Source organism: Mauremys mutica, chromosome 13 (genome assembly GCF_020497125.1).
Source record: "Mauremys mutica isolate MM-2020 ecotype Southern chromosome 13, ASM2049712v1, whole genome shotgun sequence".
Taxonomy (NCBI): domain Eukaryota; kingdom Metazoa; phylum Chordata; order Testudines; family Geoemydidae; genus Mauremys; species Mauremys mutica.
In genome coordinates this window covers 51187894-51330432 of record NC_059084.1, presented here as the reverse complement: position 1 = coordinate 51330432, position 142539 = coordinate 51187894, and the positions used below count along the sequence as shown (strand labels likewise).

Sequence of the window (142539 nt, the reverse complement as noted above, 5' to 3'; positions counted from 1 at the left end):
TTTTAAAGTAAGTCCTGGTGTTCAGTGCTAGTGTCTTCAAGAAGGAAAATGAACTGCTGATGATTAAGTCCCCTCTGTGATGGGTTGAATCGCAGAAATCCCCTTTGGAACTGCCACCTGATGTGCTGAGACTATATCTGAGCCTCTTTTCCCTGGCAGCTTGGGACATCAGTGCCCTGCCTGTTTGTGCCAGACACACCAGCCTGCTATGAACACAGACCCAGGTCTGAACCACGTCCCCCAAAAGCTGCAGGCTTAACTGAAAACAGCTTAAGAAGTGCTCCTGTCTCCAGCACCCAGACACCCAGCTCCCAATGGGGCTCAAACCCCAAATAAACACATTTTACCCAGTATAAAGCTTATGCAGGGTAAACTCATAAATTGTTCACACTCTATAACACTGAGAGAGAGAGATATGCACAGCTGTTTCCCCCCCATATTAATACATGCTCTGGGTTAATTAATAAGTTAAAAGTGATTTTATTAAATATAAAAAGTAGGATTTAAGTGGTTCCAAGTAATAACAGACAGAACAAAGTGAATTACCAAGCAAAATAAAATAAAACACACAAGTCTAAGCCTAACACAGTAAGAAAGTGATTACAGATGAAATCTCACCCTCAGAGATGTTCCAATAAGCTTCTTTTACAGACTAGCCTCCTTCTAGTCTGGGTCCAGCAATCATGTTTTGTACTCACATTTTGTTCTCTGGGTGCCTCCTGGGCAGAAGGAGAGAGAGGGGGAGATTTAAGTAGAAAGTTGTAACCACTATGTGCATACCCCCCTCCTTATAAGAGACACTATCTTCTAGCCTGCTCTCTAGATTTCATTGACATTTGAGTAAAGGATGTCTTTGCCAGGGAGCCTCATGCTTCAATACCCATTCCCAAATTATAAGCAGGGAGCCTCTCTCTCTTTCTATTTTCAGAATTACAGTCTTGTGGTTGATTTTCTATCGATAATCAATAGCTGATAACTGCTTATCAATAAGTGGTAAGGGTTCTCATTTATGCCTTCTTGCTTATTGATGATTCATTGTTGTTGGTCTGACATCATCTGATTAAAATATGACCATAGAGATCATTGCTGCAACCACTGTTATATATTTGCAACAAATCTTGTACAAAAAGTGGCTGTCTAGCTGCCCTTCGTGCCTTTTAAAATTGGCTCCAAAAAAAGTTCCCATTCAATGCTGTAAAATTAAATATTTCTCTCTCTCCCTGTCTTCCCTCATCCTAAAATAGGTAATGTTTTCTTAAGTGGTTTTAAATCTCTCACATTTTGGGTGACCATCTTGAAATTCTTAAATGGGACTTTCCTGACAGAATGTGCTGAGTACCCAAACTTTGAAAATGAAGCTCCTTCTAAGGCATCTCAAAAAATCGAACACAATTTGATAGAATTATAATATTTTTTGAAAACTTGGCCTATGTGCAGAGGAGGGAAATTTGATAGTGGCCCTCAAGTTCTCTGTTAAGGACAATGTTGACTCTCTGATTAAGTATCAGGCAGAATATTAAGGATAAAGTCATACAGCCTGTCATAAACATACAGCTACGGGTAGCATAAAATCGCTCTTTACCCTGTAAAGGGTTAATTCCTCTTTTATGTGTAAAGGGTTAAGATGCTCAGATAACCCTGGTGGCAGAGGTGATTCTTTTACCTTTTCTTTAATTAAAATTCTTGTTTTAAGAACCTGATTGATTTTTCATTGTTCTTAACATCCAAGGGTTTGGGTCTGTGTTCACCTGTACCAATTGGTGAGGATATTATTCTCAAGCCTTCCCCAGGAAAGGGCGGGTGCAGGGCTTGGGGGAAGATTTTGGGGGGAATAGGACTCCAGGTGGTCCTTCCCCTCATTCTTTGTCTAAATCACTTGGTAGTGGCAGCAATACTAAGGCAAGGAAGGAATTTGTGCCTTGGGGAAATTTTTAACCAAAGCTGGTAGAAATAAGCTTAGGGGGTCTTTCATGCATGTCCCCACATCTGTACCCCAGAGTTCAGAGTGGGGAAGGAATCCTGACACAACCTTTGTCAAAGTCTCTGGAAATGTCATTGTCATTTCTGAGCTCCAATCTTGGAATTTCAAGTCCATTAGGGGCTGGGTTTCTCAGCCCCTTACTAACTGCAGGATATGCAAATAAAGTTACTCGGCTCCCTGCTTAAACTCTGCCATTCAGGGGCGGCTCCAGGCCCCAGCACGCCAAGCGCGTGCTTGGGGCGGCAGGCAGGCTGCCTTCAGCGTCTTGCCTGTGGAAAGTCCGCTGATCCCGCGGCTTCGGACCTCCGCAGGTAAGCCGCCGAAGGCAGCCTGCCTGCCGTGCTTGGGGCGGCAAAATCCCTAGAGCCACCCCTGCTGCCATTCCCCAAACCCTGCAGCTCTGGAATTGAGAAGCCTGAGTCTTCTGGGTCCGGGCAGTGAAAAAGGAAATCCTCTGAGAACTCCCGGCCCAAGCAGATAAATGATGTTTTGGTTCCATCTCCTCCACAATCTCGCCGCACTCAGAGAAGATTTTCTCTCCCAGAATAGTGGAGACGCCTGAGATGCCTTAGTCAAGAATCTCCTGATTCATATCATGTGTTGATTTGCAGGTGCCTGGAGAAAGGTCCAGCTGGCAAAGTCTGGAGGGGATGTGAAAAAGCTAAGAGATTCTCTCCCTTCTCTTCCAAAGCCTCCGGGTTCGCCTTCAGCAGGTCCTGGCTGGGTGGGATGCTCTGGAAGGGGATTGGAATGGGTCTGCATCATAGACAGATCTAGAAGCATCACAGATAACTCCAGTTCAGTAAAAGGACAATTTACCATCTCCAGGGACAACCACAGAGACCTGTTGTATTGATACATGAACAGACTGAGACATGAGGACATCTCCTGGTATTACTGTGAGAGACTAACTGTAGTAGAAGTGTGATGTTGCACTCCATATGTTTTATGGAAATATGCTTATGAGTGTGAATATGATGTAACTGGAATATGCTTTATGCCAAAGGTCTCTTGTAAGGCATCATAACAAAGGTAACCTACTGAATATATTCATCCTATTGTGTTCATGTATCATGTTTGTATCTGAATCTAGAAATATGAAGTATAACTCTGAGGTCCTATTGTAATTGTGCAAAATGTGGGCCATTAATGGTGGTTTAGAAACTTGATGGCTCCCACTAACTAGGACAATTGGCTGTAAATGGTTTATTTACCTGCAAACCTTCCTGTGTACTGTGGGCCAACCCAAGAAGTATGGAGACTGGGGGGTGTCTTAAAGTGACATGTGACCATGTAACACGATACTGGAATCCATCTGAATCCTTGTACTTTTCCACTGATGAGGCCGCAGTGGGGACAAGCACAGACAAAAGATTCCCACCTTGTGCCAAAGCTATAAAAGTGGTAGAGAAGGAAAAGGAGGCTGCCAGTCATGAGAAAACCCCTGTTTATCACCTGAGATGTCTGCTGGATCTAACGAAGACTGTAGCAGGAGAAAGGATTGGGCCCAGACTAGGAAGGAGTCTAATCTGTGAAAGTAGTTTATTGGAATATCTTTGCAGGTGAGATATTACCTGTAATCAGTTTCTTAATATATTAGTCTTGGGCTAGTTGTTATTACTTGAAAGCACCTAAATCCTACTTTTTACACTTAATAAAATTACTTTTGTTTATTAATAAACTCAGAGTAAGTGATTGGGGGAGCAAACAGCTGTGGATATCTCTCCATCAGTCATATAGAGAGTGAACAATTCACTAATTTACCCTGTATAAGCTTTATGCAGAATAAAATGGATTTATTTGGGGTTTGGATCCCATTGGGAACTGGGTGTCTGGGTGCTGGAGACAAGTAAGCTGCTGAGCTGATTTTAGTTAAAGTCTGCAGGCTTTGGGGGCATGGCCCAGATCCTGGGTCTGTGCTGCAGCAGGCTAGTGTGTCTGCCTCAACAAAGCAGGGTTCTGGAGTCCCTAGCTGGCAGGGAAAACAGGCTCAAAGGTAATTTCAGCACATCAGGTGACAGTGCCAAAGGGGTCTCTTTGACCGAACCCATCGGCAGAAGCTCACAGAAAAACCTTCCCTCTGAGTGGGTGTTCTCCTTTTGGGATGCCCAAAGTCTGTAAAATGTGAGGAGATTAAATCTGAGAACCTACACAAAACTAGGCACCCTATTTACTCTCCTTTAATAACAGCCTCATTCTCGCATCCATTGCTCTTACCAGAAAATTGGATGTTTTGCATAAAATAGACAGTAATTTTAGCAGATCACAATTGTTCTTCCTCTCACCAGAGTGACAAGAATACGCAGCTCCCTCACTATCTCTACAACAGTGGTCTCCAAACTTTTTTGATTGCGCACCTCTATCAGTAAACAAATGTTGAATATGCACCCCCTACCACGCTGGCTCTACCATTTTTGCCAAAGCCAAAAAAAAAAAAAAGCCACTCGGACTCCCGCCTGAACTGATGCAGCAAAAAAAAGCGCTCCTCTGGCTGCGCTGGACACTCCCAAGGATCCTCTTGCGCACTCCACTTTGGAGACCACTGCTATACAGAATTTATTCTCGAATGGTCTTGCAATTCCAAGCTTAACTTTCATGCCATGTGGCTGCCCCTGTGCAGAATGTTGCAATTAATCCAACGCTTGGGGCTTCTAGTGGGAAAAACACACACACACCTCCCAGCAATTAGAGTTCACTGAGCCAAATTTCAGAAGTGGAAAATTCAGCCTTGTTAAAATATATGTTCATAAAATAGAATAAATCAGAGTGTTGTGGTTAGGGTTATGCCTAAATTTAGGGTTACAGATAGCATTAAGGTTAGTCATATGGGTATGATTAGGATTGAGGTTAGGGTTAGAGATAAGGATATGATTAGGGTTAATTAGGGTTAGGGATAGGATTAAGGTTGGAGATAAGGGTATGATTTGGTTTAAGGTTAGGATTAGTGATAGGGTTAAGGTCATATACAAAGGTATAATTAGGGTTAGGGTTTGGGTTAGGGTTAAGGTTAGAGATAAGGGTATGATTGGGGTTAAGGTTAGGGTTAGGTTTAAAGGTAGAATTGGGGTTAACTTTATGGTAGGGGTAAGGGAATGGTTCAGTATGGGTAAATGTAAGTATTAGGGCCCAGATTCACTTTAATGTCTGAGTCAGTGTTACAGTAAGGGTAAAGTTTGCAGATGGAGTTATTATTAGAACCAGGGTTAAAGTTGGGTGTGAAGTGGCACTCTATATGATTTTATGAAAATATGCTAATGAGTTTAAACATAATGTAACTGGAATATGCTTCATGCAAAAGGTCTCTTGTAAGGTATCATTACAAAGCTTATAATCTATTGAGTGTGGTCATCCTATTTGTATAAATGTACCACTCTTGTATCTGAAACTAGAAATATGAAATATAACTCTGAAGGCCTATTGTAATTATGCAAAATGTGGGCCATTAATGGTGGTTTGGAATCTTGATGACTCCAATTAACCAGGACAATTGTCTGCAGATGGGTGTGTTTTACCTGTAAGTCTCCCTGTATACGTGTGTGCTGGCAAGTAGGTAATGAAGTCTTACAGTGACATGTGATCATGTCACCTGAACTGGAATCCATCTTTAACCTGGTGCTTTTCCATTGAGAAGGAGGGGGTGGGACAAAGGATTCCTGCTTTATGCAAAAGATATATAAATGGGTGGAACAGAACAAAGGGAGCAGCCATCATGAGACATCCCCTTGCTACCACCTGTGCTTGAACAAGGGCTGTACCAGGGGAAAGGATTGTGCCCAGACTAGGAAGGTGTCCAGTCTGTGAAAGAGATTTATTGAAACATCTCTCAGGGTGAGATTTTATCTGTATTCAGTTGTATTACTGTATTAGGCTTAGATTTGTGTGTTTTATTTTATTTTACTTGGTAATTCACTTTGTTCTGTCCGTTACTGCTTGGAACCACTTAAATCCTACCTTCTGTATTTAATAAAATAACTTTTTACTTATTGATTAACCCAGAGTGTGTATTAATGGGGGGGGGGGGAGAAACAGCTGTGCATATCTCTCTATCAGTGTTACAGAGGGAGAACAATCTATGAGTAAAACGGATTTATTTAGGTTTGGACCCCATTGGGAGTTGGGCATCTGAGTGTTAAAGACAGGAACAGCTCTGTGAGCTGCTTTCAGTTTAAGCCTACAGCTGTTAGGGGATGTGGTTCAGAGCTGGGTCTGGGTTTGCAGCAGGCTAGTGGGTCTGGTTCAAACCAGGCAGGGCACTGAAGTCCCAAGCTGCCAGTGCAGGAAAGCAGGGACAGAAGTAGTCTTGGCACATCAGTTGGCAGTTTCCAAAGGGGGTTCTGTGACCAACCCGGCTCATTGGGCTTTTGGGTTAAATCATAATTTTGTGGGTTAGGGTGAGAATTAGGCTTTAAGTAAACATTGTGTCCGGATTTGATTAGGATACACTTAGGGCTAGGCACAAGGGCAGGGTTAGGTTCTTGGTCAGGTTTAAAGAAAAACTAGGAAATTTCATCTTCTCTGAGTAGGGGATGAGGAATCCCAGGGAATATTATAACGGCTCTTGTCATTTTATCCTGCATAAGTGAAAGTTTTACACTGTGTGAAAATCCAGTCACTTCCGTGGAGTGACCAGTGTTTTACAGCCGAGGGAGGCAGAGCAGAAAGCACCAATACAGAGCAGAGCGCTGCCTGCCTCACTCCAACCGCTCCGCTCCTTGCAATTCCCGAGGGAGCTCCAGGGGATGAAGCGAACCGCGATTGTCCCGGGTGGTTAAAGCTACCGGGAAATATTTCCTACCAGGCAGAGCCCGGGTCAGTGGAGCCGCCGCTTCTGGGAAAGAGGCTGGGCCGGGGATCAGTCCCAGCTATTTCCCAGCGCCCTGGGGCATTATTCTGTCTCCAGGTGTGTCCCAGCCCAGTGGAACCCTGTGACCCGACCCCTCCCCTGGCACTGACCCCACTGACCCGCCGTACCACAGCCCCACTACGCCTGGGCAGGGGCTCCAGTGCTGAGTCTCCTCCCCTCCCCCACCGAAACTGACAGCAATCGGGCCCTGAGGTCGTGTCAGGGAAATTGTCTTCACTGAGGGCGTCTGGTTCATTCTTTTATTATCCAAATGTATAAACAGGATCCCAGCGCACTGTGCTGGGCGCTGCACTCACGGATGAAAGATCATCTGAATCCCTCTCTCTGCCCTAGGGCATATAATGAATCTCAGCCTCCTATAAAGAGGAGAATATGCAAATAGGGTTGACAGGTTCCTGTATAAATCTGTCTCTCTCCCTGCCCAGGCTGCACCCAGAGAGACAATCCGCAGCCCCTGGGTCTGTGCTGTTCGCAGAGACTCTCCCATAGAACTTGCCCCTGTCAGACCAGAGAAAATGAATCTTTGGGTCCATTTAGTTTTCACTGTAGCAGCCTGGGAAGGTATTTTCCTACCCGTGAACACATTACAGAATCAAAAGATTTATTGTTCTACATCTGTTTTCTAAGTGTCTGTTTATTCGCAGGTGTCCGGTCCCAGGTGCAGCTGGTGGAGTCCGGAGGGGATGTGAAAAAGCCTGGAGACTCTCTCCGCCTCTCCTGCAAAGCCTCCGGGTTCACCTTCAGCAGCTACTGGATGAGCTGGGTCCGGCAGGCTCCCGGAAAGGGGCTGGAGTGGGTCTCTGAGATTAGCACGGATAGTAGCACCACACGCTATGCAGACTCGGTTAAAGGGCGATTCACCATCTCCAGGGATAATTCCAACAGCCTGGTGTACCTGCAAATGACCGGCCTGAGAGCCGAGGACACCGCCCGGTATTACTGTGCGAGAGACACAGTGACACAAACCTACTTGTGGTGGTGCAAAAACCCAGGCTGCGGAATCCCCCTTTCCCCGCTCGCCACACGAGGGCAGCAGATGCACAAACAGCTCCAGGCGAGGCACAGCAGTGAGGCCGGGCACAGAGTAATGAGAACCTGCTAGCAGGTGTTAACCCTTTCCTTCCCTTGCAGCGTCACCCCTGGCGGCACCAGGCCCAGCTCAGCCTGTGGTGCAGGGATCACTCAGTTCCTGGACCCAGCCCGCTCCGCTCCCCCTGGAACGGGACAGGGCTGGGGTTCTGAAGATGGCATTCCGGCATTCCTGACCTCAGTGGGGGGAGCGAAGGAGCCAACCCACAATAGATTTCCCAGTTTTAATACAGCGACCAGGGAGAGAAGCCCCCCAACCCTCAGACTTTGTGCACCAATAACCCGGGGATTGCGCTGAGGCCCAGCTGGGATGCATTGCCGCGAGGTTGGCTGGAATCGCTCCGGGAGAGGCTGTGACGCAGGTAGAAGCAGAGACCCATAGGTGAGAGGTGAGGGGGCACCAGGATCAGAAATTCCAAGGCTTCAGGCGTTTCCTGGTGTCTGCTGCTCCAGGATTCTCATTTTCCTTGTGAGTTCATCTGGCCTGGGGTGATTCACCATCGCCCGGCCATACAATCAGGGAATATTTGACAGAGTAAACCGGTGACACGCAGGCTTTCAAAAACAACAAAGGGACCATAGAGGGACACTTCTGGCTGGCGGGGGGGGGAGCGGGGGAGCTGAGACCTCCCTGCTTTGTTTCTGGGGATCAGCCACCCGAATGGGACTACACCATGCCCCAAATGAAAGTAACTTCTCCGCTCCCCAAATCCCCCCATCATTTCCTCTTCCTCCCACCCGGGGCCCACCAGCCTAATGTCACAGTTCACTTTCTTCCCCCGTGTCTGATTCTGCCTCATTGTCCCTATTCCACTTTTTACAACAGTGTCAGTAGTTTGAGGTGCAGGGAGGTGGATAATAAATGTCCCTTAACCCCAATAACCTTATATCTTCTTCTTTAGTACCCCGCCCTCCAGCGAGTCGGGGGCTGCCCTGCCCCATGCTCACCAATATAAATCTCGATTTTTAATAATTATCTCCCTTCAGCTCTGCCAGCATCCTCACCTAAAGAAAGACTCCCAGACACACAGTGTTCACCACACAAGGGAATTTTAACTCTCCAGCGGGTATCCCAGCCCAATGCAACTCTGTGACCCGACCCCTCCCTAGTGACTGACCCGCTGTTCTCATGGGCAGTGGCTCCGGAGACCTGTTCCCCATGACCGTATAATTTGATGCCAGTCAGACCCTAAATTCATAACAGGGAAATTGGGCTCACACCCAGCAGCTGCTTCTTTATACTCCACCAGCCTGGGGCTGGGCACTGCACAGACACACAGGAAGGGAGGATGTGACTCCTCTCTGAGCCCTGGAACAAGACATTCACATAATTAGGGGAAGGAGTTTGCGTGCATTATTGGGGGTGGGGTGAATATGCCAATAGGAGTGACAGTTTCCTGTTTAAATCTGTGCCTCTCTCTGCCCAGACTGCACCCGGAGACACAATCCGCAGCCCCTGGGTCTGTGCAGTTGCCAGCCAGTCCCATGAGTAGTTTCCCCTCTGAAAACTGGGGAAATGAGACTTTGGATCGCAATTGTTTTCACTGTAGCAGCTTTGGAAGGTATTTTGTTCTCCTGGTTAAATGGCAGAACTGACAGCCTCCTGGGAAGGGGCTGTACTGGATGGCTGAGATAAAGACTGATGCAGGCCAGCTCTAGGCACCAGCAAAACAAGCAGGTGCTTGGAGCAGCACATTTGCAGGGGGCGTCATTCTGGCCATTCCCCCCCCCCTTTTTTTTGAACTCACTTCCTCCCCTCTCACTACCCTGCAGAAACAGAGCCACGGGGCAGCTGGCAGGGATCCAGCAAGGGAGCTGAGAACCAACAGGGGGCCCTGGGAGCTGTAGTTCCTTGCCTATAGAGCCAGCCTTGGAGCAGGGAAAGAACTACATTTCCCAGCAATGCTCTGGCAGCTGTCAACAAGAAAGGGAGGGAGAGGGAGGGAGGTAGCTGAGCCATGCTGCAGCTTGCTGTGAGTTGAAAGGGGTGGCACTGTGAACGGGGAACAACTGTGGCCAAGCAGTAGGTTTTGCCCCAGATATCCCCTTCAGCAGACTTCCCCAGACTGGATTAGGGATTCTGATGTGACCCCACCTTGCAGCCCCCAAAGAAGGAATTGGGTGGACTAAATGGACAGTGCCCCTCTCTATCTGAAGCCTAGCAAGGGAGGTATGTGGATCCCACTAGAATTTAAAATGAAAAGTAAGGGAGGGGAGGCTCTACTGTACCTGGGCAGCTTTAGATACAGTACCAGGCTCGTAGGAGGATTTCCACTTCTGAGCCATGGAAGCAGAAATTGACTTTTCCTTTCCAGATTTAGCTAATATTCAGAAAGGGAATCTAGCACCCAACTTCCAGATTTGAAAAGTCAGGAGTGCTCAAGCTCAATTTGGGAACCTGTTACTTCATTTCTCCCAAATCAAATATACTGACCCACTGTAACTTGTGGTAGAAAAAGTATAATACAATTGAGCAAGAAATGCTTCCCAGTGGTTTTTAGGACTGGAATTGCTATTTTCAACAGCCATTGCCTTTTTAAAAAAAAAGTTTTATTTGTTTAAAAGGAAGACAGTGATATTACATTGGCAAATTCCCCATAGAAACAAAGAGTGGAACGAAAGAATAATAAAGGCACCTCAACTTTTCCTCATTTATGGAGGACAGTCTTATAATATGCATCCAGATATCCTCCAATCACACAAGCTGAAAATTGTTCCACTTTACTGCAGCTCTGTAACCACATGGGAACCAATCCTGTCTGTGTTCCCTGCACATCCAAAATTCCTGCTGAATGACCCACCCTGGGAGCGAGTTGCCAGTGACCCAGGGCTGGGGCAGCAGGAGGGTGCAGGTTGGGGGGAGAGCCCAGGGCTGGGGCAGCAGGGGAGTGCGGGGGAGGGCACTGGTGAGGAAAAGGGGGAAGCCCAGCGCTGGGGTGGCATGGGGGTGTGGGTGGGAGACCCCAGGGATGGGGCAGCAGGGGAGTGCGGGGGAGAGCCCAGGACTGGGGTGGGGGGGGCAGCCAAAATCTTTCTTTTGCTTGGGGCAGCAAAAAACCTAGACCTGGCCCTGGACGGATGGATCAAGCCACTGGTACTCCCCGGCTGCTCAAGGGAGAGTCATCATCTCCAGGGATAAACCTGCTGTATCTGCAACTGACCGGCCTGAAGCCCAAGGACACCGCCCAGGATCACTGCGCTACACATACCCTGAGAGTGAACCTGTGGATGCTCGTACAAAAACCAGAGCTGCGGAACTTCCCGCGCCTGCCGCATGGGGGCAGCCATGATACAAGCAAAACTCTCCTGTCTTCGGCTCAAGAGGGGGAAGGGCCTCAGGACCGAAAACTCTGACATCGCGGATTAACTCTTTGATGTCCTGACTACGTCCCCCACCCCAGTGCATAGCAAAGCGCTGCTCGCCTCGCACTGGAGTTAACGGGGGATCTCCAGGGAGCAGAGCAATTGGCCCCTTCTCCATATGGCTAAACCTGCGGGGGAACATTCCCCTCTGGTCACCGCACAGTTCCGTGGAGCCGGTCACTGCTGGGAAGGGGAATCAGTCCCAACTCTCTCCCAGCGCCGGAGCTGCGGAGCTGAGATTCACCCTATCTTATGAATATTCCTTCCTTTCTTTTATCGAGAGCGAACAAATAATTTGACCCATTATGCAGCACAACACTGCCAGGATCTGAGAATCCTCCATCACCAAGTAATGTGGACAGAAACAGGCCCTAACATTGAGTCTATGGAATTGTGCTCTTCCAGGGGATCTATTAATTATTATTATTATTATACAAAATACACTCAGGATCCCACCACACTGAGCAGGGCCCACCACACCCCTCCAGTAAGAGACAGTCTGACCCCCCTCTCCTAGAGTCTCAAGAGAAATAATAAATTGTCAATCGTGAGGTGGGATTCCTTATCCATGAGGCGGGGTTGGGATTTTCAAAGGGGCCTCATGGATAAGCGATCCAACCTCACGATTGACAATCACAGTCCAGAATCTCTGCTGCTGTCCGAGGGCGGAGCTAAAGGTCCAGCCGGCAATGTAGGTCCAGCAATTTAATACAGTGACCGTGGAGATAAAGGTCTCAACTGGCAGCCCTTAATTCCAGGGAAGTACCAAGTGTTGGTGTTGACGGCAGTGGGCTAGTCGGGGTCCGTTCAGGACTTATTGGGATCGTGCCGAGAGAAGCAGCACCCAGGAGGGGAGGTGTCAGAGGGAATTAGGAGGAGAGAGCGCAGGGCTGGTGGCCCTGTCTGGTGGCTGCTCGCATGGGGTCCTCATTCTCCTTTCGATACATCTGCTCTCGGACTGATGCCCCCAGCCATGACAAGAACAGAACACTGTACACCCAGTGAAACTATGAAACCCGCGCTTTCAAAACCAATATCAGAACATCAGAAAGGGATGTCTGGGGAGGAGCGGGGCAATCAGTGAACTGACAGTTTCTCAACGTTTTTTGTTTCTGTTTTTTTTTTGGGGGGGAACTGGACACCAACAAACACCTGTCAGATATCGGTTCTTGCCTGTCCCTGTAAATGTGGAGAGCTGAGAGCGCAGAAAGCCTGGCAGCGATTAAAGTCACTTCCCTGACTGCGAAGAGGAGAGTCATGTCCGCTCCAGGGGTGTCAAGGCTGGGCCTGTAGACCGAGCATAGGCCACTTAGCTGCTGGGGCAACACCAAAGGGTGAGAGTCTGTTAAACCCTTGCTGAGTTCAAACCTTTCCCAATCCTTTTATTCCCCAGCACTAGGCCCCCAGACCAAGGTGTGAGATCATAAGAAGGGCCAGCCTGGGTCAGACCAATTGTCCTCTAGCCCACTGTCCTGTTTTCCCACACTGACCAGTGCCAGGTGCCCCAGAGGGAATGAACAGACCAGGGCACTCATCCAGTGAGTCACTGGAAGGAGTTTTATCTGCCATAAGGAGGGGCGTATGCAAATAAAAGTGAGAGTTTCCAGTTTAAATCTCTGCCCAGGCTGCACCCAGAGAGAATCCGCAGCCCCCTGTGTCTGTGCAGTTGCCAACTGATCCACCAGAGACCTTTCCCCTCCCACACCAGGAAAATGAGTCTTGGGCTCCATCTAGTTTTCATTGCAGCAGCGTTGGGAGGTATTTTCTCCCCTTGTATGGGCAGGGGAGTCAGCGGGATGGATTGTTGGCAATTCGCACTGACATGATTTTAACATGTGTTTATTCCAGGTGTCCGGTCACAAGTACAGCTGCTGGAGTCCGGCGGGGATGTGAAAAAGCCCGGAGACTCCCTCAGACTGACCTGCACCACCTCGGGGTTCAACATAGACAGCGCCTGGATGCACTGGCTCCGCCAGGCTCCCGGGCAGGGGCTGCAGTGGGTATCAGCAATTAAGGGAGCAACTACACATTACGGAAATCCCGTGAAAGGGCGATTCACCACCTCTACAGACAGCTCCAAGAAGCTGATCTACCTGCAACTGACCGGGCTGAAGCCCGAGGACACCGGCCGGTATCACTGTGTCAGAGAAAGACACAGTGAGGCGAAGCCGGGCTGAGCTCAGACTAAAACCTCCCGTTGCGGTCAGCAGGGGAAGTCCCAGCTGGTTTGTGACACTGACAGTCCGGGCGCTGGGCTCTCACAGGAGACAAGCTCCGGAGTGTGTTCCGCTTGAAATGATTAAACTTTACTCAGCTTTTTAGCCAAATCTAGTGCCACACACAGCAGACATCCCAAGGCCGGCACCTTGTGACTGGGATGGGGGAGTAACACGCTGGGCCCCATAAACCCTTATATGCTTCAGAATACAGTCTATAAAAACCTGGCTGACTGGGCAACAAAACAGCAGATGAAATTTAATGTTGATAAATGCAAAGTAATGCACATTGGAAAACATAATCTCAACTGTACATATACAATGGTGGGGTCTAGATTAGCTGTTACCACTCAAGAAAGAGATCTTGGCGTCATTGTGGATAGTTCTCTGAAAACATCCACTGAATGTGCAGTGGCGGTCAAAACAATGAGCAGAATGCTGGGAATCATTAGGGTGCAGCCTGGGCAGAGGGAGGCACAGATTTAAACAGAAAACTCTCACCCTTATTTGCATATTCCGCTGCTTATAGGAGAGACACAAACCCTTTGCCTGAATGATCAGAGTTATTTGGCCAGTCGCTCTAGGAGAGGGAGTCGGACTGGTGCTAACGCTCTGCCTGCGCAGCGCCCAGCGAGTGCGGGGCCATCTGACCACACTGATTCACCCAGGGGCGGCTCCAGGTCCCAGCACGCCAAGCGCGTGCTTGGGGGCATGCCGCGGGGGGCCGCTATGCCGGTCGCCGGGAGGGCCGCAGGCAGGCTGCCTTCGGAGGCATGTCTGCAGAGGGTCTGCTGGTCCCGCGGCTCCGGTGACCAGCAGAGCGCCCCTCGCGGCATGCCCCCGTGCTTGGGGCGTGAAATGTCTAGAGCCGCCCCTGGCACCTGGAGACACAATCCGCAGCCCCCTGAGTCTGTGCAGTGACCAGCCAGTCCCTGAGAACTTTCACCTCCAGCACCCGGGAAAATGAGGCTTTTGGCTCCACTTAGTTTTAATTTTTGCAGCTTTGGAAGGTATTTTTGTCTCCCGAGTAATTTGCACAGTCAGGTGAATGTGATACTATTGCTCTTTCTGTGTGATTTCTATTGTGTCTTTCTTCCCAGGTGCCCGGTCCCAGGGGTTGGTGGAGTCCGGAGGGGATGTGAAAAAGCCCGGAGACTCTCTCCGCCTCTCCTGCAAAGCCTCCGGCTTCACCTTCAGCAGCTACAATATACATTGGGTCCGGCAGGCTCCCGGGCAGGGACTGGAGTGGGTGTCATTCATCGGCAACAGAGGGCGAAATATCTACTATTCTGATGCAGTGAAAGGCCGATTCACCATCTCCAGGGACAACTCCAACTACCTGCTGTATCTGCAACTGACTGGCCTGAAGCCCGAGGACACCGCCCGGTATCACTGTGCGGGGGAAGCACGGTGAGGGGAAGCCGGGCTGAGCTAAGACAAAAACCTCTCCCTGCAATAATTAGTGAAGAAGGTTGGAGGCGCCCAGGATCTGTAAGTGAAAATGAGATCAGTTATGGGAAGAGGTCTAGCAACAACAACCCCTTTTTACTCATCTTATTCCTCCTGTTTTGATCTTACTGAAGACCAAAGAGTTTACACAAGTTCCCACAAAGGAGAGAGAAAAAATATTTGGGTCCCTTCCTCTTTCTTTCCTCTTCTGGGGACAAATTCTGAGCCCACTCACAGTGTCCTGGACAGTCACAGATTCATAGACCTAAAGGCTGGAAAGGAGCAGGATGATAAACTAGTCTGACCTCCTGCATAACACAGGTCACAGAGCCTCAACCCGGTTCATTCCGGTTCCATCTAGGACCCTCTTCAATTCACCATGCTGGGATTCCGCTCAGTGTCACCACTGTCAGTATCAGTGACACACTCCAGCGGAAACACACCGCTCTCTCTGCTTTTGGCACTAGAACGCACGATTTGTTTCTTTTCTTTTCTTGTTTTGTTTTTTGTTTCTTTGTCTGTTTATTTGAATAATGTTTCCACCAATGCAGGCTTCTCTGGCACAAGGAGCATTTTCCTAGGAGACAAAAATCCTTGGTTAAATGAATAAAGAAATAACCCCCAAAATATTTATTTTCTGTTTTTAATAATAATACAAAATGGGGGGATCCATGATGTAGTAAGAGGAGGCCCTAAGATATAAACCTTGGTATCAGAGGCCTGGTATGAGGCCTGAGGCCTAAACTAAAGTAATGGTCAAGACTTTGCTAACATAAAGCAAAGTTAAGCTGTGAGCCAGAGGCAGGCCCTGCTCACAGAAGCTGGCAAGGAAAGGGCTGATGCTGCAAGAAGATACGTACCTAAAAGGTACTGAACACTAGATATCAGAACATTCACATACTTGCACATTCCACACAGATAACAAAGAACAGGCTGGCCAATCCCAATGACAGGGGCAAAAGGGTAAAATGATGGATAGAGTTGTTTTGATCGAACCAACATGTACAAGGTAGAAGGCGGCACCTTAATACGTAGAGGGATTGTACCTTGCTACGTAGAGGGGTTGCACCTCAATATGTCAGGTGTGATGTGTAACTTGTTTGTATCTGTGTATAAGAATGCATCCTTGGGGCGGTGTCTTTGTCCGGCCGAAGGGGGAGTGGAAAGTCCCGCCACTGAGCCGGGTCCATTGCCAAGAGGCACTTTCTCGTAGTATGCCCTGAATTAGGCTAAGAAACCTACAGGGAACTGCCATTGTGTCCGAGGTCGCAATAAACCTAGCCGACGTGACTTTGCATCTTACTGGACTCTGTGGTTATTGGGGGTTCTCGTCGGGTCTGCTGTGTCAGCTATCTGCGCAGAGCTGGGGCAGCACACAGAGGGAACTCACGCACGCAGCCGAGTGATATCAACAAGGAGAGAGCAGAGCACCATACCGGTACCACTCTGACAACACTGGTGACCCCGACCGCTGATCTGGTGAGTAAGCGAACCTGCCGTGGTAAGAATCGCAATCCAACATGGCAGCAAACCTCGTGCTAGGGAACCCCCTGACCCTCTCCCTTTTGAGCCCCATGGAGTTTGATAACTCCTGGACCCGCTGGACTGCCAGTAAAGGGGGTCCTTATGAATTTAAAAAAGAGAGTGGGGAAACATGGACTGGCATATGTAGAGCGACGGTACAGACCGAGGCTCTAAGAAATAGTAATAAAAGTAAAAAAGCAAGAATTTTGCAACTCCTGTCTATGGCAGTGAAATGGCTTAAACAGCATGCTGGCATGCTGGCCAAGCAAGTAACAGTAACAAAGAAAGAGTTAAAAGAATCAAAAGAAGCTACACAGCCCTGGAATGATCCCACCCCCCTTGCAGGGTGGCAAGCAGCCCAGAGACAACCAGTACAGGAACAGAGTGAAACACTGGAAACAGCTGTAAGGAACTTACAAAAAATACATGTGCCGTCCCCTGTTATAAATATTGGTGGTAAACAGCAGGCTTCAGGTAGCTACCCTGTGCCTGAAGAATGGGGACAGAAGTGGAAAAAGGTGGCCCTAGTAAAATTAAAAGATGAAATGGGGTCCACTGCATTGCAACCATCACCTTATGATAAAAGCCAGGTTCCAGTTAAACTTAAACCGGAACCTAGACTGGTGCCTGTCAGAACGGGACAAGTAAGTGTATAGAAGTAGCAAACAATACTCTCACTAAATTGGTAAATCAAATGAAGGAAAAAATGGAACAGTTCACAGAGCACTTTAGCACACAGGAGCTGCGACTTGATCGCAGGGAAGTAAATAAAAAAGAATTTCAAAGTAAAAAACTGAAATTAAGTGGGTTAACACCTACAATTGATGCATTAATACATGGAGCTGCCCCAAAACAGTTAACTGCAGCAAAAAAGGGCACTCCCACTATCCATTTGGCATGCACACAAAAGCAACAGACACTGGGGGAACAAATTCAGGTTTTACAAGAGCAGGTAACTACCCCCAATCTCCTCTCACAGCCAGGATAAAAACCAGGGGCGCAATTCCCAACTGTGTAGGTTCCCAATTGCTTTGACCCATGGAACCACACTCCGCGCTCATATCTGAAAGTATAACCTTCTTTCTCAAATATTTGTACATATCAATTAAGTTTTGTCTTTTATATGTTTTATCAGTTTGCTAAACTTGCTGCTGCTGCCTGTACTTTCAAATACCTTGATAGAGTTAATCTCTCTTGGCTCAGGTCTCGCTACCTTCCTAGGAAGAGCTAGGTTGCTCTTCACCCACCTCCTTCCCCCCCTCCGCCTCTCCTCACTTTGGCCTCTTTTTGTTTTAAAAGTTAAAAGTTATAGTTTTTACAGAAACCTCCAAAAATAAAGCAATTGAAAACAGAACAAAACAAGAAACAAAAAATCAACAAGATAAAAACTTTAAATCCAGTAAATTAATTATTTTAACCCTTCAGGAATGCAACAGCTGGAATTATTCCTAACTTTCTTGAAGATATGGTTGCCAAGCAACAGAAAAGCACTCTCTGCTTATAATTCTAAGTACTAACTAATATTGGAAACATGGGCTTTTCTTATTTCCATATAGCAAAGTTTTAAAATAATGTTAAATATAAAGTAATGCAAAATTCCTGGTTACCAAATTAATACAATACATTTGGCAAATATTAATATATTTTTTATCAAATTTATGCTACAAGTTTTAAATAAGGTAATAACTTGTTTATTCAAATGTTTAACCCTTTTTACTTTTTATTTTTGGTTGTGTTATTTTGTATAGTTATTAATAGAATTTTGGCACCATTTGTTTTTAATTGTAAGTTTGTCCTGTATGTCATGTGTGTGTCTTATGTCTATGTTGGGTGTGTCACGTGACTATTTTTTAAAATTATTTTTATTTTGTTGCAACAAAAGTCAATTTTATACCCTTTTAAAAATATATATAAAATGTGGTACCACAGTATTTTAAGATCATGGTTGGGGTATAATCATATTATTAACACCAATTTTTTGTGCAAAGTTCAAAAAGGTATCAGTTACAAATATATGTACATATATTTCTGCCTCAACAAATAATGCAATTGCAAACAAAAAGAATTCTCTTTTATCAATCACAGTTTTGTTTTTTAATTTTTTTTTTAATTTGTTATTCAAAGAAAAAATGTAAGGGGAAACCTCAACATTAAGGTAAAGATAATATTAACAAAATGTCAATTCCTTGTTTATGCTTTTTATAAACTTGTTTGCACTTTTAAATATAGTTATAAAAATGTCATAACCAAGATGTTTTAAAATAACAATTTATGCATAAAGCTAATGAAACAATTTCAACAGGTTTTAACATTTTCAACAGGTTTCCACCTTTGTCTCCCAAACATAACAAAGCATCATAAAAGTATACCTTCAAATACCCTCAAAGTATTTGCATGTATCTGTATTTAAAATTTATTTTGGTTTAATTTTATAGTTGGTTTAATTTTATATGCTTTTCTTTTGTTATGTTGTGTTAATGGGAAGCAATGGTTGTTAAGGTTTGTGCTTCTAAACAGTTAACAAGAGTGAAATTGGTATCACAAGCAAATTAACTCTAAAAAGCTAGTTAAAATTATATTACTAACTCTTTTGCTGAAACAAAGTGTTCAGCAAGGGAAAGCAATATACCTTCTTATGGAAGATTGTGACCATTTATTGTAGCCATTAAGCATTACATTTAGTATTAAATATTAGTAATGCACCCCAAATGAAAATGAATGTCTATACAACAATTGCAAAAGTATAGCTTGTGTTATAAAAGACTCGGTCCCTATTACATTGTTCTTATTACATTGTAAAGAAACTAAGTTAAAACTGTGTATTAAGTTTGGGTTACTGAAAAGCAAACAAACAAAAAAAAACTTTACTATGTTAACTAACAAAAGTTGTTTAAGTTGCATCCCACAGACCAAAGACACCAGAAAATATCACACCCTGAAGACACCAGTTCATATCTGTATACAGTGAAGAAACCCCCAAGCATCAAGAAAAGAAAAATGAAGTGTTTTATAAATAAGAGACTGGTCAAGTACACCTTTATCTACAATATATGGACAATTAATTTAACAATCAGCTAAAAACCATTAGCTGGACCAGAAAAACTGTCATTTAATTTCAACTTGGTTACTGTGTAAAAACAACTGTATGATTGCTCTACTACTGTATTATTATTGTATTGCTGTATTATTGCTGTATTGTATGATTGATGTACAATATGTATAACCTTGCTAAATTGTTTAATCAACACACAGGTAAAAATCAACAAATGAATAGCAGCAAACAACATGAAGACAAGGAAAAAACAAATTGGTAAAGAAACTAAGTTACATAGTAACTACAAATTGGGTAAACAAATTGCCTGTTAGTACCAGTCATAATTTGGGTCAGTAACACTGCATCCTAACTCAGGCACATGTTATTCAAAACAATCTTGTTCAGTGTCTGGGTACCAATATTAAATCCTGACACAGCAATATTTCATAAATTGGTTACTGTCCATTCAGTAGGTTATCTGGAAGACAGCATCCATAAAAAAAAAACTGGATCTACATCAACCAATGGAACAAAGAAGCTACCCACTTCTGTTTCCTGCCCAGTAAAGCTGACCAGAGGGTGACAACCAGCTTTAAGGATAACCTATACCATGAATGGACAGTACATGTAGTAACTAATTACTATATATTTATATATAAAGGCCTCAGTGGTAGTGTCACTACTCCAAATTTCAGTTTTACTTCTTATATACATAGCAGTGTGGGACACACTATCACAATCCCTATCCCAGTATTTCAAAACACTCAGCCTACTACTAATAATGAGAGAGATAGTCACTTGAATTGCCCTAATAAGAGTGTGTTTCTATCTGTGTCACAAAAGTAAAAGGGCCAAAGTACACCAGCAGACTAGAAAAACATGGTTATGCTTGGATATAAGGTGGTCATATGTACACATTTATACTATACATATATGCCCATACACACTACAAATATATATGCCATATCCATATAATTCATATAGATTAATTATTTGGGAGTGCCTCTAAAGCGCAATCATAATATTACATTCCTCAGTCATGGTCCCGGGCCTAACATTCCCAGGCCCAACATAAGGGACTAAAATAATTGAATAATAAAGTCTGTCTAATAGTCGTACGAGGGAATGTGCAGACTAAACAGACAGATGGGGCATGAGTGTATGGATGGTAAAATAAGGTAACCACATAACAGTGTTTAGCCCACTGGGTTATCTATAGTCCATGCATTATGCTTTTCCAGGACGATGGGTAAACATCCTCCCCATAAAAAGACAAAAAGTGGGGGAATGTAGTAAGAGGAGGCCCTAAGATATAAACCTTGGTATCAGAGGCCTGGTATGAGGCCTGAGGCCTAAACTAAAGTAATGGTCAAGACTTTGCTAACATAAAGCAAAGTTAAGCTGTGAGCCAGAGGCAGTCCCTGCTCACAGAAGCTGGCAAGGAAAGGGCTGATGCTGCAAGAAGATACGTACCTAAAAGGTACTGAACACTAGATATCAGAACATTCACATACTTGCACATTCCACACAGATAACAAAGAACAGGCTGGCCAATCCCAATGACAGGGGAAAAAGGGTAAAATGATGGATAGAGTTGTTTTGATCGAACCAACATGTACAAGGTAGAAGGCGGCACCTTAATACGTAGAGGGATTGTACCTTGCTACGTAGAGGGGTTGCACCTCAATATGTCAGGTGTGATGTGTAACTTGTTTGTATCTGTGTATAAGAATGCATCCTTGGGGCGGTGTCTTTGTCCGGCCGAAGGGGGAGTGGAAAGTCCCACCACTGAGCCGGGTCCATTGCCAAGAGGCACTTTCTCGTAGTATGCCCTGAATTAGGCTAAGAAACCTACAGGGAACTGCCATTGTGTCCGAGGTCGCAATAAACCTAGCCGACGTGACTTTGCATCTTACTGGACTCTGTGGTTATTGGGGGTTCTCGTCGGGTCTACTGTGTCAGCTATCTGCGCAGAGCTGGGGCAGCACACAGAGGGAACTCACGCACGCAGCCGAGTGATATCAACAAGGAGAGAGCAGAGCACCATACCGGTACCACTCTGACAACACATGAGAGACAGAGAGAGGGGGTGGGGTGCAGGGTCCCTGAAGGACATAAATCCACACCATGTAAAGCATAGGAGTTTATTACACACAGCGCTGGTGGAGTGTCACCTGGCTTATTAGGCTCAGAGACACTGTCAATCAATTGATTACAAAAGAATATATAGATTTTCCGTGGGCGGGGGAAAGTGACAGGGTAGGCAGTTCCACACTCCGGGATAGGTTTTGCAGCAAGACAAGATAGCACATTAGCCAATGGTTAAAAGGTTACATAATGTCTCCGCCCATGGTCTCAAGTTAGCAAGTTAACATTTAATTAATACTTTGATAAAATATTATTAATATAAATATATATATTGAATTCTTATTTGGAGTCCATAGGAATGGAGCAACTCCTTTGATTGTCCAAAAGGTACATTCCTAGTGGTTAAAGCAAAGGAACAGTGAAAGTATATGGCAATAAAGATTGTCCCCTTTATGTCTTAAGGCAGGCATTGGTCCCTGGGAAGGGAGCTGGAAGGATGCCATATCTTATACTGACATGTGCCAACTTTTCATAAACTCAAGGTTGGATCTGTGGAAAGAACGTTCCCTACAGAAGAGACTGACACAATAGGAACAGGGATCCTTTGTTCAATCTGAAGCATTAGATGAAACATAATTATTTAGTTATTGCTTCAACATCTGTCATTTCTACTGACCGAGCATATCCTAGCAAAGGCGGTTATCTGTTTACCCAGCTTTCTCTTAGCTAATCACTATTTGCTAGGCCTCTGGTCTCCTGACCAAACTCTGGACTTTGGGTCTGGAAAAGAGCTGGTACAATTCACGTACCAGGTTGTTATATAAAGTGCATATGGATTTTAACCCTTCAGTCCCCTTCTCCCGTCCAGCAAGGGAGGCGGCAATGAAAAAACAGCACAGCACAGCCTTGGAGACACGCCTGAAAAAGGGCATTGAGGGTTGGAAAACATCATTTTTTAACTCTGTACCTACACAAACTGCTCATTTGCACATAGAAAACCTGCAGGTGCCCTTTGACTCCACCTCGCTAGTAATGTCTCAGGGTTAAACTCAGGCTCCTGGGAAGCGTCTGGAGCGGGGTCTCCAGGGCGAAGTACACAGGAAAGAGTTCACACTACACTGATTCAGCGAAGGGGAGATTCATTGTCTCCCGAGACAATCCCGGGGGCCGGCTGGATTTACAAACGAGCAGCTGGAGACCCGAGGACACAGCCCGGTATCACTGTGTGAGAGACTGGACCAGTCACAAAGCCCATCACCAAAATACTGTGTTTGGCTCTTAAAATGGCTAAATTTAAGAAAATATAGGAATTAACCCCAATAGTCAACGTTATGTCAAAGGCACCGGTTTATGCTCAGAACTGAGCAGATGAAATAGTTAGAATTTGACTGAACGTCCGGAGCACTGCATAAAATCCTTTCATGTTCTATATTCCCTAACTTCTTGCAGGAATCATTGGTCTGACGCTACCATGGCAGGAAATATAAACAGTGATGAAGCACGTAAAGTTGAGTTACAAAAGCCCTTGAGGAATATTGTCATTGCTGAATCTAATCTAATTTAATCTATCTATCTATCTCCATAAACCCCATCCATCTATCTATCCCCATAAACCCCATCTCTCTCTCTCTCTCTCTCTCTCTCTCTCTATCTATCTATCTCCATAAGCCCCCTCTATCTATCTTATCTATCTAGAAAGAAGAAGGCTCCAGGGGAGATGTGACAGAGGTCTATACACTAATGAATGGTGGTGGGAAAAGTGAAGAGGGAACTAATTATTTACCCTTTCCCCCACATACAAAAACCAGGGGTCACGCCGTGCAATTAACAGCCAGCGGAGTTAATACAAGATCCTGTTCCAAGTGTCATGGATCATTTCAATGCAGCTGGTCAATGCTAGGAAGGAAGGGAAAGAGGAGGGGCTTCCGTCCCAAATCCCACCCAGCGGGAGGTTAAATCTTCCGTGTCCAGTGGATCCCTGGGACACGACTCCTCCGCAGAGCTGACCCCACTGGCCGGACGTTGCATGGCTCCTCTCCTCATGGGACAGGGCTCCAGAGATGAGTCCCCTCCCCGCATATCGCCGCACAATACGCAGGCCCTCAGGTCCTGGGTGAGGAAATACAATCACTGCAGGGAGCTGTTCATTCCTCCCATGGGCCCGAAAGTGTCAGGAGGACCCCAGCACCCTGTGCCCGGCGCTGCACAGATACACAGAACGGGACAGTCTCACTCATGCACCTGGAGCCCTAGCGCGAATCAATCAAATCACTGGCAACAAGAGTGTGTGTATTTTATAGGGGACATGCAAATGAGGAAGACGGTTTCCTGTTTAAATCTGTGCCTCTCTCTGCCCAGGCTGCACCCGGAGACACAATCCGCAGCCCCTGGGTCTGTGCAGTGACCAGCCAGTCCCTGAGAACTTTCCCTTTCAACACCAGGAAAAATGAGATTTGTGCTCCTTTTAATTTTCTCTGTAGAGCCTTTAGAAGGTATTTTCTACCTCTGAATAACTGGTGGAGTTAGATTAATATTAAATTATCGCTGTTTTTATACCGATATTTACAACCTGTCTTTACTTGCAGGTGTCCGGTCCCAGGCGCTGGTGGAGTCCGGAGGGGATGTGAAAAAGCCCGGAGACTCCCTCCGCCTCTCCCGCAAAGCCTCCGGCTTCACCTTCAGCAGCTATGGCATGAGCTGGGTCCGGCAGGTTCCTGGGAATTGGCTGCTTATATTATCCCTAGCGGGGATAGTACGTAGTTTGTTGATTCAGTGAAAGGCCGATTCACCATCTTCAGGTGAGCTGTATCTGCAAATGTCCGGCGTGAAAGCCGAGGACCCCGCCCGCTATTACTGTGCGGGACACACCGTGAGGGGAATCCTGGTAGGGCTAATCCAAAAATTCAAACTGCAGAATTGTCCTTCTTAGAACAGGATCAACAGGCAGAGTGCTAACAAATCTGTCAGCTGGTTTCGGATCTCTGCACCCATATTCGATCATGTGTCAATAAAAAACTGCAACAACTTGAGCACTCACATGGTTAAACGTGGCACTGATCGGACACTGAAGTAAAAATGCAGGCTGCACAAGAAGAATATTTGGGGACTCATTTGTTCAAGGTGTGATAACTAGCACTTGGGTTTCTGGAGGTGCCTAAAAGTGATGACTGGCAAGATGCTTCTGTGGGTTGTTGGGGGATGGATAGAAATACTCTCAGATTTCTCTGAAAAACGACAACATGCTACTATAGACCGAGCACATCAGGCACAAACACCTCTGGCCTCAACAGAAAACCAGATTTTCAAACGATGCTGCCCTGCTCACCCGCCTGATATTCTTCCTTCTAAGGGTCTGGTCCACAGTCCCCTAAAGCCCGTGGTGGAGCTTTCCATTCCCTTCAGCCCTTACACCTGGAGCGATGGGAGGGGATTCAAGGGAGCTCTTTGTGCAGCAGTGTGGTCAGGATGGCCCCGCACGCACTGGGCGCTGCCCAGACAAAGAGTTAGCACCAGTCCGACTCCCTCCCTCAGAGCCACCGGCCAAATAACTCCGAGCATGCAGGGAGAGGGTTTGTGTGCCTTATAAGGAGGGGGATATGCAAATCGGGCTGAGAGTTTCCTGTTTAAATCTGTCCCTCCCTCTGCCCAGGCTGCACACGGAGACACAATCCGCAGCCCCTGGGTCTGTGCAGTGACCAGCCAGTCTCCTGAGAACTTTCCCCTCCAGCACCCGGGAAAATGAGGATTTGGCTCCATTTCGTTTTCATTGTAGCAGCTCTGGGAGGTAGGTTAGCCCCTGAATGCCCTGCAGACTATTGAGTTATTGACTGTAATACCCATGTGTTGGTAACCTGTCTTTATTCCCAGGCGCGCGGTCCCAGGTGCAGCTGGTGGAGTCCGGAGGGGATGTGAAAAAGCCCGGAGACTCTCTCCGCCTCTCCTGCAAAGCCTCCGGGTTCACCTTCGGTGACTACTGGATGAGCTGGGTCCGGCAGGCTCCTGGCAAGGGCCTGGACTGGGTCGCACGTATAAGCTACTGGGCCGGCAGCACTGTGCGTTACGCCGACGCGGTCAAAGGCCGATTCACCATCTCCAGAGACAACCCCAACAACCTGCTGTATCTGCAACTGACCGGCCTGAAGCCCGAGGACACCGCCCGCTATTACTGTGCGAGAGACACAGTGAGGCGAAGCCGGGCTGAGCTCAGACAAAAACCTCCCGTTGCGGTCAGCGGGGAAAGTCCCAGCTGGTGAGACTCTGACACTCCCGGGACTGGAAACTGAAAAGAGGAAACAGCGTGTTCATGTCAAGGTGCCCTGCTCTGGCCAAATCTAGCTTCAGCCAAGGCACAGGTCCAGGGGCCGGCCCCCTCCTGAGTGAAAAGGGCTGGACCTGGACCTTTCCCTCTGATTTTTAATCAATTCTACGTGCAAATCAAGACTCCCATTCTACACAGTCTTAAAAGCGCGCGGCGGGGGGGGGGGGGGGGGGGGGGGGGGACGACAACGCCAGTAAACAGAGCCAGTAACACTGACAGCCAGAACCAGGCACCGGGCTACCCCCAGTGATGCTATCGACTATTGGATATTTGTTCTATGTGCGCAAAGGTGTTAAACAACTGATATTATTAATCGACTCCCTGCCCTGCGCACTGTCTCACGTCTATGGGCCTCATCAACAACGCCCATCCAGCCGGTGTGAGAACCTAGGGCATGTCACATAGCGGATCTCTCATCCTCCCAACTCCCTCTCTCAGTGTAATCCCATTAACCTACCTGTATTTAAACAGGAACCCTTCGCCCCCGCCCCCCCCAGGTGAGGGATTTCCATGCAAATTTCACCCAGGGAGGTTGGAAGTTGAACGGGGCTGTCAGCAGGTGCCCTAGGTCGATGGGCTCACTCTATCCAGGCCACAAATGGGCAGCTCCTCGGTACTGGCTGTTCACATTTTACCAGATGATGTTACTGGGGAAATCCCATAGATCAGACTTGCCCAAGGAAAGGGCTAAATTCAGGATTTATCAGTCAGAAATGTGTGACCTGAATGGTCTTTGCAAGCGAATGTTTTCATAGCTAATGTGATTATAAAGACCTGAATGGATCCCTCTCTCCATTCACACCCACATTCTCCCTGTCACCAACGCTTACCCCAGAGTTTCTCAAACAGAGGTTGCGCTTGTGTAGGGAAAGCCCCTGGCAGGCCAGGCCTGTGTGTTTACCTGCCCCTCCCGCAGGTCCCGCCGATCGCGGCTCCCACTAGCCGTGGATCGCTGCTCCGGGCCAATGGGAGCTGCAGGAAGCGGGGGTCAGTAAGTGCCTCGGCCCACGCCGCTTCCAGCAGCTCCCATTGGCCCGTGAGCAGCGATCCGCAGCCAGTGGGAGCCGCCATCGGCCAGGCCTGTGGACTGGACAGGTAAACACACCGGCCCGCCCGCCAGGGGCTTTCCCTACACAAGCGGAGACCCCAGTTTGAGAAACCCTGACTTACCCAGTTTCACAGTAGGGTGTCTGCCAGCTTCAGGAAGATAAATGCATTTCGGGGCTGATCCAATTCCCATTGCAATCGATTGTGAAGAGTTTCTCGACTTTACTGGGCTTTGGACAAGGCCGAAAGAAGGACAATCATTCTGGGATCAGAGCCTCACAGGTGTTAATTCTGGAAGCTCCTTGGATCCCAAGGCTGCTACCCCGACTGACTATAGCTGGTGTTCTGGGCAGGGCCGGCTCCAGACCCCAGCGCACCAAGCGCACGCTTGGGGCGGCATTTTGCGGCGCAGAACAGGTGAATCTCCCGCAGACGTGCCTGCGGAGGGTCCGCTGCTGCCGTGGCTCCGGTGGACCTCTGCTCTACCGGAGCCGCGGGACCAGCGGACCCTCCGCAGGCACGTCTGCAAGAGGTCCCCCGGAGCCGCGGGACCGGCGTGCTTGGGGCGGCCAAATTCCTAGAGCCGCCCCTGGTTCTGGCCCATTCATTCAAATGAATTAAAACATTGGTAACAGAAGGGACCTAGCGATGCAATGAGATGCGGGCCAGGCACTCACTCAATTGAACCTGCAAGCCTGATTTAAATGGGTGTTCTAGCTACATCTCTACGGATTTGTTCAGTACCCAACAACCATCCGGCAGCACTAAGGAGTGGAATACGGGAGAGTCCTTTCAGTTATCGATAACCAATTATCAGTTATTGCAGGGAGCAGATGCTCAGAGTGTGTTTCAGCGGAGCAGAGAGGGTCAGCTCGGCCCTCGCCCTGTGGACGCCCCCAGTGACTCTCTGATCAGACACGCTCCACTTTAAGGCTCCCTCCTTCTCCCAGCGAAGTCACTGGAGAAGTTGAGCCCTCAGCGAAGAGCAGTGGGAACGCGGAGTCCGGAGTGCGGATTATGGGCCGGACGGTTCTGGCCAATAAACTAGAAGTGACCTTCCCCGGCAGCCCATTGGTGATCCTGTGTGTGTAAATTCACCTCTTTGTAAAGGGGCATCACAGGGGCCTGTCAGCTACTGAGCACCAGGGGCGACTTTTCTCCTGCCCCCGCAGCACTGACCCTTCTCTTCAGACTGAGAAGTTTGACTCCAACCCCCTTTCCAACAATACAGCCCCCAACATTTCCCAGAAGCATTTCTGTACAGTTTGTCTCCATCTTAATTTTCCAGATTCTCATGAACAAGGAATGGTTCAGTAATGAAACTGGCTCCTAATTTATAATATTGACACCAACATAAAAAGGGGAGAGGATAGATAGATAGATAGATGGGGTGTATGGGGATAGATAGATAGACAGATAGATGTCTATGGCGATCAACAGAGCGGAAGATAGGCGGACAGACTGTCTCCATCCAGTTCTTTCCTGGTTGCAAATCTCCGGCGGGCACAAGAAAGAGCAGAAGGGAACATTCCATGTCACAGCTGGACTCTGGAATCCACCTGCCAGGAGACTTAACAACGCGACGCTGCATCACACACCTCCTGGGTCCCCCCGTTATATTGTCCCCACCCCCCAGCCCATGCAAATGAGCTCCCCGGGGCCCTGTTCATAGCCCAGTCCCGGCCGCTCACCCCGCTCAGAGCCAGCGCCGGGCTTCAGCTTCCCATCCCGCCTGGGGACCGAGCCGCCAGCCGCAGACATGACCCCCAGCCTGGCCATCGCCTTCCTCCCGCTGCTCCCCGCGGGTACGGGCGGGCTCTGCGCTGCCGCTGGGCGCCCGGTACCGCGTGTTCCCTAATAACCGCGCCTCCGGGAATCACTGCAGTATTTCCCCTTTATTTCCCTCTCTGCAGGTGTCTATTCCCAGGTCAGCCTGGTGGAGTCCGGAGGGGGAGTCAGGAAGCCCGGGGAGACCCTCAGACTGATCTGCACCGTGTCCGGATTCTCTCTCACCAGCTACGACGTGCACTGGGCCCACCAGCCGGCGGGAAAAGGGTTAGATTGGATGGGAGTTATCTGGGGTGATGGGGGCACTGCTTATAGCAATGCTCTCAAAAGTAGACTCCCCATCACCAGAGACACCTCCAAAGGCCAAGTGTCCCTCCAACTGACCGGCCTGCAGCCCGGAGACACCTCCATGTACGACTGTGCCAGAGACACACTATGAGGAAAATCCTATTAAAACCTGCACTAAAACTAACCTTGCGGAGAACCAGTCTGGGTTGCAGATGATACTAAACTTCTCAAGATAGTTAAGACCAAAGCAGATTGTGAAGAACTTCAAAAAGATCTCACAAAACTAAGTGATTGGGCAACAAAATGGCAAATGAAATTTAATGAAGATAAATGTAAAGTAATGCACATTGGAAAAAATAACCCCAGCTATACATACAACATGATGGGGGCTAATTTAGCTACAACGAGTCAGGAAAAAGATCTTGGCGTCATCGTGGATAGTTCTCTGAAGATGTCCACTGCAGTGTGCAGAGGCGGTCAAAAAAGCAAACAGGATGTTAGGAATCATTAAAAAGGGGATAGAGAATAAGACTGAGAATATATTATTGCCCTTATATAAATCCATGGTACGCCCACATCTCGAATACTGTGTACAGATGTGGTCTCCTCACCTCAAAAAAGATATTCTAGCACTAGAAAAGGTTCAGAAAAGGGCAACTAAAATGATTAGGGGTTTAGAGAGGGTCCCATACGAGGGAAGATTAAAGAGGCTAGGACTCTTCAGCTTGGAAAAGAGAAGACTAAGGGGGGACATGATAGAGGTATATAAAATCATGAGTGATGTTGAGAAAGTGGATAAGGAAAAGTTATTTACTTATTCCCATAATACAAGAACTAGGGGTCATGAAATGAAATTAATAGGCAGCAGGTTTAAAACAAATAAAAGGAAGTTCTTCTTCACGCAGCGCACAGTCAACTTGTGGAACTCCTTACCTGAGGAGGTTGTGAAGGCTAGGACTATAACAATGTTTAAAAGGGGACTGGATAAATTCATGGTGGCTAAGTCCATAAATGGCTATTAGCCAGAATGGGTAAGAATGGTGTCCCTAGCCTCTGTTCGTCAGAGGATGGAGATGGATGGCAGTAGAGAGATCACTTGATCATTGCCTGTTAGGTTCACTCCCTCTGGGGCTCCTGGCATTGGCCACTGTCGGTAGACAGATACTGGGCTAGATGGACCTTTGGTCTGACCCGGTACGGCCTTTCTTATGTTCTGGGTTTATGAGCCCCAGGGAGGAGCAGCTGCCAACACTGCTTCTGCCTTGCATTACAAGCACTTCAGAATCTAATCCCTTAGCACTGAAAGGCAGCCATTGCATCAGAGCTCCCAAGGCTGGGAGTGGAACCCAGGAGTCCTGGCTCCTGCATTTTGTCTATGGTGCCCCTAAGCAATGAAGGGAAAGACCCCAGGAATAAGAACATGAGAACAGCCAGACTGGGTCAGACCAAAGGTCTTTCTAGCCCAGTATCCTGTCTTCTGACCAGGGCTGCCCAGAGGATTCCGGGGGCCCGGGGTCTTGGGAGGCGGGGGGGCCCGCTTCAGCGGTAAGTCGGTGGCGGGGGGGGGGGGGTCCTTCCGTTCCGGGACCCGCCGCCAAAGAGCCCCAAAGACTCACGGCGGGAACCCCCCGCCGCCGAATTACCGCCGAAGCGGGACCCGTCGCCGAAGTGCGGCCCCCACCGCGGGTCTTCGGGGCACTTCGGCGGCGGGTCCCGGAACGGAAGGACCCCCCCCTGCCGCCCAATTACCGTGGAAGATCCGGCTGCTCTCCAACGGGGAATCCCGCTTCAGCAGTAATTCGGCGGCAGGGGGTCCTTCTGTCCCGGAGAGGAAGGGCCCCCCGCCAGCGAAGACCGGGAGTGAAGAAGCTCCGGGGGCCCGGGCCCTGTGAGAGTTTTCCAGGCCCCCTGAGCGAGTGAAGGACCCCGCTCCAGGGGCCCTGAAAAACTCTCATGGGGGCCCCTGCTGGGCCCGGGGCCTGGGGCAAATTGCCCCACTTGCCCCCCCCCTCTGGGCGGCCCTGCTTCCGACAGTGGCCAATACAAGGTATTTCTGAAGGAATGAACAGAACCAGTGATCATCAAGTGATCCATCCTCTGTTGCCCATTCCAAGCTTCTGGCAAACAGAGGCTAGAGACACCATCCCAGCCCATCCTGGCTAATAGCCATTGATGGACGTATCCTGGGACCCTAAGAATTGCCAGCACTAACGCTCTCCCAAGGGCCCACCTAGCTCAACCTTCTGTCTCCCAGAGGGGTCAGCACCCACTATTTTATAGGAAGCAGCCCAATATTTGGCAATTATTAACTCACCTGCTCAAAAGGGGAAGATTTCTCATAATCCACCCTTCTTCTTAGATTCTTCTCACTCTGACAGGAGGGCAGTTTATCTCCTTCCCAAAATTGCTCAGTGCTCCAGCTTGAAGCTCTAACACCTCCCTGTTTGAACCAGAACAATATCTCTGTGCACTAGCAGGGTCTACATGGGGCATTTTAACCACCATGGGCTGCTGCGCTCTACAGGTTACATCCCTGTGCTGGACACTGCCACACCATGGAGACACGAGCTGGGCCTGCAAAGTCCATACTCACAGGCAGAAATATAGGTGCCCAGGGAACTTTTACTGTAAAAACTGAGGTGCAAAGTGAGCTCAGGTGCCTACAGAATTCAGGGACAGCTCGTGTTGGGTTTCAATCTCATTTTAGGCCTGATTGTGGGATTGAAGTTTCTAATGTGGTCATTAAGTTCCTAAATCTGTTTGTGAATCTATCCCTTGATATTTAGGGAGCTTAGGGAGGAGAAGATGTTGGATTTCCAGTTAAAAAACTGATGTCCTAAATATCTTACGGAGCCTCCTACTGCTTCATATTGAGACCTGTCTGGTTATGTCTCTCTGCAGTGAAATGAATTAATTAGGCCTGAAATTCAAAGATGCCTAAGTTCTCCACTTGTGAGGTAACTCTCTTCTCTTCATGTATAACAATGCCTGCATCTGTAATTTTCACTCCATGCATCTGAAGAAGTGGGTTTTAACCCACAAAAGCTTATGCCAAAATAAATCTTTTAGTCTTTAAGGTGCCACCAGACTCCTCACTGTTTTTTAGGGGAGTGAGGTTCTACTTTGCAGCTCCTTTCAACCATACCAAGAAGGACTCTCACTGCAGGACCTCTTCTACTTAAACACCCACTCCAAGCAACCAAATAAACAAACAAACAAACACAAATCTGGAACAAACAAATCAACCAACAGAAGAGAACAAACAAAACATACCCCAAGTGCAAATTTCACCTCCAAAGGGAACATAAACTAGTGACTCCAAGAACTCACCTAGTGTCAGCTTAAGGAAGTTCACAGTGAATTGCTCCCTTTCGGGGTTCGTGTCTTCCTCAGGTGCGCAACTCAGGTGGACTCACTGAAGGGAGCCCATGGTGTGAAGCAGGGGGGCTGAACGCTCTAAGTTTTGGTCCCAAGAGGTGGTGAATCCCTGTGGCTTACCCTAGTGAGAGTGTGACCCTACTGGGCTGACACACTGAAGGGGTCCTCCCAGTGACTGTTCCAGAGCTGTTTGAGAGCATGAGACCTATGGATTCGTGCCCCTTTTGCCAATCCTATGCTATATAAAGATTTATTAAATAAGAATAGAAACAAGAGAGTTATTTACATCCTCCCATTCATATTGTCAATCCCATCCATAGGACTTCATAGTCCTATACCAGTTCCTATTTCCCTTTGCAGTCCCATTTATACTCCACTTCATATCCCCATTCAGATTCAGGTTCTGATTAATACCCCCTGGATACTTCCGTTTCGATTCCCCTTCCCATTCATATTTATGTTGGATTCACACCCACTTTGGCCTTCCTCTTCCCACCACGGAGCATGAAACTCACAGACGTGTTTCCTTTGGATTGTGGTGGGAATGTGGATCTGGGCATCAGATCCTCAAAGGCTTTGACGCCACTCAGGAGGTGCATAGACGCTTGTGCTGCCCCCTCTACAAAAAGGTGGGTTTTTATCCAGAGGATGATCAATGGGCTGAGGGGGGAGATCACTCAGAGATCACTGACCCCACCCTGGCTGTCAACCCTCACTCTGGTCTCCCCACGCCCCCTGACCTGCACTAAGGGCTCTGCTTCTCCACTGACCGCACTGGGAGAAGGGGAGGAGCCTTAACCTGGAGAAAGCAACAAAGAGTCTCGAGGGCACTTTATAGACTAACAGACGTATTGGAACATGAGCTTTCGTGGGTGAATATTCACTTCGTCAGATGCATGGGTATTCACCCACGAAAACTTAGGCTCCAATACTTCTGTTATTAGTCTATAAGGTGCCACAGGACTCTTTGTTGCTTTTTACAGATCCAGACTAACACGGCTCCCCCTCTGATACTTACAGTGGAGAGTGTCTGATCAGAGAGTCACTGGAGGCATCCACAGAGCAAGGGCTCTGTTCTTTTCTCCTGCCCCTCTGAAATCCACCCTGGGCATCTGCTCCCTGCGCGCCCCAGGGGGAGATGGAGTCAGCCTCTCTCCCATTACAGCTGTGTGCGGTGTCCATACGGGGAGAAACTTTGTGTCCATTCTGGTGTGGAACCAGAGCGCCACCCCTAGGAAACCCCTTCCCCTTATGTCTGAGCTCAGACCAGCTTCCCCTCACTGTCTCTCTCGCACAGTGATACCGGGCGGTGTCCTCGGGCTTCAGGCGGGTCATTTGTAATTGTGCCGTGTTAATGGAATTGTCTCTGGAGCTGGTGAATCGCCCTGAGAGTCTCCGGGCTTTTTCACATCCTCTCCGGACTCCACCAGCTGCACTTGGGAAGGAAGCCACGATACAAATCACATAGAAAGAGGAATAGAATAACAGTCACCTGACTGTGCAAATTACCCGGGACATAAATACCTCCCAAAGCTTCAAAAATGAAAATTAAATGGAGCTAAAGTCTCATTTCACCTGGTTTTGGAGGGGAAAGTTCTCAGGGGGGTTGGCTGGCAACTGCAGAGATCCAGGGGGCTGCGGATTGTCTCTCCGGGTACAACCTGGGCAGAGAGAGGGATAAATTTAAACAGGAAACAGTCTCCCTCATTTGCATATCCCGCTCCTTATAAAAGAGAGACTCCTTCCATTAACCATGTGAATTACTCTCACGGTAGGGCTCCAACGGGAGTCGGCCTAGCTCTATGTTTCTGCAACTAACAACCTGCGGTGGGCTCCTGAATAAACATTTGCTTAAGGGATTAATGAACAACTGCCTGAAATTCATATAGATGATTCTAGTGTCTGGTTCAGTGTCTGTTGTACTCACGGCAAAGCCTCCATTATAGGTTTGGGATTAGGCTTTCAGGGCGAAGACTCTTGGCTAGAAAGCAGGGCCGACACAACTGACAATTTCTGTGTATCAGGACCAAAGGTGTGTGAAAGCTGATGGAACCGGTCTGTGTCACCTGTGTGCTAGTATTGCTAAATTAGGTATTAGAATGATAAGAACATGTTTAGGGTTTAGGATTTTTGAATACTGTGAGTTATTGCATGCATTAATGTCACTTGTAACATATGTATCCCATAGAGTAACGTCATATTTAAGCGGTTGTATTGTGAGCCTCTGTGAATCACCAGACTGGGGAGACATATTAATTAGAGTGATACACTGAACCTCAGCAGAAAGTGTTACCTCCTTCCCAAGAGAGTTCATTCATCCCAGGGGTCCGAAAGTGTCAGGAGCACCCCAGCGCCCTGTGCCCGGCGCTGCACAGACACAGGACGGGACAGTCTGACTCCCGCACCCGGAGCCCTAGGACGAGTCAGTCAGATCACTGGCAGCAGGAGTGTGTGTCTCTTATAAAGCGGGGACATGCAAATGAGGGAGACAGTTTCCTGTTTAAATCTGTGCCTCTCTCTGCCCAGGCTGCACCCGGAGACACAATCCGCAGCCCCTGGGTCTGTGCAGTGACCAGCCAGTCCCTGAGAACTTTCCCCTCCAGCACCCGGGAAAATGGGATTTTTGATTCTTGTAATTTTCGTTGTAGCCGCTTTGGAAGGTATTTTACTCCTCTGAATAACTGGCAGAGTGAGAAGAATATTGTGTTACCGCTGTTTTTATACCGATATTAATGGCCTGTCTTTATTCCCAGGTGTCCGGTCCCAGGTGCAGCTGGTGGAGTCCGGAGGGGATGTGAAAAAGCCCGGAGACTCTCTCCGCCTCTCCTGCAAAGCCTCCGGGTTCACCTTCGGTGACTACTTCATGAGCTGGGTCCGACAGGCTCCTGGCAAGGGACTAGAATGGGTCGCTTTTATAAACCTCGGTGGGGGTGCAGACTACCCTGATTCAGTGAAAGGCCGATTCACCATCTCCAGGGATGATCCCAAGAGTGAGGTGTATCTGCAAATGACCGGCCTGAAGCCCGAGGACACCGCCCGCTATTACTGCGCGAGAGACACACAGTGAAACGAAACTGGTTTGGGATCCTACAAAAACCCAGGCTGCGGAACCGCCCTTCTCCCGGCAGCCGCGCGGGGGCAGCAGTGACACACACACCGCTCCGGGCTGGGACAGGAGACCAGGGCCGGCTCCAGGCACCAGCCGAGCAAGCTGGTGCTTGCGGCGGCAGATTCCGAGGGGCGGCTTCCGCCCAATCCTTTTTTTTTTTTTTTTTTTTTTTTTGCGCTTTGCCGCTTCCGCGGCCCCTGCAGGTTTTTTCTTTTTGGTTTGCTGCTCCTGCCGCCCTGTAGGGGTGGGGGCGGCGGCGCGGAGGAGGGGAGCGCTCTGCTGGGAGCGGTGCCAGGGCTGCAGCAAGCCCGGCACGCAGCCCGCGTCCTTCCCTGCCCGCCCGCCGGAGCGGAGCCCTCCCAGCAGGCGGCGCGGCAGGAGGGGACTCATGGCGAGCGCCCCGCTTAAGGAAGCCCTGCCCGCCCCCTTCTCTCTCCTCCCCAGATGGGGTGTGCACTGCGCTGCCCGGGGTCTGCAGGGCTGGGAGTCCCCCTGCACCCGCGCTCCCGCCGCCCCGCAGGGATTTTTTTTCTTTTTGTTTTCTTTTTGTTTTTTTCTTCCCTTCGTGCTCCCCCCGGCAGGTTTGTTTCACGCCCCCACCCGCCCCCCCAGGTCACTCCGACCGGCAGGTTTCCTGCCCCCACACTTTGTTGTTTCGGCTGGCTGGCAGGTTTGTTCCCCCCCGCACCCCTTCGCCGGTCCGCCCCGCGCAGTTTTTTTGTTTGTTTGTTTGTTTTTTGCTTGGGACAGCAAAAAAGCCAGAGCCGGCCCTGCAGGAGACCCGGCACCCGGGTGAATGGAACACAAACCTCCCGGCAGTTTTAACCCTTCTGTTCCCGGGCAATGTGTCTCCTTTCCGGTCTAGAGCCCCGCTGGGCGCAGAGATCCCCCGCTTCATCTGTGAACCCCAATCCGGAGTGAGTCCTGTTCTGAGCCGCTCTCCCCTCGCAGACCTGGCACGTTGGCTCTCCCGGGGCCCGTCTCTGTGTCAGACTCACAGGGCAGCGTCTGTCAGTGTAACGGGGACAAGCGAATTGGGGTTCGCATCAGACCCAACGGATGGAGCGAATTGCTCCTGGGGCCAAATCCTCAGCTGGTGTAAAGTCACCGCAGCTGCTTCCGCTAGACTCGAGTTACTCCGGATTTACACCAGGGAGGCTCTGGCCCTTTCAGCAAACTGGGACGTTTAGCGCAGTAACGCAGCGGAAGGTGATTAGTTCATTATAACCCGTGTGGGGCCCCTCACCGGGGCGTCTCGGCCCTTCACACGCGGTTATCGCCTTTCTCCCCACAGCGCCGCCGGGAGGCCGGGAACGATCCCAGCCCCTGGGTCAGAGCGGGGAGACTGAGGCACGCAGAGCTGGAGGCTGGATATGGAAATGGGCCATTCAGAGTCCGGGCGGGGCTGTGGGCAGAGATCACCCAGCACCTGAACAAACCCCACTCCGCTGAGCCTGGGGATGTGGCACCGCCGGGACTTTCCCAAGCGGCTCGTGGATTGTTTTCACCCCACGGACACTGGGCAATCACCGCCCGGACTCTCCGCGGGTGTCAGTGGGTGGAGCTGAGCCATCCCGACCCACAGTAAAGTGCCACAATGTGACAGAGTCACCATGGAGATAACAGACCCCGCCCCTCGGACCGGGATGCCATCACTCAGCCCAGCGCTGGTACTCAGGGCATTAGGGACAGTCACGTGACTAAGGGCTGCCGCCGGGAACACGGTAGATCAGAGTTTCTCAAACAGGGGCCGCGGCTTGTGCAGGGAAAGCCCCTGGCGGCCGGGCGGTGTGTTACCTGCCCCATTCGCTGGGCCAATGGGGGCTGCTGAGGCGGCGCGGGCTGAGGGACCTACTGTCCGCCGCTTTGCGGGTCCCATTGGTCCGTAGCAGCGATCCGCGGCTAGTGGGAGCCCGATCAGCCGGATCTGCGGGCGGGGCAGGTAAACACACCGGCCTGGCCCTCCAGGGGCTTTCCCTGTACAAGCCGGGACCCCTGTTTGAGAAACCCTGTATTAAGGGCATGTTGGTGCACATATCAGCAGGTTAACGTAGCGATTTCTGTCTGGTTTAGTGATATGAGATAAATATTCTTTCAGGTCCTGTACAGCCATTGACACTACTGAGAATAAAGTGCAAAGTTCAGTCAGGGACACTAAGAATTGTGCTTAAATTTGAAGTAGTGTCCTGAATAGAGATGGGTTTAAGCAAATTCTTACATGCTTTCATGAATCAAGGCCTAAGACATTGTACTAGGGTCTCCCTGAAATCATTTGCATCCTTGAAAATCATCCACTGCCATCTCCCTTAAGCGATTTGGAATATCTCAGCCCTGCACTGCGCTGGGATTTTACATAACAGTCTTTGTAACAGATTTCCCACACTTAAATATTGCGGAGCTGTGCGTCTGAGCGCACTGTATCTTGCCTGAGAAAGGACAGGCCCTCCACCAATTAGAGTGTGAGACTGGGATTTTCAAAGGCACCCAAAGTTGGGAAGTTTCCAGCTCCCATGGGATTTGAGTATTTACATTAAGACCCTTTAAAAACTCCACCCTGTTGCATAAACACAGTGGCAAGGTGGAGCTTTTAAGATCTATCTATTGTAAATTTTATTATTTTATCCAGCATTTCCATAGAAACTTTAGTTTGACATTTTTCTCTGTATTATTGCCTATTTTTAGTGGGTATTGAAAATAATATGAACGGTAATACTAAGAGGAAGAAGAGTGATACAACACTACTGTGCAACTGAACTGTTTGATTCATACCATTAGCCCCGCTCAAAGCAGTGCAAGTACTGTACTCTCAGTTACAGTGGCACAGGCCTACAAACCCCTGCAGAGTTATAACCCTAACCCACAGATAGATTCTTTCAGGGTACCGACTGTCCATTTTTACTGTATGACCTGGCAGAATTCAGTTATTCGTCTTCTGGGCTAAAACATTCAAAGCAGGCTAGGCGGGGATCCACACCCAACCTTTCATTTTCAGGAGCCAATCTAATAATAATTCTGACTTGTAGTCCAGCATTGCAAGGCAGAATTTCAAACATAGGTGCTGGACCTTGGGGTGCTGGCTTGAAGGTGATTCCTTTATATACAGAGTTTACAGTCTGGTTCAGTGTTTCAGCACCCCCACTATACAAATTGTTCCAGCGCCCCTGGTTTCAAATGCTTGCCTCTTCCTTCTCATAGAAGAAGAAAAGGACATTTTCAGACATTAGTGATAACACCAACCCCTAGCATTTTATAAAAGCGATTTTCAGCAGGGGATGTCAGAGCTCTTCACAAAGGAAGGTTAGGTGAACCTAAAAGGTTATTCAAATTTTACGGAGAGAAGTGACGTATCCAAGGCAACCCAGCAGACCAAGGAATGAATACCCGGTTTTCCATGGCCCAGTCTAGTGCTCTGTGCACTAGGACACACAGTGGCCAGGACTCACAAACTAAGAAGAGACAGAATTCAGCAGCAGGTGAACACTCAGTGGTGCATTTTGTCTATGAGAGGTCCCGCGGCTCTAGCCATTTCCCCGCCCCAAGGCACGCCGCGGGGGGGCGCTCTGCCACTCGCCGGTCCTGCGGCTCCGGTGGACCACCCACAGGCGTGCCTGCGGATGCTCCACCGAACCCGCGGGACCAGCGGACCCTGCGGGAGGTCCCCCGGAGCCGCCTGCCGCCCTCCCGGGGACCGGCACAGCGCCCCCCGCAGCATGCTGCCCCGCTTGGCGTGCTGGGGCCTGGAGCCGCCCCTGCCGAGCATTCTTGTAGAGATCATTGAAGGAGTGATCCTACAAGAGAGACTCTAGCTCCTCCTCTCCAGCCAAGTAGCGTTTTTCCTCTGAACTCGACTCCGGAAGGCCTCAGTTTAACGAGGGTTGTGGTTTCTGGTGTGGTGTTTTTTTCAAGAGGAGGTGATGCAAATTCAGTGTCTCGGGGTCCTGCATAAATCCTGTGTTCTCCTGGACGGCAGAGAATGAAAAGGGATCAGGCCAAGGTCTTGGTGTCGTTGCAGTTACCGTCAGAAACCCTTCCCGCGTCAGTAACATGATATCGTGGCTGGATCTTCTCTTGATTCTAGCAGCCCTTGCAGGTAATTCTCCCCCCCCCCTCGTCCCCAACTTTAGTGGGAGACTCCGGGGACGGTTGGACGTTCTTGCCCCAACCCAAAGCGCAGTGAAGTGAATGGGCATCTTCCCAACGGCTTGTGTGAGCTTTGGCTGAGGTCTTGTACTAAGGTGAATCTAACGGAGCTTTTTCTTCTTCTTTTCCCCCCAGATGTCCGGTCCCAGGTTCTTCTGGTGGAGTCCGGAGGTGGAATTCAGAAGCCCGGAGACTCTCTCCGCCTCTCCTGCAAAGCCTCCGGGTTCACCTTCACCAGCTACCATATGAGCTGGGTCCGCCAGGCGCCCGGGAAGGGCCTGGAGTGGGTCTCACGGATATACAGCCCTGCTAATAGCCACAGCACGTTTTACAGTGATGCGGTTAAAGGGCGATTCACCATCTCCAGAGACGACTCCAACAGCCTGGTGTATCTGCAAATGACCAGCCTGAAAGCGGAAGACACCGGCCGCTATTACTGTGCGAGAGACACAGCGATCAGAAATCAACTGCAGTGAATACAAAAACCTCCTCCTCGAATCCAAACATTCTCAGCGCCAGCAGAGAGCAGCAGGCACTGACACGGCAGAGCAGTGTAAACACAGATCCATAGATTGTAAAGTCTCCAGCCCTTAATCAGGGCTTCCGTCCTCTAAAAATGCACATTGGTAATTAAAGACTCACTATGTTGACAGAACAGAGAGTAGCTTATTTAGCGGACAGCAATGGAGAAATAGAATCCGCCTCAGTTACTATGAATAATTAGCTTTCTGCCCTTCAACCCGCCTCCTAAACATGAACTAAGAGGAAGAAATGCCAGAGACATTATTTAAAGAGTTTGTTTGCCAGAAGCTGGGAATGGGCGACAGAGGGTGGATCACTGGGTGACTCCCTGTTCTGTTCATTCCCTCTGGGGCACCTGGCACTGGCCATTGCAGGGAGACAGGACACTGGGCTAGATGGGCCTTTGGTCTGACCGGGTCTGGCTGTTCTTATGTTCTTTAGAGTCGTGGTGGACCCGCCCTAGAATTTTTCACACCATAATTTTGTCACTCTCTGCAGATACCTGGAGAAGGCTGAAGGGTGCTCCATGAGCGCATTGCCTCTGTTTGCTCTTTAATGCATAAGCACAAGCTGGAGAAGAGTTAAAGATGAGTTTGTTTTATTTCCTGGGTAATTTCGGGCCGTTCCTATACACCTGGTGGTTCACCCTGAATACAGCCGTTAGGACTCTGTTCAAAGACAAGACCAAGCCATTTTAGTGTGGGATTTTCAAAGGCTCCCAAATGGTTCCAGCTTTCTTTTTCGAAACTCCTGCCTTGGGCAGGAGGTGCGTGTTGGAAACGGCTGTGGGGTGAGGTTTGGCCAAATTGCCAAGAACACGCAGTAAGGAAGCATCGCTTTCAGATTGCCTGTAGGTCATGTCCAAAGAGTAGTGTCAGGGGATACTTCTGGTTCTGTTTTCACATAGTCCCGTTCTTTGGCTGAGGGTTCTGGTCTCTGCTCTTCCCTATCAGGTCACCGCCCCCCCTCGCCCTCAATCTCCCATCGGGCCTGCGCCCCTTGCTGGGTTCAGCCCCTTTTATTTCCAACCCGCCCGGCTCTCCCCAGATTATGCAAAGCTGGCACAGCCAACTCCCTACTTACGCACTGACTCGGGCGTCCCAGCCACAGGCCCCGCATCTAGCTCAGGGACTTACCGGGCTGCGCTCCCCTCCCATCACCAGGCTGGGTCCGCTGAGACTCCGCATTTTCCTGGCTGGACTCTCATGTGCGTTTGTTTGTCTGTTCACCCGCCCATTCCCGGTATCTCTGCAGTTCACGGGCTGAGGGGGCTTTTCAGAAGTTGCCAAGTTCCCCAGGAACACTCAGAAAGTCAATAGTGCTCGTGCTCCTAAATGATGTGAGTGCGTTAGAAAAAATCCCCTCTACAACATCCTGCGTGGGAAGGCCAATGGAGTCACGCTAGGGATGTATTAGACCCATATCTGCCAAGCTGTCTGTCTCCTTCCATCGATTGTATCTATTTAATGTCACTGTTCCTTTTAAACATTTCCTGTAACAACCCGCTTTGTTTGTCTCCAGGGGCCCGGGCACAGGTGGTTCTCACCCAGTCCAGTCCGGAGATTAAGAAACCCGGAGAATCCACCAAACTGACCTGTGCCCGTGAGCGGCTTTGATCTCAGCAGCTGTTATATGAACTGGGTCCGACGGGCTCCGGGAAAGGGGCTGGAGTGGCTGATCTACTATTATACATCATCTGACAACAGCTACTCCCCGGCAATCCAGGGGCAATTCACAGCCTCCAAGGACAGCTCCAATTTCTACCTACACGTGACCGGCCTGGAAGCGGAGGACACCGCCCTGTATTACTGTGCGCAGGGCCGGCTCCAGGCACCAGCATCCCAGGCCGGTGCTTGGGGCGGCAATCTGCAAGGGGCGGCAGTCCCTGTGTTTTGGCCCCCAAGCAGCGCGCCGAATTGCTGCGGGAGGGCGGGGGCAGGCCGCGTGCCCGTAGGGCGGCAGGCGAGTTTCAGCGGCGGCGGCAATTGGGCGGCAGCGTCTATGTTCCGCTGGCGGCAGGGGCGCAGCTTCTGTCTTCCGGCTGAAGACAGAAGCTGCCTCCGAATTGCCACCGCCGGGGAAACGCGCGAGCCGCATTAAGGGCACAAGGACTGCCCCCGTTGGGCGGCAAAAACAGTAGAGCCGGCCCTGATCAGCCCAAAGACTTCCACTGAACGGAACTGATTTCAACAAAGCCGCTATTCACTGGGAATGTAGCTATGCCTGTACAGTAAATGCAGTGCTGCCCCCAGCACTATCATTAATCTCTACCGAGCACGGGGTAGGATATCAGAGATACTGTAAGGGAGTTAAACCCTCCATTTCCCAATTTCCTGGGGCTCTATTGAAATCCCCGCCAAAGCCACAAGAGAGGAGGTTACATTTCCCGTTCCCAAACATCCCTCCGTTGCTAAGAAGGCCCTTATATGTGGCTGAGAATCTCACACACCTTTACGAGTCTTAAACGACCAAATGCTGTTTATTTAAATTGAGTTGGGGCGTCCATACGCCTTAGGAGGCTTCACAATTTTCTGAGCTGAACTCACTGTCTTAGAGGGACACGCACCCCAGGGAGAGATCCTCATGTGCTGACAGAGCCCACACCCGGTCATCGCTTATAGTCGCCTTGTGAAACTCGCATGCAAATCCCTGCCCCGGATGGTTCCTGTTTAAATACAAACCCCTGATTGGAGCAGCCTCATACTCCCCCCAGACACAGAACTGCCCGGGCCTGGCTGCTGGGAACCGTTTGCACCTTCACTTAAGATGAACCTGCTGCGGATTTTCCTGTTCATGCTGGTGGCCCCTTTAGGTACGTGTCTATTGGGGGTCACGAGGGTTCCTTGCTGCAGCGCCTGCAGAAGAGGCGCTGTTCAAATGAGACCAAGGGAATTAGGTGCACAGATCCCAATGGAATTTAGTGGCAGTTGGGCGCCTCACTCCCTTAGGTGCGGTCTCAGGGTGTTTTATTTTCACGTGGTCCCCGCTCCCAGGGGACAGGGCCTGGCTCACTGGTTCATTTCTGTGTTTCCTTCCCAGGTGTCCTCTCCCAAGTGCAGCTGCGGGAAACGGGCCCGGGAGCGGTGAAACCCGGGGAGTCCCTGACACTCACTTGTACCATCTCCGGAGACTCGGTTTCTAGCACCAGCGCCACCTGGGACTGGATCCGGCAGCCCGCGGGGAAAGGGCTGGAATGGGTGGGACGCATTTACTACAGTTCGAGTCAGTGGTACACTAACTACGCCAGCGCTCTGCAGAGCCGAACGACCATCACACAAGACACTTCCAAGAACCAGTTCTCCCTGCAGCTCCGCTCGCTGACAGCTGCGGACACCGGCACCTATTACTGCGCCAGAGACACACAGTGACACAGAGCAGAGCGGGACTGGCACAAAAAGGGGAAGCGGATTCTGTCCACTTAATTTTCACAATTTGAACTGAAAGAGCTGAGATTCTCCTCTCCCCCTTCCCCATAACACTCCATGTAAGTGGAAAGAAAATGCAAAGGGGAGGCGGGTACGGAATCTGAGAGAACGTCTGATGTATATTTGCACCAAGGTGATGCCACGAACAGGAGGATCATGAGCCCAGTGACACGCACCAGCGCCCTGATGGCAACATTTACAAAAGTGCTGGCAGCGCTTGTCCAGCAAAATGAAGTATCCTGGATCTTCCAAGGGCTTTTCGGGGAAACACACAAACAAATCCAGTCCCTCCCCTCCGGATGGGAAAGAGAAATACGGAAAGAGATAGCAAGGGACTAAACGGAAAAATGAGGTTGACCTGGAAAGTTTTCGGGAGCACCGATTTGAATCGAGCTGCTGAGGAGGATGAAGATGTTGATGATAATAATAATAGTAACAAAATAGTAACACGTGGTGTTCAGATCGGGTGCTGCACTAACACCAAGGAAACAAAGAACAGGAAATTGCACAAGGAAAACGAGGAAGTGGAGCAGGGGTCTCTGAGTGGCTGATGGCTGCAGCCCTGGGCTCCTCATTTTACCTTGGAGTCCATGTGGGTGACCTGCCAGAGCATCTGCCTCTAGCAAGGATGGCTAGGCCTTCCTCACACTGATTCCTACTGAGGGGCAGATTTCGTTAGTGGGGCCCTGTGCTCAGCTTCAGTTTTGCTCCCTGCATGGGACCCAGACAAGAAAAATAACATTCTCTCTTATCTCCCCTGCCCCTCGTTTTTCATTCTTTTTTTCTTCCTCCTCCTCCTGTATTATTAGTAATTGGAAAGAAGTGAAAGTAAAGTGAGGAACCTGGATTGTTTTTGTAGTCTAACCTTTTTCAGGGACCTCTTGAAAAGTGCTGAGTGTCTCAGTGGACCATTTAATGATCTTTCCAAATATTGTTTGTACCATTAGCTAACTATTGTAAAGTGCTTTGGATCAGAGTGCTTTATAAAAAGAAAAATAGTATAATAATTTTTCCTTGGTCCACCTGAATGGAGTTCTCGGACCCCAGTTTGAGAACTTCTGGTCTAGATGAAAGTTTGTGTTTGCATTATGCTAAAGTGAAACATGCATAAAAATAAATAGTATAGATGCATGAATGGAAAAATAAAATTTAACTTCCTCTGGAGAAACGTATTCAATTTGGAAACAAAACCCAGATAACATTTTTTCTACACTGTTTCTTTACAAAATCATCAGTTATGTTCTCATAAGTAATATTTTGTAAAGAGGCACTTTCAATTGTATCTCGCTAAAGGGCAGCTGGTGCACTGCCTACACTGCCGCTTGACAGCGCTGAAACTTGCTGCACTCAGGGAGGAGTTTTTTCCACACACTCATGAGCGAGAAAGTTGCAGCGCTGTAAAGTGCCAGTGTAGACAAGTCCTAAGCCCTTGGCTACACTGGAGAGTTGCAGTGCTGGTGGTGGCTTTACAGGACTGTAACTCACTCCCCATCCACACTGGCAAGGCACATACCGCGCAGTATCTCCGTGGCTACAGCGCTGTTTGTACTCCACCTCAAGGAGAGGAATAAAGAGCATAGTGCTGCTGCTGCTGCAGCGCCAGAGTAAACGGGCTTAGTACCCTGGGACTGAGCTCCGGAAGCTTCCCATAATCCTTTTAAGAACTCACTGTTTGCTGTGAATGAGCAGAGGCAGGGAGCTGCCTTTGGAACACCCACAGCTAGTGTAGAGGAGAGAAGCAGCTCAGCAGGCAGGAGGGGGGAGGGGTCTGTTTCCATGAGGCTGCTTATCTGGTCTGTGAGGAAAAAAACCGCTGCTGTTTGCTTTCAGTGAGTGAGAGAGGGGTGGGGGAGGGGGTCAGAACTTGCAAGGCTGCTGCTGACAGTGTCAGCCCCAAAAATCCACTCTCTCTCTCCCCCACACGCTCTGTCACACTCCACCCTACTCCCCTCCACTTTTGAAAAGCACGTTGCAGCCACTTGAACGCTGGGATGGCTGCCCATAATGCACCACTCCCAATGCCACTGCAGATGCTGCAAATGTGGCCATGACAGTGCGCTGATAGCTGTCAGTGCGGCCAGACTGCAGCGCTTTCCCTACTCAGCTGTACGGAGACAGGTTTAACTCCCAGCGCTGTACAGCTGCAAGAGTAGCCAAGCCCAAAGACAATCAGTTTAGTCAAAGGAAGGATACAGTTTTCTCTGGAGAAACTCCAAGTAGGTCAGGCTGTGGGGCCAGCAGCCTCTGTTCTGCACTGCCAAGCATGGAATCAATGACATTTGTTGTGTCCTTCCCACATTAGGTATTTTCTTATATTCAAACATTTGTCTGCATGAAGAGCTGCATTCTGCTCTCTTGGACTGCACTAACAGTGGTGAATGAGACCAGTACTGAACGCCCCCCTGAAGGGTGGGGGAGGCAGGGCCGGCTCTAGACACCAGCCCTCCAAGCATGTGCTTGGGGCGGCACTTTCTAAGGGGCAGCACTCCGCCCCCCCTTTTTTATTTTTTATTTTTTTGCTTGGGGCCTCATTGCCAGGAGCCGTCCCTGGCACAGCCACTTGCCGGAGCCAGGATGCGGGATCCGCACCCCCTGCCCAGCCCAGCGGCGCCCTGCACAGCCCACTCTGGAAGGGAAACCCTGCGCTGCCCTGGGGAGACTCGGAGAGGCATTGGCAGCAGGACCCCTCCTGCCTCCCTGCATCCGGGCCCCGCCTCCCTCCCTCCCAGGCTCCTCACACATTCCGGGATCCCCTCTCACCACCGCAGCCAGAGGGGATCCCAGAGTGTGTGAGGAGCTGGGGAGGGAGGGAAGTTGGGTCCCCTGGAGCCGAGCCTGGGCTGCGGTGGCAGCGAGAAGGGCTCCCAGAGTCAGGGCCACCCAGGGGGGAGCAAGTGGGGCAATTTTCCCCAGGCCCTGGGCCCCACAGGCAGGGGCGGCTCTAGGAATCCGGCCGCCCCAAGCAGGGTGGCACGCCTCAGGGGGCGCGCTGCTGGTCGCCGGTCCCGCGGCTCCGGTGGACCTCCCACAGGCATGACTGCGGAAGGTCCGCCGGAGCCGCCTGCCACCCTGCTGGCAAAATGCCGCCCCAAGTGCGCACTTGGCGCACTGGGGTCTGAAGCCAGCCCTGGCCACAGGGGCCCCCAGGAGTATGTCGGAGGCTCCTCCTGCCTCCGTCTTCTCCCATCCCCCGGTGTCTCAGCTGATAAGGGGATGGGGCTACAAGCTGCAGCCGAGCGCTGGGAACTCAGGCCCCAGTTGGAGACACCAGGCCGCTGCAGCGCTCTCCGGGAGAGGGGGTAAGCGGCATGGTAAGGAGCCAGGGCCTGCCCCCCCCGGCCCCATCCCCCCCCAAGCCCTGACCCTCAGCTCCGAGCCCAGCCCCTGTGAGCCAGACACCCCCCGACCCCATCCCCCACAGCCCTGACCCTCAGCTCCGAGCCCAGCCCCTGTGAGCCAGACACCCCCCGACCCCATCCCCCACAGCCCTGACCCGCAGCTCTGAGACCAGCCCCTGTGAGCCGGGCACCCCCCAACCCAGAGCCCAGCTTCCCACCCAGCCCTGGGCAACAGCAGCACCACCCACAGGCAGTGGCAGCCCATTGGCACCAACCATCACCATCACCCAGCAACAGCCCATTATGTAATTGCAAATGTAGACAGACCAGTAAAGCAGTTCATGTATTTCGTGTCTTTTCAAATTATTACAAATTAATTTTGAATGTATTTCACTGGTTATTTTTTACATTTCCAAATACATGTTACTATAGTATTGCAACTTTTTTTTATGGAAGGGGCCCCCGAAATTGCTTTGCTCCAGGCCCCCTGAATCCTCTGGGTGGCCCTGCCCAGAGTGTGTGAGGAGCCGGGGAGGGAGGGAAGTGGGGTCCCCTGGAGCTGAGCCCAGGCTGCAGTGGTGGCAAGAGGGTCTCCCGGAGCATGTGAGGAGGTGAGCAGCCGGCTGGGCTCATCAGTGCTGAGCCCGTAGCCCCTCAGCTGGAGATCCTCGCCTTCCCGCACGCCGGAGCTGGGCCAGGGCACCGTGAGGCTGAAGAGCAGCAGGTCCGGGGGGCTCTCCAGGTCTTTGGCCACCAGAAAAAAACCTAGAGCCGGCCCTGGGGGGAGGGGTCTATCTGCGGCCACCTGAGCATCCTGCTGCCTCCCCATGTTCACCTCTGCTTGGCAGCCTCTGAGCATCCCACCCCGCAGAGCACACGCTGCCAAACGCATCTCACAAGGAGCTGTTCAGACACCTCCATCCCACTCACACCGATGGAAGCGGAGACACTTTGACCCTTACAGAATTGAGCCTTTTAACGTACCTGTGGGACAAACAATTGCAGCCACTCAGCTCCTACCTGCCCCAGTGCGGCGCCCCTGCAGCCTGTGCCGGTGGGCAGAGAAAGCCCGATCCCAGCCAGTGTGAATCAGCTCAGCTTTCCTGGAGCCAACGGGCCAAGTGCTCTAAGGATGTAAATAGGTGTAATTTCATTGACGTGAACGGGCCAGATCCCATTCAGCGTAACTCAGCCCAGCCCAGCTAATGCCAGCGGGCCGGCCATGGAGCCAGTGTCATCAGCCAGAGCTCCTCTGGAGTCCGGGGGCAGCGGGTAAATCAGCAGAACTGGATTCATGACGTTTTTTACCAGTCAAGGCATTTTTCCCAGCCTGACTTTGTGTTTCAAAATATTTTGACTGTCGGCGGGGCCAGTGCAACCTATTAGGTGACCTACGCAGTCGCCTAGGGCACTAGGATTTGGGGGGCATTTTCTTCGGTGACAACCGCGGCCCCAGTTGCCGCCAGCATTTAGGCAGAGGGAGCTGGGGCAGGGGGGTGTGGGGAGGTCCGCCTGCAGCAAGTAATCGGGGGGTGGCACGCAGGGGAACTCTCTGACCCAGCTCACCCCTGCTCCGCCTCCTCCCCGAGCACGCCGTGGCTGCTTCACTTTTCCTGCCTCCCAGGCTACCGGTACCAATCAGCTTAGGCGCCACAAGCCTGGGAGGCAGGAGAAGTTTAGCAACCACGGTGTGCTTGGGGAGGAGGCGGAGCAGGGGTGAGCTGGGGTGGGCAGCTGCCATGGGTGCAGGGGTCACCTCAGGGCGGGGGGGGGGGAGCTGCTGCACGGGAGGGCACCTCAGGGCAGAGGGGACAGGGAGCCACTGCAGGGCTCAGGGATGGGGGAGGGTGCAAGATGGAAGCCTAGAGTGTGAAACATCCTTGCACCAGCCCTGCCTGGGGCCAAATCCTCCACTGGTGTAAAGTCACCGCAGCTGCTTTCACTAGACTCGAGTTACTCCGGATTCACACCAGGGAGGCTCTGGCCCTTTCAGCAAACTGGGACATTTAGCGCATTAACGCAGAGGAAGGTGATGCGGGGGCCCCTCACCGTGGCGTCTCTGCCCTTCACAAGCGGTTATCGCCTTTATCCTCACAACACTGTCCCTTAACCCCCCCCCCTTATCCCATAGGCCACAGAGGGCTGCAGATCCATAAACAATACCCCACTGGGCACAGGAATAGGAAGGGTCACCAAGCCAGGAGTAAAGTCAGGTTTTATGTATACACTTCCCAGACAATAGTCCACCCTGGTGCCCATCACTGCACAGTGTGTGTGATCTCTGATCAAGTATCAGGCAATGTATTAAAGAGAGACCCTCTCAGCCTTTGCTAGATTCTCTGGCTACCCACCTGAATCCAGCGCTCCATACACCTATCCAGGCCCCACACACTCCCTGCTTCTTGGTTTAAACCCCTTCGGTCAATCCAGTGTATGCAAAGCTGACAGCTCCCACTCCCTGGTTAAATACTGACAGTAGCACCTCAGACAAAACACCTGACTCATTGAGGTCTCCCCTCCCATTCCACCACAATGCTCTTTGCATTACAAAACTTCATTTGACCGACTGGACTCTGGCGTCCATTTTTTGACATGAACTACAGTTGAACTACACTGTAGAGGACAGAGTCATCCCTGCTGTAACTCGATGGACTGGCCTGGGAAGTTGATGAAACCGAAATACAACTCCTCTGACAAATAAGGAATGTAAGAGCAAAGTGGGTGCAAATCACTGCTTCCTCCTCTTTGCACAGCTGGGAATGGCCTCGTAAGGTTCACATCAAGGCAGAGTCAGGCCCCAGACATTTTTAATTTAATTATTCACTATTCATATCACATTTCACCAATTGCTTTCCTCTACAGGGTGTTTTTTTGGTAGATTGTCCTGACTCAATCTGCTCCAGCAGTGAAAAAGTCTGAGATGAGCTGTAGATGGACGTAAGGTGAACCTGCACATCACGCCTTGGATCCGAAAGGCTTCCAGGAAGAAGTGGGAGTAGACGCTTTACTATCATACTTCCTATACCAACAGCTACTGGTGGGGGTGGGGGGAGGGGCTCACAAGCTCCAAAGACAGCTCCATCTCTATTTACACATGAGCAACCTAAAGGACATGCACACAGAAAAGTTAGCTCTCTCTCTCTCTCTCACACACACACACACACACACACACACACACACACACACACACACACTATTCTTCCAGAAAGGCAGAAACTTTATAGTATTTTATTATTGTTCAGAATCCAGACCCCTAACACACAAGAACCAAAACCCGAAAGAGACAAAGCAGGCTGATCCCGAAGGGAGAGCAACACAGCCCATCCCCATCCTGATCCGCCATGGCTCTTTGCAAAGTGACTGTTAAAAATCCAGATCACAGGCTTCCCTACAGAGTCAAACAGCCTCCATGCAGGAGAAGGAAACTCCTTTCAAAAGTTAAAGCAGTTTTCAATAAACTGCAATGGACTATTGACATTTCTGCCTCCAAGGCTACTAAACATTATGTGATTCTATTTATGCTGCCCCACCTCCATTAACATTATCACATAACTCCTGTCTGCCCATGCATTAAGGCTACAGTTTAAGGTATAGACTTTAGCATTATGGCAAGACTTCAGGCCTCTGGAAGGATTAAAATTTAGGATTAAGATTAGCTCTAGGTTTACGGTTAAAGTTAAGGTTTATGGTTACAAACAGGCTTAGGATTTAGAGACAGAGAATAAATTTGAGGTTCAGGTTACAGTTAAAGGTTAATGTGACAGGGCATGTTTAATATTAGGGCCAAATTTAGGATTATGGTTATTTTATACATTTAAGGTTAGGGTTAGGGAAAATGTTAAAGATTAAGGCTATTACCCTTAGAAATAGGGTTACAGTACAAATTTAGGTTTCTGTTCAGTTAAGTGTTAAATTGTGGGTTTGGTTTTATCTTTATCTTTAGGTTTTAGGTCAGGGTTTAACATTAGTTTCAAGGTTGTGATGGAGAGTGAGGGCTAGTATTAAAAGTCAGGGTTATAATTTGCATTGAGGGTTAGAATTGCTTTCAGGGAAGAAGTGAGGATGGAGGGATAGCTCAGTGGTTTGAGCATTGGCCTGCTAAACCCAGTCCTGAGTCCAATCCTTGTTGGGGGCCATTTAGGGATCTGGGGAAAACATCTGTTTGGGGATTGGTCCTGCTTTGAGCAGGGGGTTGGACTAGATGATCTCCTGAGGTCCCTTCCAACTCTGCTATTCTATCTCTATCTATGATAGTACTAAGGTACCTCTTTAGCTTTCAGGTTCAGATCAATACAAAAGTTAAGGTGAGGGTTTATCCTTAGGGTTAGGCTTAAATGTGGGAGTTACAGAGAGGACAAAGATGATGTGAAGTGGACTCCTTATAGTCACATAAGAAGCTCTAATCCAATCATGCTAGCACCCCGGCTGGGAGAGGGGTGGTACCCCAGAGATAAATTGCCAGCCCTTCTCTCAGCCACATACAAAGAAACTGAGTTTGCTCTAGGAAATAATTGGAGTCTCTTATCAGAAGGGAGATATGCAAATAGAGTGAGAGTTTCCTGTTTAAAGCTAAAACAATGAAGAGTCCTTGTGGTACTTTAGAGACTAACAAATTTATTTGGGCATAAGCCATCAAAGACTATAATCCACTTCATCAGATGCATGGAGTGGAAAATACTGTGAGCAGATATAAATATACAGCACATGAAAAGATGGGAGTTGCCTTATGAAGTGCATGTGTGAGGGGTCAGTGCCGGCCCTGGCTGCTGGAAGCGGCAGCCAGTAAGTCCCTCGGCCTGCGCCACTTCCCACAGCCCCCATTGGCCCGGAGCAGCGATCCACGGCCACGATCTGCAGAACCTGCCAACGCGGCAGGTAAACAAACCGGCCTGCCAGCCAGGGGCTTCCCCTACACAAGGGGCGACCCCTGTTTGAGAAACCCTGGGCTAAATTCAGGTTTTGTCTCCCAGAAATGTGTGAGCTGAATGGTACATGCAAGCGAATGTGTTTTAATAACTAATGGTATAAAACACCTGAGTGGGTGGATCTATCTATCTATGTATCTATCTATCTCCCCCCCCCCGCCCATCCCCATACGCACCCTCTTTCTCGGAAGCTTTGGACAAGGCCGACAGAAGGACGATCGTTCTGGGGTCAGAGCCTCACTGACTGATGTGAATTCTGGAAGCTCCACGGATCCCAGGGCTGCTATCCCAACTGACGATAGCTGATGCTCTGGGTCATTCATTCAAACAGATTAAAACATTGGTAACAGAAGGGCTCTAGCGATACAATGAGAGGAGGGCCAGGTACCCACCCAATTGAAATAGAAAGTCTGATTTAACAGGGTATTCTTATCTATCCATGTAGGGATTTCTTCAGTACACAACAACAATCAGTCAGCAATAAGCAAAACTGAATAAATTAGAACCCTTTACTGTTATCGACATGCAGTTCTCAGTCATTGATTATTGTTAGCATATCAACAGCCAAGACTGGATTTCTGGTAAGATCAAAGAGGACCCCTCTTTATGATTTGGGAATGGGTTCTTAAGAATGAAGCTCTCTGCCAAAGATACCCCTTCCTCATATGTCACTGAAATATACAGAGCAGGCAAGACATTTGTGCCTCTTATAAGGAGGGGAATATGCAAATGAGGGCGACAGTTTCCTGCTTAAATCTCTCTTTCTTTCTTTCCAGGAGGCACCCAGAGAGACAATCCGCAGCCCCGTGTGTCTGTGCAGTTACCAGCCAGCCTCCCTGAGAACTTTTCACAGAAACACCAGAGAAAATGAGACTTTGGCTCCATTTACTTTTCCTTGTGGCAGCTCTGGAAGGTATTTTCTCTGCACAAATCCACTGCAGAAGCAGGAGACTGTCACTGTATTTCTGCAGTGATATTCACATATATTGCAAAGTGCTCTTACTTATTGTATTCCCCCTCATTCTTCCCGCTGTTAGGTGGATGACAACGTTTGTATCACTCAGCGAACAGCACAATGATCAGAGCAAACAGCCAATATGTCACTCTGGCTCTATGTTTGCAACGTGCTGAGCCGGGTAAATCTCTTCCCCCTCAACCCACCCACCCCTAATTCCCTGTGGGTGAAAGGAACCCTTGTGAAGCGGTTCCAGAACAAGGGCCTGTGCACGGAGTGAGCCCTACATCAGCATGAAGTGGGATTTTAATATTTCACAGCCCTAGTGCTGCCTTCTTTCCAGGGCGGACCGCTCTGTTCTTACAGCATTTCCCTACATCGCTCCCGTCCCTGGCTCGGTGTCCCACATTCAGCCTCACCATTTCGCAATACACATAAAGATTTACCGAGATCCATTTTTGGACGTGCACTGCGCGACCCCAGTTGTGATGTCCCCTCCAGACACAAGGCAGAGTTCATGTAGAGGAACTGCGCCTCTGCCCCACGCATCGGTTTAGAGAGGAGCAATCCCGATTCTCCGCTGCTCTGCTCCAATTTTACCCTCAACAGGGTGGGCAGGATAGCGACCTGTCCTGATGCGCATCCCTCCTGCAGCTGGGCTACTAGAAAATCGACTTCAGCTAATGTAGAGAACAGGGGAAGAAGCTCATGTAATCAGGTGACCAGTCACACCAAAAACCCACTACTGCTGAATGCTCCACAGCCAAACAAACATTCCACAGCCTGCGCATTGTCCATCCCACCATCCCGAGCAACACAGAACACCAGGGTCATTGTACCCAGCCTACAGGACAGACCTGAACTGACACCAGCGTTCTTCACTGTCCTTCCTGACTCGAGAGGAACAAGGGGAGATTGTGAAAGGGGCAAACACGAGTGACCTGCCTCTGGCCAACCGCTCCTCTCCTTGCAGTTCACGAGGGACCTCCAGGGAGTGAAGCGAATCGAGATTGTCCCGGGTGGTTAAAGCTACCGGGGAATATTTCCCACCGGACACGGGTCAGTGGAGCCGCCGCTTCTGGGAAAGGAGCTGGGCCGGGGCTTCAGTTATAGCTACTGCCCAGCGCCCCTGGCTTTATTCTCTCTCCGGGGGTGTCTGAGCCCAATGGAACCCTGTGACCCGACCCCTCCCCTGGCACTGACCCCACTGACCCGCCGTACCACAGCTCCACTGCGCCTGGGTGGGGGCTCCAGGCCTGACTCTCCCACCCCAGGACAAACTGACAGCAATCGGCCCTGAAGTCGTGTCAGGGAAATTCTGATTTGGGGCCCTTCGTCTTTCTTTCCTCTGCCTGGGACAAATTCTGAGCTCACAAAAATAACCTCCCGGATAGTCACAGATTCATAAAGCTCAAGGGAGCAGTGTGATAACCTAGTCTGAGCTCCTGCGTAACACAGGCCATGGATCCTCCACCTGATTCACTCTGGTTCTATCACCCTCATTAATAAAACCTCACTGATAAACCACGCTGGGATTCCACCCAGTGTCACCACGGCCAGTGGCACATTCCAGCAGAAAGACTCCCATCTCTCACTAGACCTCACCACGGGTGTTTGTTTGTTTGTTTGTTTTCCAGGTCAATGGTTTTTTTTTTCTACCAAATGTGGCTCTGCCACAAGGACCATTTTCCTAGGAGAAAAAAAATCCTGGTTTAAAAGAATAAATAAACAAACCGCTCAAAATATTCGTTTTTGGATTTAATATGACTAATAACACAAAAAGGGAAAACACAGAGAGGGGGGTGGGCTGCAGAGCCCGCTTCTCCCACGTACCACGAGGGGGCAGCACTGAGGAATGCGGCACAGCACCCTTGGGGACAAGACTGACAAGGGGCGGTGGGTTACCTACCTACCCTGCTCCGTTACACACACAAACGGCGTTTGCACTTTGATCCCGTCAATCCCCCTGAAATCTGTGAGAAAAATGGCGGGTAACGGTTTTCAAAAGAAAAGCAGCCACAAAACTACACATAAGAACGGCCGTACCGGGTCAGACCAAAGGTCCATCTAGCCCAGTATCTGTCTACCGACAGTGGCCAATGCCAGGTGCCCCAGAGGGAGTGAACCCAACAGGCAATGATCAAGTGATCTCTCTCCTGCCATCCATCTCCATCCTCTGACGAACAGAGGCTAGGGATGCCATTCTGGCTAATAGCCATTTATGGACTTAGCCACCATGAATTTATCTAGTTCTCTTTTAAACGCTGTTATAGTCCTAGAGTTCACAATCTCCTCAGGCAAGGAGTTCCAAAAGTTGACTGTGCGCTGCGTGAAGAAGAACTTCCTTTTATTTGTTTTAAACCTGCTGCCTATTAATTTCATTTGGTGACCCCTAGTTCTTGTATTATGGGAATAAGTAAATAACTTTTCCTTATCCACTTTCTCGACACCCTGAGGTTCCCCTCAGATCCAACCCCTGTGTCATCCAATCAATCTGAGATGAAGCCCAAATTAAAGTCCACCTGTTCCCTGGGAACCTTCTGCTCAGCCAGTCTCCAGTGCGAGGCTCCCTCCGTCTCCCAATGAAGGGAGAAGCTGAGCCCCGAATGAAGATGATTGACTGGAAGGGGGGTCACTAATCTAGAGGTGACCTCCCCCCCTCAGCCCGTGGATAATTCTGGGTGGGTTGAATTCACCCTGTGTGAAGGTCCTTACACAAGGGCCCCTGCCTGTACTGTGTCCCGCCAGCCAGAGGAATCTCTGCACCCCACGCAGCAGTTTAGAAGGGCACAATCCTGATTCCCCTGCAGCAGCCTTCCCCCTTCTGTCCAGGTGGGTGGGATATGGGCCTGTTTTCACGCACACTCCTGCGGCGCCTCGTACACCTTTGATTGGGGGCAGTTTGGGGTCCCCACGCTAGTGCTGACATCAGCCAATGTGCAGAGCGGGGGGAGAATTCCATGTGCGCCAGGTGAGCAGAGACACAGCAAGAATAACGCGATTGATGAGTGTTCCCAGGGCACAAACAACCGACATCTTCAACCGGAGCCATCGGGGCAGTTTGGGAAGAAATACAAACACGTGTCCAAAGGCCATTCCTGCCCCTGGGCACAGAGTGCCTAACTGCCCCGGCTGCGCTCACACGTCACAGGAAATACCTTATTTCAACAGCATAACAGCAAATGGATTTTCCTTTGTTCTCTCGCCTTACACATGGACCGGCTGTGTCCAATGGCCAGCGTGCCCCATGTTGGGGACCCCCATTGCTGCACCTCTCTGGGGGTGCTGACCGCCCAACTTCTCAACGTCAAACTGAGGGACACTCAATAACGAGCCCCCTTTAAACAGCTCATCCTGTGCGCACGGTAGGAAAATCGGTGTTGGAATGACAGAGGCCCCAGTATTTTATGCTGCGGATGATAAATGAATGTATCAGGGCTTGATCCAGTATCAGGCACCGTGTTGAAGACACAGTCACACAGTCCTTGCTACACGCTCTAGTCCGTCACTCTCCCCCGGGAGCTCAGGGCTGGGATCTGGAGCCCACTCGCAGTTGAATCCCCCAGTCCCTTAGGAAAAGGGGAAGGTGCAAATGCGGCTACTCCCCTCCCCTGCTGAAAACCCCTCAGTCCCCAGACCCTGTAGCTCTGGCACTGAGAAGCCGCAGCCGCGTGGGTTCAAGCAGTGAAGCAGTTATTTACCGTGGGCCTTTCCCCAAATACACAAACCAGGGGTCACCAGATGAATTCAATAGCCAGGCCCTCAGTTCCTCTGTGAGGAAATACAGTCACTGCCGGGAGCTGTTCATTCCTCCCAGGGGTCCGAAAGTCTAATGAGGATTCCAGCGCCCTGTGCCCGGCGCTGCACAGACACACAGGCCGGGACAGTCTGACTCCTGCACCCGGAGCACTAGGGCGAGTCACTCAGATCCCTGGCAGCAGGAGTGTGTGTCTCTTATAAAGCGGGGGCATGCAAATGAGGGAGCCAGTTTCCTGTTTAAATCTGTGTCTCCCTCTGCCCAGGCTGCACCCGGAGACACAATCCGCAGCCCCTGGGTCTGTGCAGTGACCAGCCAGTCCCTGAGAACTTTCCCCTCCAGCACCAGGGAAAATGGGATTTTTGCTTCTGTTCGTTTTCGCTGTAGCAGCTTTGGAAGGTATTTTCCTCCTCTGAATAACGGGCAGAGTTAAAACAATAGATGACATTATCGCTGTTTATATACCAATATTTACAACCTGTCTTTATTCCCAGGCGTACGGTCCCAGGTGCAGCTGGTTGAGTCCGGAGGGGATGTGAAAAAGCCCGGAGACTCTCTCCGCCTCTCCTGCAAAGCCTCCGGGTTCACCTTCAGCAGCGCCTACATGAGCTGGGTCCGACAGGCTCCTGGCAAGGGACTAGAATGGGTCGCTTTTATAAGCACGGGTGGAAGTAGTACATACTACCTTGATTCAGTGAAAGGCCGATTCACCATCTCCAGGGATGATCCCAAGAGTGAGCTGTATCTGCAAATGACCGGCCTGAAGCCCGAGGACACCGCCCGCTATTACTGTGCTAGAGACACAGTGACACGAAACCGGTTAGTGGTCATACAAAAACCAAGGCTGCGGAATCGCGCTTCTCCCGGCAGCCGCGCGGGGGCAGCAGTGACACACACACCGCTCCGGGCTGGGACAGGAGACCCGGCACCCGGGTGAATGTAACACTAACCTCCCGGCAGTTTTAACCCTTCCGTTCCCGGGCAACGTGTCTCCCCTTCCTGCCCAGAGCCCCGCTGGGTGCAGAGATCCCTCGCTTCATCTGTGAACCCCAATCCGGAGTGAGTCCTGTTCTGAGTCGCTCTCCCCTCGCTGACCTGGCACCTTGGCTCTCCTGGGGCCCGTCTCTGTGTCAGACTCACAGGACAGCGTCTGTGAGTGTAAACGGGACAAGCGCATTGCTGGATTGATCCAGTGCCAATCAGAGACAGTGGGATTCATCCTCTTGCCCTCACTGAGGTTTGTATCACATCCAACGGATGGAGCGAATTCCTCATGGCACCAAATCCACTGCTAGTGTAAAGTCACTGCAGCTGCTTCCGCTAGACTCGAGTTACTCCTGATTTACACTAGCTGGGGATCTGGCTGTAACCGTGCCTTGGTGGGTGACAACCGAGAATATCAAATTCAGGATAAACTGATGAGAAACAGGGCAAATAAACCTTAAAACTGGCAGTTATTATCCCATAAGATATATCAACCCAGCGACAAAAGTAAACTGCTGTTTCACCACATTGGCTAACAAGAAGTCAGAAAAGCAGTTTCCTTAGGTTTTCCAGTCCTTGTATCACCAACAAAACCACTAGACTTAAAGATGAGTTGTTCTTTAAAACAATTTCATCAAATAAAATCCAGATAATGTCACACTCCAACACAAAATTGATGCAAGAAGGGGTGTCCCAGGCACTGCTGAATGCAACATTGGAGCTTCCCATTCTTGGTTCTGTATTATTACAGCTTCTAACCCAATAGAAGAAGTGTCAGTGTATAACAGAAATCATAGAATCATAGAATCTCAGGGTTGGAAGGGACCTCAGGAGGTATCTAGTCCAACCCCCTGCTCAAAGAAGGACTGACACCAACTAAATCATCCCAGCCAGGGCTTTGTCAAGCTGGGCCTTAAACACATCTAAGGAAGGAGAGTCTACCACCTCCCTAGGGAACCCATTCCAGTGCTTCACCACCCTCCTAGTGAAATATATTTTCCTAATATCCAACCTAGACCTCCCCCACTGCAACTTGAGACCATTACTCCTTGTTCTGTCATCTGCTACCACTGAGAACAGTCTATCTCCATCCTCTTTGGAATCCCCCTTCAGGTAGATGAAGGCTGCTATCAAATCCCCCGTGACTCTTCTCTTCTCTTCTGCAGACTAAATATCTCCAGTTCCCTCTGCCTCTCCTCATCAGGGCCACCCAGAGGATTCAGGGGGCCTGGGGCAAAGCAATTTCGGGGGGCCCTTCCATAAAAAAGGTTGCAATACTATAGAATACTATATTCTCATGGGGGCCCCTGTGGGGCCCCGGGGCAAATTGCCCCCCTTGCCCACCCCCCAGGGTGACCCTGCCACCTGTAATAAAACTGATTATTATGTTCTGCATTTATAAAGGGCCCTTTGCTGTGGCAGCTAGAGAACTTCTCCACAGCAGTTAAAAGCAGGCCCGCCTGGGTAAACACAGCAGTCGAGTTACTGCAATGTTTGCCAGGAAGAAAGCAAATGAAAAACTAAACAAAATCTCAAAGTCAGATCAGTCTATCTTGCCCCACAGCTCTTGAAACCAGCCAGCTAGTTCATTTTATTCACGCTCTGCATTTGCATTAGAGCTGATTGTGAACTTGAGAACCACTGTGTGGGGATGTGAGGGACCATCTTTTTGTTCTGTGTTTGCACAGCACCTAAGGCAATGGGCCTTTGTCCATGACCGGGGCTCCTAATTTGAGCTCAGAACTTGCAGGATGAGGATAAGTGGACTGTAACTGCCCAATGTGAACTATTGATCCTGTGTCAATTGGGGGGACATGGTGTTTACTACTGTAAATCAGCTGAGTACATATAACCCGAGTGCAAAGACATGCCAAAGGGTGTATTATTGGCTGGAGTTAAGGTTTATGGCAGAAAATGATTGCCCTGCAACTGGGTTTTCACCGTACAGCTATGTACACAGACACAGCTCTAGGTTACCACACAATGTGCTGTGTGACCATTAGCATGGCGCGGAGGCCAGTGAAGTCTCCTGTCTGTCAGGCTGCAGACTGTCCTGGATTCCATTAAAATCAGCCTGGTTTGCCAGTCATTATATCACTGGGATACACAAGCTGAAGGTTGTCGTAGGGAAACTCTCACCCCCACAGTACATTTTTAAGGGCTATTTGAAGGAAAAAAATGAACTGAGTTTTGGACTGTAGAAATGCAAAGCAGTTGTTTCCTCATGAGGGGGAGAATTTCTGCTTCCAAAAGTCAACGCTGTGCTTACAAGCCAAGTTTTCCAGACAAGCTTTGATCAGGACACAGCATTGTTCAGACACAGCGGGAACTATTTCCAAATGACTGGCTTGCCCTCCCTCGCTGAGGCCTGACAAACTCATTGCAGAGAATACTCTTAAATGCCCCCCTGCTCCAACTTCCACTTCCAGCTCTGCGCACTCCCTGCAGCCAGTCACTCACCCATAACCACTGGATGTGCTCTGTGCGTGCTCTCCAGCCTCTCCCAGTGCTCCTTCAGCTGGAGCTGCCACTGCCTGGGAGATGGGCTGGGAGCGCAGCCAGAGCACGTGCCCCCTCCCAACCCATCCCCAGCAGCTGCCCCTTAGGGGTGCTGCAAGAGGGTGGGGAGCCCCCTAGCTCCCCTGTGGGCACAGAGCTGCCCCCTCCCAGCCCCTGCACCATGCCCGGCTTGCCCAGCAGGAGCACTCACGTGGGGCGCAGCCAGGTGGTGCTTCTTCCCAGCGAGGAGTCTGTGGCAGGGCTGGCACAGAGCCCAGGCGTCCCCGCACCCATCCTCACCTCCCCGTAGGGCCTGGGGTGTGGCTGAGCATCACCCGTCTGCCCCATGCCAGTGCTTCCCTCCCACTTACCTCCGCCCGTGGCCGGAGCACCTGGGTCCTGCTCTGTGGGCAGCTCAGCCAATCGAGCCCATGGAAAAGGGCTGCGCTGCAGGTGGCGGCATGTCCCACAGCTCCGTACAGCAGCCACCAGCGTCTCTGAGAGGCCTCTACCCCCACCCCCCATGCCAGGGAAGGGATTCTCGGCCAGGGCTCGCAGGGCCCCTGTGGGGCCCAGGGCCTGGGGCAAATTGCCCCACTTTCCCCCCCCCGACATCCCTGTGTCTTATCTATCTATCTATCTATCTATCTATCTATCTATCTATCTATCTATCTATCTATCTATCTATCTATCTATCTTCATCAATGACTTAGATATTGGCATAGAAAGTACACTTATGAAGTTTGCAGATGATACCAAACTGGGAGGGATTGCAACTGCTTTGGAGGATAGGGTCATAATTCAAAATGATCTGGACAAACTGGAGAAATGGTCTGAGGTAAACGGGATGAAGTTTAATAAAGACAAATGCAAAGTCCTTCACTTAGGTAGGGACAATCAGTTTCACACATACAGAATGGGAAGAGACTGTCTAGGAAGGAGTGCGGTAGAAAGGGATCTAGGGGTTATAGCAGACCACAAGCTAAATGTAAGTCAACAGTGTAATGGTGTTGCAAAAAAAGAAAACATGATTCTGGGATGCATTAACCAGGTGTGTTGAGAGCAAGACAGGAGAAGTCATTATTCCGCTCTACTCTGCGCTGGTTAGACCTCAGCTGGAGCATTGTGTCCAGTTCCGGGCAATGCATTTCAAGAAAGATGTGGAGAAATTGGAGAGGGTCCAGAGAAGAGAAACAAGAATTATTAAAGGTCTAGAGAACATGACCTATGAATGAAGGCTGAAAGAATTGGGTTTGTTTAGTTTGGAAATAGAAGACTGAGAGGGGACATGATAGCAGTTTTCAGGTATCTAAAAGGGTGTCATAGGAAGGAGGAAGAAAACGTGTTCACCTTAGCCTCTAATGATAGAACAAGAAACAATGGGCTTAAACTGCAGCAAGGGAGGTTTAGGTTAGACATTAGGAAAAAAGTTCCTAACTGTCAGGGTGGTTAAACACTGGAATAAATTGCCTAGGGAGGTTGTGGAATCTCCATCACTGGAGATATTTAAGAGTAGGTTAGATAAATGTCTATCAGGGATGGTCTAGACAGTATTTGGTCCTGCCATGAGAGCAGGGGACTGGACTTGATGACCTCTTGAGGTCCCTTCCAGTCCTAGAATCTATCTATCTATCCCCATCCACCTCCTCTATCTATCTATCTATCTATCTATCTATCTATCCTCACCCACCCCATCCATCCATCCATCTATTTATCCCCATACACCCCATCTATCTATCTATCTATCGAACAAATATCTCCACACACCCCCTCTTTCTTTCAACTCATGGTCACAGTGCTCCGACCACAGACTGAGGAAAGTGTTTCTTCTATTTACATGTGTCCACGCAAATTAATAAACAAATGTCCCGGTTAAATTCTGCCCTGCCTGTGACCTTGCATCTCCCCCTATAGAGACACACTGTCTTGTCTACAGTTTTCCATTTCTTCCCCATCTTTGAAATTTTTACTTCTCTCAACCCAGGAAACTTAGGTTTGGTTCAAATTATTTGTCATTTTTACAATTTCCCAAGGTAAATTTTAGCCTCCTTAAAAATCATAGGGTGTAACCCCAGTTCCAAGGCCCGCAGCTTTAATTCCGACCTCATCTGATAAGAGCATAATTGTTCACACCTTTCTGTTCCCGGTAATCACAGATTGTTTAATTTCGATCTGTCCTGCTCTCTAGCCAAATACTCTTCTCTCACATAACATGAGCCAAAGCCCACTAAAGACCATGGAAATATCTCCCGTCACCACGGTCGATTTCAAAGCAATCCCTAGTAGTTAATGGCTGGCTATGTGATGCCACTGACATCATCTCCTTATTTCTCCAGATATGAAACCACATATTCCAGGCACTGCACAAGCACAGTAAGGAGTAAGAGGAGACTCCTGTAGGTGACTCAATTAAAGTAATTCAGATCATTAAGGGAAGGCATGTGTATCTCTTATAGAGAGGGGAATATGCAAATGAAGCTGGCAGGTTCCTGTTTAAATCTCTCCCTTGGTCTCCCAAGGCTGCACCCGAAGAGGCAATCCACATCTCCCCTGTGCATTTGCCCTCCAACACCAGGGAAAATGAGACTTTGGGTCTATTTAGTTTTCATTGTTGCAGCTTTGCAAGGTATTTCCTAACGCAAATCGCTGGAGAAGCAGACGGATATTTAGCTATTTCCTTACTAATGTTTTTACTGCTTCTTTATTCCCAGGTGTCCGGTCCCAGGTGCAGCTGGTGGAGTCCGGAGGGGATGTGAAAAAGCCCGGAGACTGACTCCGCCTCTCCTGCAAAGCTTCTGGGTTAGACTTCAGCAGCGCCTACATGAGCTGGGTCCTCCAGGCTCCCGGCAAGGGGCTAGAATGGGTCGCTACTATATACACTGATGGGAGTAGTACACACTATCTTGGTTCCGTCAAAGGCCGATTCACCATCTCCAAGGATGATTCCAAGAGTGAGCTGTATCTGCAACTGACCGGCCTGAAGCCCCTAGGACACTGGCCACTATTACTGTGTGAGACACAGTGGTATGTCTACACTACGGGATTATTCCGATTTTACAGAAACCGGTTTTTTAAAACAGATTGTATAAAGTCGAGTGCATGTGGCCAAACTAAGCACATTAATTCGGCGGTGTGTGTCCATGTACAGAGGCTAGCCTCAATTTCTGGAGCATTGCACTGTGGGTAGCTATCCCATAGTTCCTGTAGTCTCCCCCGCCCATTGGAATTCTGGGTTCAGATCCCAGTGCCTGATGGGGCAAAAAACATTGCTGCTAGTGCTTCTGGGTACAGCCTCACCCCTCCCTCCATTTCGTGCCTTTTTTCCTGGATGAACTGTGCGGATGCCAATCAACGGCAAGCATGGACCCTGCTGAGCTCAAGACAGCAATCGTGGACATTTTAAACACCTCGCGCATTCTCGTGCAGTCTATGCTGAATCAGGACCTGCAAAACCAGGAAAGGAGGCGGCAGCTATGGCAGAGCGGCGACGAGAGTGATGAGGACATGGACACAGAATTCTGTCAAACTGCGGGCCCCTGCGCTTTGGAGATCCTGCTGGTAATGGGGCAGGTTCTAGCCATTGAATGCCGATTTTGGGCCCGGGAAACAAGCACAGACTGGTGGGACCGCATAGTTTTGAAGGTGTGGGACGATTCCCAGTGGGTGTGAAACTTTTGCATGCATAAGGGCACTTTCATGGAACTTTGTGACTTGCTTTCCCCTGCTCTGAAGCACCACAATACCAAGATGAGAGCAGCCCTCACAGTTGAGAAGCGAGTGGCAATAGCCCTCTGGAAGCTTGCAACGCCAGACAGCTACCAGTCAGTCAGGAATCAATTTGGAGTGAGCAAATCTCCTGTGGGGGCTGCTGTGATGCAAGTAGCCAAAGCAATCACTAAGCTGCTGCTACGAAAGGTTGTGACTCTGGGAAATGTGCAGGTTATAGTGGATGGCTTTGCTGCAATGGGATTCCCTAACTGTGGTGGGGCGATAGATGGAACCCATATCCCTATCTTGGCACTGGAGCACCAAGGCACCCACTACATAAACCGCAAGGGGTACTTTTCAATGGTGCTGCAAGCACTGGTGGATCACAAGGGACGTTTCACCAACATCCACGTGGGATGGCCGGGGAGGGTTCATGATGCTCGTGTCTTCAGAAACACTACTCTGTTTAAACGGCTGCAGCAAGAGAATTACTTCCCAGACCAGAAAATAACGGTTGGGGATGTTGAAATGCCTGTCGTTATCCTGGGGGACCCAGCCTACCCCTTGATGCCATGGCTCATGAAGCCATACACAGGTAACCTGGACAGTAGTCAGGAGCTGTTCAACTACAGGCTGAGCAAGTGCAGAATGGTGGTAGAATGTGCATTTGGCCGTTTAAAGGCACACTGGTGTACATTACTGACTCGCTCAGACCTCAGCCAAACCAATGTCCTCATTGTTATTGCTGCTTGCTGTGTGCTCCACAATCTCTGGGAGAGTAAGCGGGAGACCTTTATGGTGGGGTGGGAGGCTGAGGCAAATCACCTGGCCACTGATTACACACAGCCAGACACCAGGGTGATTAGAAGAGCACACCAGGAAGCGGTGCGCATTAGAGAAGCTTTGAAAACCAGTTTCATCACTGGCCAGGGTATAGTGTGACTGTTGTGTTTGTTTCTCCTTAATGAAACCCACCACCCCTTGATTGACTCATTCCTCTTCCTCCTCATCTTCCCCATCCACAGAATCCTCAGCCCTGGCTGCGATTACCACCCCCACCTCGGAATCCATGGACAGTGGTGGGGTAGTGGTGGCAGACCCCCTAGAATTGCATGCAGCACAGCCGTATGCTTTTTTGGTTTTCTGGTAGGCTTGTCTGAGCTCCTTAACTTTCACACGGCACTGTACTGAGTCCCTATTGTGGCCTCTCTGCATCATGCCCTTGGAAATTTTTTCAAATGTTTTTTCATTTCGTCTTTTGGAATGGAGTTCTGTTAGCAACGGAATCCTCTCCCCATACAGGGATCAGATCCTGTACCTCCCATGCAGTCCATGCTGGAGCTCTTTTTTGATTCTCAGGAGACTGCATTGTTACCTGATGAGCTCTGCATGGTCACCTGTGCTGATGATCTCTCCACACTGGGCGAACAGGAAATGAAATTCAAAAGTTCATGGGGCTATTCCTGTCTACCTGGCCAGTGCATCCGACTCCAGATTGCTGTCCAGAGCGGTCAAAATGGTGCACTGTGGGATAGCTCCCGGAGGCCAATACCATCGAATTGCGGCCACATTAACCCTAATTCGACATGGCAATACCGATTTGAGCGCTACTCCCCTCGTCGGGGAGGAGTACAGAAATCGGTTTAAAGAGCCCTTTATATCGATATAAAGGGCTTCATTGTGTGGACGGGTGCAGGGTTAATTCGGCTTAACGCTGCTAAATTCAGTTTAAAGGCATAGTGTAGACCAGGCCACAATGAAACGAAACCAATTTGTGATCATACAAAAACCCAGGCTGCAGAATCACTCTTCTCCCAGCAGCCGCGCGGGGGCAGCAGTGACACACACACCGCTCTTGGACAGGAGACCCGGCACCCGGGTGAATGTAACACAAACCTCCCGGCAGTTTTAACTCTTCCGTTCCCGGGCAATGTGTCTCCCCTTCCTGCCCGGAGCCCCGCTGGGTGCAGAGATCCCTCGCTTAATCTGTGAACCCCAATCTGGAGTGAGTCCTGTTCTGAGTCGCTCTCCCCTCGCTGACCCGGCTCGTTGGCTCTCCCGGGGCCGGTCTCTCTGTCAGACTCACAGGACAGCATCTGTCAGTGTAAACGGGACAAGTGCACTGGGGTTCGCATCAGACCCAACGGAAGGAGCGAATTGCCCCTCAGGCCAAATCCTCCGCTGGTGTAAAGTCACCGCAGCTGCTTCCGCTAGACTCGACTTACTCCGGATTTACACCAGGGAGCCTCTGGCCCTTTCAGCAAACTGGGACGTTTAGCGGATTAACGCAGTGGAAGGTGATTAGTTCATTATAACCGATGTGGGGCCCCTCACCATGGCGTCTCGGCCTTTCACACGCGGTTATCGCCTTTCTCCCCACAACGATGCCAGGAGGTCAGGAACTATCCCAGCCCCTGGTTCAGAGAGGGGAGACTGAGCCACAGAGAGCTGGAGGCTGGATATAGAAATGGGCCATTCAGAATCTGGGTGGGGCTGTGGGCAGAGATCACCCAGCACCTGAATAATCCCCACTCTGCTGAGCCTGGGGATGTGGCACCGCTGGGACTTTCCCAAGCGGCTGGTGGATTGTTTTCATCCCACTGACACTGGGCAATCACCACCCGGACTCTCTGCTTGTGTCAGTGGGTGGAGCTGAGACATCCCGACCCATAATAAAGTTCCACAATGTCACAGAATCACCATGGAGATAACAGACCCTGCCCCTTGGACCGTGATGACATCACTCAGCCCAGTGGTGGCACTGAGGGCATTGGGGATAGTCACATTGTCAAGGTTCCTTCCCCACTCTGAACTTTAGGGTACAGATGTGGGGACCTGCATGAACACCTCTAAACTTAACTACCAGCTTAGATCTGGTTTTGCTGCTACCACTCCCAAATACTGACTCCCTTCTCTGGAAAGTCTTGAGAGACATCTTCACCAAGTCCCTGGTGAACACCGATCCAACCTCTTGGATCTTAACACAAGGAGAATTTAACTACTTCCCCTTCTTTCCCCCACCAATTCCTGGTGAGTCCAGATCCAATCTCCTTGGATCTTAAAACAAGGAAAAATCAAGCAGGTTCTTAAAAAGAAGGCCTTTAATTAAAGAAAGAAAGGTAAAAAATCATCTCTGTAAAATCAGGATGGAAAATAACTTAACAGGGTAATCAGATTTATATAGCCCAAAGGAACCCCTTCTAGCCTTAGGTTCAAAGTTACAGCAAACAGAGGTAAATCCTTTTAGCAAAAAGGAACATTTCCAAGTTGAGAAAACAAAGATAAACCTAACCTGCCTTGCCTGGCTGTTACATACAAGTTTGAGATATGAGAGACTGGTCAGAAAGATTTGGAGAGCCTGGATTGATGTCTGGTCCCTCTTAGTCCCAAGAGCGAACAACCCCCAAACAAAGAGCACAAACAAAAGACTTCCCTCCACCAAGATTTGAAAGTATCTTATCCCCTTATTGGTCCTTTGGGTCAGGTGTCAGCCAGGTTACCTGAGCTAAAAGGATATTGGAGTCTCTGGCCAGGAGGGATTTTATAGTATTGTACACAGGAGGGCTGTTCCCTTCCCTTTATAGTTATGGCACACGTGACCAAGGATTTTAAGATGGAGTCACTGGAATTGAAATTGGAACATTAATACACACTTTAAAAGCTTATACAGTATATGAGAAAATACTTGTACCTGAGAGAACTTAATGGGTTTGAAAAGTGTGAATAAAGACTAGCTTCCTCATACAGCTGTTATTTATGACAATGTCAGCACATTCATTTCAGCTATATTGGCCTCTCTAATAATTTCAAATGATGACTTATAAGCAAGGTCTGACTGAGCTCTCCCCTGACAGCTAGTGCTGAGCCAGTGGTGGGTGGAAAGGCTTCAGGACCAGCCTGTATTTACATGAACTCACCTACTGTGCTGAGGTATCCAGCAGCCAGAGCTGTGCTGCCCAAGTGATCGATTTTGGCTGGTGTTGGGTCACAAATCACTGAAGTGTTAAATGTGGGGATCATGAAATGTTGTTCTCCTTATTGTCTGAGTAAAGGGCAGCAGAACTGTGCTTAGCCTGACTGAATGAGGGGGTCTCCCTCACTGCTTAATTTGTGCTAGGGCTGAGCCCCGGGCACCCCTGGGCTCGGCAGTTCATCGCCCTGGGACCTCTGGGCTTGTCACATCAGTTACGAAAGTAACAAACTTGCGTGACCCACAGCACCTCTTTCATTATAAATGAATCACTGGTCACCCCCAACTGAACTGCACTCCCCAAGAAGGAGGTTTGGATGCCAGATCGCAGTGGAGGGGGCAGGGAGGAGACAGGTGTTTTGCTTGGTGGTATGGGCTCTGCCTAAGGCTTTGGCTACACTTGCACTTCAAAGCGCTGCCGCGGCAGCGCTTTGAAGCGCTAAGTGTAGTCAAAGCGCCAGCGCTGGGAGAGAGCTCTCCCAGCGCTGTCTGTACTCCACCTCCCTGTGGTGAATAACGTACAGCGCTGGGAGCCGCGCTCCCAGCGCTGGGGCTTTGACGACACTGGCGCTTTGCAGCACTGCAATTTGTAGCGCTGGAGAGGGTGTGTTCTCACACCCTGCTGCACCGCTGCAAATTTGCATGTGTAGCCAAGGCCTAAGAGTCAGAGGCACTATTTGACCTGCCCCTCTCCACTGTTGAAAGACAGAGCTGATTAGGCTCCACAGAGAGTCTTTTGTTCTGTTAAGTGAGCACTAGAGCTGAAATCACTGATAATCAGGTCTAAGTGCTTAGACCTGCTGTGGGGACAGTGTGTCTGTGGAAGAGACGGCCTAGCCTGCACTAGCAGTGAGGTTTCCCCACCGAGAGCTGAAATCACTGAGAGGGTGGAACCTTGAGACACCGACTCACAGAGGTCACAGTGGCAGGTGGCAGCAGCATTGGGGATGGAGCAATAGAGTGAATGGACGCACAGCGAACAACAGCACCCAGAGCATTGGACTATGTTTAGTGACTTTGCTCCAGAATGTTAGATTTGTGGCTGGGAAACATATACATATACATTTCCTAGTAGCCAATATTTTAAAATGCATTATTTGCTAAGGTCGTTATCTCACATTGTTGCTATCTCAAGAGGTCATTATCTTGGGGAGTTTATATACTGATTGTAATGATGATGATGTAAGAATAGCCATATTGGGTCAGACCAATGGTCCATCTATCCCAGTATCCTGTCTTCTGACAGTGACTATTCCAGGTGCTTCAGAGGGAATGAACAGAACATGGAATCATCCAGTGATCCATCCACTGTTGCCCATTCCCAGCTTCTGGCAAACAGAGGCTAGGGACATTTCAGAGCATGGCTCTGCATCCCTGCCATCCTGGCTAATAGCCATTGATTGTCCTAACCACCATGAACTTATCTAGTTCTTTTTTAAACCCTGTTATAATTTTGGCCTTCACAATATCCCTGGCAAAAAGTTCCATGGGTGACAGTGCATTGTGTGAAGAAATACTTTTTGTTGCCCTTCTCTGTACCTTTTCCAATTCCAATTTTTTTTTGAGATGTGGTGACCAGAACTGCATGCTGTATTCAAGATGTGGGTGTACCATGGATTTATATCGTAAAAATGGAGGAGTTTGCTTTGCCAGACTGATCAGCTAAACCAATACTGACAACCTATATGAAAAGGCTGCATCGATATGCAGAAATCCTTATAAGCCAGTCACTATCAAAGCCAATTTTAGAATAACTGAATGAGGCTGTTAAGTAGCATTACCATATTTGAATATTCAAAAAAGAGGACACTCCACAGGGCCCTGGGCCCTGCCCAAACTTCCCCCCTCCCCCCCCCCCCCATTCCAACCCCTTCCCTAAAGTCCCCGCCCCAACTCTGCCCCCCCCATTGGACCCCATCCCAAAATCCTCGCCCCAGCCCTGTCTCCTCCCCTGAGCACGCCTCATTCCCCCTCCCAGCCACGGAAAACAGCTGTTTGGCTGCGCAAGCGCTGGGAGCTAGAGGGAAAAGCAGGCACGCTCTCCAGTGATCAATATTCACTTTCTTTCTTGAATGATCAACTCTTCTTTGGGGAAAAATAATAATGGCAAAATCCTGGACATTTTTAGTTATTTAAAAATTCCTCCTGGATGGTGATTTAAGAACCAAAAAGCAGAACATGTCTGTAAAAATACGGATGCATGGTAACCCTACTGTTAAGAATGCTGGAGACACAACTCAGTTTATGTGAACCAACATGGCTGTTGCATCATACTTTCTATTTAAGCAAGAGATACCACATGCTACCAACTGGAGGCCAATGTTAAGTGCATTGTCACTTGTTCATCCTGAAGTGGGACACTGGTTTTGAACAATACCAGCAAATGCGCACTATCTTCCTGAAAAAACTCACCTGACTCTCTAGGATCATGCGGTGCAACAGTGAAAGACTCAGCAGTTGAAAAAGTGAAGAACTCTCTCACCATATTCAAAATATGTGCATGCATGGCTGATGAAGCACCAATGCAAATAGGCATCAAGTATTAAGTCATTGTGTATGTTATCTTGATGTCAGGGATAGGCCAGTAGATGCATTTCTAGATGTTCAAGTTATAGAAGATACTTGTCAATCGGATCCCAAACAGATGGCTGCTTGTGCATTTGATGGAGCTGCAAATCTCTCTGGAAGACATGGTGGAGTACAAGCTTTGCTGCTCTGAGTCTCCCCATGGCAGCGTGGTGTTTCCTTGCCTGAGTGGGCGGTGCAGGGTGCTGCTGGGCTGGGCAGGGGGCGCAGATCTTGGCTTGCGTGCTGATGGGGTGAGTGGCTGGGCCACCCAAACTGCACAGTCCATATTTCAGTCTTACTAGGAGCTGGGCTGCTGCTTCTGAGCACTCTCTGCTACGTTCGCTCATTTAAAATGAGCCTGATGTTCCCCAAATCATTAACTGACATGGGTAAGGAGCGTGCTGGAGAAATGACTGCTGTCCGACTGGTGCTAATTCCGACACTGCCACTTGATCAAACGGTCAGGTCATTATCTTTAAAAAGTTGTGCCTGAATGAAAGGATTTATCTGGGCTCAGATTCGTTTCCATGGGGGCGGGGGTGGGAGAGAAGAAGGGGAAAGCCGGGCTAACCCTTGGGGGGGGGGGTATTTCATGGCGCTCTCCCCCAGTGCGTCTCCCTGAGCCCCACCGGCTGTACTGCAGCACAGGGTTACATGGCTGGTGGCACTGATGATGTTACTGGCCGCTTGGGGCTTCCTTCCTGGTCCAGGAGAGCTGGGGCTTAATGTTGGAATTTTTGAAGACATTGGCGGGAATGCCCCCCTGGAAATGTGCTGCCCCAAGTACGTGCTTGCTTTGCTGGTGCCGGTCCTGCTGGGAAGGGGGATGGCTGGAGTGGCTGGTCAGCAACTATGATCCTAAGTAAGTCCTACACCTCCTCTGTCCAGGGCTGATTCACAGTCTCCAAGGACAGCGCCAACTTCTACCTGATAATGAGAAGCCTGAGAGCGGAGGACACCGTGTTACTGTGGGAGACATGGCGACACTTTCAGGTGTAGAGCACTGTGAGTTAAACCAGCCTTCGGAGAGCACAGGAGGGAAAGCGCTGAAGTCTGTCAACACTGCCAGCTGCCAGCTCATTGGCATGGCCACATTTGCGGCACTTGCAGTGGCATTGGGAGCTGTGCATTATGGGCAGCTATCCCAGCATGCAAGTGACTGCAATGTGCTTTTCAAATGGGGGGTGGGAGGTGGGGTGGAGTGTGACAGGGAGTGTGTTGTGTGTATGTGGGGAGAGAGGGAGTGGGTTTGGGGTGGGGCTGAGAGCATGTCAGCCTGCTGTCTTGTAAGTTCAGACAGCAGCAGACCCCGCTCTCCTGCCTGTCTCACTCACACACAGCATTCCCCAGCAATGGTTGCTTTGTCCCAGAGCAGATAAGCAGCTGGCTGTCAGAAATGGAGCTTTCAAAGGGGATATCGGCATGCCTGCAGTGATTACAAAACAATCACCAGAGCGGCCACTTGACTTGGGGGATTATGGGATGTTTCCGGAGTCTGATCACAGCGCAGTAATGCAACACCTTGTTCACTCTCGTGCCGCAGTGCTCCAGTAGGTGTGCAGCAAATGTTATTCCACTTGCCAAGGTGTAGTACCAGAAGTGCTGTAGCTGTGGAGTTAACGCGCTCTATGTGCTTTCCAGTGTGGACGAGGAGTGAGCTAGGGTGCCCAGGGCTGCTTTATCGCGCTGTAACTCACAAGTGTAGCCAAGCAGCTGTGGTTCTTTCTTCATCAATCACCCCCCTGGAGAGTCTCATGCCTCTTGATATCTCCTGGGCATGGTCTGTACCGATGGTGTAGGCTCCCCGCACATTTTGGAGTATCCCTGCTTCAAGGGAGAGAAATGTATTGATTTCAATGGGCTTTCACCCTCAGACACGATGGGGGTGCATGACTCTCCTCGCCCATCCACTAGACAGGACTCCCTGCAGAGTGTATCTCCCCTCTCTAGTGTAGCCCCAGTGGATAAACCTGTTTGCAAATCCCTGACCCAGCGGCTGCTCCTGGGTCCCAGACCAGTGCTCTGTCATCTGGACCAACCTTCCCACCCTCCCAGCAGCCAGGTCCTGCCGTGTGCGCTGAGCTGGGCAAACCGTCTGTGCGGGGTGTAAAGGGGACACCCGTCCCTGAGGGACATCGCCGTGTACTGAGCGCTCCCCCCTCCCCCGTCATCTCTTATACCCGCCCTGGGGAACCCGCATGCAAATCCCCGCCCCGGGGGGTTCCTGGTTAAATACAAACCCCCGGTTCTAGGAGCCTCCGTCTCTCCCCAGACACAGAACTGCCCGTCCTGCCCGCTGGGGAGTTTTCCTCCTTCTTTGAAAGCGAGAATGAAATCTCTGCTGCTTTTCCTTTCCCTCTTCTCCACCCTGGCCTGTAAGTCTCTGTGGGGAAGCAGGGGAATTAGGGACACACACACAGAGCTTCAGCGGCTAAATCATCCCTGGATTTATTTCCCCTTCCCCAGGTGTCCTCTCCCAGGTGCAGCTGGTCCAGTCCGGCCAGGGCGTGGTGAAGCCCGGAGAGACCCTCACCCTGACCTGCGCTGTCTCCGGCTTCTCTATCTCTACTCAGCATTACGGCTGGCACTGGCTCCGGCAGCCCCCCGGGAAAGGGCTGGAGTGGATGGGACGGGTATATCCGTATAGTAGCGGGACCACAAACTACGCCCCGTCTCTGCAAGGCCGAATCACCATCGCCGCAGACACCGCCAAGAACCAGTTCTCGCTGCAGCTCCGCTCGCTGACAGCTGCAGACACCGGCACCTATTACTGCGCCAGAGAGACACAGTGACACAGAGCAGAGCGGGACTGGCACAAAAAGGGGAAGCGGTTTCCCAGCAGCCCAGGGGGACGACAGGCACAGGGAGAGGTGAGCCCCTGAGAGAAACAGATCACACAGGGTGAAGTCACTATGAACAAAATACATAGACAGAGGTGGTTTTGTTTTAAATCCATGCTGCAGTTACCCAGTTTCTCTGGACGCGCCTTACCTTCCGTGGCCACAGAAATCGTCTCAAACTCACTATTAAAACAAAGGTATTTCTCTCATTAAATGGTTATCGGACCGGGCAGGGAAAGATTCATGGAATTAAGAGCTACAGAATAATCGCCCGGTGGGGCTCTTCAGCAGCACGTTGTTTGGAAGCAAACAGCCAACGCCTCACTCTGGCCCTGTGCCTGCACCGTGCTGAGCCGGGTAAATCTCTTCCCCTCTCGGGCCAGCGCTGAATCTCTGTGAGTGAAATTCACCCCAGTGCCCAGAGCCCAGCACAAAGGCCTGACCCCCTAGTGAGCCCCACCTAACCACCAAGCGCCCTTTTAACATTTCACAGGCCCGGTCCTGTCATCCTGACAGGACCCAACTTCTCTATTTTTACCGCATTTCCCCTAAGGTGCCGCCTTCTGTGCCTCTGGGCCCCAGATTCAGCCTCATCGAACCGATTCATAACAAAGTGCAAGTTTACAGAGATCCAAACACAAGGCCTAGTTCAGATTTCCCAGGACTTTCCCAGTCCCACGCAGACGCTTAGAGATGCACAATCCGGATTCTCCCCTGCTCTGCACCTTGTGTTCCACGTTTAACCTCTGCAAGCAGATGGGATGTGGCCCTGTTCTGCCATCCAGCGCCTCCTGCCCTTTCAGAACAGGGGAAAGTTTCAGCTCAGATGTCTACAGTCTGCTACAGCTGATGTATAGAACAGGGGCAGAAGCCCAGTTTGTCAGGTGACCAGAGCCACAATGTAAATAACCTGCTGGTGAAGACTCCACAGGAACGGGTCACAAACCCTTCACAGGCTGAACTTTATTCATCTCCGCCCAGCCTCGGTGCATAGACTGTCAGGTCACTTTCCGAGCGGTTCCCTGGCTTAGAACAAGGGGCTGCAGGGACCAACTCCCAGAGTCCCCCCAACCAGCTCCTCCCCTCGCCCCGCTGCTGTGGGGTGTCACTGTAGCGCAGACTCTCTTCTGCCTGGGGGGGGGGGTGTTTGGTCTCCCGTTAGGTGACGGGGGGGAGGGGGTGTTTGTTGTGGCCGCTTCCCTCACTGTTCCCTCTTCTCACCCCTCCCACGGGGGCCCAGCCGCAGCTTGTTCTCACCCAGGCGGGTCCTGAAGTGAAGCAGCCCGGAGCATCCACCTGCTGAAACGCTCCGGCACCGGGTTTAATCCCAAGGACCGGGGGTCCAACGGGAAACGGGAAGGGGGTTCGGGTGGCTGCTGAGTTACCACAAGCCATCAGTGGCAACCTGCTCCTCCGCCACCCTCCAGGGGCGATTCACTCACCCCGATCTGTTTGTCTCTCTCTTATCTAATTTGTTTTACTCTCAGGGCCTGGCCACGCTGGAAACTTCAACGCGCTGTGGCGGGAGGGCTCCCGGCAGCGCTTTGAAGTGCGAGTGTGGTCCCGGGGAGCCTGGGAGAGCTCTCCCCGCGCTCCTGGTAATCCACCTCCAGGAGAGGAATAGCTCCCATGGCTGGGAGTCTGTCTACACTAGCGCTTTAAAGCGCTCAGACTTGCTGCGCTCAGGGGGGTGATTCTTCCCTGGCTACACTCAAAACTTCAAAGCACTGCCGCCTGAGCTTTGAAGTGCGAGTGTGATCTCTCCCCCGTGTGGAGCTCTCCCAGCGCTGCAGGTCTCCACCTCCACAGGTACTCCACCTACACACCCCTCAGGGAGAAATTTGCAGCGCTGTAAAGTGCCAGTGTAGCCAAGCCCGATCATGTCCCTCCTTCACCCTGCTTTACACTGGGCTGGGGAAGACAGGAAGCAGCTATAGAACCAAGGTGGAACCTGAACTGGATTTTTTCACACCCTGGTTTTGCCACAGTTTGCACACACCGGAGGAAGGCGGAATTGTGCTTCCTGAATACGCTGCTTCATTTGCAAAGCCACTGGGGTTTCTCCAATTGCAAACACCTGCACTGAGGTTTCAAGCAATAGCCCAGAATTTTCCCGATTCAGGGGTATGAACAAGGGCATCATCCAGCTAACACTGAATTAACAGCCGCTTGCGGTGAGGCTTTTCCCCTTTCACTTTCACGGGTTTTCCGTCATTACTGAGGGGCATTGACAGAGCACTTCCCACAAGAACGCCTCTTTACTCAAGTTACCCAGGTCAGAAAACAATCAGATTTCCCACGGTAAGGAGAATCCACCCAGCGTATCGCTGGAAATGTTCCGATGAAGCGTTGGAAACACACCCGTTCATTTCAATGATCTTTAGACAGGACCGAGTTAAGAGACATTCCTCTGTTATAGGCCCTTACATATACCAACACATCTGAGCCCGTAAAAACCCACATGCAACCACACACACACACACACTTGTTGCTTCATTCACCCATACAAAGACCTATACAGCCGAACACACACATACAAGCGCCCTCCCACACACGTAACCATACACTCTAGCACTCACACAGAGATACACACGCAGAAGCACACGTGCTAATAAGCACACAGAAAAAGCCTTCAGACAACTTCTGGGGGTGATAAAGTTGAAAAGACTGGATCTGAAAAGTCTTAGCCAAATTCTCTTCTCGGTTACACTATCCTAAATCCGGAACCCATCCCCGGCACTAAATTGAATTATTCAAGATTTCTAGTGACTAAATCAGAGCAGCCTGACCAATACGAAGTGATCTGTGCAACCAGTTTAGAGAGCTGGTCAACTGCCTTTACCTACCCGTTACTGCGCGGTGCATTGCGGGGGTCCGTAGATCACTTTCCCATAGTGCTCAGCACCAAACAGAGAGTCGGCAGGGCTGGGAATTTATTTCCAGTTATGCCACTTATTTCCTGGCTGGTCTAAGGCCAATCTCTTCACTTCCACGTGCCTCAGTTTCCTCTCGGGCAAAAAGTGGGGATAATGCCGCTTATCTCCTTTGTAGAGTGCTCAGAAATGTCTGGAGGAAAACCACTGTACAGGAAATAGGGTTTACTATCATCCTCCGTACTGGGATTATCTCACGCAGCTCATGCAGAAATGATATTGAGTCCCTGACAGGCTGAGGTTCATGACCTTAGTAGTATTCGGGAAAATTCTTTATTCCCAAATCCCGTAAATAGTTTCACTATGATCAGTCAGATTTGGTATTTTATCCATACCTGGGAATCTGACAGGAGTCTCCTACTAATCTCATTTCTCTGAGAGTTCTCTGCTTCAGTCACAGCTGCTGATCCTCTGAGGGAAGCATCCTCTTCATCGTAATTAGCTCTGTTCTAGTGATAAATCCATTGCCTCTGGTGAAGACATGTTCAATTGGTATTTCAAGAAACAACTAACAACTTGCTGCCTCAGAGTTGTGAACACAGGGCCTGACACAGCTCGCCTTGCACTCAACAGGAGGGTTTCCGTGGGGTTGGGAAGGGTTTTGCGTCAGGCTCTGAAAGAATGTGAGACGCTTTCCTTATACTAGACATTGCCCAAGTTAATCATTGCACCCAGCCAGCTGTTTTCTCATGGGAATGAATATCTATCCGCTGGCAGTTGCCAGCCGTCCCCAGAGCAATTTCTCCTCTAACTCCAAGGACACCTGAGCAAAAGTGCCAACGGGAAGGCTAGATTTTTTTGAAATTGGGAAAGAAACTTTCCCTTTGTCTGTTGTTCTCTCTGGGCTGCAGGGACATGGAGCAGGAATGTTGTGTGGTTTGACTCAGGTAGTGATCGGGAATGTTTAGATAGACGCCATCAGGTTTATCTTTCTTTTGGCTTGTGGAGCTCCTCTGTGCTAACCCCAGATGCATTTGTTTGCTTGAAACCTTTAAGCTGAACCCCCAGGAAAGCTTTTTGGGGAATTGCTCTTCTAAAATCTAGCAAAAGCTTAAATTCCAGATTATTTTCTTGCGTTTTGTATTTAATAAACTTCACCTTTTTAAAGAACAGGATTTGGATTTTTCTGTCCTAAGAGGTTTGTACAAATGTTTTTTCATTAGCTGGTGGCACCAGTTAATGTCCTTTGTTTTCTCTCTCAGCTCTTGGGGTGTGTGTGAAAGGGCTGGAGGGTACCCCACAAGGAGGAATTCCCAAGTGCTCCTTCCTGGGTCCAAGGTTGTGTTGTTGTTTGTTTGTTTGTTTGTTTGTTTGTTTGTTTTGGGGGGGTTGCAATTTGGTGGTGGCAGTGTTTACCAAGCCAAGGTCACAGAAGAGCTGTAACATTGGGAGTTTAATACAAGCTTGGAGTAGCAAGTATTATTTTTTTATAATTAACTGCACCCAGATGAGGCACGAAAGTCCCGTTATCCCCATTTCACAGCCTGAGAACTGAGGCGCACCGATGGGAGTTGGGCGCTTCGGTGCATTAGAAAATCTCTCTGATGCGTCAATACCTGGAACAATCCGGATCCCAGTGACTTGCCCCGGGAGACACAGGAAGTCTGTGACAGAGCAGTAAACCCCAGGGCAGGCAGAGTCCCAGGTGAGCGCCCCGACCCATGAGGGACCCTTCCTCGCTTCCTTGTGCTTCTCTGGTCTCCAGGCAGGTGAATTGGGCTCTTTCAGCGCGGAGGTTTTATGTGTCACAAGGAGCGGGATATGCAAACGAGGGTGGTGGGTTCCTGTTTAAATCTGAGCCTCTCTCTGCCCAGGCTGCACCCGGACACACAATCCGCAGCTCCTGGGTCTGCGCAGTGACCTGCCAATCAATCCCCTGAGAACTTTCCATTACAGCACCAGGGACAATGAGACTTTGGCTCCTCTTAGTTTTCGCTGCTGCGGCTTTGGAAGGTATTTCCCCCCCCAGTCAACCTATATAAAGTCCAAGGGATTATTATATGGACGGTGCTGCAATGGGAGTGATTTATAACCTACCTTTACTCTGTGCTCTCAGGGGCTTCATTGGAAACATGTGGCTCATTGTTCCCTTTTTGACTTAAATGCGCTCGTTCAATCCGCTGCTGCTTTTAGATTTTATTTACAAATTTTCCCTTCTCCCCCAGGGGCCCGCTCCCAGGTGGTTCTGACCCAGTCGGGGCCAGCGCTGAAGAAGCCCGGAGAGTCCCATACGCTGCAATGTGCCACCAGCGGGTTCGCTCTGAGCAGCACCTGGATGAGCTGGATCAGACAGGAGCCCGGGAAGGGGCTGGAGTGGCTGGTCAACTACTATGATCCCTCAGACAAGCACTACGCCTCCTCCATCCAGGGCCGATTCACAGCCTCCAAGGACAGCACCAGCTTCTACCTGCAAATGCCCGGCCTGAAGCCCGAGGACACCGCCGTGTATTACTGCGCGAGAGACACAGCGAGGGGAAGCGAGTCCGGGCTTAGACAAAAACCTTCCTGGCAGCTGCAGAGGAAGTTCTCCGCCTGGGGGCGCTAGCGCGCCGCAGACTGCACAGAACTCGGTCATGGGCGCATCGCAGAGAAAGGGGCCGGGGAAGGAATGTCGGTCCCTGGGTTATAAATAGTTGAGGGTAAAGGGCATTTCTAAGTGAGTTTTAAAGAGTCACCCTGGAGTTGCTCTGTACGTCAGACATTGCCCCGCTAAGAGCTCCTATGAGCCGTGTTCACACCTACACAGACACACAATCACAGACATACAATCATACAAGCACCCCCACACACACATCCACACCTTCAAGCACTTACACTAAGATACACAAACAAAAACACACATGCAAATACACACCCTGAAAAAGCCTTCTGACAATTTCTGAGTGTGTCAAAGGAGAAAAGACTGGAATTGAAAAGATTCAGCCAAATTCTGCTCTCAGTTACATTGGTCTAAATCCGGGGTCACTGCCCTGAACTAAACAGATTTATTCCAGATTTACACTCAGCAACTGATAAGGGAATCAGACCTAACACGGAGTGAAAAATAGCCCATTTACATAGCTGGTCTACTGGCTTTACTGCACTGTACATTGTAGGTGTCCATAGGGTAAGCACCAAATTGAGATTTAAAAGAGCTAAAATTTACTTCCAGTTCTGCTACTTATTTCCTGGGTAATCTTGGGTCAGTCACTTCACTGCTACGTGCCTCAGTTTTCTCATGTGAAATATCGTTATAACGCTGCTCATCTGCTTCGTAAAGTGCTCTGAAATCTATGGCTATATAGGAGGCCTTCACAACAACCTCTGGCAAAGAGTTCCACAGGTTGACTGTGTTGTATAAAGAAATACGTCCTTTTATTTGCTTTAAACATGCTGCCTATTAATTTCAATGGGTGATCTCTAGTTCTTGTGTTATGAGAAGTAGTAAACCACATGTCCTTATCTACTTTCTCTACACCAGTCGTGATTTTATAGACTTCAAACATAACTCCCCTTAGCCATCTCTTTTCTAACCTGAAAAGTTCCAGTTTTATTAATCTTTCCTCATACAGAAGCCGTTCCATAATCCTAGTTATTTTTGTTGCCCTTTTTTGAACTTTTTCCAATGCCAATATATTTTTTTGAGATGGGGCAACCACATCTGCACACAGTATTCAATATATGGGCATACCATGGATTTATCTGGAGGCAACATGATATTTTCTGTCCTATTTTCTATCCCTTTCTTAATTATTCCCAGCATTCTGTTCCTTTTTTGACTGCCGCTGCATATTGAGTGGATGTTTTCAGAGAACTACCCACAATGACTCCAGGATCTCTTTCTTGAATGATAACAGCTAATTTAGACCCCATCATTTTGTATGTATAGTTGGGATCGTGCTTTCCAACATGCATTACTTTGAAGAAATCAACATTAAATTTCACCAGCCATTTTGTTGCCCAGTCACCCAGTTTTGAAATATCCTTTTGTAGCTCTTCACAGTCTGCCTGGGTTTTAACTATCTTTAGTTCCCCAGCAGATGTCATTTCTGAAATCCAGCCGATCTATATGGGGCCGAGAATCATGGGATCCTGCAATCATGGAAAAGTAGGTGTGGAAAGGCCATCAAATCCATCCGCCCTTATTCACGGGGGACCAAGTCCACCTTTCCTAGAGAATGCTGAAGGATGCTGGGTCACGTCTCTCGAGCACTCAGAGTTATCACTTCCTTTGGATTTCTAAGCCAGCCTGCAATAATAATCCATATCACCCCCCGCATGATACACTAACCCGTTACTATTAGCTCAGCATCTTATATATGAGGACTACAGGGAGAACTCAGAGAGAGGAATGGCGAGATTCAGTGAAACACACCACATAGCCGGGAAAAAGCAACCAGCGTGATTTGAGGTATACATCCGCCAAGATGTTGGTTTTTTACCATGAAATAATCCAATAAAACAAGTCTTTACTGAATGACTGGTTGAAAGAAAGAAAGAAAGAAAGAAATTACACTCCAACCATATCTGGAAAAAATATTTTGTATGGTAAGTGTCGTGTGTTTAATCAGTAGGGGGCACTGTCGCTACAGAGAAATGGACAAAGTAAAGAACCACCCGGATAGTAAATAGATCAATGTTCTCTCACAAGGGGTTTGGGAGCCAGACCATTGGCATGTCCCAGACTGAATTGTTTGGGTGCTCGGGTCTCTCGTACGTTTTCCTAAATTGCTTCACCCTTCACTTTTGATCCTCCTCCACATTTGTCTAGCACAAGTTACAAATGACAGCAGGTTACCGGGTGCACATTCCTTACAGCTGTGCTCAGGGACAAACACCGCGGGCATTTCTCTTCCTAGCAGTGGTAGTAGCTGCTTTTCATCAGATCTAAAAGCTCTTTTTAAGGAGAGGTAAGTATCATTAGCCCCATTTATTACAGATGGGGAAACTGAGGTACAAGGAGGAGACGGGACCGGCTCACTGTCACCCAGCAGACCAGGGCAAAGGCAGGAACCGAATCCAAGTCTCCTGAGTCCCGGCCTAATGCTCCATCCTAACAGACCGGACTGCTTCGCCTTGGTAGCATCGTCAGCATCACCACTGCCCGTGCTATGCTGAAGATCCTAATAGACATTTCTGGTAATGACAATAATTATAAATTGTGTCTCTACCATTGACTCACCCACGTGTCCAAGCGTCTCATAATCATATAGGGGTTAAAGATGTAGCACCTTACCAGGGGACTGACTCGCTTTGACTATGTATCTGTGCAGCGCCTAGCACAATGGGGCCGTGAACTTGCTTCCGGTTTCTAGGACACACCTCGATAATAATGTGTCTCATCCACACGAGCCTTTAACTGATAACCACTAGGCAGGTGCCACATTTATGAGGACTACGGAGAGAAGTGATTTACCCGAGCTTTGCATAAGAGGGCGGGGTAGGCAAATGAATATTTTGCTTCCTCTTAAGAATAGAATATTTCCGTTCTTTAGTTCAGCGGTCCCTGCAAAAGTCAAATCTGTGTCACTCCCTTTGGCTCTTCGTGCCTGTCCCTTGCTGATTTCCAGGAGGGAAGATGAAAACTTTGCTTCTCTCTCTCCTTCTCTTTGCTATTGCAGCATGTAAGTACGATAGGAGGGAGCAGTCTCCCCTCTCTACCGATCCCGCTGCTCTCATCTCTCTGACTGAGATTTCTCCTTGCTCTTTGCAGGTGTCCGTTCCCAGGTTACACTGCTGCAGACCGGAGCAGCCCAGGTGAAGCCCTCACAGACCCTGAGACTGACCTGCTCCGTGTCTGGATTCTCTCTCACGTCTAGCGGGTATGGAGTGGGCTGGGTTCGACAGCCCCCGGGGAAAGGCCTGGAGTGGTTATCCACTGTGTATTGGGATGATGACAAATATTACCAGGAGTCTCTGAAAAACCGACTGACCATCTCGAGGGACACCTCTAAAAGCGAGGTGTATTTGGAAATGAGAGGCATGGAAGCCGGAGACAGCGGCACCTATTACTGCGCCAGGAGAGACACAGTGACACAGAGCAAAGCAGGGACTCGTACAAAAAGGGGAAGCGGATTCTGAGCAGCGCAGTGAGGCCAGATTAACTCAGAGCAACGAGGTTCCCCCAACTAAACTCCCTGTAAATGGAAAGAAAATGCAGGACAGGCGAAAACGAAAACAGAGTGGTCAAAAACTGCTTCTTAATTTTTCCCCTCTCAACATGATACTGCAGAAAGAAAATCGCGAGATTCAGTGACACACTCCAGATCCCCTGGAAAAAAAAGCAACCCGCTTAATTAAACATATATGACTTCCAAGCGTTTCACCATTAAATATGTGAATACATCCAGTCGTTATCAAATGGCAAAGAGAGAGAGAGAGAGAGAGAAAGGGGGGGGTCTATCCATAAATATGTATATTCGAAAGATAGATAGATAGATAGATAGATAGATAGATGGGGTGTCTGGGGATAGATAGATAGATAGAGGGGGGGTGTGGGGATAGATAGATAGATAGATAGATGGGTGGATAGATACTGGAATAATGTTTTAGTTGTTTTGTAAAATGCCTAGTATAGTTCTGGATGTTGTATCTGTAGGAAGAAGACAAACAGCAAGAAAAATGACAAAGAAGAAAAGGAAAAGGATCAAGGATGTAAAGTGGGCCCAGAATATTGACGAAAATAGTAACAAGAAAGACATTTATTCTTACTGTGACAGTGAAAGATAATTGGCAGACTGAAACCAGAAACCAGAAGAGTAATTTAAATTCAAATTATAATAATAATAATAAATAATAAAATCTTAATCTCCGGACATGAGCCGGTGTGAATGTTTCACAAAAGGGCTGATGACCGTAAGGCCAGCAGGGTGATAACCTGATAGGTAGCGAGGCTGATCCATGAAACATCTGTCAGAAGGGGAGAGGGAATATCCACCTATTCTAGTGAAGTTACTGGGTTGTGAAGGCAGCAAAGGTAACTCCGCCAGGCGGGGCCCAGATCCAAAGCCCATTTCAGTCAGTGAAGCTCGGCGTTCTGCTCGCCAGGCTGAGAATCCTGCCTGGAGAACGAAACTCTTTAGAGCCTGGAATTGCAGAAGGATCGAAGGGCGCCTATAGCCAACTGATTGTGCACTGGAGATTGTTCCTAACTCCCTTGGGCGCTATTGGAAATTCCAGACTTTGCAGTCACAGAAAAGGCTCCATTAATTTCCCCAAATGTTCCCAAGCCCTAAGAAATGTTCTATTGAACGTGGCTGGGATGTGTCAGAAAGGTGAGTGAGAGTTAGGTGCCCAACCCCCTTGGGTTTGAATGGAATCTGGCCACCCAAATAAATCGCTTAGACCAGTTCAGATTTCGCAGCCCCCTTGCGGAAGTCAGTTCACGGCCTCAAGCGCAGCCAGCGATCCCCGTGTGTAGGCAGGGTTCACACCCGGTCATCTTTTATACCCACGCTGTGAAACCCGCGTGCAAACTCCTGCATCCGGCGATTTAAAGACAAACCCCCTGATTCTAGGGGCCTCGGTCTCTCCCCAGACACAGAACTGCCCGGTCCTGCCTGCTGGGGACATGTTCCACCTTCACCCACTTGCTATTGATCTTCCGACCCTGGCTGGGTCTCCGTGCCCGTGGGGAGATTTGCTGCTGAATTAATTCCAGAGGCCCAGATTGTCAATGGGACTGGGGGAGGTAAAGGAATGAAGAGCCCGGATCCCAAAGAAGTCAGTGGGTGATGGGAACCTAAATCCCTTCAGTACAGGCTCGGAGGCGGGGGGGAGGGAGGTATTTTCAGACTTGCTCCTCCCCCAGGGGATAAGACTCATTTATGGTTTCCCTTTCCAGGCGTCCTCTCCCAGGTGCAGCTGCAGGAGGCTGAGGTGGGGGCGGTGAAGCCAGGAGAGTCCCTGAAATTTACCTCCACCATCTCTGGAGACTCGGTTTCTAGCACCAGCGCCACCTGGGACTGGGTCCGGCGGCCTCTGGGGAAAGGGCTGGAGTTTATGGGGCGCATCTACTGTCGGTCTAGCAAGTGGTAATCAGCACAGAATAGCCTGGAAGAATTACTTCTCTGTCTTGCTTACAGCGCTCCTGCTAATACATCCCACAGTGACGTTTGCTTCTGCTTTGTTTTTTTTTTGTTTGTTTTGTTTGCAACAGAGTTACACTGCTGACGCATATTTAGCTTGTGGTCCACTATGACTCCTAGATCCCTTTCTGCCGTACTCCTTCCTAGGCAGTCATTTCCCATTCTGTATGTGTGCAACTGATTGTTCCTTCCTAAGGGGAGCACTTCGCATTTGTCCTTGTTGAATTTCATCCTATTTACTTCAGACCATTTCTCCAGTTTGTCCAGATCATTTTAAACTTTCACCCTATCCTCCAAAGCACTTGCAGCCCCTCCCAGCTTGGTACCATCTGAAAACTCTACAAGTGTCCTCTCTATGCCATGATCTACATCGCTTATGAAAACATTGAAAAGAGCCGGACCAAGAACTGATCCCTGTGGAACCCCACTCATTCTGCCCTTCCAGCCTGACTGTGAACTATTGATAACTACTCTCTGGGAATGGTTGTCGAACCAGTTCTGCACCCACCTTATAGTAGCTCCATCTAGGTTGTATTTCCCTAGTTTCTTAATGAGAAGATCATGCGAGACTGTATCAAAATCCTCACTAAAGTCTAGATATAGCACATCTACCCCTTCCCCCTCTCCATCCACAAGGCTTGTTACCCTGTCAGTGAACGCTGTCGGGTTGGGTTGACATGATTTGTTCTTGACAAATCCAAGCCGGCTATTACTTATCACCTTATTGTCTTCTAGGTGTTTGGAAATTGATTCCTTAATTATTCGCTCCAGTATCTTACCCGGTACCGAAGTGAAGCTGACTGGTCTCTAATTGCCTGGGTTGCCTTTATTTCCCTTTTTATAGACAGGCGGGCACTAGATTTGCCCTTTCCCAGTCTTCCGGACTCTCCCCTGTCTCCCATCACTGTTCAGAGATAACAGCTAAGGGCTCAGATATCGCCTCCGTCAGTTTCCCTCTTTCCCTTTCTCCCCTTTCTCCGCCTCTCTTCGAAAGTCTCCGGGTTCCACTTCAGCGCTGGGTCCGTCAGGCTCTTGGGAAGCGTCTGCAGTGGGTCTCCAGGGCGCAATATTCACGAAATTGTTCCCATTGCACCGATTCAGCGAAAGGGCGGTTCATTGTTTCCCGAGACAATAGCAACCCTCTGTATTTACAAAGGAGCAGCAGGGGAGGGGAAGACACCGCCCGGTATCACTGTGTGAGAGACTAGACCAGAGTGACAAAGCCCATCACCAAAACCGACAGCGGGTTAACATCATGTTTGGCTCTTAAAATGGCCCCATTTAAGAAAAGACCGGAATCAAACGCAACAGCCAACACAAAGGCACTGATTTATGCTCCGTTTTATTTTACAGAATCCCCGTATAAATGGGAAGTGGAGTGTGAATGGGAACAGAAGTGTGGACACGAATATAAATATCCATCGTGAATAACAATCTCCCTCCAGTGCTGCCTGAAGCGTCGCCAGACACGGGCCCCACTGACCGGACGTTACACGGCCCCTCTGCGCATGGGACGGGGCTCCAAAGCTGAGACCCGCCCCCCAGCAATCCCCAATATCACCTCACAATAGCCAGGCCCTCACTTCCTGGGTGAGGAAATCCAGTCCCTGGAGGGAGCTGTTCATTCCTCCCAGGGGTCCGAAAGTGTCAGGAGGATCCCAGCGCCCTGTGCCCGGCGCTGTACAGACACACAGGACGGGACAGTCTGACTCCCGCACCCGGAGCCCTAGGGCGAGTCACTCAGATCACTGGCAGCAGGAGTGTGTGTCTCTTATAAAGCGGGGACATGCAAATGAGGGAGACAGTTTCCTGTTTAAATCTGTGCCTCCCTCTGCCCAGGCTGCACCCGGAGACACAATCCGCAGCCCCTGGGTCTGTGCAGTGACCAGCTAGTCCCTGAGAACTTTCCCCTCCAGCACTCAGGAAAATGGGATTTTTCCTCCTTGTAATTTTCGCTGTAGCCGCTTTGGAAGGTATTTTCCTCCTCTGAGTAACTGGCAGAGGTTAGATGAATATTGTGTTACCGCTGTTTTTATACCGATATTAATGGCCTGTCTTTATTCCCAGGTGTCCGGTCCCAGGCGCTGGTGGAGTCCGGAGGGGATGTGAAAAAGCCCGGAGACTCTCTCCGCCTCTCCTGCAAAGCCTCCGGGTTAGACTTCAGCAGCTACTGGATGAACTGGGTGCGCCAGGGAGGGGACTTGAATGGGTCGCTACTATAACGAGCAGTGCGGGTAGTACATATTACCCTGATTCAGTGAAAGGCCGATTCACCATCTCCAGGGATAATCCCAAGAGTGAGCTGTATCTGCAAATGACCGGCCTGAAGCCCGAGGACACCGCCCGCTATTACTGTGCGAGAGACACAGTGAGGGGAAGCCGGGCTGAGCTCAGACAAGAACCTCCCCCTGCAGTGATCAGAGAAGCGGTTTGGTGTTGGGGGCGCCCAAGGCCTGTGAGTGACAATGAGATCAGTTCTGGGAAAGGGCCGAGCAGCAGCAAACCCTTCTATTGTTACTATTATCCCTCTTCTTTGCTTTTACACAAGGTGAAGGAATTTATACAAGTTCCCGCAAAGCGCAGAACATTCTTAGTTGGGTCCCTGCCTCTTTCTTTCCTCTCCAGGGACAAATTCTGAGCCCACCCCCAACCTCCCCAGGGTAGGTGAAAACACAAACTCTGGCAGCTATAAAGGGGACCGAATCCCTATTGGTCGATGCCAGAGAGCGGTGTGGGGTGTGTTTAATGTTATAAATGTATTCGACTCCCTGCCCTGTACACTCCGATTAACCTCACCAGTGAACCGGTCTCCAGGCAGTCTGAGAGCCTAGTACCGTGCATGGCGCATTATAGATTCAACCATCCATCCTTATCGTCTGAGCATCACTCAATAAAACCGTCTATTTAACATTCCCTTGCCAAATGCCTGTTTCTCGGTGCACCTCCTCTATCTATCATCGATCAACAGTCATCCTTCCTTCCTTCCTTCTGTGACGTTATTGATATAAATGGGAACCATATAGAACATGGGTTGCAACCAAGGTCCTGTAGTGGCACCAAATCTTAAATAAAGGGGGTCATCTAAGGTGTCTAAGACCAGATTATGGGTTGCTGGTTATAATTATGCTGTCTGTATGTCTGTATCATTTTTAGTTGAAGTTATAAATGTTGGCTCTGTGCTGTCTGTATTTCAAGTTGATGCTGTGCTTCTGGGGGAAGCATCCCAGACGAGCTGGTGTTAGCTCTGTTAGCCTGTTTGATGGCCCATTAAGGACCATCAGCTACACAATTGACCCATGGAGAGAAGGCAGACACGCCTTGTGACTCAGCAAGGTATACAGAGACTTGTCCATGTGACTGCAGACTCCATTTTGCTGGGATTTTCCACAGTGAGAACAAAGAGATTCTTACACCTGGAAAAGCCTATATAAGGCTGATGCTGCATCTCCATCTTGTCTTCAATCCTGCTTCTGACCTCTGGAGGGACTTTGCTACAAACTGAAGCTTTACACAAGGGACTGAACGACCCATCCCAGCGGGGGATGTATTCCAGAGACTCAATTTGAACCTGCAGTTTACTCCATCACTGCTGCAAGCCTGAACTAAGAACTTTGCCATTACTGTATGTAATTGATTCCATTTAACCAATTCTACTTCTCATCTCTACCTTTTTCCCTTTGTAAATAAACCTTTAGATTTTAGATTCTAAAGCATTGGCAACAGCGTGATTTGTGGGTAAGATCTGATGTGTATATTGACCTGGGTCTGGGGCTTGGTCCTTTGGGATCGAGGGAACCTTTTTCTTTTATTGGGGTGTTGGTTTTCATAACCATTCATCCCCAGGACGAGTGCACTGGTGGTGATGCTGGGAGACTGGAGTGTCTAAGGAAATTGCTTGTGTGACTTGTGGTTAGCCAGTGGGGTGAGACCAAAGTCCTTTTTGTCTGGCTGGTTTGGTTTGCCTTAGAGGTGGAAAAACCCCAGCCTAGGGCTGTGACTGCCCTGTTTGAGCAATTGGTCCTGATTTGGCACTCTCAGTTGGGTCCCGCCAGAATCGCTCCGTCACACCTTCCTTCCTTCCTTCCTGTCTATCTATCCCCATCCACACCCCATCTATCTATCCCCGTACACCCCATCTATCTATCTATCTATCTATCTATCTATCTATCTATCTATCTATCTATCTATCTATCTATCTATCTATCTATCTCCTCTTCCCTGCTCACGGTGCTTAGCCAGAGGAACCTCTCTCTTATATGAAGGGGTGTCTATGCAAATCCAGAGCTAATCACTCTGTTTAAATCCTGACACGTCTCAGGCCCCGCAGCTCCTCCCAGAAGAAGACGCGGGTTTTCCCACATTCTCACTTTCACTCCTCCTCTCGGAATTTCTTACACAAAACCCAGGAAGATGAGATTTTGGCTGAACTTAATTCTCACTCTGTCAGTTCTCCCAGGTAACTATTAAAGTACAAAGCGTCCTCCCCTCCGGGTTCCTGGGTTTGATAGAATCAGGCAGGGGTCTAAACAAATCTGTATTTGCAGAGGCCAGGCCTCAGGTGCAGCTGGTGGAGTCCGGAGGGGATGTGAAAAAGCCCGGAGACTCTCTCCACCTCTCCTGCAAAGCCTCCGGGTTCCCCTTCAGCAGTTATCTCATGGACTGGATCCGTCTGGCCCCTGGGAGGGGGCTGGAGTGGCTGGCCAGAGCTGCTGCCCAGGGGAGCGCCTACTACGCTGATTCCGTGAAAGGGCGATTCACCATCTCCAGAGACAACGCCAACAGCCTGGTGCATTTGCAAATCAGCGGCCTGAGAGCGGAGGACACCGCGCGGTATTATTGTGTCAGAGACACACAGCCAGCGACCTAGGACAAAAACCCAGCGCTGTCTGAGCCACGCTCTGGAGCTGGCTGGTTGGGTGCTCAGGGTTTGCAAAGCTGGGGAAAGACTCAGACAACATTTAAACCCCAGACCCGCCCCACTGGGGCACTGGCTGTGTCAATAAGCTCGGGAGCCCTGGGGTACGCGTCACTTGAGGGTCTGAGGCTCCTTATTATAACGCCTGCCTAGAGGTACCTGGCTCCCAACGGAAATTACAGCCGCGAGTTAAGCACCCTGACTCCGCCCCACTCCGCCTGTCACACACTGGAGTTCAAGGCAGATTTTTTACCTCCCAGGGGAGCGCCCAGGCACTGGGCTAGAAGGTTTTCCCGGGGCTCATCTCCATAGAGCTGCGGTTGAAGTTCTACTTGTCACCGAATACAAAGAGTCTGTGACGAGAGAGCAAGACTGAGTGTGGATGAGAATGGCTGGAGAGCCCGCTGTTCAGGGCACTCTCCTGGCATCAAGGGGGACCCAGCTTGAAGTCCCTGTCCTCTAACGAGTATTGGAATGGTATTTTAATAGGTTTCGGGCAGCATAGTGTGGTTACTAGAACACGGGACTGGCTGGGTCTCGGGGGACCTGGATTTTCTCCTAACAGCCAACAGACCTCGGACAAATCAGTTTCCTTCTCTGTGCCTCAGTTTATCCACCTCGGAAAAGGGGACATTACAGCTCGCCGTCCCTTCCCAAATCTCCCGAGTATTGTTGTCACCCAAGGGTGTAATCAGTCCTGGGCTTTATGTCACCGCATGGATCCATTCAGTGCTTTAGATTACTGTGAACATGCTTCTATTCTCTCAGGCTCTAATACCGTATCATGGCATCTCCCACAGCCCGGGACAAGGGACCTCAGCGAGAAATGAAATCCCAGCCTCTGCGACTGCATTTTAAGAGCACGGATATGCAAATCGAGTAGTTGTATCCCCTGCTTAAAGCCGGCGGTTCCCCTTTGGGTTGGGAACCTGCAGGCAGCTCCCGGTGTCTGCAGTGACCGGCCCTATCCTCTAGAGAACTTTTTCCAGCAAACACACATGATGTTTTGGCTGCATTTCCTTTTCATTGTGACAGCTTTCCAAGGTGTGTATTTCCTCTGCTGGGAAATGGAGATACCCTGGTTATTTACTAATTGATGGTAATATTCGAATCCGAATTATGATCAGTCATATTAACAGAAGCAACAATTATATGAGCAGCAGCACGGTTAGTAAATATTGGTTTTGGCACCAGCACCGTTATCTGACTGTTAATGTGGCTTTTATACCCTCAGGGGCTCGGGCTCAGGCTCGGCTGGTGGAGTCCGGAGGGGACATTAAGAAGCCGGGACAATCTCTGCGCCTCACCTGTAAAGGCTCCGGATTTGATTTCAGCCAGGCCGGGATGCACTGGGTCCGACAAGCTCCCGGGAAGGGACTGGAGTGGGTCTCTGTGATTTTCTTCGATGGGAGTAAGGAATATTACGCCGCTTCTGTCAAAGGGCGATTCACCACCTCCAGGGACAACTCCCAGAACCTGGCCTATTTAGACATGAGCAGCCTGAAGCCAGAGGACACCGCCCGGTATTACTGTGCAGCGTCACAGTGCGTGAAAACCGGTCTGAGCTGAGACAAAAACCTCCCTCTGCAACGGCGTGAGGCCACTGCTCTGGGTGGCGCTCAGGGTCTGCGAGTTACAATGAGCCCAGTGAGGACAAAGGAAAGCGAACAAAGAAATCAGGGGTTTCATGTCAGGTTCTTTCTCACGGAGAATTGCCCAGCAGGCCAAATAAGAATCCAGATGTTTAATCACAGACATTAACAGGTTTATAAAGACTCCTTCCACCTCCCCCCCTTCCCCGCAACACATTGTCCTTGCCCACCCCTCCACAAAAGGACAAATCCTGTGATGTTCTGGCTCAGTGTAGCATCCTCTCTCCTGTGATCCTATAGACAGGCGGCCTCCTTTGTGTAACCTTTGCAGTGATTGGGGACATTCAAACAGAGAGACCTGATTCTGTTCGGCCTTACAATGAATTCAGGGCCCAATGCTCCGAGTGACTCCCGTTTGTGCAAAAGGAATTGGAATGGGAATATGAATCGGACTGGAAGAGGAATATCCGTGTGAACAGAAATAGGACTGTGAGCATGAAAGAGAATAGGAACGTGAGTGTGATTGGAAGTGGAAATGGGAGCGTGTGGGTGAACAGGAAGGGGAATATAAAGAGGAATGGGAGTGTTAGTGGTAATGGGGATAGAAATACGTGATTCAGCGTGAACGATTATAGGGGTCTGAATATAAGTGGGAACGGAAATATTTTATTATTAAGTAGCAGTAGTAGTAGAATTTCTGAATATTACATCATACAAAATCTAAAAATCATAAAAAGTAAGTATCAGAGGGGTAGCCGTGTTAGTCTGGATCTGTAAAAGCAGCAAAGAGTCTTGTGGCACCTTATAGACTAACAGACGTTTGGGAGCACGAGCTTTCGTGGGTGAATACCATGTTATGCATCCGACGAAGTGGGTATTCACCCACAAAAGCTCATGCTCCCAAACGTCTGTTAGTCTATAAGGTGCCACAGGACTCTTTGCTGCTCATAAAAAGGAAGAACGCCTCTGTCTACACGTCATTGCTTATTAATAATTAACCAAGTAAATGATGGTGATGATCATATGAGCTCAGTGGTGTGGAGTTGGTGGTGGTTGTGATCCTAGCCCCCGGGGTCTCCAGTCATAGGCTAGGATCCCATTGTCCTAGGCACGGGACAAACACAGACCATCAGACCGCTCTCTACCCTCCTGAGTTTACAATCCGAATATAAACGGGAAGTGGAGCGGGAATGGGAATAGGAGTGTGAACACAAATATGAATATAAATAGTGAGTAATGATCTCTTTCCGAGAGGCCTGGATCGTCCCTCTACTCTCCCCTAAGCCTCTCCCATCTGCACCCACAGGCGGGCCCCAGACCTGTTCCAAGGTGGGAGACAGGCTTGCTAAGGTCACCTTCCAAATGTCACCATGGACCGCGAGTTCTACGGGCCTGTGGTGCCTGGGCACCAGGAATATTTCTGGCCTGGGGCCCAGCTCCAGCAATGTCTGAGGCCAGGTCTCTCCTTCGGCTCCACCTTCTGCCCCCAGGTGCTTCTCCCCCAGTGCGTCCCCCCGGGGATTTAAAATTGCCTCCTCCCCACCCCCCACCGGCAGCGCCACGGAGCTTACTGGCTTCCTCCTGCTCGCTCCAGGTGGCTGCCAGACCCTACCTGCAGCCCCATCGGCAGGCTGGGTCTGAGTCTACCCACGGTGCTCTGGCCCAAGCACCCCTGCAGCAAGGAGGCCCCCGCCCGGCCTGTCTATGAGCCCCAGGTAAGCGTTGCACCCACCCACCCCCTCCCAGAGTCTGCACCCCCACCCCTTTCCCACACACACCCTCTGGACCCCAAACTCCCTCCCAGAGCCTACGCTCCTCCCCCAAAATCATAGGTGCCAACTTCTGCTGGGGCTGGTGGGTGCTCGACCCCCCACTGCCCCTGCCCCCCTCCACCTCTACCCTGCCCCACTCCTGCCCCTGTCCCACCCCATTCCAACCCCTTCCCCAAAGTCTCTGCCTCAACTCCGCCTCTCCCTGCCCCTATTCCAACCCAATCCCCAAATCTCCCCCAGCTCTGCCTCCTTCCCTGAGCCCCCCCCATTCCCGCTCCTCCCCCTCCCTCCCAGAGCTTGTTACACCAGGAAACAGCTGTTTTGCAGCGGCAAGCGCTGGGAGGAGAAGTGGGGAGGCAGCATGCCCAGGGGAGGAGGTGGAGGCAAGGTTGGGTGAGGTGGGGTGGAGAGGGGACCTTGGTTGCCAGTGGGTGCAGAGCACCCAGCAACTTTTCCCCCTGGGTGTTCCAGCCCCATAGAGTTGGCACCTATGCCCAAAATCCCTTCCAGAGCCTGTACCCTTCCCCTTCCCACACACACCCCTCTTGCCCCCAAACTCCCTCCCAGAGCCTGCACCCTCGACCTCCTCCCCACACCCAAACTCCCTCCCAGAGCCTTAGGCAGGTGGGGGGGCAGAGTTTGGGGGGAGGGCGTCTTTAATTTCAGCATACACATGCGTTGTGTGACATTTCGAAAAATTAAATTGAATTTGGTGCTATACTATTGTTTTTATTTTGAATTCCATATGGGGGGCACCATCATCTTCTCAGTGCTTAGGGCCTCTAGAGGTCTTAATCCGGCCCTGCCTGGCAGTGTCTCCCCTTCCTGCGAAGATCCCGCTGGTGCTGCGGTCCATAGATCCCTCGCTGTGTCAGTGAACCCCAATCCGGAGTGAGTCCTGCTCAGAGTCGGTCTCCTCTCGGAGACCTGGCACGTTGCCTCACCCGGGGCAACCAGTAGTCAAGAGGGAGGTCAGACTCACAGGACAGCCCCTGACAATGTAATGAAGACAAGCGTGTGGCGGGACTGATCCGGTGCCCCTCAGGATCAATAGGATCTATCCTGCTGCCCAGTCGGGTTCGCATCACACTCCACGGAAGGAGCGAATTCCTCATAGGGATAAATCCTCCGCTGGTGTAAAGTCACCGCAGCTGCTTTCACTAGACTCGAGTTACTCCGGATTTACATCAGGGAGGCTCTGGCCCGTTCAGCAAACTGGGACGTTTAGCGGATTAACGCAGCGGAAGGTGATTAGTTCATTATAACCCGTGTGGGGCCCCTCACCGGGGCGTCTCCGCCCTTCACACGCGGTTATCGCCTTTCTCCCCACAGCGCCGCTGGGAGGCCGGGAACGATCCCAGCCCCTGGGTCAGAGCCGGGAGACTGAGGCACGGAGAGCTGGAGGCTGGATATGGAAATGGGCCTTTCAGAGTCCGGGCGGGGCTGGGGGCAGAGATCACCCAGCGCCTGAACAAACCCCACTCCGCTGAGCCTGGGGATGTGGCACCGCCGGGACTTTCCCAAGCGGCTCCTGGATTGTTTTCACCCCACGGACATCACATCTGTAAATCAAAGCCCTGAGTCTCAGCTGGTGTCAATGGGTGGAGCTGAGACATCGCACCCACAAGATGTAACCATGGAGATAAAAGACCCCGCCCCTCAGCCCTTGATGACATCACTCAGCCCAGCGCTGGCCCTCGGTCAGTGGGGATAGTCACGTGACCCAGGGTTCTTAGATGGGGTCACTGGATTCGCTCCGCGAGAGGCTGATGCAGAGTTTGGAGAACAAGACCCCGGGCTCGAGAGAGACCGGAGGCAGGAAGGACACAGAACGCGGCTCCTACTGAATACTATAGAGCCCAGTGCTCCCTTAGTCCGCCTGGGAAAGTCCCACCCTAAATCAGGCAACCCCTGAATTTAAATGTCAGGACTTCCCTTGCTGGAAACAAGCGAGCCTTGATTTCTTCATGGTTCCAGAGAGTCTCACAAGCACCGCCCCGCTCTCCTGCCAGATAGTTTTGTGTCCAACGCTCTGACCCCCAGGCCATGAAGAAGAAGGGGTGTCCTGCACTGAACCACCCAAGACACGCTAGATCAGGCCATAACATGGTGCTTAGGGACGGGAGATCACTTCATTCCTCCCTGGGGTAAAAGTGTCAGCAGGATCCGGCCGCCCAGGCGCTACACAGCACATAGGAAGGGACCATGCATGTGATAATCACTCAAATTACTAGGGTAAGAGTGTGTGTCCCTTATAAAGAGCGGGATATGCAAATACGGGAGTTCGTTTCCTGTTTAAATCTGAGCCTCTCTCTGCCCAGGCTGCACCCGGAGAGACAATCCGCAGCCCCTGGGTCTGTGCAGTGACCAGCCAGTCCCTGAGAACTTTCCCCTCCAGCACCAGGGAAAATGGGATTTTTGCTCCTTTTACTTTTCGCTGCAGCAGCTTTGGAAGGTATTTTCCTCCTGTGAATAATTGACAGAGTTAGAAGAATATTTTCTTAGCTCTGCTTTTATATCGATATTAACAACCGCTCTTTATTCTCAGGTGTCCGGTCCCAGGTGCAGCTGGTGGAGTCCGGAGGGGATGTGAAAAAGCCCGGAGACTCTCTCCGCCTCTCCTGCAAAGCCTCCGGGTTCACCTTCAGCAGCTACTACATGCACTGGGTCCGACAGGCTCCCGGGAAGGGGCTGGAGTGGGTGGCGTGGATCAGTTCCCAAAGTGGAAGTGAACAGTTGTATTCCCCGGCTGTGAAAGGCCGATTCACCATCTCCAGAGAGAACCCTAACAACCTGCTGTATCTGCAACTGACCGGCCTGAAGCCCGAGGACACCGCCCGGTATCACTGTGCGGGGGAAGCACAGTGAGGGGAAGCCGGGCTGAGCTCAGACAAAAACCTCCCGGCTTCAGTGCAGGTTGATTTTGCTCTAGGTGGCGTTCATTGTCCGTACAATGGAATGAGGACAAATAAAACAAACCGAGGGAGCCTGTACTTGTATTTCATTCTCTCCCATAGGCCACGTGGTGAAGAACATGAGAAGGGCCAGACTGGGTGAGACCCAAGGTCCATTTAGCCCAGTGTCCTGTCTACTGACAGTGGCCAGTGCCAGGTGCCCCAGAGGGAATGAACAGAACAGGGAATCAGCCAGTGACCCCTCCCCTGGAAGAGATCTTCACAGGGGCAAACAACAGCCCTGTGGCTCCTCGACTCTCTCCCCCCAGCAGCCTTTGCTCCCTCCTCATTTCCCAAATCTTCTGCCAGGCATCCAGCCCAAGGGGCCGTGCTGGCTCCTTTTCAAGCACCACTTGGTGTTACCGACACTGCTGGTGGGGGTGGGGGGGAGGGAGGAGGGAAGATATTCAAGCAGAAGAGCCATGTTGTGTCATTGCTGGTACTGCTTGAATTCCTGATGCCTGGACCCCAAACCCTGCAGCAATCACAGACAGCCATTAGTTAGATGTGAATGGACCTATGAGTGTTTGTGTGAATGAGGATTACAATGAGGATTGGAACAGGAATGGGAGCTGGGTGTGTGAACGTAAATGGGAGTGAGAAGGGGATATGCCTGTGAATGGAAATCCGAATATAAACGGCTATTTCAGAGTGTGTGAATAAGGATATGGATGAGGATATGAATGTCAACATAAATGTGAATGATTAGTAATAATCTCCCTACAGTGGCAACTGTTCTTATTCCCCAATTCATACTCTCTGGCCCTTCCTCATGTACTCCACTCCTTATTTGTATAAAAGGGGTAAATGTGCCGACAAGCGTTTCACACCGAATTGTAGAATTGTTGGCTGGAGGGACCTCGAGAGGTCACCTAGTCCAGCCCCTGCTCTGAGGTGGGAACAAGTAAATCTAGACCATCCCTGGCAAGTGTTTGTCTAACCCAGGGGTGGGCACCTTTCAGACGTGCTGTGCCCAGTCTTCATTTATTCCCTCTGATTTAAGGTTTCACGTGCCAGTAATACAGGTTAACGTTTTTAGAAGGTCTCTTTCTACAAGTCTATAATATATAACTAAACTATTGTTGTGTGTAAAGTAAATAAGGTTTTAAAAATGTTTAAGAAGCTTCATTTAAAATTAAATTAAAATGCAGAGCCCCCCGGACCGGTGGCCAGGACCCAGGCAGTGTGAATGCCACTGAAAATCAGCTCGTGTGCCCTCTTCGGCACCCACGCCATAGGTTGCCTACCCCTGGTCTAACCTGTTCTTAAAGACATGGATTCCACAACCTCCCTTGGAAGCTGATTCTCCTGCTTAGCTACCCTTAGAGTAAGAAAATTTTCCTTAATGTCTAATTTAAACCTCCCTGGCTGCAGATTAAGTCAGCTACTTCCTGTCCTAGTGCAGTGGTCGTGGAGAGCAATTGGTAACAGCCCTCTTTATAACAGCCCTCAACGTATCAGAAAACTGTTATCAGGTTCCTCCGTTCGTCTTCTTTTCTCTAGACTACACATGCCTCATTGTTGTAACCTTCCCTCATAGGTCAGGATTTGATCATTTGTGTTGATATTCACTAGACTCTCCAATTTGTCCAATTCTTTCTTAAATTGCGGTGCCCAGAAGTGGACCCAGTACAGCAGCTCAGGCCACACCAGTGTTGAGTGCAGCAGGGCAATTACGTCCCATGCCTTACATATGACACTCCTGTTAATACACCCCAGACTGGCATTTGCCTTTGTTGGAAACTGCATCACATTGTTGTGGCCTGTTCAACTGGTGATTCACTATAACCTCCACATCCCTTTGAGCCATGCCACTGTCTAGCCAGTTATTCCCCATTTTATAGGTCTGCATTTGATTTTTTCCCCTAGGTCCGGGACTTCGCTTTTGTCTTCATTGATTTTCATCTCCTTGAATTCAGACCAATTCTCCAACTTGCCAAGGTCCCTTTGAATGCTAATCTTGTCCTCCAATTGCTTGCAACCCCTCCCAGCTTAGTAGCATTGGCACATTTTATAAGCATCCTCTCCGTCCTAATACGCAATTCATTAATGAAACTATCCAATCTAACTATCCAACCACTCTCACCCCATGCAGAACCCAGCAGAGGGGTTTATTCCTTCCTTCTATATCTACCCCTACTGCACCCACTCAGCCATCTAACCCTATAGACGTGCAAATGAACGGCCTCCTTACCTCCCCTCTACACCTCCCCCAACTGCCCCACAGATCCGCATTACCGCTCAAAGCCACCTCCTCACAGCCACTCTCACAGAATAGAGAGACGCGGAGCTGGGTTGGCCACTTTCCCCTTTGGGTCTAACCCAGCCTTATCACTCCTTCCCAGGGCAGTGACCTCCCCGGGAATCTCTCTCACACACCCGCGCCCCCAGGTTGGATCTAACATTAATACTGTCAAAGCAACAAAGAATCCTGTGGCACCTTATAGACTAACAGACGTTTTGCAGCATGAGCTTTCGTGGGTGAATACCCACTTCTTCAGATGCAAGTGGGTATTCACCCACGAAAGCTCATGCTGCAAAACGTCTGTTAGTCTATAAGGTGCCACAGGATTCTTTGTTGCTTTTACAGATCCAGACTAACACGGCTACCCCTCTGATAATTAATACTGTCGCAGCTCCGCCTGTCAGCGATATGCAAAACTGACATCTGCTGCTTCCTACTTACACCCCCCTCACACACACAGTCTCTGTCCAAACACAGAGTCCCGGCCAGACCCGGCTCAGGGATTCCTGTTCGGTTCAGACCCATCTGTTCGTCGCTCCCGACTGCCCCATGGCTGCGTTGCCCCTGGTACAGCTAGTCCTTGCACTGGCCGCGCTCTCCTGTGAGTTGGGTTTGGGTTCGCTCCTTCCACCCATTATCTGTCTAATATTACAAACGTAACGTGCAAGCTCCCTTTTTACATCTCCCCGCAGGTGCCCGCTCGCAGGGGGCTCTGACCCAGTCGGGGACAGCGGTGAAGAAGCCCGGAGAGTCCCATACGGTGAAATGCGCAGTCAGCGGTTTTAACGTTATGGGCTATAACATGTTCTGGATCCGGCAGGCTCCTGGGAAAGGGATGGAGTGGATAATTCATTATTATTCACCGTCCAGCAACAACTACGCCCCGGCAATCCAGGAGCGATTCACGGCCTCCAAGGACAGCTCCAATTTCTACCTGCACATGAGCAGCCTGAAACCCGAGGACACCGCGGTGTATTACTGTGCGAGAGACACACAGCGAGGGGAAACCTATGATGCTTCATATAAAAACCCAGCGATCTGAAGGTCCCTGAATTGCAGTAACCGGGAGAGGGCAGCAGTTACACACAGGACAAAGGAAAGATCTCACACGGAGTTTCCATGCCCCTAGCAGCCGCGCTGGAAACTGGGACCACATGTTCCCTCTTTTTTTCCCATCCACTGAGCAATAACTTTTGTTATGTCAACCGAGGTACGTGCGGGTGTGCACCGCCAGTGGGAACAAAAACAACAACAAAACCCTTAGCTAATATATATACAAAGATAAAATAGGGATAATTACTAGAGGCAGGACAGGTTAGGCACTTTAGAACTCACCACTCAAATAATGGAAATTAAAATGTAAGAGAAATAAAACATGTGAAATGTACAGACCAGCCAAAACACTAAAATAACACACTTTAAAAGAATAAAATTACAGAGGATATATGTGCACTGCAGGAAGTACCAAAAAGTAACAACAACAATACAAGGAGGTGTGTGTGAAAGAGACTGTGTGTGTGTGTGTGAGAGAGAGAGAAAGAGACGGAGACAGAGACAGCCACGAGTGTGTGTGTGTGAGAGAGAGAGACACACAGAGAGAAACAGAACAGTGTGTGCATGTGTGAGAGAGAGGCAGAGAAAGATAGACAGAGACAGAGACAGGACAGTCTGAGTGTGCGTGTGTGAGAGCAGGGCTGGCCCACAACTTTTTGGCCCCTGAGGCAGGGAGCTCAAATGACGCCCCCATGCTCCCTCACTTGGGCTAAAACTTTGAAAGGTCTCAATTCTGCCTTCTTCCTGTTCTACTCCTCTCATGGTGCTGCTCACTGCCTACCCCAATAAAGGGGAACTAACAACTTAAAATGCCATGTCCAAACATTTTAAGTAACACAACTTTCAAATGCCTGAAGAACAAATGTAACTTTTCTTGTCTGCATAGTAAACACTGGCATTTGTATCTGTTTGAATAATCAAAGTGGTGCTTTCCCTGCCTTCTTGGTTGCAAAGATTTGAACTGCTTTCTGGCCAGCTCATGCTCCATTGAGATGGTTGCAAAGCGGAGCCTGGTTAGTATAAAAACCAGAGGTTTTTTTCCACTTAATTTTCTCTTTATTAAAAGATTTAGAATTATTTTTGCAGGTTAAAAAGGAATAGCTGATGTTCCGCCATGAAAACAACATACTTCTAGTCTATCAAGAGTAAATTAGATAATTTATTCTGATTTGTGTAGTTTCTGGAAAGATAAGCTAATTCACTAACTGCCATTAGTTGCTTGACAGAATCATTGCTGAAGTCAGTGGCTCTGTTTCCTCTTGTGCAGGAAAAGCGCCACACAGCTCAGCTCTCCCTTTAGGGGGAAGACGTGTTTACACACATTTCAGCTGTGATTTGGGAACCGGTCCAATGCCCACTGAATGAAACGGCACTTCCTCTATTCGGTTCACAGTAATCATAGTCCTGCCAGGTAGGAGTTCTGTGAGACTACACGCATTAAAGAGTGTGAGCCGATCCGATCCTATAGTGATAGGAGTCAGATAAGTACATTTTCAGTGGCGATTTTGCAGTTTTTGGATGCACAGGGTGAGAGATTTGGGGTCTGCTGCTGGACAGAAATTTTTAAAACTCAGACTGAAGATGCCCCGCAACTTCATGGGAGGAACAGAGAGGAAGAAAGCAAAAGTTGGTGAAAAGGATATTTCCTTCTTCACTTCTCCCTCGCTGCACGGGGTGGATTGCTTGCTCATCTAGGGAGGAAATCCAAGTCCCCCAACACCCAGTTCTGGGATTTTATCTCCCCAGAGATGCAAATTGAATAATTAAGAAAATAAGAACAGTCATACTGGGTCAGACCAAAGGTCCATCTAGCCCAGTATCCTGTCTACGGGCAGTGGCCAATGCCAGGTGCCTCAGAGGGAGTGAACCTAACAGACAATGATCAAATTCCCTCTTTAAATACCCTGCAACGCCCCTGACCGTGCAGTTCTCAGGTTGAGGGTCTCCAGCCCTAGCTGTCTGTGAGATCAGGCAGACCCCCTTGATGTTTTCCCCCAATCACAGACACAATATTTCCCTCCAGTCCATGTTAATTCCCAGAACCCTTTGCATCTCACATATTAAAATGCAGTGGCATTAAAGAGTGAGACCACCACAGCTGATATAAACCTGCCTTACTCCACAGGCATCAATAGATCGCTGCACATTTACACTAGGTGTAGATCTGGTCCATTGACTCAAATGAAGCTACAGAGATTTGCACCCGCTAGGGAACTGGCCCCATTGATTCGAATTGAGCTTTTCTGATTTAAACCAGCTGTGAATCTTGACCATTGACTCCAGTGGAGCTACAGCCAATTTACCCCAGCTGAGGATGTGACCCTATTGTCTCAAATTCATATAGGAACATTTACATCATCTAGGGGTTTGTGCCCATTTAATCTAATGGGGCAATGGCCAATTGACCCTAGAGAGGTATCTAGTCCATTATGTAAGAACATGAGACCAGCCAGACTGGGTCAGACCAAAGGTCCATCTAGCCCAGTGTCCTGTCTTCCGGCAGTGGCCAGTGCCAGGTGCCACAAAGGGAATGAGCGGAACAGGTAACCACCAAGTGATGCCCATTCCCACCTTCTGACTAGGGACACCATCCCTGCCCAGCCCAGCTAATAGTCATTGAGGGACCTGTCCACCATGAACTTCTCTGGTTTGGGGGGTTGTTGTTTTTTTAACTTTCCATTGACTCCAATGGCGTGACAGCTGACTGACTCCAACTGGGGATCTGACTCTTCTGAACTCTTTTGAAAACCGGGCCCCATTTTATACTCCCCACCGCACACACGCCTCATGCAAATCAGGTCAGTCAGTTCCCTGTTAAAACACGGAGCGTGACGGACGATGCTGCATCTGGTCTCACTTCGGGAGGCCGCATTCGAGCCTTCATTCCAGAGCGGATTTCTGCCCCAGGAACATGAGAACCAGCGTAGCCATCGCTGTCCTGGTCTTCTTCCCATCATGTAAGGGTGGGATCTTAATAGCCTGGGAGATTTAATTCGCCAAAGATTCCTGCTGTGATTTCCCGAGGTGCCTGAGGGCGTTAGGCGCAGAGTTGCAGATTCTACTGATTTTCAAAGGGTGCCGTTCCCTCAGTGAAATCAATTGGCATTTAGCCTCCCAACTCCCATTTGAATCCTGTGGCACCTTATAGACTAACAGACGTTTTGGAGCATGAGCTTTCGTGGGTGAATACCCACTTCGTCGGATGCATCACCCAGGAAAGCTCATGCTCCAAAACGTCTGTTAGTCTATAAGGTGCCACCGGTTTCTTTGCTGCTTTTACAGATCCAGACTAACACGGGTACCCCTTTGATACTTAACTCCCATTTGGTTTCAATGGGAGCCTAATTCCCTTAGGACCCTTGGAGGATCCCAGTCTCAGTGCAAGACGCATTGACCCTGTGTCCTTTCTTTCCTACAGATGTTTACTCCCAGATCAAGTTGGAGGAATCCGACGGGGGAGTCAAGAAACCAGGGGAGACCTTCAGACTGACCTGCACCGTGTCCGGATTTTCAGTCACTGATTACGGGGTGAACTGGATCAGGCAGCCAGCTGGAAAATCCCCCCAGTGAATGGGGACACTTTGGGGTGGAGGGAGCACGGACTATCATTCAGCTCTCAGAGGCCGGATCAGCATCACCCGAGAGCCAGCAAAAAGCCAAGTGTACCTGCAAGTGAACAGCGCTGGAGAGGCGGACAGCGCAACCTATTACTGCGCCATGAGATACGGCAGTGGAGCACAGTAACCCACCGGGACCCAGAGACCCTGTAAAAACCTCCCTGCTTTGAGAGAGAGACGGGGTGTGACAGAGACAGGCAGGCAGAGATACACAATCAGTGGGTGTGTGAGAGAGAGAGAGTTACTGTGACAGCGAGAAAGCGCGAAAAACTCAGTGTGTGTGTGTGTGTGTGTGTGTGTGTGTGTGACCGAGAAATTGTGAGAGAAACAGGCAGTGTGACAGGAAGACAGAGAGTGTGAAAGTGAGATGACGAGGTAGTGAATGAGAGTGTGTGACAGAGAGCCATGGTGAGAGGGAGAGAATATGCAACAGACAGATGGAGTCTGACAGTGCGAAAGATGGAGTGTGACAGAGAGATAATGCGGGAGACAGACAAAGGGGTGGGGGGACACACCCTTCACACTCAGATCCCCCAAGGGAGGGTGTTTTAGATAAATACTTGTCCCTTTAAAACTGCCCCATCTCTGGAGTTCAGGGCACGGTCCCTGTTCCGAGGAATCCTGGGTGAGGTTTTCAAAGGAGCCTACAGGGCTTTAGGCACCCACCTTCCCTGGGAATTGGGCACCTCTCCTCCCGTGTGCCAGTGAAAATCCTCTCATCACGATTTATAAACAGAGAGATTCAAAACATTTACAAAAAGCGAAGCCATTAATTTGCCCTCACCACCAATCTGTGAAATCAAGAAGCCTCATGGACTCTATTTGACAGGCAGGGAAACTGAGGCAGACAATTAAGGAGGAGAAGGGCACTGTGGTTTGGATGCTCTGCTGTGACTCTAGAGACAGAGACTTCTTTCGAAACTCCACTAGGAGCCTAAATACCTTTGAAAATCTGGCCCCAGTTGCCTACACTTCTTTGAAAATCCTACTGGGCGCATATCTGCGTCTTTAGACGCCCAGACACCTTTAAAATCTGGCCCTCACTAGCTTTGTTTCTGTTCCCCACCAGTAAACGGGTGATGAATGTATTCACAGTGGTGGTCTGAGGATAAATACTCTGACTGTGGCACCTTTGCTTTCACTCGAGACAAGATTTTTTTTTGGCACAAATGCTTTAGTCAAGTTCTAGCTACTGGGCTCAATAGAGTGAAGTTAGGTGAGATTCTACGCCCTGTGTTCTGCAGGAGGCGAGACCAAATGATCTCATGATCTCTTCTGCCCTTAAAATCTATGAGCCTTTGAGGTTCAATAGGAATGGGGGCCGTATACACACCATATGGGTAAGACACGCAAAGATTAAGTGACTTGACCAAGGCCACATAAAGAGTTTGAGAGAGAAAGCGCACTAGGAACTGAACTCAGCTCTCCTGAAGTGTAGCCCAATGTTTCATCCCAATACCATTCTTCCTCTCTAAATGTTCTGATTTATTCCAAAGGGAGACCAAATTTTATCTGACATATTCACAGAGAGCTAGGATGCAATAAAGGGCCTCTTTTTGGGTCAGAAATTCTTCATCTCTTCCTAGACAGCCCCTTCATTAACTCCCCGTGGATGGAGCCAAGCTGGGAATGGACAGCTCTTTCCAAAAGACAATAGAAATTACAGGCTTTGCGAATCGCTACTGCTTGCACAATGAGGCCTCTTCCAATGCTATGGCTCGTGGACATTAGACAGCAATTAGAATTAATTAATTGAAGCACTGGGTGAAATTCTCCGGCCCGTGTTATGCAGATCAGAGCTGATGCCCATAAGGGTCCTTACATTCTATGGATCTATGACAGTTGCTGAATTCATTTCTCCAAACCGAGTGGCACGGACATGTCTCGAGGGAAGATCCCTATGTATCTATCAGCTGAGAGGCACCGGCATGTCCTGCAGGGGGCTCCCTATCTAGCTAGAGCTCCCCCGCCGGCCCCTTTCATCTCCCGTCCCTGCTGGGTGACACCCACGTGCAAATCCCTGCCCCGGGGGTTCCTCTTTAAATACTAGTGATTCCAACAGGGAAGGGAAGGTGTCCTTTTTAATCAAACAATATGAATTTGTTATTGATTTGGTTATTGATTTTTCCCTTCCTTATTGGCCACTCCGGTGTGTAAGTATCTTCCGGTTCTGTGCCCCTACGGTCCCACGCCCACAGACACTCACGGGTGAGGGCGGAGAACAGGGAAAGGAAAAGCCACGTCCATTTCATTCTCGTTTTCATGCAAGGAGGGAATTTAATGTAAAACAGCTGCGACACCCCCCCCCCCGTTAACATCGATCTACATGGAAAGAAAACGCAAAGGGGAGGCGGGTAAGGAACCCGAGGGAATTTCTTACGCATATCTGGACAATTTGGATGCCACGTAGAGGAGGATCATACGTTTAGTGACGTGCATGTACCCCCTGCTGGCAATATATCCATAAGCGCTACCGAGCCCTTGTCCAGTAAAATTCAATCTTATAGCTCTTCCAAGGGGTTAATTGACAATCAGACAAAGCCGGTCCTGCCCGTCTGGACGGGAAAGAGAAACAGGGAAAGAGGCAGAAAGCGGCTGACTGAGAAACCGAGACTGATCTGGGCCGTTTTCAAAAAGCACCTACGTGAATCAGCAGTCGAGGAGCCACATTCTCAAAGAGATTTAGATGCCTAATGGAATTCTCCAAAACACTTGGAAGCCTAAAATCCATTGATTGCTTTGGGTGTTGGGCAGGAAGGTGCTTTTGAACATCCCACCAGTTGCTTACATACATTTAAAAAACAGGATCTTCGGCACTTTTAGAAATTTCGGGATATGAGCAAATACCACCAGGAGTACTTGTGGCACCTTAGGGACTAACACATTTATCCAAGGTGCCACACGTACTCCTTGCACAAGCTTTCGTGGGGGAAAAACCCACTTATTCAGAAGCAGAAGTGGGTTTTTACTCACGAAAGCTTGTGCCCAAATACATCTGTTAGTCTTCAAGGTGCCACCGGATTCCTGGTTGTTTTGGTGGATACAGACTAGGAGCCTATCCCTCTGATACATCTCTACAGACACACCGAGAACCACTTCTCCCTGCAGCTTTGACAATACCAGAGATGATGCCCAGAGCCCAGCACGAGCCCTGAGCCGCCTGGCTCACTTCAATTTCTGCCGGACAAACCTACGATTCAAAGTCTGCAGCTGTGGATCTGAATTTTGTGCCTCCTTTGTGCAATGCACAGACCGTTCTCATTTCCCTTCCAACCCCTCTCCTCTCTTATATCTGAAACCAGCATGCAAATCCCTGCCCACGCGTGTCCTGTATAAACACAAACTCCTGGCGGTGGAAAGCTCAGACGCTCTGGCGTTTCTGGCTGAGAGAGGCTCTGTTCTCTGACAGTACAATCATGAAACCAATACTTAGATTCCTTCTCCTGCTGGCCGCCCCCTCGTGTGAGTATTGGGTGGGACCGATCTGCACAGCACCGGGAGATGAATGGGTTGTGGGATGAATTCACACGGCTCTGTCTTTTCCACAGGGGTCCTGTCACAAGTGCAGCTGGTGGAGTCAGGGCCCGGGACTGTAAAACCCTCAGCGACTCTCAGCCTCACCTGCTCCATCTCAGGCGCCTCCTCGGACACCCTGGGCAGTAGTTGCTGCTGGTGGAGCTGGATCCGGCAGAGTCCCGGGAAAGGGCTGGAATGGATCGGGGATATAGCTCAAGGGGGAAGCACAAACTACGCCGCTTCCCTCCAGAGTCGCACCACCATCTCGGTGAACCCTTCCAAGAACCAGTTCTCCCTGGAGCTGCGCTCGCTGACAGCTGCAGACAGCGGCACCTATTACTGCGCCCGAGAGACACAGTGACACAGAGCAGAGCCGGGACTGGCACAAAAAGGGGGAAGCGGATTTCTAATCAGCCGACATGGACATTCAGTTAGTGCTGTAGGGGATGAGACAGACAGGCGGGGCATTGCTGACCGGGGATCTCAGGAGCCACCCGCGTTTCTCCCCCTGCATCCCACCCTCCCAGCCCCTTCCGCCAAGGGATTTTACACGCTCGCTTCCCTGCGCTTCCCACTGAAATGTGCACCGGGGACTCCCTGAGACCGGGGTAACGGTGACATGAACGGTGAGATACTCCGGGCCTCAGTACAAAGCACGTTCCGCGCCTGCATCGCTGAGTGACGTCAGTCACAGCTGTGGGCGATTATCCACTTCCGGGAATCCGGCTCCCTGGGACTCGCGCTGGGCCCCGAACCATTCACACTCCCAGGGGAGCCAGTGTCAGAGGCGCTAAGCGGGCACTGCTCTGCCTGAAGTCAGTGTCAGAGGCGCTAAGCGGGCACTGCTCTGCCTGAAGTCAGTGCCAGAGGCGCTAAGCGGGCACTGCTCTGCCTGAAGTCAGTGCCAGAGGCGCTAAGCGGGCACTGCTCTGCCTGAAGTCAGTGCCAGAGGCGCTAAGCGGGCACTGCTCTGCCTGAAGTCAGTGTCAGAGGCGCTAAGCGGGCACTGCTCTGCCTGAAGTCAGTGTCAGAGGCGCTAAGCGGGCACTGCTCTGCCTGAAGTCAGTGCCAGAGGCGCTAAGCGGGCACTGCTCTGCCTGAAGTCAGTGCCAGAGGCGCTAAGCGGGCACTGCTCTGCCTGAAGTCAGTGCCAGAGGCGCTAAGCGGGCACTGCTCTGCCTGAAATCAGTGCCAGAGGCGCTAAGCGGGCACTGCTCTGCCTGAAGTCAGTGTCAGAGGCGCTAAGCGGGCACTGCTCTGCCTGAAGTCAGTGTCAGAGGCGCTAAGCGGGCACTGCTCTGCCTGAAGTCAGTGCCAGAGGCGCTAAGCGGGCACTGCTCTGCCTGAAGTCAGTGCCAGCTGCCGGGCCCAGCCAGGGCTGCTCTAGGATTTTTGCTCCCCAAGCAAAACAAATCCTGGCTGCCCCCACTTTTTTCATGCCCCCCGGCCCCTCCCCAACTCCACCCCGTCTGAACCCCTTCCCCAAATCCCCAGCCCCGCCCCCCCCGGCGGGCAGCATTTCCCTCCCCATTGCTTCCTGGGGGCCCCCACGACCTCCCACCCTAGCTCACCTCCGCTCCGCCTGCTCCCCCCCCCGTGTGCCCCCGCCCCACTTCTCCCCCCTCCCTCTCAGGCGAGGGAGGGGGGAGAAGCGGAGCAGCGCACGTCCAGGGGAGCAAGCGGAGCAGAGGTGAGCTAGGGTGGGGGGGTGCACAGGAAGTAACGGGGGATAGAGGAACCACTCCCTGCCCCAGCTCCAGGCACCAGCGCTCCAAGCCATGGGGCAAGCCATGTGGGGCGCTCTGCCGGCGCCGTGGGGGCAGCAGGCAGGCTGCCTCCGGGGGCTTGCCTGCGGAGGATCTGCTGGTTCCGCGGCTTCGGTGGACCTCCCACAGCCGGAGGCAGCCTGCCTGCTGTGCTTTGGGTGACAAAATCCCTAGAGCCTCCCCTGGCCGCCTCCCCAGAGCGCCCGCCGCTGGGCTTCTCCTCCCTCCCTCCCAGCCTTGCTGCACGAAACAGCTGTTTCACGTGTGACAAGCCTGGCAGGGAAGGGGGAGAAGCGGAGCAGAGGGGCGTTCAGGGGAGCAGGCGAAGCGGAGGTGAGCTAGGGGGTGGGGGGGTTCACAGGGCTGGCTCCAGGCCCCAGCACGCCAAGTGCGTGCTTGGGGCGGCATGCCACAGGGGGCGCTCTGCCGGTCGCCGGAAGGGTGGCAGGCGGCTCCGGTGGACCTCCCGCAGGCGTGCCTGTGGAGGGTCCGCTGGTCCCGGGGCTTCGGTGGAGCATCCGCAGGCACATCTGCGGGATGTCCACCGGAGCCGCAGGACCGGCGACCGGCAGAGCGCCCCCTACGGCGTGCTACCGTGCTTGGGGTGGTGAAATGGCTAGAGCGACCCCTGGGGGTGCAGGAAGTAACGAGGGGTAGAGGAACCATTCCCCACTCCAGTTCACCTCCACTCCACTGCCGCTGCCTCCCCAAACACCCGCCGCTGGGCTTCTCCTCCCTCCCAGACTTGCTGCACAAAACAGCTGTTTCATGCACAGGGAGCCTGGGAGGGAGGGGGGACGGGCGGCGCACTCAGGGGAGCAGGCAGAGGTGAGCTGGGGCAGTGAGCTGGGATGGTGGGGTGACTTTTTCCCCATGGCCCGGAGTCAGCACCTCTGATGGCTGGCGCCAGAATGCTGCCCCTAGAAATGTGCCACCCCAAGCACCTGCTTGTTTTGCTGGTGCCTGGAGCCGCCCCTGGTAGGAGCAATGCCAGCAGATCGAGGGAATTGATTATTCCCCTCTATTTGGCACTAGTGAGGCCACACCTGGAGTATTGCATCCAGTTTTGGTTCCCACACTACAGAAGGGATGTGGACAAATTGGAGAGAGTCCAGCGGATGGCAATGAAAATGATCAGGGCACATGACTTATGAGGAGAGGCTGAGGAAAATGGGGTTATTTAGTCTGCAGAAGAGAAGAGTGAGGGGGGATTTGATAGCAGCCTTCAATTACCTGAAGGGAGGTTGCAAAGAGGATGGAGCAGATGACAGAACAAGGAGTAATGGTCTCAAGTTGCAGTGGATATTAGGAAAACCTTTTTCACTAGGAGGGTGGTGAAACACTGGAATGGGTTCCCTAGGGAGGTGGTGGAATCTCCTTCCTTAGAGGTTTTTAAGGCCCGGCTTGACAAAGCCCTGGCTGGGATGATTTAGTTGGGGATTGGTCCTGCTTTGAGCAGGGGTTTGGACTAGATACATCCTGAGGTCTCTTCCAATCTGGATATTCTGTGATTCTAAGTGTTCAGTTCACCTGCCCACCTTCTTTCCGGAGGTGCCTTTTCCCAGTTTAAGCTGGTCCAGTCAGGCCCAGCCCTGGCAAGGCCCTCACAGCCCCTCAAGTTGACCTGTGCTGTGTCCGGAAACTCCATTTCCAGCAGCAGTTGGTGGAGCTGATTCCGATGGGTTCAGGGGAAGGGGCTGGAATGGATGGGGGGGGTCATCATGAGTAACACGGTCTACACACAGTTTACAGACCCACATAGTGATCACCAGAGACACAGCCAGGAATGAGTTCTACTTACAGGTCTGCTCTGCTCCCCCGGAACATACCGGCATGTAGTACTGTGCGATGGATAGATCTCTCTATGGTACAATTATCGGGACCATTTCAAATACTGGAAAGGAAACTGCAAATGGCAGTGATTTGTGCCCCTCTGTCTCTGGTCCTACCCCTGAGATTACACTCTGCTTCCATCAGAGCTGGGACTAGAACCCAGGAGTCCTGGCTCACCCCCTCCCACCTTCATCTAGCCCACTCCACTCCCAGAACCAGGAAAGCAGCCCACAAGTCACCCCATCTATTATTTTATTAACCTTTCTAAGAACATGGAGAGGGAGGGAGGGAGGGAGAGAGAGATTTTACTAGATCAGGGGTTTTGGCTTCAATGGAGCTATGCTGTTTTAAACTATTTTGGGATCTATCCCATTGATTTCAATGGAGCTATGGCCATTTACACGCTCTGATTTCATTAACTGTTATACTCAGCCTGTCAAATGTATTTATGGCTTGTTGGGTTGGTTTTACTGCCAGTTCGGGCCAGGTAAGTTTTATTTATTGCAAAACAAACAGTCAATAAAACATACATTTACACCATTTTTTTCTTCTGTCCTGCCCTATATCCTGTGATCAAATAAAGTACATATGCATTACCTCTGTGTAAGCCTTTCCTTATTGAAATCTTGCATTTGTTATTGTCACGGACTCTCAGATCGTGTCCACTCTTGGCCCTGTGCGCCCTGTGGGGGGTGCCCCCTTCAGTGAGACAGCCCTTCTTGGGGGTCCACTCTCTCTCGGGGTCAGGCCCCTCCACCTCCTGGAGCCGCACCTCTCTGAGCCTTAGCACACCTGTTTCTCACCATGGGCCCCCTCAGGGAGTCCATGCGCTCTGGATCCCCCGGGCCTCCTCACCTCCGAAGGGGTTGATGCAACCCTGTTCTCTAGCCCAGAATGACTCTCAGCCAGCATAAAACAGGAGGGTTTATTGAGAGTTGAACACCGCACAGGAAACTCTCAGGGCCTCAGGCCTGGTCTCTCTCAGTAACAGCAAATCCCAGTCCCCCTGCATCCAGGGGGGCTCTGCCTGCTCCCCCTCTCCAGCCCCGAGAACCCCCTGCTTCCCAGCTGGGCCTCCGATATCCCCGGCCCCAAGACCCGCCTCTGTCCATTGGCTTCTCTCCAGGTAAACAGGGTCATAAACAGGAAGTTCCTGGGTCTCCTCTCCTCTCAGCTCTCCTCTGGCTGGAACCGGCTGGTCAGGTCACCAGGGTTCTCTCTCTGCAGCCCATTGTCCTCCCACTGGCCAGAACCGGCTGTGTCTCCTGAGCCAGGTCTCCGGGTCACCAGGTCACCAGTCAACGGGGTCTCCATCCTCCAGGCCATCGGCTGGTGTCCCGAGTCCCTCTCCGGTCCTCTGTAACAACAAACTCCCTCTCCCCTCACCTGTTAAACCAGTAACACCCAGGGACACTGAGTCCCACCTCCTGTGCATGCAAACCACTGGAAAACACAGAAAAACCCCAATACCCCCCCCCCACACACACACTTCATCACATCTATACTGGAGGGATCTCTGATAAGCTCAACTAGCAGGTGAGAAATGTTTTTCTGATTGAAAACATCTTTCTGCCCAATGAGTTAATTTGCCTATTAAAAACAAGTTAAGAATAAAGGTTAAGTTACCAGTAGAAATAAACCTGTCCTCAGAATGGAAGGAAGCAATTAATGAATTTCTCTCTCTCTTCCCTCACCCCCCATTTTCCCCTTCTTTCCCTTTCTTTCCCAACACTGTTTACGAAGGAGGATGTTGTGTTCTCCTTTCGAAAAAATGGGCATTTCCCCCATCTACATATATATGTTCTCTCAGAGATATGCAAAACTCCCCAATCTTATTTGCTATTTAAAAATTCAGTGGTCCACAGAGGCTTGTTCCTTCGATTTGCCAGCAACCTGCTGAATTCACCTTCTAAGCAATCCTATGGCTGTGCCCTTACCTGTCTGCAGCTTCATTTTCCTGAGTGGGCTTTCATGTTCGTTAATGATTTATTAATAATTGTGTATTATAAATCTGGTCAGAAACTACCGGGGTGAAGGGACAGATGAGAGAGAGCGGGAGACACAGACACAGAGAAAGATATGCAACCAGCATACATACAGAGGAAAGGATGGTTTGATGGATATTGCAGAAAGAATAGCTAGCCAGAGTGCAGAGAGGAGGTAGAATGAGAGGATGGACAGAGGGGTATTTTTAAAATATATTTTCAAATATTTCTCTCTCTTTTTCAGGTGTCCTGTCTGAGGTTGTCCTGACGCAGTCAGGTCCAGACGTGAGGAAGCCAGGCGAGTCCACTATTCTGAAATGTGCTGTGACGGGGGCCGATCACAGCACATCTATCATGACTTGGATAAGACAGGCTCCGGGGAAGGGACTGGAGTGGTTGGTTTACTACTATTCCCAGTCTCGCATCTTCTACTCGCCTGCCATGCAGGGGCGATTCTCCGCTTCCATGGACAGCTCCAGCTTGGATCTGCAGATGTACAGCCTGAAAGAGGAAGACACCGCTGTGTATTACTGTGTGAGACTAGGCACGTCCACAGTGCTGCAGCCCCTTACAAATACCCTGCAGCACAGAAACGTGCCTTCCCCTAGTGTCCCCAGGCCTCCACTCGCTGCCTCGAACGCCTCCCCGGGGCCCTGAACCAGAGCATCCATGGCTCTCCCCTGCAGCTGTCTCCCTGCATCAACTGCTGCCGCAGGGTCCTAGTGCCCCTCACCACTACTGCCAGGGCAGGCTGACCCTGAGCCTGCCCTTCTGCCACGGACCCTTTCATTTTCCAGCAGGACCCTCCACCAGCACAGCCCCCCCCCCGCCCCCAGTCACCGCTCCTGCCCCACGCTGGACAAGGGGCAGCCCCACCCCCACCCCCAGTGAGGGGCAGCAGCAGGGGAGGAGGTGCCAATGTGATGGCAGCCCCCTCCTCCGGCACCCACAAGAGGGGAGGGGAGGGGGCTTCCTGGACCTGAGAGGGGCCCTAGGATCATGTGCAGTGACAGTGGTGGGGGTGAGTGTGCTGCCGGGGAGGAGAGAGGGGCCCCTCCCCCAGAGCTCACTGCTGCCACCCGGGAAAGGGCTGGGGAGTTTCCTCCTCTCTGGCCCTTGTCCTGGGGCAGCCTGCCTGTACCCCAAACTCCTCACCCCTGCCCCCCCAGAGCCCACAACGCCAGCCAGAGCCCTCATCCCCTGCACCCCAACCCTCTGCCCCAGCCCTGAGCCCCTCCCACACCCCAAATCCCTCATCCCCAGCCACAGCCCTCACCCCTGCATCCCCTCCTCCACACCCACTCCCACCCCAAAACTCTGTCCCAGAGCCTGCACCCCTGCCCTCTTCTCACACCCTCTCCTGCCCCCAAACTCTCTCCCAGAGCCTTCACTCCTCATCCCCTCCTGCACCCCAACCCTCTACTCCAGCCCTGAGCCCCTTCCCACATCCCAAACCCCTTATCCCCAGCCCCACCCCAGAGACCACACCCCCACACCCCAACCCTCGGTCCTAGCCCTGAATCCCTTCCCACACCCCAAGCCCCTCATCCATAGCCCTCACCCCTGCACCCCAGCCCTCTGCCTGAGCCCCTCCTACACCCCAAACCCCTCATCCCAAGCCCCACCACAGATCCCTCATCCCTGCTCCTCAGCCCTCTGCCTGAGCCCCTCCCACACCCCAAACCCCTCATCACCAGCCCCATCACAGATCCCTCATCCCTGCTCCCCAGCCCTCTGCCTGAGCCCCTCCCACACCCCAAACCCCTCATCCCCAGCCCCACCCCCGAGCCCTCACCCCTGCTCCCCAGTCCTCTGCCTGAGCCCCTCCCACACCCCAACCCCCTCATCCCCAGCCCCACCCCAGAGCCCTCACATTTTTACATTATTTTAAAAAATATACAGTAACTCCTCACTTAACATTGTAGTTCTGTTCCTGAAAAATGCTACTTTAAGTGAAACAATGTGAAGTGAATCCAATTTCCCCATACGGATTAATTAAATAGGGGGGTTAGGTTCCAGGGATTTTTTTTGTCAGACAAAAGATTATATTTTATATATACACACAGTATAAGTTTTAAACAAACAGTTGAATACTGTACACAGCAATGCTGACTGTGATGCTTGGTTGAGGTGGTGGAGTCAGAGGGTGGGATATTTCTCAGGGAATGTGTAGACTGTATAGACTGTCAGTCCTTCATCAGTTAAGACTGAGCCGATCACAACAATCTTCTCTTGCTCTGGCCATCCTTCGCCATGCTTGTCCATATCTCCTTGTTAGGAAATCATCCCACCTCTTTGGAGGCCAACAGCATAGCCATTTCAGTTCTCATGGATACCACTCAGATATAGCTGAGTTGTCATCTGTTGTCACTGAGTCAGGCCACATATCCTGCCCACCCAGGGGCGGCTCTAGGCACCAGCTAAACAAGCAGGTGCCTAGGGCGGCGAAATTTAGGGGGCGGCGAAATGACGGGCGTGTATGTGCCCGCTTAACGGAAGAGCGGCGGGAGCTCTTCCCCGGCTGCAGAGGACAGGCCGCTCCTCGGCTTGTCCCCGCGGGTGCACACCAAGAAGCGGCCCCTCCTCTGCAGCCGGGGAAGGGCCGCGCTACCAGCTCCCCCGGGGGTGGGGTGGGGTGGGGTGGGGAGGGGGTTGCTTACCGCGGAAAGGCGGGAGCCGGTAGCGCGGCCCTGCCCAGGCTGCAGAGGAGGGGCCGCTTCTCCTCCGCTTGTCCCCGCCGGTGCACTCCGAGAAGCGGCCCCTCCTCTGCAGCTGGGGAAGGGCCGCGCTACCAGCTCCCGCCGCTCTTCCGCAGTAAGGCCCCCTCCCCCCAGACGAACCGGTAGCCAGCTGCGGGCCGCCTCCGGGGGGGGGGGGGGGCTAGGGCGGCGCTGCGCTGCTCGGGGGGCGGGGGCTCGGGCTGCGGGCGGCGCCGCTCGGGGGGGGGGCGGCAGAGAAGCTAGAGCCGGCCCTGTGCCCACCGCATTTTGCTGAGCCTGCTTTCAACAATGACATCTCGCACTTGGCCAATCGCGGCTCCCACTGGCCACGGATCATTGCTCCAGGCCAGTGGGGACTGCGGGAAGTGGCGACCAGCACATCCCTCGGCCAGCGTCACTTCCTACAGCCCCCATTGGCCTGGAGCAGAGAACCGCGGCTAGTGGGAGCCGCGATCGGCCGAACCTGCGGATGTGGCAGGTAAAAAACCACCCGGCCTGCCAGGGTGCTTACCCTGGGTGAGCTACATGCCAAAAGTTGCCGACCCCTGGTGTAGCCTGTCCTTGAATTTTGCACACCACTAAACAAGGCTAAATTGTGCATCTGGGGCACATTGTCTTGTCTGATTCCATAATAAACTATTGGAGCAATTACAGGCCTCACTGTAATCGGCAAGCACAGAGAGGCAGAGCTGCAGGTTTGTTCGGTGTATGCTGAATGTGTTCAGGGCCAGGTGATCTATACTGACTAGGGGTATTCAGGGTTGGATGCTGAACTATGAAAAAGTCATTGTAGCTTGGGGTTTTCAAAGCAGCCTAGGCAATTTATGCCTCCAGATCCCAGGGTACTGCAATGCAAATGAGGCCCCCTACTCCTCTCATCTGCTTGGAAAAATCTCAGTCTGAGGGACTTGCCCCAAACCAGCGAGTTCACAAAGCTCCTGATTCACATCCCGGTGCCTTAAGCACAGCACAAGCCAGGCCTCCTTGGGGAGACCCATCCTACCCTAGGCCATGGGGGTCGTGTGGGGTGGGGGGAGATTGATGGGGCCGATGCAGATTCCATCCTTCATTGCTGAACTTCTGCTCACGGCAGGGAAGCAGCGGCCTTTGGCAGGGAGTGTACATTAGAAGGAACTAGGCAACGGTCTTTGGCACAGGGGCTAAAATTACAAAAAAGCAGAGCAAAGAACCGTCCAGTTCTGTAGGCGGTGTCCTAAGGCCAGAGCCGCCCCAGGCGAAAACAAAACAAACCCTGCGAGGCGGCATGAGCGCTGGTGCGGTGGGACTCCCGGCGCTGCAGACGTGCCCCGGGGGAGACAGAAGGAGGGTGGCCAGGGCTTCCGCCGCCCCGCCTGCCGGGAGGGCTCCGCGCTGCTCCGGTCGGCGGAGAGAAGGAGGCGGGCTGCCCTGCCGGGCTTGCTGCAGGGCCTCCCCTCCTCCGCACCGCCACTGCCCCCTACAGGGCGGCTGGAGCGCGAACCAAAAAGAAAAAAAAAACCTGCAGGGCTGCCGAAGCCGCGAAGCAAAAAAACCCCCAAAAATAATTAAAAAAAAACCCAAAAGGATCCGACAGAACATCGCCCCTTAGAATCAGGAGCTTGCTTGGCTGGTGCCTGGAGCTGGCCCTGCCTAAGGCTGAGAGAACAGTTTTCCCTTTTCTATTTGTCCATAGTCCTATTTTCCTGCGGCGGGTTCTGATCTCTGCTTTCCAGATCAGGCCACGCTCAGATCCTTGCAGCTTCACACCCCCATCAGCCCCTCGCCCGGCCTGCGCCTCTCACTGAGTTCAGCCCCTTTTATTTCCAGCCCGCCCGGGCCCGGCTCTCCCCGGAATATGCAAAGCTGCCAGATCCGACCTCCTACTTAACCACCGACTCCGGCATCTCAGCCAAAGGCCCCGCATCCGGCTCAGGGACTTACCGGGCTGCGCTCCCATCCCATCACCATGCTGGGTCCGCTGGGAATCTGCGTTTTCCTGCTTGGCCTCTCGGGTGGGTTTGTTTGTTTGTTGTATGTTCACCCCTCCCTTTTAGATTTCTCTGCTGAGCGGGGTTTTCTAAAGTTCCTGTGTTATCTAGCAACACTTAGAAAATTAATAGCGCTTGTGATGCTAAATAATGTAAGTGCTTTAGAAAAAAATCTCCTCTACAACTAATCCTGCGTGGGAAGACATTGAGATCCGGGGAGTCATACTAGGGATGTATCAGACCAATATCTATGTATAGATCTGTCTGTCTCCTTTTCTCTATCGTATCTATCTCGCTAACTTAATTGATATTTTAAAACATTTATTTTAACAACCCGCTTTGTTTGTCTCCAGGGGCCCGGGCACAGGTGGTTCTCACCCAGTCCAGCCCGGAGATTAAGAAACCCGGAGAATCCACCAAACTGACTTGTACCGTGAGCGGCTTTCATCTCAGCAGCTATGGTATGAACTGGGTCCGACAGGCTCCGGGAAAGGGGCTGGAGTGGCTGATCTACTATTATTCATCGTCCAGCAACAGCTACTCCCCGGCAATCCAGGGCCGATTCACAGCCTCCAAGGACAGCTCCAATTTCTACCTGCACATGACGGGCCTGAAAGCGGAGGACACCGCCCGGTATCACTGTGCGAGAGACACAGTGAGGCGAAGCCGGTCTGAGCTCAGACACAAACCTCGCCTGGTGTGAATTGGAAAAGAAGCGCCCAGCAGGTGGCGCTCCGGCGCTACACAGCAGGGAGCCCCTGGCAGCAAACACACTCAGAAGGAGTCTGCCTCCTTGTGCTCCTCTCCCTGCAGCCAGCACAGAGTAGATAAAAGCAGAAAATAAAGCAGCTCTGAAAACAGCCTTTACTATTTACTTATTTGTCCAGCCCTTACAGGAATCCTGTAGTGCTCCCCACTGCTCCACTCCAGCTGAACTCAGTTGCAGAGGAAGATAAAGCCACACTTCATAAGAGCAGGACACAAAATATGAGTAGGCAATGTGATGTGGCCGTTAAAAAAGCAAATGCGGTCTTGGGATGCATTAGGCGAGGTATTTCTAGTAGGGATAAGGAGGTGCTAGTCCCGTTATATAAGGCGTTGGTGAGACCTCATTTGGAGTATTGTGTGCAGTTTTGGTCTCCCATGTTTAAGAAGGATGAATTCAAACTGGAACAGGTACAAAGAAGGGCCACTAGAATGATCCGAGGAATGGAAGGCCTGTTGTATGAAAGGAGACTTGAGGAGCTCGGTTTGTTTTCCTTAACCAAAAGAAGGATAAGAGGAGACATGATTGCACTATTTAAATATATCAGAGGGATAAATACCAGGGAAGGAGAGGAATTATTTCAGCTCGGTGCTAATGTGGACACGAGGACAAACGGATATAAATTGTCAGTCAGGAAATTTAGGCTTGAAATTAGACAAAGGTTTCTAACCATCAGGGGAGTGCAATACTGGAACAGCCTACCGAGGGAAACAGTGGGGGCGACGGACCTCCATGACTTTAAGATTAAGCTAGATAAGTTTATGGAGGAGATGGTATGATAGGATAACGGGCTTAGTCAATAAGTCAATTAAGTGCCACACTGGTAAATAGTACAATGGGTTAATGATATGATATTCTTAACTTTTTTCCAGAGGGTATGGCTGGAGAGTCTTGCCCGCATGCTCGGGGTTCAGCTGACCGCCATATTTGGGGTCGGGAAAGAATTTTCCTCCAGGGTAGATTGGCAGTGGCCCTGGAGGTTTTTCGCCTTCCTCCGAAGCATGGGGCAGGGGTCGCTTGCTTAAGGAGTGGGTGGATCGGCTTATGTGGCCTGCATCTTGCAGGAGGTCAGACTAGATGATCATAATGGTCCCTTCTGATCTTGAATTCTATGATTCTATGAAAATAGGCCCTTTTCTGCTCTAGGTTTTTTGCCGCCCCAAACAAAACAAAAAAATTGCCCACCCCACCTTTTTTTGTTTGTTTGATTTTGGCTTTTACACGTTTGCACAGCCCCTGATTTGTGTTGTTTTCCACTCTGCTCAGTAATGGCTGCTGATGGCCCTTTAACCTCATTCCAAGGGCATCTTAGATCAGGGTTTCTCAAACAGGAGTCACTGCTTGTGTAGGGAAAGCCCCTGGTCAGTTGGGCTGGTGTGTTTACCAGCCCCATCTGAAGGTCCAGCCGATCGTGGTTGACATGGGCCACGGATCACTGCTCTGGGCCAATGGGGGCATCTGGAAGCGGCGGACAGTAAGTCCCTTGGCCCACACTGCTTCCAGCAGCCAGGGGCGGCTCTACAAATTTGGCCGCCCCAAGCAATCATGCCCGGGAGGTGCCCCTGAGCCGCAGGAGCAGCGGACCTCCCGCGGGCATGACTGCCGAGGGTCCGCTGGTCGCGCTGCTCGGCTGGACCTCCCGCAGCTGCGGGCAGTTCGCTGGTCCGGCGGCTCTGGTTGAGCTGCCGCAGGCACGCCTGCGGGAGGTCCAGCCAAGCCACGGGACCAGCGAATCGTCTGCAGTCATGCCTGCGGGAGGTCCACTGGAGCCGCCGGCTGAGCGTCCCCTCTGCAGTCATGCCTGTGGCAGGTCCGCTGCTCCCGGGGCTCCGGTGGACCTCCCGCAGGCATGACTGTGGCAGGTCCGCCGGCCCAGCCTGCCGCCCCCCGGGAAAGGGCCACCCCAGGCGGGTGCTTGCCCCGCTGGGCTCTGGAGCCGGCCCTGCCAGCAGCTCCCATTGGCCCGGAGCAGTGATCTACAGCCAGTGGGAGACGCGATCGGACGGACCTGCATACGGGGTAGCTAAACACACCAGCCCGGCTGCCAGGGGCTTTCCCTACACGAGCGTCGACCCCTGTTTGAAAAGCCCTGTCTTAGATTCAAAAGAAACATGGAGCTTGTATTCGTCACTTGGTTTATTGGGAGCAACTTGTCTTATTAAAGGAGAATCTCCTTTGCATTTGCTCTTCTTTCAGTGCGTGCCCCTCCAACTTCACTTCCCACCCAGACTAGAAGTGAGATCAGAGTTTCATTCCTTAAAATCTAAAACCCACCAGTGTTTCTTTCTCCTGCTTCTTTCTCCTTTCTGTAAAAGGCTCCTGGTGTCTTTCCCTTTCACCTTAATTGGAAGGAATGTCCTCTGATCCCCCCAGTCCCGGCTCTGATCGCTCTGCAAAAAGACCAGAGGAAAGCAGCGGCCGATCCTCAGCTTCTGTGAATTGACATTGACTTCAGCTCTGACCATTCACAGCATCTGAGGAGCTGCCCCCAAAGGTGTTTCTCAGCTATACCAGCATGTGTGACACAAGTCCGGGACTATCTCTGCCACCTGAGACCTGGATCCTGCTCTCATGAGAGAGAAGTCAGCACAGATCCCTGTCAATCCCTGCAGGACACTGTTGGATTGGGTTCCTGAGCACAACTGGCTGGCCGGGGGAGTCCCAACAGGTATAAACAGCAGCCTGCCCCAGGCCAACACTGAGTTTTCTCTCCTTTGACATCCAATCAGCTCTTCCACACGGTGACATCCCCGCTGGGTGAGCTGTGGTTGCTTCGCACACCGCTTCCATAGCAATGAACAGGGCGATTGTTTGCAGGACCAAGTGACCCGCTCTTAAAACCCCCATAGACCACATCCAACCACACAACCTGCCTTTCCTAGGCTCTGCCCTGCTGGATGGTCAAAGCTCTGCATTAGCGGGGTCCTTTCCCTCTCTCTCCCCTGATCTAGTACCTGCAATGAAGACGTGGCTGCGAAGTGCAACAGCCCAGTGGCTGCTGATGCACTGAGCGGAACCACAGACCCATTCCTGAGCTTGGATCCCCTCCATGAGCAGGAAGGTGCCAGCTCTGCGGGAACATTGTCAGCAAGGACCCTGCCCTTGCACTGAACTGATCCACATCCAGATCCCTGCCAATCCCCTGTCAATTCCTACCCCAGGAGTTTATAAGAATGTCTGGACAGGATCTATACATCTGTTGTGGCCCCCTCCTCACTGTCAGCTACACCCCGACATGGGGGAGCTCTCCCAAGGCTCGTATTGTGCGGGGTCTCTCCACCGGTCGTGAGCTGGGGAAGGAGCAAGGCTGGAAGTGGGATGGTGGAGTCCTCAATCTCCAACCCTTCCTGGGGAGAAACTCCCATTGACTGCGGGGGGGGGGAGGCTCCAGCCCTGCGCCTTTCCATGCAGCCCTGCAAAGCACATGTCCCTGCAGTTCTTGTATTTGTGTGGATGTGCCAGCACAGGAGAGGGAGAGAAGCCAATTGTCAGGCAACCCAGCGCCTCCTGTCTCTCTGGGCCGCTGTTTGGCAGAGGGGCTGTGAGTAGTATAGAACTCGATAGTATTCATCACCATGCATTTTTGACAGATTTCCACGCCCCTTTTAGGGCTTTTGTCCCACCTTCCCACCCCATTTCCATTGGTGCCAAAGTGTGGTTTTGTCGGCCATTTTGAAGAAATGTGTATGTGTATGTGTTTGACTAGGGGAAGTGTTGTGTACGTTTGTGCTTGGGTATGTGGAGAGAAAAAGGTTGAAAGAAGAGAGTGAGAGAGTTTAAAGATGAAAAAAGAAAGTTTGAGTGAGGTTTAGAGAAAAAAGGAAATTTGAAAGAAGAGAGGTAAGTTGTTGAAGAAAAGAGGCTGGTAAAGGCAGGTTATGAAAGAATAGAAAGATTTTTGTTTTTAAAGGGTTAGTTTGAAAAAAGAGAGATTTTTAGTGAGTTTGAGTAAGGAGAGATGATGGTAAAGGCTTAGTTTGGTAGGCTATTAAAGAATAGAAAATTTTGAGATAAATGTAAAAGGTGTATTAAATATCAGGGTGGGATAAGAAAAAAAGTTAAGTAATATTGAAAACTAGGTTTATAAAGGGAATTTACTAAGGCAAAACCTGTTTGGTAAGCACAGGATAATAAAGCATTTAAACTATTCAAAACCAATGTAGGTTAAGAAAAAAGCATTTTCTCTCCCTACCCTTCCCCTTTTTTTCTTCTTCTTTTTTCAATGTTTTTTAAAATCTAAACCAAGGACAAACATAAAAAAAGAGCCACAGAGATCAGGCCATGGGGGTAAGAAAGCTGGAGGTAAGTGGAGCTCACCAACTCCAACCAATTAGGATGTTTTTATTATGTTATTAACCAATCGAGTTATCCACTTGCACTAAGTTATCAAGTTACTGTGGGAATTTTATAGATACAGATATAGATATATAGTTAGATATCTAAATATTATATTATATTTATTATATATAAATATTTGTGTACATATACTAAATATATAGAGAAAGTGTGTCTATATGTATACATATACGCTAAATATTTTCCCTGTCATTCACACTACGTGGCTGTTTGGGTGATACTGATGGATAATTTGGCTCCTGAACCCCTGAGGTCTGAGTATCACTGGTTTGAACCCTAAAGGACAAGGTTTAATATCCCTGGCAAATTCTTCCCTTCCCCCTGCCCAGTGTATGTCCCAGGCCCGTTCCTGACCTACCACAATCATAGGCCTTCTGTGGATACAACCCAGAAGTTTCCTGTCTCCTGACTTCCTTCCCTCCTGCTCCTGCCCTGAAAGCTGTTGGCTGATGCTACTTGGTAAAACCCAACCTTTCTCCTTCTCCCGGTTAGGCTGGGTGGCCTCTTAGCTAGTGACATCCAGACAGAGGGAGCCGCCCTAACCCTCCCAGGCAGGGGTGGCTCTAGGAATTTGGCCGCTCCAAGCGGTCATGCCTGCGGGAGGTGCACCGGAGCCACAGACCAGCGGACCTCCCTCAGGCATGACTGAAGAGGGTCCACTGGTCCTGCGGCTCGATTGGACCTCCCGCAGCTGCGGAGGGTTCGCTGGTCCCGCGGCTCCGGTGGAGCTTCCACAGGCATGACTGCGGAAGGTCCGCCGGACCCGCCTGCCGCTCTCCCGGCAAAATGCCGCCCCACGTACGCGCTTGGCGCGCTGGGGTCTGGAGCCGGCCCTGCTCCCAGGACCCACCTCCTTTACCAAAATCCCTCCTCCATTTATTGAATCCTCTTGCTTCCCTGCGCTGGCTTCTCCTGTGTTTAGTGTGAACATCTGCCTGTTTCAAACCATTGGATTTATTTCCAAGTTCTTTTTCCCACACAGGGGAAATGACGTAAACAACTCAACAGGCACCCAAATCCAGTGGGTCTGGGGATTCTAATTCCCTTAACTCCCGTTCCAAACCCGCAACCATATGTGTAAATTCCACATTGACCTGCCCCCGACGCCGGTGTACAACACGCTGTAGATGGAGTCAGGCTGGGGGTTTATCAAGAAACCTGCAGCATTTCGAAGCCAGAATCTCACTGGATTTCACTGGCAGTTGGATGCCCAGCCCCCACCCGGTCTCTGCTCTTCTCTGCCCCTTGTCACCGGAGCGTGTGAGCGACTCACACCCAATCCTGGATTTTACCCTCACGTGTGAAGCAGGAAAGTGTCATTAGCCCCATTTTACAGAGAAGGAACTGAGGCCCTGACTCAGTAAGGCTGAGATTATCCAAACCGCCTAGGGGATTTGGGCACCCATCGCCAAGTGACACGAGTGGGAATTGTGCACGCAGAGCCCCTAGGTGGATTCACAAAATGGCAACAGGGAGCGAGTGCGGTGATGGAGGAACCGACCCTGCGACTTCTGTCCTGTCTCCTGGGGTCACAGGCGAACCACCAAAGGCTAATGTACAGCCGCGCTGGGCTGACCGCGTGGTCTCTCTGGGGTGTAAAGGGGACCCCTGTCCCGAGGGGACATCGCCGTGTACTGAGCGCTCACCCCCTGCCAGCTCTTATACCCACCCGGGGAACCCGCATGCAAATCCCTGCCCCGGGGAGTTCCTGGTTAAATACAGACCCCCAGTTCTAGGAGCCTCAGTCCCTCCCAGGCACAGAACTGCCCGGTCCTGCCCGCTGGGGAGTTTCCCTCACTGCATGAACACGAGAATGAAATCTCTGTGGCTTTTCCTTTCCCTGGTCTCTGCCCCCTCCTGTGAGTGTTTATTGAGAGCGAGAAAAGTATCACCAGGTCCACAGATTCTTTGGGTGGCTAATTCTTTCCTTGCTTCGTTTCCCTCTCCCCAGGTGTCCTGTCCCAGGTGCAGCTGGTCCAGTCCGGTCCAGGAGCGGTGAAGCCGGGAGCGACCCTCAGCATCACCTGTAAAGTCTCTGGAGTCTCTGTCAGTGATCACTACTGGAGCTGGAACCGGCAGCCCCCCGGGAAAGGGCTGGAGTGGATGGGCTTTATCCGCAGCACTGAACGGGGAGGGACCACAGAGTATAACTCGGCTCTCAAGCCTCGTGTCACCATCACCAGGGACACCTCTAAAAACGAAGTTTATCTCCAGCTCGGCTCGCTGACAGCTGCAGACACCGGCACCTATTACTGCGCTAGATACACAGTGACACAGAGCAGAGCCGGGACTGGCACAAAAAGGGGAAGCGAATTTCTAATCAGCCGACATGGACATTCAGTTAGTGCTGTAGGGGATGAGACAGACAGGCGGGGCATTGCTGACCGGGGATCTCAGGAGCCACCCGCGGTTCTCCGCTTGCATCCACCCTCCCAGCCCCTTCCGCCAAGGGATTTTACACGCTCCGCTTCCCTGCGCTTCCCACTGAAATGTGCACCGGGGACTCACTGAGACCGGGGTAACGGTGACATTAGTGGTGAGATACTCTGGGAAGCCGGGCTGAGATGAGACAAAAACCTGCCCTGTCGCTTTCAGAGTCAGGTCGCTGCTGGCAGGGAACCGGGTATCAAGCACCAAAATCTGCAGAGGAGAAAAGAGAAAAAACGGGAATCTCCCAATTCCTGCCTGTCACCTCCACTTCCCTGTTCCGGAATTTACCCAACTTAGATGTTCACGTTCATACAAGAAGGCATGTTTGGGAGGCGCTTTCCCACCCCGTCCCCCTGCCACTTACACACCGGGGGGTCCCTTCTCCACCCACCCCATCCCCACAAACCATACCCAGCACCTCCACGTGCCCCGCGTGCTGGGACTGATGCAACATCAATTGTATCCAACAAACAAATCTTTGGGAGTGGGAACATCTGTTTGTCCTGAGATGGCCCAGGGCTTCGACTAGTGGGATCCGAAAGACGACTCCCAGGCCCAACCACAACACAAAGAATAAATTATTATTATTGACGATAATATCATAACTGAATAGCAGTGATTCAGGACTCCAGGTTTTATCGCAGGTGCTAGTATGCCCCAAATTGAGGTAATGTATTAGCCCCTCACAATGTTTAATGTAGTTGCTTTCACAACACCGCTGTGAGACAGGGAGATGCTGCTGTCCCCTTGTTAGAGATGAGGAACTATCCAGAACGATTATATAAAATATTTGCCGGTAAAGTTTGAGAATGCGCCAAAGATGACGATGAGGAGGCGGAGGATGAAGATGATGGTGATTGAAAGGTGGCCTAGAAGCCCTTGACTGTCATTACCAGGGACTGCAGCTTCCTTTCTTCCTTTCTCTCTTTTATGCTACAATCCCCCCTTCCTCTCCTTCCTCTCCTCCTGCTCTGCCAGCCCCTTTCCGGAGCATTCCAGGCCCAGGTTCCCATTGTGCAGGACAAACACATGGGACCTGATCCGATGTCGATCCCGGCCACTAACAAAAATGCCCTTGGGTTTGAGTGGGATTTGGGTCGCAGCGCTACACACACTGACACATAACTCCCCCTTCTCTCGGAATCCGAGGCATTATATTATTGACGTTAATGTAGTTAACGATGCTATTGATTTAGTTGCCTCTTGTTAATTGATGGAGAAGGTATTTAACTTGGCTGATTCCTTCCCACTTCCCTGTTTTCTCTCCTCCCTCATCCCCCCTCTGCAGGGCTCCGTCCGCAGGTTGTTCTGACCCAGTCGGGTCCCGAAGGGAAGCAGCCCGGGGAATCCACCCAGCTGACACGCGCTGTGAGTGGGTTTGTCCCTAACGACCGGTGGATGGACTGGGTCAGGCAGCAGCCGGGAAAGGGACTGGAGTGGCTGGTTCACTATCACAAATCTTAAGTAACGAATTTCTACTCCCCCTCCATCCAGGGGCGCTTCACAGCCTCCACGGACAGCGCCAACTTCTACCTGCAAATGAACAGCCTAAAGCCCCAGAACACCGCCAGTGTGAATCGCACCTGTTTCTCGCTGGCGCATAGAGACACCGTGAGGGGAAGCCGATCTGAGCTCAGACAATCCCCCCACCCAGCAGAGACCCGGGAAGACAGCTCCGGTCCACAGCCTTGAGAACAAAGGAGGGCAAGAAATGAGGGTTGGACTAGATGACCTCTTGAGGTCCCTTCCAACCCAGATATTCTCTGAGTCTATGAGTTTCTATGAAATCACCCAGGGAAGAAGTTTGTGTGTGTTATAAGGAGCAGGATATTCAAATCAGGGTGACAGTTTCCTGTTTAAATCTGTCTCTAGCTCTGCCCAGGCTGCACCCGGAGAGACGATCCTCAGCCCCCTGGCTCTGTGCAGTGACCAGCCAGTCCCCTGAGAACCTTCCCCTCCAGCACGCGGGACAATGAGGCTCTGGCTCCATTTACTGTTCCTTGCAGTGGCTTTGGAAGGTATTTTCTCCCCTCTCATCCATTGGCGGGGCAGGGGAACAGTCTATCATTGCTCTGAATATCAATGCGATGTATAATATCTTTCTATTCCCAGGTGTCCGGTCCCAGGTGCAGCTGGTGGAGTCCGGAGGGGATGTGAAAAAGCCCGGAGACTCTCTCCGCCTCTCCTGCAAAGCCTCCGGCTTCACCTTCAGCAGCTACGCCATGAGCTGGGTCCGGCAGGCTCCCGGGAAGGGGCTGGAGTGGGTCTCATACATTTACACTGACGGGAGCCAACAATTTTACGCAGACTCAGTGAAAGGCCGATTCACCATCTCCAGAGACAACCCCAACAACCTGCTTTATCTGCAGCTGACCGGCCTGAAGCCCGAGGACACCGCCCGGTATCACTGTGCGGGACACACAGTGCGGGGAAGCCGGGCTGAGCTCAGACAAAAACCTGCCCTCGCTGGCTAAGCACAAACTCTCCGCTGGGGGGCGCTGCAGTTCCACAGCTCGCAGCGGAGAAAGCGAGAAATTAATCACTCCCCCCTGAGCTGCCTGGCTGTGACTCTCACACACAAACACAGACACAGACCAACCGCCCTGTTAGCAGAGACCAGCCCGCAACTTTCCCTTGTCCCCCCACACACTCTGTGCCCCTCACTCCGCCCCTCCCCGCCTTTCCTCTCCCCCTTCCGCCTCCCAATATCCCAGGCTGAGAGAACCGACATTAACATGAATGAAAACGTGTTATTTAACCCCCCGTCTAACAGCCAGGCGGAGGGTTTCCAAGCTGCCCTAGAGATACGGACACTTCATTCCCCGCTTGGGAGCTCAAGAAAACTTCAGCCCGTGCAGACAGGTTTGAATTCCGGACGGATCCTAGGAGCGCTGGACAGCGACCTGCCAGGGGCTTTCGATGTGTGTTCAGGGCTCGGTCCACAAGGTGAATTCAGCACCTACCTGCCGCCTTATGTGCCCAAATCGGACATGCCACCGAGATCCTCAAAGCCGACACCCTGTAGGCACCGAAATCCCCCAGGCGCCTGGCGGGGAGATGTGCTGGGCAGAGAGGGCAAAAATATAGTAATAATAACAAGTAATAATTCTGTCATCTAGCCCAGCATTGCTAGAAGGAGTTTCATAAAGAAAGAAGGAGAAGGTTTCAGACATGAGTAGTAATAACAACACCTGGCTACTCTATAGTGGTTTTCCACCCGTAGATCTCAAAGCACTGACAAAGGAGGTTCAAAATCTTTCTCCCCACATTTTATAGACATACAAAGTGAGGCACCGAGCGTGTAAGGCTCTTGTCCAAGGTCACCCATCATACTACTAGTAGAGACAGGAATAACCCCCCGGTTTCTCAAGTACCAGGCTAATGTCCCCCCACTAGATCACACCGGCCTAAGGATCTCACAAGAGCAGAGGGACAAGCAGGCAGAAATGAGTGGAAGGTGAACAATCAATGAGGAATTTTGTCTCTAAAAATTGTAGAGACCAGTTCCGCCATTATTCTGTGAGTGGAGTTCTTACTCTTCTTACCCAGATAACCCTTTCCCACTGCACCCACCTCCGGGGGGCTGAGCTGGCTGAGGGCCAAGATGTGTCTTATAAAGAGGAGGCGATGCAAATTCAGTATCACAATATTTGGAGAGAACTAATACAAGCTGAATGGCCCATTCCAGCACAGCTGCGTTCATTACATATTCAAGGGAGTTGTTACTTTCTCTCTTATGCTCATCTAGAACCAGGATCTCACGGCACTGTGCCAGGCGCTGCACAAACACACGGCAAGACACAGTCTGACTCTCTTTCCCTGAGCCCTATTGCAAGTAATTCACATCACTCAGGGAAGGAGTTTGTGTTTCTTATAAGGGGCGGGATATGCAAATAGGGAGACAGGTTCCTGTTTAAATCTGTCTCTGCTTCTGCCCAGGCTGCACCCGGAGAGACAATCCGCAGCCCCCTGGGTCTGTGCAGTGACCAGACAATGGCTTGAAAACTTTACCCCAAAACAACAGGGAAAATGACACTTTGGCTCCATTTTGTTTTCTTCGTAGCAGCTGTAGAAGGTATTTAATTCCCTATTTAGTCACTGGTGTGGCAGGGTATATGGTAGTGTTGCTACTGACATCAGTGTGATTTGTGACACTTCTTCATTCTGTTGTCTCACACCGACTGATGTAAAAGTATCTAATGCGGCTTTGTTCTCCCACTGTTCCCTGGGTATTTTCATTCGCTCCTTGAACACGGGGCTAATGACCGGCTTCATGGCGTGACTGAGCTTTATTTACAATCTCCCCTTTTCTGCCCCCGCTCCCAGGTGGCTCTGACCCAGTCGGGGCCAGCGCTGAAGAAGCCCGGAGAGTCCCATACGCTGCAACGTGCCACCAGCGGGTTCGCTCTGAGCAGCGCCTGGATGGGCTGGGTCAGACAGGAGCCCGGGAAGGGGCTGGAGTGGCTGGTCAGCTACCATAGTCCCTCCACCTGCAATGGCTACGCCTCCTCCATCCAGGGCCGATTCACAGCCTCTAAGGACAGCTCCAATTTCTACCTGCAAATGACCAGGCTGAAAGCAGAGGACACCGCCCTGTATTACTGCGTGGGATACACAGTGAGGGGAAGTGAATTTGAGCTCAGACAAAAACCTCCCCCTGCAGTAACAGCACAATCTGTCTGCTGCTGCGGCTATGTCTACACTACCGCGATAAGTCAACCTATGATACACAACTCCAGCTACGTTATTCACGTAGCTGAAGTTGACGAGAGCTCTCCCAGTGCTCTAGAAAAACCACCATCGCTAGGAGGGAAGCTGAATATAATATGAACTGGGCCCATCAGGCTCCCAGGCGCTTGACAGCGCTTAAACTGGCTGCGCTCAGGGGGATGTTTTTTCACACTCCTGAGTAAGAAAGTTGCAGCGCTGTAAAGTGCCAGTGTAGACAAATCCTTAGAGTTCTGTCCATGGGCATTTTTATATAATCAATAGTATTTCTGCAGATCCATGTGTCTTATTAATGCTCCTAGACCTCCAGGAAGAAATCACACCCGGTGTGGAACAGGCTGTCCAGCACCATCTGTGATTTGGGGTGTGTGTCAAAAACATACATCTAAGGGTAACATAAAATCCCTTCTGAGTAGCTGTACTGAATTGCCTTACCTGTAAGGGGTTAATCGGTTCAATTAACCTAGCTGGCACCTGACCAGAAGGACCAATTGGGAAAGAAGATACTTTTGTGTGTGTGTGTGTGTGCATGTGTGTGTGTGGGTGTGGGTGGGGGAGGGGGGTTGTTTCGCTCTCTTTGTTTGTTCCTTCTTTGTACATAGAGAGAGAGAAGGACAGGAAAAAACAGCTCCTAAAACATATCTGAAATGAGCATCTAAAATTACAAAAATTGTAAGTAAAGCAAGGAAATGGATTAGATTATCTTTTGTTTTAGCTTGTGAATTTTCCCTATGTTAAGAGGTAGTTTTAGTCCTGTTTTTTGTAACTGCAAAGTTGAGTCCAGTGGGGAGTCCTCTCTGTTTTAAATCTTTTATTATCCTGTAAAGTTACCTTCCTTCCTGATTTTACAGGTGTGATTCTTATACTTTTTTCTTTATAATAAAGTTCTTATTTTAAGAACCTGATTGATTTTTAGTGTCCTAAAAACCAGGGGGGTTGGTTTGTGCTCACATTGTAACCAAATTGTTAGTATATTATTCTCAAGTCTCCCCAGGAAAGGGGGTGAAGGGGCTTGGGAGAATATTTTGGGGAAATAGGGACTCCAAGTGGTCCATTTCCTGATTTTTTGTCTAAATCACTTGGTGGTGGCAGCAATACCGTCCAAGAACAAGGAAAGGATTTGTGCCTTGGGAAAGTTTTAACCCAAGCTGGTAGAAATAAGCTTAGGGGGCCCTTCATGTGGGTTCCCACATCTGTACCACAGAGTTCAGAGTGGGGAGGGAACCCTGACACAAGCCCTTAGAGTTCTGTACATGGGCATGTCCCTGCCTGCCTTGCTGAGTCATAAGGTGTATCTGCCTTCTCTCAGTGGGTCAGTTGTGTAGCTGATGGTCCTTAATGGGCCTTCAAGCAGGCTAGGCAGTGATGATGCCAAACTGTCTGAGGTGTCACCCAGAAGCACAGCACAAGTTTGAAATACAGACATACATACATAGCTATAACTCATAATAAAAAGATGATACAAACTTATAAAGAAGATTGTCATTTCTGCCAAATTATAACATTTTTGCACATATCTTACATGTCATATCTGGCTGTGACCTGTGTCCCAGTGGGGGATAGCTGTGGTCACTCCATTAGGGTCAACTGCAAAGAATAGGGCAGACAATCCCCATAAAGCAGGTGGATATTCCAATACTTATAACTTCACATACAAAAATGCTACATGCATACAGATAGCATAATTATAATCAGTAAATCATAATCTTCTCATAGGAACCTCACTCAACACCCTTTGTACAATATTTGCTGCAAATATATAACAGTGGTTGCAACAATGATCCATATGGCCATATTCTAATCAGATAACATCACAATAAGTGTTCAGGTCAGTGTTCAAATTTATCACTAGGGTTAGGACTTGGTTTGGGAGTCAGGGAAGGGGATACAGAAGATGTGAATTTGACCTACATAAATTCAGCTCAGAATCTCAAATGCAATCGTGCTAGGAGCTCTGCTGTGAGAATGGTGATCCCAGCCCTTCTCTCTCAACCTCTCCAGCCTAGGAAATACAGAGTGTCTCTTATAAGAAGGGGATATGCAAATTATGGTCAGAGTTTTCTGTTTAAATCTGTCCCTCTCTCTTCCCAGGCTGTACCCAGAGAGACAATCCGCAGCTCCCAGTTCCCAGCTAACCCCCCTGAGAACTTTCCCTGCCAATACCAGGGACCATGAGGCTTTGGTTACATCTTGTTCTCATTGCAGAAGCTCTGCAATGTATTTTCTCCCTTTCCATTTGTTGGGCAGGCGGGGGATTCTTGTGCTATTGCCCAAGATACTCGCCATAACTTTCGTTATTCCCAAGTGCCTAGTCCCAGGGGTTGGTGGAGTCTGGAGGAGATGTGAGTGGCTTCGGTGTGGGGATTTGACTCCCACTTGTTTTGTATTTTATTACGCCCCCCGTATCTATGGTTATGTACTAGTACACGGTCACCAGGTCTGAGGAAAGCCCCACTAGACTTGCCATCATAAGTCCTTTTCCTGTTTTGGGCTGTGTCTATAGTTGTATTGAGAGCAACTTCACAAGCTATCTTCAGTCTGTCATGGTGACTTTTAACCTAGTCATCCAAACTGGTCACCTCATCCTTAGAAAAGACTTCTTGATGCTTCTCTGGTAACATCCTTAAGTTAGCCACCTGTGCAGGCATCAGCCTCTGGCGTGCCGCTTGAACTGGAACTGACAGTCTCCCAACACATCTTTCTTGAGGAAAGGTAACTTGTCCTCCTGTCTCCTTCTTTGTCATGTGCAGCTCATTTCTATTCTCCTCAAATGTTACCTTCACCTGAGGAACCAAACCCTCAGGCCTGTGTACCTCTGCAGTTCTGTTTTGAGGATGCAACTCCACAGCCCTCAAACTTGGGTTTAGAAGACTCACTGGTACTCTTCTTTTGATGGCATTAGTTGGTACATTGGCTGGCTGGAGCCCATTAGGTAGGTTTATCCCAGCTGTAGGCTCTACAAGAGCTCGATATCTATTGGTGTTTCCTGGTACCCAGCAGTGTTCATCAGTGACCTTCCTTCTCCAAGGAGGAATAACAGTCTTCTGTTTTCTGCCCACTTTAACATTTCCAATCTGCCCTGCAAGGCCCAGTGAAAGGTTTTGTCTCTCCACTCTACTAAGCACAGAATTCTTCTTAGCGTGCCCATGATTGTTCATCCTCCTGGCTCCTTCTACTGGCAACAGTGGCTCCTTCCGCTCACTAATGATGTTCATCCCTACAATCCCTGGGACTCCTTCACCAATATGGCTCCCTTCAGAGGCTTTGTCTTTCAGGATGAAGATGCATTTCCCTGGCAGAGTCCCACCCATGTAGTCCATTTCTGCTTTGTGGCATCTCACCACTGGGATTGCCAGTCCATTAACTGCTGTTAGACGTACAAACTGTGGGCTGTGCATGGTCAGCTCCTTGTCTTCCAAATAATTTTGAAAATGCGACTCAGTATTGGTGCTGACTGCTGAGCCAGTATCTAACAAACATCCGGTCTTCACCCCTGCTATACATACTTCAGCAGTTAGACAGTCTCTAAATGCTCACTTACAGAAGTTACTAGATATGCTGGCACTGCCCACGTTCCTCTCAACACTGTATGCAGAGGGGTTTTCCACCAAGGACAGGCCTAGGAATCCTTCTGCCACTGCTTGGCCTTCTACTGAAGATGGGCCACTCGCTTCTGGTGCCCCACTGGTTTTGAGTGCCTGGGACTCTGTTCTCCTTCTCAGTGGACATTCTCGGCTAGTATACCCTGGCCTTTCACAAGTGTAACAAATGTACTTTCCCAGCTCGTCCTTCAGTGGGGATCTTCAGGATCCCAGTGCCCTTGGATACTTTGTCATTTTTGTGGAGGTTTTTCCTTTCATCACCTCAGTCATCACTTTCAGCATCTCCTCCTGTTGGACTGCCAGTTCTTGGACAACTTCACTTAATCTTTCCAGTGTTAACTGTGTTTGGGGCAGGGCCTTTTCCTTTAGCAGGTGCATTCACTAGGTCCCCACTTTGTGTACAGGGGTTGGGCTTGGCCGTCTCTGCCACAGGAACTTCCTCTTCTTCTGACCACATAATAGCAGCCTGCATGAGTTCATGGAACTTCTTACTGGGCTCTTCCTTCAAGGTCCTTTTCATTTCACGGTGGAGGGAATCATCCTGGAGACCCAGCACCAATTGCTCTTTCAGAACCGTACCTGGGTCTGGAACTCATTGAGGGTCTCACCGCTCCACTTTGCTCATTCTCTCCTGGAGGTCATATGCGTATGCCCGGACAGTTTCACCAGGCTCCTGCTTTCTCTCAAAGAACTCCTTTAGTTGGGTTCCAATAGGTACCTTGTCTCCATACACTTTTAGGAGGAGTTCAAATACCTTTTCCACATCTTTCTTGTGTGCCGTTGCCATGAACTTTACTGTGGCCTTGGCCTGGCCCTTCAGGTGTTCCTCTGTGAAGTCCACACAGTCTTCTTCAGTTACTCTTAGCAAACGCAGAGCTGCCTTCACAGCCTTGACCCACTCCTCTACCGTAATGTCTCCTGGTCTTGTTGGGAAGCCACCAAACTCTGTGACCTTCTGCTCCTGTGGGACATAAATAGTAGGGAGTTTCTTAGGCCTGGTCTACACTAAGGGGGGTGTCAAACTAAGGTACGTGACTTCAGCTACAAAGTCCATGGCTCCAAGGTCGACTCCGCCCCCGCCGTTCGCGGTGGTGGAGTTCCGGAGTCGACCGGAGCACGTGGGGAGTTCGAACTATCGCGTCTTGATTAGACACGATAGTTCGAACTCCGAGAAGTCGAACTCTCTGCGTCGACCCGTGCGGTAAGTATAGACCTACCCTTAGTGTCTAATGCCCGCCTCTCTCCCTCTCTCTCTCCAGTGTGTGTGAATGAGTGTGGGGATGTCATAGGTTTGTTCCCCACTTTGAACTTTAGCGTCCAAAAGTGGGGACCTGCCTGTACCCTTCTAAGCTTAAATCCTAGCTTAGATCTGATAGCGCTGCCACCAGCCAGAAATTCCAGTGTCTGGCACACTTCCTGTTCCCCCAAAACTTTCCCTGGGGAACACAGATCCAAACTCCTTGGATCTTAACACAAGGAGAAATTAACCAGGTTTGAAGGTTTGAAACAAACAAGGTTTGAAAGCTCGAAGCCTCTGGTAATTGGCTGAGCCTTAATCAGTGGGCGGGGCATTCACTCAGGCCAGGCCAGGGCTTTATAAAGCCGCGCACAAGCGACCAGGGAGCTTTGCGAACAGGGGCTGCTAACAGGGAGTTTCGCAAGGGAGTTTGGCAGGGGAGTGGGAAGGGGGTGGGAGCCCCTCGCCAGCCCTAACCCCTTCCCCGTGCCCCCCCCTAAAACCTATAAACCGAACCACATTCCAAAACTACTTTCCGTAAACCACCCTTTCACTAACTAGGAGACAATGCAGGCAGAAGCCCAGCAGCAGGGTGGGGGCTATCCAGTTTATTGCACTGACTGTCGCATGTATGATTACCTGCCCTGTGGGCGGGTGGCGTATGTGTGCATTCAGTGCAAGGAGCTCCTGGCCCTCAGAAACCATGTACGGACTTTGGAGGGCAGGGTGGCGGAACTGGAGGAGCTGAGAGAGGCAGAGAGGTATGTTGATGAGGCTTTCCGGGACACTGTAGAATTGTCCCACCTCCGCTTAGACAGCTCCTGTGCTGTTGAGGAGGAAGAAGGGCCCAGGGAAGTAGAGCAGTCGATGGGAGCAGAGGGAAACCTTCCCGTAGTTGGGACCCTCCTTCCAGATGGTGCTGGGGTTGCCTCTCGCACTGAGGTTACCTCTCCGGGGGAGGGAACTCCAGTTTCTAGGAAAAGGCAGGTGTTAGTAATGGGAGATTCGATTATTAGAAATGTAGATAGCTGGGTTTGTGATGACCGGGAGAACCGTATGGTGACTTGCCTGCCTGGTGCGAAGGTTGCGGATCTCTCGAGGCATCTAGATAGACTTATGTGTAGTGCTGGGGAGGAGCCGGTGGTCGTGGTACATGTAGGTACCAAGGACATAGGGAAGGGTAGGAGAGATGTCCTGGAAGCCAAATTTAGGCTGCTAGGGAAGAGACTGAAATCCAGGACCTCTATGGTGGCATTTTCAGAAATGCTCCCAGTTCCACGCGCAGGGCCAGGTAGGCAGGCAGAGCTTCAGAGTCTCAATGCGTGGATGAGACGATGGTGTAGAGAGGAGGGGTTCACATTCATTAGGAACTGGGGAAACTTCTGGGATGGGAGGAGCCTATACAGGAGAGATGGGCTCCACCTAAACCAAAGTGGAACCAGACTGCTGGCACTAAACATTAAAAAGGTTGTAGAGCAGTTTTTAAACTAGGAGATGGGGGAAAGCCGACTGCTGCAGAGGTGCGTGTGGATCGGACACAGACTTCTCTTAGGGGAGAGTCTGATGATAGAGAATCTCCAGGTTATAGTCAGGAGCAGAGGAATGAGAAGTATAATGTAAGGGCCGGATCAGATGACAAACAGTCACATAAAAAAGAATCTGGCACATCAGAAAAAGGCAGGCTAATAAACAGGGACAAGTTTTTAAAGTGCTTGTACACAAATGCCAGAAGTCTAAATAATAAGATGGGTGAACTAGAGTGCCTTGTGATAAAGGAGGATATTGATATAATAGGCATCACAGAAACCTGGTGGACTGAGACCAATCAATGGGACACAATCATTCCGGGGTACAAAATATATCAGAAGGACAGAACAGGCCATGCAGGGGGAGGAGTGGCACTATATGTTAAAGAAAGTGTAGATTCAAATGAAGTAAAAATCTTAAGCGAATCCACAGGTTCCATAGAGTCTCTCTGGATAGAAATTTCATGCTCTAGTAAAAATATAACAGTAGGGATCTATTATCGACCACCTGACCAGGACAGTAATAGTGATGATGAAATGCTAAGGGAAATTAGAGAGGCTATCAAAATTAAGAACCCAATAATAGTGGGGGATTTCAATTATCCCCATATTGACTGGGAACATTTCACTTCAGGACGAAATGCCGAGATAAAATTTCTCGATACTTTAAATGACTGCTTCATGGAGCAGCTGGTACGGGAACCCACAAGGGGAGAGGCGACTCTAGATTTAATCCTGAGTGGAGCGCAGGAGCTGGTCCAAGAGGTAACTATAGCAGGACCGCTTGGAAATAGTGACCATAATACAATAGCATTCAACATCCCTGTGGTGGGAAGAACATCTCAACTGCCCAACACTGTGGCCTTTAATTTCAAAAGGGGGAACTATACAAAAATGAGGGGGTTAGTTAGACAAAAGTTAAAAGGTACAGTGACTAAAGTGAAATCCCTGCAAGTTGCGTGGGCCCTTTTTAAAGACACCATAATAGAGGCCCAACTTCAATGTATACCCCAAATTAAGAAAAACAGTAAAAGAACTAAAAAAGAGCCACCGTGGCTTAACAACCATGTAAAAGAAGCAGTGAGAGATAAAAAGACTTCCTTTAAAAAGTGGAAGTCAAATCCCAGTGAGGCAAATAGAAAGGAGCACAAACACTGCCAACTTAAGTGCAAGAGTGTAATAAGAAAAGCCAAAGAGGAGTTTGAAGAACGGCTAGCCATAAACTCCAAAGGTAATAACAAAATGTTTTTTAAGTACATCAGAAGCAGGAAGCCTGCTAAACAACCAGTGGGGCCCCTTGACGATGAAAATACAAAAGGAGCGCTTAAAGATGATAAAGTCATTGCGGAGAAACTAAATGGATTCTTTGCTTCAGTCTTCACGGCTGAGGATGTTAGGGAGATTCCCAGACCTGAGCTGGCTTTTGTAGGTGACAAATCTGAGGAACTGTCACAGATTGAAGTGTCACTAGAGGAGGTTTTGGAATTAATTGATAAACTCAACATTAACAAGTCACCGGGACCAGATGGCATTCACCCAAGAGTTCTGAAAGAACTCAAATGTGAAGTTGCGGAACTATTAACCAAGGTTTGTAACCTGTCCTTTAAATCGGCTTCGGTACCCAATGACTGGAAGTTAGCTAATGTAACGCCAATATTTAAAAAGGGCTCTAGGGGTGATCCTGGCAATTACAGACCGGTAAGTCTAACGTCGGTACCGGGCAAATTAGTTGAAACAATAGTAAAGAATAAAATTGTCAGACACATAGAAAAACATAAACTCTTGAGCAATAGTCAACATGGTTTCTGTAAAGGGAAATCGTGTCTTACTAATCTATTAGAGTTCTTTGAAGGGGTCAACAAACATGTGGACAAGGGGGATCCGGTGGACATAGTGTACTTAGATTTCCAGAAAGCCTTTGACAAGGTCCCTCACCAAAGGCTCTTACGTAAATTAAGCTGTCATGGGATAAAAGGAAAGGTCCTTTCATGGATTGAGAACTGGTTAAAGGACAGGGAACAAAGGGTAGGAATTAATGGTAAATTCTCAGAATGGAGAGGGGTAACTAGTGGTGTTCCACAAGGGTCAGTCCTAGGACCAATCCTATTCAATTTATTCATAAATGATCTGGAGAAAGGGGTAAACAGTGAGGTGGCAAAGTTTGCAGATGACACTAAACTACTCAAGATAGTTAAGACCAAAGCAGATTGTGAAGAACTTCAAAAAGATCTCACAAAACTAAGTGATTGGGCAACAAAATGGCAAATGAAATGTAATGTGGATAAATGTAAAGTAATGCACATTGGAAAAAATAACCCCAACTATACATACAACATGATGGGGGCTAATTTAGCTACAACGAGTCAGGAAAAAGATCTTGGAGTTATCGTGGATAGTTCTCTGAAGATGTCCACGCAGTGTGCAGAGGCGGTCAAAAAAGCAAACAGGATGTTAGGAATCATTAAAAAGGGGATAGAGAATAAGACTGAGAATATATTATTGCCCTTATATAAATCCATGGTACGCCCACATCTCGAATACTGTGTACAGATGTGGTCTCCTCACCTCAAAAAAGATATTCTAGCACTAGAAAAGGTTCAGAAAAGAGCAACTAAAATGATTAGGGGTTTAGAGAGGGTCCCATATGAGGAAAGATTAAAGAGGCTAGGACTCTTCAGTTTGGAAAAGAGGAGACTAAGGGGGGACATGATAGAGGTATATAAAATCATGAGTGATGTTGAGAAAGTGGATAAGGAAAAGTTATTTACTTATTCCCATAATACAAGAACTAGGGGTCACCAAATGAAATTAATAGGCAGCAGGTTTAAAACAAATAAAAGGAAGTTCTTCTTCACGCAGCGCACAGTCAACTTGTGGAACTCCTTACCTGAGGAGGTTGTGAAGGCTAGGACTATAACAATGTTTAAAAGGGGACTGGATAAATTCATGGTGGCTAAGTCCATAAATGGCTATTAGCCAGGATGGGTAAGAATGGTGTCCCTAGCCTCTGTTTGTCAGAGGATGGAAATGGATGGCAGGAGAGAGATCACTTGATCATTGCCTGTTAGGTTCACTCCCTCAGGGGCACCTGGCATTGGCCACTGTCGGTAGACAGATACTGGGCTAGATGGACCTTTGGTCTGACCCGGTACGGCCTTTCTTATGTTCTTATGTTCTTATATGTTAACCATTCCCCCCTCCTTTTCCCCCTCCCAGACTTTCCCTCCCTTGGTCGTCTGGAGAGACCACACTGATTCAAACTCCTTGAGTCTAAAACAAAGAGGGATTCACCTTCCCTCTCCTCCTTGGTGAATCAGACTAATCCCCTGGGGTCTCAACCAAGGGAAAAATCAATAAGGTTCTTAAAAAGAAAAGCTTTTAGTTAAAGAAAGAAAAAGTAAAATTTATCTCTGTAAAATCAGGATGGAAAAATGTTTACAGGGTTCAGCTTATATAAAAACTAGAGGGACTCCCTTCCCCCTGGCCAAAATATAAGTTACAGCAACCAGAGGTAAAATATCCTTCCAGCAAAATACGCATTTGCAAATAAAGAAAACAAACAAAAGACTAATCCGCCTTTTTAACTAATACTCACTATATTGAACAGAAGAGACTGTTTCAGGAAGATTGGAGAGCCTGGATGTACGTCTGGCTTCTCTTAATCCCAAGAGAGAACACACAACAACACAAAAACAGACACAAAGTCTTCCCTCCACTGAGATTTGAAAGTATCTTGTCCCCTGATTGGTCCTTTGGTCAGGTGTCAGCCAGGTTCACTGAGCTTGTTAACCCTTTACAGGTAAAAGATATATTAACCCTTAACTATCTGTTTATGACAGGGGATATGAAAGGGAACACGAGTGGTAATGGGAATGGAGATCTGTGTGTCAGCGTGAACGCTGATACTTGTGTGAAAGTCAGTGGGAATGGAAATATTTTGTTGTTTTTGTTGTTATCCCTTGATATTACATCCTGGGGATGGTTTTGAAACACGTAGTGTTCATGTCACACAACTTCTTTAAACACAACCAGGAGAAAGCTTCTGTCTACACTTCATTGCTTATTAATAATTAACTAAGTAAATGATCTTGATGATGATGCTCAGCGGTGATAGATTTGGTGCTGCTTGTGGTCTTAGCACAGGGGTGGGCAAACTTTTTGGCCCGAGGGCTACATTGGGGTATGGAAAATGTATGTTGGGCCATGAATGCTCACAAAATTGGGGTTGGGGTGTGGGAGGGGCTGAGGGCTCTAAAGTGGGGCCAGAAATTAGGAATTCAGGGTGTGGGAGGGGGTGAGGGGCAGGGGAGTGGGGTGCCAGGTGGTGGCGGGTGAGGGCTCTGGCTGGGAGTGCAGGCTCTGGGGTAGGGCTGGGGATGAGGAGTTTGGGGTGGAGGAGGGTGCACCGGGCTGGAACCGAGGGGTTTTGAGGGCAGGAAGGGGATCAGGACAGGGGATTGGGTTGCAGGAAGGGGTTCAGGCTCTGGCTGGGAGTGCGGGCTCTGGGGTAGGGCTGGGGATGAGGGGTTTGGGGTGGAGGAGGGTGCACCGGGCTGGAACCGAGGGGTTTTGAGGGCAGGAAGGGGATCAGGACAGGGGATTGGGGTGCAGGAAGGGGTTCAGGCTCTGGCTGGGAGTGCAGGCTCTGGGGTAGGGCTGGGGATGAGGGGTTTGGGGTGGAGGAGGGTGCTCCGGACTGGGATCGAGGGGATCGGAGGGTGGGAGGGGAATAAAGGCTGGGGCTGCCCCGCTACACATAGGAACCAGCCCCCGACCCTGCTCCCCAGTTGGAGCACCAGAGTGGGGCAAGCCCCAGGCCCTGCTCCCCAGCGGGAGCTAATGGGCCGGATTAAAACAGTTGGTGGCTGCAGGGCCGGATTTACTTTTTGTGGGCCCAGTGCCAAGCATATTTGTGGGCCCCCATTGCGGAAATAGGGCATGTGACGGGGGTTGGGCCGCAGAGTGAGGGGCCGGTTGGGGGCAATGAGGCACAGGGCAGTGGGAGTGGCCCCACTCAGCCCAGCACAAGGGCACTGTTTACAAACCCCAGACTGCTAGATGCACACTGGCCCACCCAGCCCTGAGCTGCCAGCATGCCCCTTCCACACTGCCCCCGGGCCCAGTGCCCGGCCCTTATGCCAGTGCCCCCTCACCCAGAGACCCCCCCGCAGATCCCTATGCCCAGCACCCCCTGCCTCGAGACCTCTCCCCTGACATCCCACCACAACTACACAGCACCCTGCACAACATACCCCTGCCCAGCTCCCCCACCCGCAGATCCCCTACTGTCCAGCACCCCCTTCACAGTCCCACCATCAGAGCTGTGCAGCACCCCATATTTCTGAGGGAATTCTGCATCAATTTCTGTGCATAATATTTTAAAATTCTGCAATTTTATTTTTTTTACAATAAATAAATGTGGAAGCTTCACCACGGCAGTGGGGAGCTCAGGCCACTGAGGTGGGAGATCCCTGCAGCCTCCCCCGCCCCCCGGGACAGGGACTTGGCAGTGAGGCTGAACCTGACCCTGACCCAGCACAAGGGCCAGGCCTGCCCCAGAAACACCCTGGGGGCCTGCCCCTTTTGTGCCAGGCACCCCAGATATGGGCAGGGAGGCTCAGCCCAGCAGCAGGGTCCCAGCACAGAGGGACTTAGTGTGGGGGTATCCAGATGGGGGGGTAAGAGGGTTCTGTGGGGGGTAAGAGGGTTCTGTGGGGGGCAGTCTGGGTGCAGGCAGCTCAGTGGGGGATCTGGATGCACAGGGAGGTGCCAGGTGCAAGACACCTCACATTTATAGCAGTGGCTCCATGGTAAATCCGCTACTGTGTGGCTGGATCTAGCCCACGGGCTGTAGTTTGCCCACCCCTGTCCTAGTGCCTGTTCTGTTCACTCCCTCTGGGGCACCTGGCACTGGCCACTGCCAGGAGACAGGACACTGGGCTGGATGGACCTTTGGTCTGACCCAGTCTGGCCCTTCTTATGTTCCTAATTACAGTCTAGGCTCCCATAGTCCTCGGCACGGTACAAACACAGACCATAAAACCTCTCTCAGTCCCACCGAGTTTTCAACCCGAGTGTAAATGGGAACTGGCGGGTGACTGGGAACAGGAATAGAAACACGAATATAAATATCAGCCGCACAGAAAAAATCTTCATTCACTGTAGCCTGATCCCTCCCTCGACTCCCCCCTAAAGAAAAACTCCCAGACACGCCGCTCTCGGCCCACTAATCCCAGGGAGGCTCCACTGCGAAACCTTAACTCTGCCCTCAGACTCCGCCCCACCCCAGCTTCTCCCACCTGCACCCACAGGCCGGCCCCAGACCCGGCCCAAAGCACGAGCCAGGCTTGCTCCGATCACGTTCCTAGTGTCATGGATCATTTCAATGGAGCCGGTCACTGCCGGGAAGGGAAAGGGGCTTCCGTCCCCAACCCCCTCCGCGCCATGAGGAATCTTCCCTCTCCAGCGGGTGACCCAGCCCAATGGATCCCTGGGACATGACTCCTCCCCAGACACTGACCCCCATGACCGGATGTTGTATGGCCCTTGTGCCCCTGGAACGTGGCTCCAGAGCTGAGTTCCCCCTGAATCCCCAATATCACCTCACAATAGCCAGTCCCTCAGTTCCTGGGTGAGGAAATAGAATCACTGCAGGGAGCTGTTCATTCCTCCCAGGGGTCCCAAAGTGTCAGGAGGATCCCAGCGCCCTGTGCCCGGCGCTGTACAGACACACAGGCCGGGACAGTCTGACTCCTGCACCCGGAGCCCTGCGGTGAGTCACTCAGATCACTGGCAGCAGGAGTGTGTGTCTCTTATAACGCGGGGATATGCAAATGAGGGAGACAGTTTCCTGTTTAAATCTGAGCCTCTCTCTGCCCAGGCTGCACCCGGAGACACAATCCGCAGCCCCTGGGTCTGTGCAGTGACCAGCCAGTCCCTGAGAACTTTCCTCTCCAGCACCCGGGAAAATGGGATTTTTGCTACTTGCAATTTTCGCTCTAGCAGCTTTGGAAGGTATTTTCCTCCTCTGAATAACGGGCAGAGTTAGAAGAATATTGTGTTACCGCTGTTTTTATACCGATATTAACAACCTGTCTTTATTCCCAGGTGTCCGGTCCCAGGTGCAGCTGGTGGAGTCCGGAGGGGATGTGAAAAAGCCCGGAGACTCTCTCCGCCTCTCCTGCAAAGCCTCCGGGTTCGACTTCAGTAGCGACTACATGAACTGGGTCCGACAGGCTCCCGGGAAGGGACTTGAATGGGTCGCTGCTATAAGCTCCGAATCCGATGGGAGTGGTACATACTACCCTGATTCAGTGAAAGGCCGATTCACCATCTCCCGGGACAATCCCAAGAGTGAGCTGTATCTGCAAATGACCGGCCTGAAGCCCGAGGACACCGCCCGCTATTACTGTGCGAGACACAGTGACACGAAACCGGTTTGTGATCATACAAAAACCCAGGCTGCGGAATCGCGCTTCTCCCGGCAGCCGCGCGGGGGCAGCAGTGACACACACACCGCTCCGGGCTGGGACAGGAGACCCGGCACCCGGGTGAATGTAACACAAACCTCCCGGCAGTTTTAACCCTTCCGTTCCCGGGCAACGTGTCTCCTCTTCCTGCCCAGAGCCCGCTGGGTGCAGAGATCCCTCGCTTCATCTGTGAACCCAATCCGGAGTGAGTCCTGTTCTGAGTCGCTCTCCCCTCTTAGATCTGGCACGTTGCCTCCCCCGGGGCCCGTCTCGATGTCAGACTCACAGGACAGCGTCTGTCAGTGTAACGGGGACAAGCGCATT

General features: G+C 50.4%; 1 protein-coding gene and 12 gene segments (V, D, J or C); all 13 read left to right on the top strand.

The window, feature by feature from the left end:
• Positions 1-25346: 25346 nt before the first annotated feature.
• On the top strand, positions 25347-25798 carry LOC123348492 (the record flags this gene model as incomplete). The annotated part of the segment is given in 2 exon segments: positions 25347-25392; positions 25476-25798. Coding segments are annotated over 2 exon segments (369 nt in total), but the record flags the coding sequence as incomplete, so codon positions are not given.
• Positions 25799-28732: 2934 nt separating this feature from the next.
• LOC123347649 lies at positions 28733-29200 on the top strand. The segment is given in 2 exon segments: positions 28733-28778; positions 28887-29200. Coding segments are annotated over 2 exon segments (360 nt in total).
• Positions 29201-35041: 5841 nt separating this feature from the next.
• On the top strand, positions 35042-40152 carry LOC123347648. The segment is given in 2 exon segments: positions 35042-35087; positions 39812-40152. Coding segments are annotated over 2 exon segments (387 nt in total).
• Positions 40153-42964: 2812 nt separating this feature from the next.
• Positions 42965-43566, top strand: LOC123348482. The segment is given in 2 exon segments: positions 42965-43016; positions 43238-43566. Coding segments are annotated over 2 exon segments (381 nt in total).
• Positions 43567-56951: 13385 nt separating this feature from the next.
• On the top strand, positions 56952-71984 carry LOC123347647. The segment is given in 3 exon segments: positions 56952-56997; positions 57093-57417; positions 71969-71984. Coding segments are annotated over 3 exon segments (387 nt in total).
• A 672-nt stretch (positions 71985-72656) lies between these two features.
• Positions 72657-73180, top strand: LOC123347646. The segment is given in 2 exon segments: positions 72657-72702; positions 72794-73180. Coding segments are annotated over 2 exon segments (372 nt in total).
• Positions 73181-77932: 4752 nt separating this feature from the next.
• On the top strand, positions 77933-78645 carry LOC123347645. The segment is given in 2 exon segments: positions 77933-78053; positions 78266-78645. Coding segments are annotated over 2 exon segments (426 nt in total).
• A 15436-nt stretch (positions 78646-94081) lies between these two features.
• LOC123347644 lies at positions 94082-98686 on the top strand. Its single transcript, XM_044984921.1, has 4 exons — positions 94082-94145; positions 94994-95309; positions 96774-96823; positions 98337-98686. The coding sequence occupies exons 1-4, from the start codon at positions 94082-94084 to the stop codon at positions 98684-98686; spliced, it is 780 nt and encodes a 259-aa protein (XP_044840856.1).
• A 7015-nt stretch (positions 98687-105701) lies between these two features.
• On the top strand, positions 105702-106191 carry LOC123348479. The segment is given in 2 exon segments: positions 105702-105776; positions 105863-106191. Coding segments are annotated over 2 exon segments (375 nt in total).
• Positions 106192-122981: 16790 nt separating this feature from the next.
• On the top strand, positions 122982-123840 carry LOC123348457. The segment is given in 2 exon segments: positions 122982-123082; positions 123175-123840. Coding segments are annotated over 2 exon segments (618 nt in total).
• A 1785-nt stretch (positions 123841-125625) lies between these two features.
• On the top strand, positions 125626-126127 carry LOC123347643. The segment is given in 2 exon segments: positions 125626-125671; positions 125766-126127. Coding segments are annotated over 2 exon segments (408 nt in total).
• A 445-nt stretch (positions 126128-126572) lies between these two features.
• On the top strand, positions 126573-130556 carry LOC123347642. The segment is given in 3 exon segments: positions 126573-126599; positions 127980-128270; positions 130473-130556. Coding segments are annotated over 3 exon segments (402 nt in total).
• An 11158-nt stretch (positions 130557-141714) lies between these two features.
• Positions 141715-142523, top strand: LOC123347641. The segment is given in 3 exon segments: positions 141715-141760; positions 141854-142158; positions 142455-142523. Coding segments are annotated over 3 exon segments (420 nt in total).
• Positions 142524-142539: the final 16 nt, after the last annotated feature.

Bases quoted from the DNA above. Each gene is read 5' to 3' on its own strand.
- LOC123347644 (XM_044984921.1), top strand. From the start codon at position 94,082: ATGGAGATAAAAGACCCCGCCCCTCAGCCCTTGATGACATCACTCAGC. The intron at 95,310-96,773 runs GTGAGGGGAAGC...CCCTGGCTGCAG, and splicing joins CACTGTGCGGGGGAAGCACA to ATTAAGTCAGCTACTTCCTG. The intron at 96,824-98,336 runs GTAACAGCCCTC...ATCTCCCCGCAG, and splicing joins GTGGTCGTGGAGAGCAATTG to GTGCCCGCTCGCAGGGGGCT.